General features: G+C 45.5%; 3 protein-coding genes across 7 annotated transcripts in view; 2 read left to right on the plus strand and 1 right to left on the minus strand.

Annotated features, from left to right (window-relative positions):
- Positions 1-5,984: 5,984 nt before the first annotated feature.
- mix23 (mitochondrial matrix import factor 23) lies at positions 5,985-62,157 on the minus strand. The gene is made up of 6 exons (XM_041861410.2): positions 62,139-62,157; positions 60,772-60,891; positions 34,884-35,009; positions 20,540-20,686; positions 7,022-7,081; positions 5,985-6,576 (listed from the first exon to the last, which is right to left on the minus strand). Exons 2-6 carry the CDS (start codon positions 60,820-60,822, stop codon positions 6,526-6,528), a joined length of 435 nt encoding a protein of 144 aa, XP_041717344.1. The 5' UTR covers positions 60,823-60,891; positions 62,139-62,157; the 3' UTR covers positions 5,985-6,525.
- Positions 62,158-62,345: 188 nt separating this feature from the next.
- Positions 62,346-76,747, plus strand: fam162a (family with sequence similarity 162 member A). The gene is made up of 5 exons (XM_041861411.2): positions 62,346-62,684; positions 68,161-68,301; positions 69,712-69,823; positions 73,017-73,125; positions 76,104-76,747. The coding sequence occupies exons 1-5, from the start codon at positions 62,642-62,644 to the stop codon at positions 76,215-76,217; spliced, it is 519 nt and encodes a 172-aa protein (XP_041717345.1). The 5' UTR covers positions 62,346-62,641; the 3' UTR covers positions 76,218-76,747.
- A 36,513-nt stretch (positions 76,748-113,260) lies between these two features.
- The window catches only part of nktr (natural killer cell triggering receptor), a 74,986-nt gene continuing 44,067 nt past the window's right edge, over positions 113,261-144,179 (plus strand). For 3 of the 5 annotated variants that reach the window (XM_045210416.1, XM_045210417.1, XM_045210419.1), the window contains exons 1-5: positions 113,265-113,327; positions 119,613-119,696; positions 126,051-126,125; positions 139,063-139,170; positions 140,672-140,716. In XM_045210416.1, the coding sequence (XP_045066351.1) occupies positions 119,639-119,696; positions 126,051-126,125; positions 139,063-139,170; positions 140,672-140,716 (286 nt within the window). In that variant the 5' untranslated portion in view covers positions 113,265-113,327; positions 119,613-119,638. Of the gene's footprint in view, positions 113,328-119,612; positions 119,697-126,050; positions 126,126-139,062; positions 139,171-140,671; positions 140,717-141,015; positions 141,042-144,179 lie in introns of those variants that run through there. The other 2 variants (XM_045210418.1, XM_045210420.1) reach the window with 2 other exon arrangements.

Here is a 144,179-nt window from a genome sequence, read left to right on the forward strand (position 1 = left end):
AGTGGCAATCCCACTGACCATTAACAAATTAGTTACAAACATTTATAACTGCTGAAAAGATACCTTCAAAGGTGTAATATGCAGAAATCGCTCCGCCATTGCCTGGTTGCTAAAATTCTAATAGTTTGCCTAATTTCAGTTTTTGTGACAAAACAAGCAGTCATTGTGTAGAGAATCATTGTACCATATAAACCGCCGTGAAATATATTTTCCATAACATAAAATATTGTATTTTCAGCTGGTGTACAAAACCCGAAAGTGGGAGCCGCAAAAACAAAACGTAAGAATGGGAAGCATAGAAGTAGTGCACATACAGTGGGGAAAAAAAGTATTTAGTCAGCCACCAATTGTGCAAGTTCTCCCACTTAAAAATATGAGAGAGGCCTGTAATTTTCATCATAGGTACACGTCAACTATGACAGACACATTGAGATTTTTTTTCTCCAGAAAATCACATTGTAGGATTTTTATGATTTTATTTGCAAATTATGGTGGAAAATAAGTATTTGGTCACCTACAAACAAGCAAGATTTCTGGCTCTCACAGACCTGTAACTTCTTCTTTAAGAGGCTCCTCTGTCCTCCACTTGTTACCTGTATTAATGGCACCTGTTTGAACTTGTTATCAGTATAAAAGACACCTGTCCACAACCTCAAACAGTCACACTCCAAACTCCACTATGGCCAAGACCAAAGAGCTGTCAAAGGACACCAGAAACAAAATGGTAGACCTGCACCAGGCTGGGAAGACTGAATCAGCAATAGGTAAGCAGCTTGGTTTGAAGAAATCAACTGTGGGAGCAATTATTAGGAAATGGAAGACATACAAGACCACTGATAATCTCCCTCGATCTGGGGCTCCACGCAAGATCTCACCCCGTGGGGTCAAAATGATCACAAGAACGGTGAGCAAAAATCCCAGAACCACACGGGGGGACCTAGTGAATGACCTGCAGAGAGCTGGGACCAAAGTAACAAAGCCTACCATCAGTAACACACTACGCCGCCTGGCACTCAAATCCTGCAGTGCCAGACGTGTCCCCCTGCTTAAGCCAGTACATGTCCAGGCCCGTCTGAAGTTTGGATGATCCAGAAGAGGATTGGGAGAATGTCATATGCTCAGATGAAACCAAAATATAACTTTTTGGTAAAAACTCAACTCGTCGTGTTTGGAGGACAAAGAATGCTGAGTTGCATCCAAAGAACACCATACCTACTGTGAAGCATGGGGGTGGAAACATCATGCTTTGGGGCTGTTTTTCTGCAAAGGGACCAGGACGACTGATCCGTGTAAAGGAAAGAATGAATGGGGCCATGTATCGTGAGATTTTGAGTGAAAACCTTCCATCAGCAAGGGCATTGAAGATGAAACGTGGCTGGGTCTTTCAGCATGACAATGATCCCAAACACACCGCCCGGGCAACGAAGGAGTGGCTTCGTAAGAAGCATTTCAAGGTCCTGGAGTGGCCTAGCCAGTCTCCAGATCTCAACCCCATAGAAAATCTTTGGAGGGAGTTGAAAGTCTGTGTTGCCCAGCGACAGCCCCAAAACATCACTGCTCTAGAGGAGATCTGCATGGGAGGAATGGGCCAAAATACCAGCAACAGTGTTTGAAAACCTTATGAAGACTTACAGAAAACGTTTGACCTGTGTCATTGCCAACAAAGGGTATATAACAAAGTATTGAGAAACTTTTGTTATTGACCAAATACTTATTTTCCACCATAATTTGCAAATAAATTCATAAAAAATCCTACAATGTGATTTTCTGGATTTTTTTTCCTTATTTTGTCTGTCATAGTTGACGTGTACCTATGATGAAAATTACAGGCCTCTGTCATCTTTTTAAGTGGGAGAACTTGCACAATTGGTGGCTGACTAAATACTTTTTTTCCCCACTGTAGAACAGTTCTACCACTTCTTAGACTTGCTTTCAATGAGAATGACAAATGTATAACTTTTAAAGAAAGTGGAAACCTACTGACCATTTATTAATGAGTTAGGCCTAGAAATATTTCTATACTGAACAAAAATATAAACGCAACATGCAACAGATCATAGAAGGAAATCTGTCAATTTAAATAAATAAATTAGGCCCTAATCTATGGATTTCACATGACTGGGCAGGGGCGGAGCCATGGGTGGGCCTGGGAGGGCATTGGCCCACCCACTGGGGCGCCAGGCCCAGCCAATCAGAATGAGTTTTTCCCCACAAAAGGGCTTTATTACAGACAGAAATACTCCTCAGCACCCCCATCCCCCTCCTCAGACGATCCCACAGGTGAAGAAGACGGATGTGGAGGTCCTGGGCTGGAATGGTTACACGTGGTCTGCGGTTGTGAGGCCAGTTGGATGTACTGCCAAATTCTCTAAAATGACGTTGGAGGTGGCTTATGGTTGAGAAATTAACATTCAATTCTCTGGCAACAGCTCTGTTGGACATTCCTGCAGTCACCATGCCAATTACACGCTCCCTCAAAACTTGAGACATCTGTAGCATTGTGTTGTGACAAAACTGCAGATTTTAGAGTGGCCTTTTATTGTCCCCAGCACAAGGTGCACCTGTGTAGTGATCATGCTGTTTAATCAGCTTCTTTATATGCCACCCCTGTCAGGTGGATGGATTATCTTGGCAAAGGAGAAATGCTCACTAACAGGGATGTAAACAAATTTGTGCACATTTGAGAGAAATAAGGTTTTTGTGCGTATGGAAACTTTCTGGGATATTTTATTTCAGCTCATGAAAAATGGGACCCAATACATGTTGCGTTTATATTTTTGTTCAGTGTACTTATGGTCACTATGGGGATGATGTCGTCGATGCACTTATTAATGAAGCCGGTGACTGATGTGGTAAAATGTTATCGGACGAATCCCGAAACATATTCCAGTCTGGGCTAGCAAAGCAGTCCTGTAGTTTAGCATTCGCTTCATCGGACTACTTCCGTATTGAGCGTGCCACTGGAACTTCCTGTTTGAGTTTATGCTTGTAAGCAGGAATCAGAAGGATAGAGTCATGGTCAGATTTGCCAGAGACAGGAGAGCTTTGCATGCGTCTCTGTCTTTGGCGTAAAGGTGATCTAGAGTTTTGTTGCACAGGTGACATGCTGGTAAAAATGAGTTAAAATGGATTTCAGTTTCCCTGTATTAAAATCACCAGCCACTAGGAGCACCACCTCTGGATGTGCATTTTCTTGTTTGCTTATGGCCCTATACAGGTTGTTGAGTGAGAGCCTTAGTGCCAGCATCGGTTTGTGGTGGTAAATAGCTACAAAATAGGTCCGTGACGATACCAGTATCGCGAATACTCGTTAGTATCGTGACAAGGAAACAAAACACGAAGTGGATTTAACTTCTTTAGGAAAACAGCCCTAATGTTGGAAACAAACATCATTATGTTGTCATCCAGACTCACATTTATTTATATTCCAAGCTATAGCACACAATATTTTACATACAGCAGGTTTTTAAAGGACCAAAGCCATGGAAAAAATATTGCAATACTGGTATCATCCCGGCCCTACTACGAAACACATATGAAAACTCTCTTGGTAAATAGTCTGCAGCTTATCATGAGGTATTCTCCTAACGTAGGAACTACACTACCGTTCAAAAGTTTGGGGTCACTTAGAAATGTCCTGTAGCTCAGATGGTAGAGCATGGCGCTTGCAACGGCAGGGTTGTGGGTTCGATTCCCACGGGGGGCCAGTATACAAATGTATGCACTCACTAACTGTAAGTCGCTCTGGATAAGAGCGTCTGCTAAATGACTAAAATGTAAATGTATTCCATGAAAACATACATGAAATGAGTTTGAATAGGAAATATAGCAAAATGAATAGGAAATGTATTCATTAACAAGGTTAGAAATAATGATTTTTAATTGAAATAATAATTGTGTCCTTCAAACTTTGCTTTCGTCAAAGAATCCTCCATTTGCAGCAATTACAGCCTTGCAGACCTTTGGCATTCTAGTTGTCAATTTGTTGAGGTAATCTGAAGAGATTTCATCCCATGCTTCCTGAAGCACCTCCCACAAGTTGGATTGGCTTGATGGGCACTTCTTACGTACCATACGGTCAAGCTGCTCCCACAACAGCTCAATAGGGTTGAGATCCGGTGACTGTGCTGGCCACTCCATTATAGACAGAATACCAGCTTGACTGCTTCTTCCCTAAATAGTTATTGCCTAGTTTGGAGCTGTGCTTTGGGTCATTGTCCTGTTGTAGGAGGAAATTGGCTCCAATCAAGCGCCGTCCACAGGATATGGCATGGCGTTGCAAAATGGTATGATAGCCTTCCTTCTTTAAGACCCCTTTTACCCTGTACAAATCTCCCACTTTACCACCACCAAAGCACCCCCAGACCATCACATTGCCTCCACCATGCTTGACAGATGGCATCAAGCACTCCTCCAGCATCTTTTCATTTGGTCTGCGTCTCACAAATGTTCTTCTTTGTGATCCAAACACCTCAAACTTCGATTAGTCTGTCCATAACACTTTTTTTCCAATCTTCCTCTGTCCAGTGTCTGTGTTCTTTTGCCCATCTTAATATTTTCTTTTATTGGCCAGTCTGAGATATGCCTTTTTCTTTGCAACTCTGCCTAGGTCAGCATCCCGGAGTCGCCTCTTCACTGTTGACATTGAGACTGGTGTTTTGCGGGTACTATTTAATGAAGCTGCCAGTTGAGGACCTGTGAGGCGTCTGTTTCTCAAGCTAGAGACTAATGTATTTGTTCTCTTGCTCAGTTGTGCACCGGGGCCTCCCACTCCTCTTTCTATTCTGGTTAGAGCCAGTTTGCGCTGTCCTGTGAAGGGAGTAGTACACAGCATTGTATGAGATCTTCAGTTTCTGGGCAATTTCTCGCATGGAATAGCCTTCATTTCTCAGAACAAGAATGGACTGACAAGAAAGTTATTTGTTTCTGGCCATTTTGAGCCTGTAATCGAACCCACAATTGCTGATGCTCAAGATACTAAACTAGTCTCAAGAAGGCCAATTTTATTGCTTCTTTAATCAGCACAACAGTTTTCAGCTGTGCTAACATAATTGCAAAAGGGTTTTCTAATGATCAATTAGCCATTTAAAATGATAAACTTGGATTAGCAAACACAACGTGCCATTGGAACACAGGACTGATGGTTGCTGATAATGGGCCTCTGTACGCCTATGTAGATATTCCATTAAAAATCTGCCGTTTCCAGCTACAATAGCCATTTACAACATTAACAATGTCTACACTGTATTTCTGATCAATTTGATGTTATTTTAATGGACAAAAAAATTGCTTTTCTTTCAAAAACAAGGACATTCCTAAGTGACCCCAAACTTTAACGGTAGTGTATATATATTTTAGTAAATATATTATTTTAAATATATTTTCGAAATATAATTTCCTTCTTTATTCTTTTCCCCTAACCCTACAACCCCTCCCCTAATTGGAGTAAACTAATGGCCCACACTACTTAGGCTTCTATTTCCAGTTTATACATACTACATACATTTCACAGACACAGTATATTTTACAATAGTTAAATTGTTTTTAGTCCCAGCGTTCAGCTCCACTCAACCCCTCCCATCTATCTCTGAACACCATCCAGTTTACATTTTTAGCTGCCATATTTTTCCAATGTGCTGTGTTTCACAAAAGTTCTGAACCTTTCTATCCTCATAGTTTCTACAGATTGTAAATTGAAGATAAACACCTTTGCTAAGAGTATTATTTTATTATTGATCAATTGACTCTGAATTTTCAAAATCACCCAGCAGTGCTATTTGCAGAGTTAGCTCCAAATAAATGTTGAAAATGTCCATCCATTCCTGAACCTGCAACCAAAAATAAGCTACATATGGGCAGTACCAAAACAAATGATCTAGTGATTCGGTCTCTTTGCAGCAAAATCTGCAGAGCTGGGATGGTTGTATCCCCCATATACAGTATATAACATTCTATTGGTTGCAAGAATTTTGTATAATCATTTCAATTGAAAAACAGTGTTGAATCCGGCGTCGTTTTGTGTATCAGTTCATAAACCATGTGCCATGGAGTCAGTACATCCAACACCTGTTTGGAGCAGCTGGCATAAAAAAACAATGAAACTGGTTTATTTATTTATTTATCACAATTATCTTTAGCCAATTTTGGTTTTTAATGCGGCTGACAGACAAGTTCCTTACCTTCTCCCCCTTTCCACTTGTAATGCTGCAATTAGTTGGTTGTAAGTTACCCCTCAGCCCTGGGGGGGGGGAGAAGTCAGAGACACCAGAGGGCCATTGGAAAACACTTCATTGTTTAAAAAAATTAAAATAAAACTACAATCATGAAAATAAACAGAGCAGATTGCTTGACAGAGGTGGCCTTGTTGTGAGGCAACGCAATGCAGCGGTCTCCATGGGTGATAACAGTGTGGTTGGCTGGAGGGCAGGGGTCCCTCAGGTCAAGTCCATGGATGGCTCGGTCTGATTCTGGTCCTGATGCAACCGTCTGAACCTGCAGCTATTCTCACCAGAGCAGCTCAGACAGTCACTTGACCGTAGGAGGGGTGTAGTGGGTCCGGCACCGTTCACTGAACACCTGAGGAAGGAACAGCACAGGAGAGGGTCATTGAAGTGCATATATCTGTGTGTGAGTGTGCTCGAGAGGTCAAACAGGCCATGAAGTGAGAGGTCAGACAGGCCATGAAGTGAGAGGTCAGAGGCCATGAGGTGAGAGGTCAGAGGCCATGAGGTGAGAGGTCAAACAGGCCATGAAGTGAGAGGTCAGAGGCCATGAGGTGAGAGGTCAGACAGGCCATGAAGTGAGAGGTCAGACAGGCCATGAAGTGAGAGGTCAGAGGCCATGAGGTGAGAGGTCAGACAGGCCATGAGGTGAGAGGCCATGAGGTGAGAGGTCAAACAGGCCATGAGGTGAGAGGTCAGACAGGCCATGAAGTGAGAGGTCAGACAGGCCATGAAGTGAGAGGCCATGAGGTGAGAGGTCAAACAGGTCATGAGGTGAGAGGTCAGAGTGATGTTCTTACCTTCAGACTCCTGTCATTAACAACCTCTTCAACATTCAGCTCTGATCGCATGAGTTTTAACTGGAGGAGAAAAGACAAAACACTCATATCACTACAAGAAGTTAACACTGAACACTGCTTCTAATCCAGTCAAATGCTGCCACCAACAGAAACCTGGAGACTATGGAGGATTAGTGTTAAGAATTCCAGCTCTTAGTTAGCAGTTCAACATTAAACAGGCCTCTTTGTTAGGGTTAAACAGGCAGTTTTAGCAACACTGAACTGCTAGTTTGTTGTACTTGCCCAACACGCCTTTTTCCTCATTGGTGGTACCTACAAATCACCTCACTTGTATCAGCCAATCACAGTTCGCCATTCCCTGTGCGCTTCACTGAACCCCACTGCTGCCGTCAGAGTGAGATCGCGGTCAGAATGGACTCTGACTGTTTCTCAAGATCTGTATTTGACCTGTGTTTTAGTGCATCGTATTTGACCTGTGTTCTAGAGCATCGTATTTGACCTGTGTTTTAGTGCATCGTATTTGACCTGTGTTCTAGAGCATCGTATTTGACCTGTGTTCTAGAGCATCGTATTTGACCTGTGTTTTAGTGCATCGTATTTGACCTGTGTTCTAGAGCATCGTATTTGACCTGTGTTCTAGAGCATCGTATTTGACCTGTGTTCTAGAGCATCGTATTTGACCTGTGTTCTAGAGCATCGTATTTGACCTGTGTTCTAGAGCATCGTATTTGACCTGTGTTCTAGAGCATCGTATTTGACCTGTGTTTTAGTGCATCGTATTTGACCTGTGTTCTAGAGCATCGTATTTGACCTGTGTTCTAGAGCATCGTATTTGACCTGTGTTTTAGTGCATCGTATTTGACCTGTGTTCTAGAGCATCGTATTTGACCTGTGTTTTAGTGCATCGTATTTGACCTGTGTTCTAGAGCATCGTATTTGACCTGTGTTCTAGAGCATCGTATTTGACCTGTGTTTTAGTGCATCGTATTTGACCTATGTTCTAGAGCATTGTATTTGATCTGTGTTTTAGTGCATCAAAGTGTAAGTATTGTTATTGCTTCTTTAGGTCAGTACTTCATTGTTGTTAAGGGTAAGGGTTAGGGTTAGGCCTAAGTTATTTACCATGTTTATTACGTTTACAAGGTATTTTCCTTTCCTATGTGCGTCATGCCATTTCTGGCCTGCTAGCCAAGATGTTAGCCAGCCATGCTAGCTCATTTACGCTGTGTGCCAAAGGTCTCGTTTAAGATGTATATTATTCTGTTCATACTGTCTGGCTAAGTTTATAGCCATGTATAACCTTTGTGAAGCCTCATGCTACCGTGTACTCAAATCAAATCAAATTTGCCACATGCGCCGAATACAACAGGTGTAGACATTACTGTGAAATGCTTACTTACAGCCATTAACCAACAATGCATTTATTTTTAAATAAAAAAGTAAAATAAAATAAAACAAAACAACAAAAAAGTGTTGAGAAAAAAAGAGCAAAAGTAAAATAGAATAACAGTAGGGAGGCTATATACACAGGGGGGTACCGGTGTCGAGTCAATGTGCTGGGGCACCGGCTAGTTGAGGGAGTTGAGATAATATGTACATGTGGGTAGAGTTAAAGTGACTATGCATAAATAATTAACAGAGTAGCAGCAGCATAAAAGGATGGGGTGGGGGGGGCAGTGCAAATAGTCCGGGTAGCCATGATTAGCTGTTCAGGAGCCTTATGGCTTGGGGGTAGAAGCTGTTGAGAAGCCTTTTGGACCTAGACTTGGCGCTCCGGTACCGCTTGCCGTGCGGTAGCAGAGAGAACAGTCTATGACTAGGGTGGCTGGAGTCTTTGACAATTTTGAGGGCCTTCCTCTGACACCGCCTGGTATAGAGGTCCTGGATGGCAGGAAGCTTGGCCCCAGTGATGTACTGGGTCGTACGCACTACCCTCTGTAGTGCCTTGCGGTCGGAGGCCGAGCAGTTGCCATACCAGGCGGTGATGCAACCAGTCAGGATGCTCTCGATGGTGCAGCTGTATAACTCTTCACGACTGTCTTGGTATGTTTGGACCATGATAGTTCGTTGGTGATGTAGACACCAAGGAACTTGAAGCTCTCAACCTGTTCCACTACAGCCCGTCGATCAGAATGGGGGCGTGCTCAGTCCTCTTTTTTTTTCCTGTAGTCCACAATCATCTCCTTTGTCTTGGTCACATTGAGGGAGAGGTTGTTATCCTGGCACCACACGGTGCAAACGTAATGATGGTGTTGGAGTCGTGCCTGGCCATGCAGTCATGGGTGAACAGGGAGTACAGCAGGGGACTGAGCACGCACCGCTGAGGGGTCCCCGTGTTGAGGATCCTTAGCTTAGTTGCTGCAGTAGTTTATGTGTCGGGGGGCTGGGGTTAGTTGGTTATACCTGGAGTACTTCTCCTGTCTTATCCAGTGTCCTGTGTGAATTTAAGTATGCTCTCTCTAATTCTCTCGTTCTCTCTTTCTCTCTGAGAACCTGAGCCCTAGGACCATACGTCAGGACTACCGGGCATGATGACACCTTGCTGTCCCCAGTCCGCCTGGCCTTGCTGCTATTCCAGTTTCAACTGTTCTGCCTGCGGCTACGAAACCCCTACCTGTCCCAGACCTGCTGTTTTCAACTCTAAATGATCGGCTATGAAAAGCCAACTGAGAGACCTGAGCCCTAGGACCATACGTCGGGACTACCGGCCGTGGTGACTCCTTGCTGTCCCCAGTCCGCCTGGCCTTGCTGCTATTCCAGTTTAAACTGTTCTGCCTGCGGTTATGGAACCCCTACCTGTCCCAGACCTGCTGTTTTAAACTCTAATGATCGGCTATGAAAAGCCAACTGAGATTTATTCCTGATTATTATTTGACCATGCTTGTCACTTATGAACATTTTTGAACATCTTGGCATGGTTCTGTTATAATCTCCACCCGGCACAGCCAGAAGAGGACTGGCCACACCTCATAGCCTGGTTCCTCTCTAGGTTTCTTCCTAGGTTTTGCCTTTCTAGGGAGTTTTTCCTAGCCACCGTGCTTCTACACCTGCATTACTAGCTGTTTGGGGTTTTAGGCTGGGTTTCTGTACAGCACTTCGAGATATTAGCTGATGTAAGAAGGGCTATATAAAATAAAATTGATTGATTGATTGATTGATAGTGATGAGCTTTGAGGGCACTATGGTGTTGAACGCTGAGCTGTAGTCAATGAATAGCATTCTCACGTAGGTGTTCCTCTTGTCCAGGTGGGAAAGGGCAGTGTGGAGTACAATAGAGATTGCATCATCTGTGGATCTGTTGGGGCGGTATGCAAATTGGAGCGGGTCTAGGGTTTCTGTGATAACGGTGTGGATGTGAGCCATGACCAGCCTTTCAAAGCACTTCATGGCTACAGACGTCAGTGCTACGGGTCAGTAGTCATTTAGGCAGGTTATCTTAGTGTCCTTGGGCACGGGGACTATGGTGGTATGCTTGAAACATGTTGGTATTACAGACTCAGTCAGGGACATGTTGAAAATGTCAGTGAAGACACTTGCCAGTTGGTCAGCACATGCTCAGAGTACACGTCCTGGTAATCCATCTGGCCCTGCGGCCTTGTGAATGTTGACCTGCTTAAAAGTCTTACTCACATCGGCTACGGAGAGCGTGATCACATAGTCATCTGGAACAGCTGGTGCTCTCATGCATGCTTCAGTGTTGCTTGCCTCGAAGCGAGCATAGAAGTGGTTTAGCTCGCCTGGAAGTCTTGTGTCACTGGGCAGCTCACGGCTGTGCTTCTCTTTGTAGTCTGTAATAGTTTGCAAGCCCTGCCACATCCGACGAGCATCGGACCCAGTGTAGTACGATTCAATCTTAGTCCTGTATTGACTCTTTGCCTGTTTGATGTTTCGTCGGAGGGCATAGCGGGATTTCTTATAAGCGTCCGGGTTAGAGTCCCGCTCCTTGAAAGCGGCAGCTCTACCCTTTAGCTCAGTGCGGATGTTGCCTGTAATCCATGACTTCTGGTTGGGGTATGTACGGTCACTGTGGGGACGACGTCATCGATGCACTTATTGATGAAGCCAGTGACTGATGTGGTGTACTCCTCAATGCTGTCTGAAGAATCCCGGAACATGTTCCAGTCTGTGCTAGCAAAACAGTCCTGTAGCTTAGCATCTGCGTCATCTGACCACTTTTTTTATTAACCGAGTCACTGGTGCTTCCTGCTTTAGTTTTTGCTTATAAGCAGGAATCAGGAGGATAGAGTTATGGTCAGATTTGCCAAATGGAGGGCGAGGGAGAGCTTTGTATGCGTCTCTGTGTGTGGAGTAAAGGTGGTCTAGAGTTTTTTTTCCTCTGGTTGCACATTTAACATGCTGGTAGAAATTAGGTAGAACGGATTTAAGTTTCCCTGCATTAAAGTCCCCGGCCACTAGGAGCGCTGCATCTGGATGAGCGTTTTCCTGTTGACTTATGGCCTTATACAGCTCGTTGACTGCAATCTTAATGCCAGCATTAGTTTGTGGTGGTAAATAGACAGCTATGAAAAATATAGATGAAAACTTTCTTGGTAAATAGTGTGGTCTACAGCTTATCATAAGATACTCTACCTCAGGCGAGCAAAACCTCGAGACTTCCTTAGTATTTGATTTTGTGCACCAGCTGTTGTTTACAAATATACACAGACCGCCACCCCTTGTCTTACCGGAGTCAGCCGTACTATCCTGCCGATGTAGAGTATATCCCGTCAGCTGTATGTTGTCCATGTCGTCGTTCAGCCACAACTTGTGAAACATAAGATATTACAGTTTTTAATATCCCGTTGGTAGGATAACCGTAATCGTAGTTCATCTAATTTATTTTCAAATGATTGAAGATTGGCTAATAGGATTGATGGAAGAGGCAGTTTACTCGCTTGCTGTCGGATCCTTACAAAGCGCCCCGATCTTCATCCACGATATCTCTGTCTCTTTCTCATGCGAATGACGGGGATTTGGGCCTGGTCGGGTGTCTGTAGAATATACTTTGCGTCCGACTCGTTGAAGAACAAATCTTCGTCCAATACGAGGTGAGTAATTGCTGTCCTGATATCCAGAAGCGCTTTTTGGTCATAAGAGACGGTGGCAGAAACATTATGTACATTATAAATGACAAATAACGCGAAAAAACACACATAATAGTACAAATGGTTAGAGGGCTGTAAAATGGCAGCCATCTTCTCCGGCGCCATTCTCAACAACTGTGGGACCTTATATAGACAGGTGTGTGCCTTTACAAATCATGTCCAATCAATTGAATTTACCACAGGTGGACTCCAATCAAGTTGTAGAAACATCTCAATGATGATCAATGGAAACAGGATGCACCTGAGATACATTTTGAATCTCATAGCAAAGGGTCTGAATACTTGTACTTACTACTTGTAAATAAGGTATTTCTGTATTATAACTATTTTATAATGTCCTCCTGAGTGGCACAGTGGTCTAAGGCGCTGCATCGCAGTGCTAGCTGTGCCCTTAGAGATCCTGGTTCGAATCCAGGCTCTGTCGTAGCCGGCCGCGACCGGGAGACCCATGGGGCGGCGCACAATTGGCCCAGCGTCGTCCAGGGTAGGGGAGGGAATGGCCGGCAGGGATGTTGGTAGAGCATGGCGTTTGCAACGCCAGGGTTGTGGGTTCGATTCCCACGGGGGGCCAGTATGTAAAAATATATAATGTATGCACTCACTAACTGGATAAGAGCGTCTGCTAAATGACCAAAATGTTATGTAAATGTTTTACATTTGCAAAAATGTCTACAAACCTGTTTTCACTTTGTCATTATGGGGTATTGTGTGTAGATTGCTAAAGATTTTTATTTATTTAATCAATTTTAGAATAAGGCTGTAACGTAAAAATATTTGGAAAAGTCAAGGGGTCTGAACACTTTCCGAAGGCACTGTATGTTTTGATTTCTAATACATTCTAAGGCTGCATTATGAGACTAATGATGATTTGAAAAAAGTCGCATGAGCTCTGCTTTGTTTTTTGCGCAGGCTGTACACACTTCATTAGTCTCTCATTCACAATTTGACAAGCACTTGATAATGCCTCGAATTTCCCGGCAGCATCCCCTTTGTGTGGCCGTAATGCCCCCTAAAAAAATCCATGCCTTTTGCGGCCAGTGGCCGTTGTGCCCTTGGGCTGAATATAATAATTATAATTCCCTTCTCCTGGCTGGGCGCACTTACACGGCTCTCCGTCATGTGATCGGGTCTTTTTCACAGGCTACATGTGAAGACAGATACATCCGGGACCCAACTGCGCGAGTCCTTATCCAATTCCAAGGCGCATATTGAAGATATTGGAAGAACTGTCCACATTCACTTTTCATCAGCCAACAAGATGAGTCGGCCTAATGAACAGAAAAAGCACTAGCCTATGTCAATCTACTATCCCCCATTGTACAAAAGTTGACCTAATTCTATTCTGTGAGAGAAATAAATATTCCAAACATAGTTCGTTGTCAGTTGTGGGATGCGATAGATCCCAAATTAATACAACCACTACCATTTAAAAAATGTATCATGCACCTGTCTCGAAACAGGGGCAGGGGGAAAAAATACATGTTATCTATGCACTTAAATAGCGAATGGAGGACGCTTTTCCCCGTGGTTTATTTTCATGCCACCCAGGTAGGCTATACTCCTGTTGTAAAGCGAAGCAATGTGCTTAATCTTAGGAAAGTTGAGAAATAAATATAGTAGGCCTAGCCTATAGAAAGCTGATGGGATCCTCCTCTTTTTAATAGAGGCCATCACTCTGTTTTCTCCCGCTACTCCAAAGCCTTTCGGAAAGTTGCGCAACATTGGTGTGGCGGTAATACGTAACAGCCCTAATCATAGTGTAGTATAGGTAATGTATTACCTTGGTGCAGTGTGGTGTATATCATAGTGTAGTATAGGTAATGGATTACCTTGGTGCAGTGTGGTGTGTATCATAGTGTAGTATAGGTAATGTATTACCTTGGTGCAGTGTGGTGTATATCATAGTGTAGTATAGGTAATGTATTACCTTGGTGCAGTGTGATGTGGATCATAGTGTAGTATAGGTAATGTATTACCTTGGTGTGGTGTGGATCATAGTGTAGTATAGGTAATGTATTACCTTGGTGCAGTGTGGTGTGGATCATAGTGTAGTATAGGTAATGTATTACCTTGGTGCAGTGTGGTGTGGATCATAGTGTAGTATAGGTAATGTATTACCTTGGTGCAGTCTGGTGTGGATCATAGTGTAGTATAGGTAATGTATTACCTTGGTGCAGTGTGGTGTGGATCATAGTGTAGTATAGGTAATGTATTACCTTGGTGCAGTGTGGTGTGGATCATAGTGTAGTATAGGTAATGTATTACCTTGGTGCAGTGTGGTGTATATCATAGTGTAGTATAGGTAATGTATTACCTTGGTGCAGTGTGATGTGGATCATAGTGTAGTATAGGTAATGTATTACCTTGGTGCAGTGTGGTGTGTATCGTAGTATAGGTAATGTATTACCTTGGTGCAGTGTGGTGTGGATCATAGTGTAGTATAGGTAATGTATTACCTTGGTGCAGTGTGGTGTGTATCGTAGTATAGGTAATGTATTACCTTGGTGCAGTGTGGTGTGGATCATAGTGTAGTATAGGTAATGTATTACCTTGGTGCAGTGTGGTGTGGATCATAGTGTAGTATAGGTAATGTATTACCTTGGTGTGGTGTGGTGTGGTGTGGATCATAGTGTAGTATAGGTAATGTATTACCTTGGTGTGGTGTGGTGTGGATCATAGTGTAGTATAGGTAATGTATTACCTTGGTGCAGTGTGGTGTGTATCATAGTGTAGTATAGGTAATGTATTACCTTGGTGCAGTGTGGTGTGTATCGTAGTATAGGTAATGTATTACCTTGGTGCAGTGTGGTGTGGATCATAGTGTAGTATAGGTAATGTATTACCTTGGTGTGGTGTGGTGTGGTGTGGATCATAGTGTAGTATAGGTAATGTATTACCTTGGTGCAGTGTGGTGTGTATCATAGTGTAGTATAGGTAATGTATTACCTTGGTGCAGTGTGGTGTGGATCATAGTGTAGTATAGGTAATGTATTACCTTGGTGCAGTGTGGTGTATATCATAGTGTAGTATAGGTAATGTATTACCTTGGTGCAGTGTGGTGTATATCATAGTGTAGTATAGGTAATGTATTACCTTGGTGCAGTGTGGTGTGGATCATAGTGTAGTATAGGTAATGTATTACCTTGGTGCAGTGTGGTGTGTATCATAGTGTAGTATAGGTAATGTATTACCTTGGTGCAGTGTGGTGTATATCATAGTGTAGTATAGGTAATGTATTACCTTGGTGTGGTGTGGTGTGGTGTGGATCATAGTGTAGTAGTCTAGGTAATGTATTACCTTGGTGCAGTGTGGTGTGTATCATAGTGTAGTATAGGTAATGTATTACCTTGGTGCAGTGTGGTGTATATCATAGTGTAGTATAGGTAATGTATTACCTTGGTGCAGTGTGGTGTGGATCATAGTGTAGTATAGGTAATGTATTACCTTCGTGCAGTGTGGTGTGGATCATAGTGTAGTATAGGTAATGTATTACCTTGGTGCAGTGTGGTGTATATCATAGTGTAGTATAGGTAATGTATTACCTTGGTGCAGTGTGGTGTGGATCATAGTGTAGTATAGGTAATGTATTACCTTGGTGCAGTGTGGTGTGTATCATAGTGTAGTATAGGTAATGTATTACCTTGGTGCAGTGTGGTGTGGATCATAGTGTAGTATAGGTAATGTATTACCTTGGTGCAGTGTGGTGTGGATCATAGTGTAGTATAGGTAATGTATTACCTTGGTGCAGTGTGGTGTATATCATAGTGTAGTATAGGTAATGTATTACCTTGGTGCAGTGTGGTGTGGATCATAGTGTAGTATAGGTAATGTATTACCTTGGTGCAGTGTGGTGTGGATCATAGTGTAGTATAGGTAATGTATTACCTTGGTGCAGTGTGGTGTGGATCATAGTGTAGTATAGGTAATGTATTACCTTGGTGCAGTGTGGTGTGGATCATAGTGTAGTATAGGTAATGTATTACCTTGGTGCAGTGTGGTGTGTATCATAGTGTAGTATAGGTAATGTATTACCTTGGTGCAGTGTGGTGTATATCATAGTGTAGTATAGGTAATGTATTACCTTGGTGTGGTGTGGTGTGGTGTGGATCATAGTGTAGTATAGGTAATGTATTACCTTGGTGTGGTGTGGTGTGTATCATATTGTAGTATAGGTAATGTATTACCTTGGTGCAGTGTGGTGTGGATCATAGTGTAGTATAGGTAATGTATTACCTTGGTGCAGTGTGATGTGGATCATAGTGTAGTATAGGTAATGTATTACCTTGGTGCAGTGTGGTGTGGATCATAGTGTAGTATAGGTAATGTATTACCTTGGTGCAGTGTGGTGTGGATCATAGTGTAGTATAGGTAATGTATTACCTTGGTGCAGTGTGGTGTGTATCATAGTGTAGTATAGGTAATGTATTACCTTGGTGCAGTGTGGTGTATATCATAGTGTAGTATAGGTAATGTATTACCTTGGTGTGGTGTGGTGTGGTGTGGATCATAGTGTAGTATAGGTAATGTATTACCTTGGTGTGGTGTGGTGTGTATCATATTGTAGTATAGGTAATGTATTACCTTGGTGCAGTGTGGTGTGGATCATAGTGTAGTATAGGTAATGTATTACCTTGGTGCAGTGTGATGTGGATCATAGTGTAGTATAGGTAATGTATTACCTTGGTGCAGTGTGGTGTGGATCATAGTGTAGTATAGGTAATGTATTACCTTGGTGCAGTGTGGTGTGGATCATAGTGTAGTATAGGTAATGTATTACCTTGGTGCAGTGTGGTGTGTATCATAGTGTAGTATAGGTAATGTATTACCTTGGTGCAGTGTGGTGTATATCATAGTGTAGTATAGGTAATGTATTACCTTGGTGTGGTGTGGTGTGGTGTGGATCATAGTGTAGTATAGGTAATGTATTACCTTGGTGCAGTGTGGTGTGGATCATAGTGTAGTATAGGTAATGTATTACCTTGGTGCAGTGTGGTGTATATCATAGTGTAGTATAGGTAATGTATTACCTTGGTGCAGTGTGGTGTGGATCATAGTGTAGTATAGGTAATGTATTACCTTGGTGCAGTGTGGTGTGTATCATAGTGTAGTATAGGTAATGTATTACCTTGGTGCAGTGTGGTGTGGATCATAGTGTAGTATAGGTAATGTATTACCTTGGTGCAGTGTGGTGTGGATCATAGTGTAGTATAGGTAATGTATTACCTTGGTGCAGTGTGGTGTATATCATAGTGTAGTATAGGTAATGTATTACCTTGGTGCAGTGTGGTGTGGATCATAGTGTAGTATAGGTAATGTATTACCTTGGTGCAGTGTGGTGTGGATCATAGTGTAGTATAGGTAATGTATTACCTTGGTGCAGTGTGGTGTGGATCATAGTGTAGTATAGGTAATGTATTACCTTGGTGCAGTGTGGTGTGGATCATAGTGTAGTATAGGTAATGTATTACCTTGGTGCAGTGTGGTGTGTATCATAGTGTAGTATAGGTAATGTATTACCTTGGTGCAGTGTGGTGTATATCATAGTGTAGTATAGGTAATGTATTACCTTGGTGTGGTGCAGTGTGGTGTGGATCATAGTGTAGTATAGGTAATGTATTACCTTGGTGCAGTGTGGTGTGTATCATAGTGTAGTATAGGTAATGTATTACCTTGGTGCAGTGTGGTGTATATCATAGTGTAGTATAGGTAATGTATTACCTTGGTGCAGTGTGGTGTGGATCATAGTGTAGTATAGGTAATGTATTACCTTGGTGCAGTGTGGTGTATATCATAGTGTAGTATAGGTAATGTATTACCTTGGTGCAGTGTGGTGTGTATCAGTGTAGTATAGGTAATGTATTACCTTGGTGCAGTGTGGTGTGGATCATAGTGTAGTATAGGTAATGTATTACCTTGGTGCAGTGTGGTGTGGATCATAGTGTAGTATAGGTAATGTATTACCTTGGTGCAGTGTGGTGTGGATCATAGTGTAGTATAGGTAATGTATTACCTTGGTGTGGTGTGTATCATAGTGTAGTATAGGTAATGTATTACCTTGGTGCAGTGTGGTGTGTATCATAGTGTAGTATAGGTAATGTATTACCTTGGTGCAGTGTGGTGTGGATCATAGTGTAGTATAGGTAATGTATTACCTTGGTGCAGTGTGGTGTGGATCATAGTGTAGTATAGGTAATGTATTACCTTGGTGCAGTGTGGTGTATATCATAGTGTAGTATAGGTAATGTATTACCTTGGTGTGGTGCAGTGTGGTGTGGATCATAGTGTAGTAGTCTAGGTAATGTATTACCTTGGTGCAGTGTGGTGTATATCATAGTGTAGTATAGGTAATGTATTACCTTGGTGCAGTGTGGTGTGCAGTGTGGTGTGGATCATAGTGTAGTATAGGTAATGTATTACCTTGGTGCAGTGTGGTGTGTATCATAGTGTAGTATAGGTAATGTATTACCTTGGTGCAGTGTGGTGTATATCATAGTGTAGTATAGGTAATGTATTACCTTGGTGCAGTGTGGTGTGGATCATAGTGTAGTATAGGTAATGTATTACCTTGGTGCAGTGTGGTGTATATCATAGTGTAGTATAGGTAATGTATTACCTTGGTGCAGTGTGGTGTGTATCAGTGTAGTATAGGTAATGTATTACCTTGGTGCAGTGTGGTGTGGATCATAGTGTAGTATAGGTAATGTATTACCTTGGTGCAGTGTGGTGTGGATCATAGTGTAGTATAGGTAATGTATTACCTTGGTGCAGTGTGGTGTGGATCATAGTGTAGTATAGGTAATGTATTACCTTGGTGTGGTGTGTATCATAGTGTAGTATAGGTAATGTATTACCTTGGTGCAGTGTGGTGTGTATCATAGTGTAGTATAGGTAATGTATTACCTTGGTGCAGTGTGGTGTGGATCATAGTGTAGTATAGGTAATGTATTACCTTGGTGCAGTGTGGTGTGTATCATAGTGTAGTATAGGTAATGTATTACCTTGGTGCAGTCTGGTGTGGATCATAGTGTAGTATAGGTAATGTATTACCTTGGTGCAGTGTGGTGTATATCATAGTGTAGTATAGGTAATGTATTACCTTGGTGCAGTGTGGTGTGGATCATAGTGTAGTATAGGTAATGTATTACCTTGGTGCAGTGTGGTGTATATCATAGTGTAGTATAGGTAATGTATTACCTTGGTGCAGTGTGGTGTGTATCAGTGTAGTATAGGTAATGTATTACCTTGGTGCAGTGTGGTGTGGATCATAGTGTAGTATAGGTAATGTATTACCTTGGTGCAGTGTGGTGTGGATCATAGTGTAGTATAGGTAATGTATTACCTTGGTGCAGTGTGGTGTGGATCATAGTGTAGTATAGGTAATGTATTACCTTGGTGTGGTGTGTATCATAGTGTAGTATAGGTAATGTATTACCTTGGTGCAGTGTGGTGTGTATCATAGTGTAGTATAGGTAATGTATTACCTTGGTGCAGTGTGGTGTGGATCATAGTGTAGTATAGGTAATGTATTACCTTGGTGCAGTGTGGTGTATATCATAGTGTAGTATAGGTAATGTATTACCTTGGTGTGGTGTGGTGTGGTGTGGATCATAGTGTAGTAGTCTAGGTAATGTATTACCTTGGTGCAGTGTGGTGTGGATCATAGTGTAGTATAGGTAATGTATTACCTTGGTGCAGTGTGGTGTGTATCATAGTGTAGTATAGGTAATGTATTACCTTGGTGCAGTGTGGTGTATATCATAGTGTAGTATAGGTAATGTATTACCTTGGTGCAGTGTGGTGTGGATCATAGTGTAGTATAGGTAATGTATTACCTTGGTGCAGTGTGGTGTGTATCATAGTGTAGTATAGGTAATGTATTACCTTGGTGCAGTGTGGTGTATATCATAGTGTAGTATAGGTAATGTATTACCTTGGTGCAGTGTGGTGTGTATCAGTGTAGTATAGGTAATGTATTACCTTGGTGCAGTGTGGTGTGGATCATAGTGTAGTATAGGTAATGTATTACCTTGGTGCAGTGTGGTGTGGATCATAGTGTAGTATAGGTAATGTATTACCTTGGTGCAGTGTGGTGTGGATCATAGTGTAGTATAGGTAATGTATTACCTTGGTGTGGTGTGTATCATAGTGTAGTATAGGTAATGTATTACCTTGGTGCAGTGTGGTGTGTATCATAGTGTAGTATAGGTAATGTATTACCTTGGTGCAGTGTGGTGTGGATCATAGTGTAGTATAGGTAATGTATTACCTTGGTGCAGTGTGGTGTGGATCATAGTGTAGTATAGGTAATGTATTACCTTGGTGCAGTCTGGTGTGGATCATAGTGTAGTATAGGTAATGTATTACCTTGGTGCAGTGTGGTGTGGATCATAGTGTAGTATAGGTAATGTATTACCTTGGTCTGTTCCTTCCTGAGTAGTTTGATGGTTGTCATGTTGTCTCCGTCCTTGGCCCTCTGCTCTCTCAGCTGGTCCACCACCTCAGAGGTCTGGCCTATACACGTCTTAATGGCTCGGTCTCTGCTCAGGTGGGCCTCCATCAGCTGCAACACCACATCAAACACAACAACACATACACAACACCACAAACAACACATACACCACAAACACATACAACACCACAAACAACACATACACAACACCACAAACACAACACCACAAACACAACACCACAAACACAACACCACACATACACCACAAACACATACACAACACCAAACACAACACACCACAAACACAAAACCACAAACACAACACCACAAACACCACACAACAAACAATACCACAGGATTACTGAGCCAGTCTTTAACCTGGTGATTCCACTTAATTTATAAACGGTTTGAATGTATATACTCAAGCAGGACAACGGAAAATGTTTTGCGAGTTGGCATTTGCCCTAGCTAGCAGATTGTAATGGGCTAAATGTGATGCTCCAATGTGATTGGCACTGTTTGGCATAGCATAGAGAATGTGATTGGTACTGTTCGGCGTAGCATAGAGAATGTGATTGGTACTGTTCGGCGTAGCATAGAGAATGTGATTGGTACTGTTCGGCGTAGCATAGAGAATGTGATTGGCACTGTTTGGCGTAGCATAGAGAATGTGATTGGCACTGTTCGGCGTAGCATAGAGAATGTGATTGGCACTGTTCGGCGTAGCATAGAGAATGTGATTGGCACTGTTCGGCGTAGCATAGAGAATGTGATTGGTACTGTTCGGCGTAGCATAGAGAATGTTCCACCAACCTTAACTTGGCGATACTATCTTCATTTTCGAATTCAGCCAAACGTACAGTATCTTCTACAATGTCTGTGTCCAGTTGCAGGTTGGTCGTTTGAATTTAGAAAATGCTCTGTTATTAAAATAAATGTTTTTTTGCTCCATGAAGTAATCCAACAATGTGTACGCCACCATTTTGTCAATTTCAAATCTTCTCTCATTGATCGAGACAGGCTGGTCCACCCTGAAGTGGCGCATGTCATGATGACACTCATCTGTCTCGATCAATGAGAGAAGATTTGAAATTGACAAGATGGCGGCGTACACATCGTTGTATTACTTCATGGAGCGAAAAAAAAATATTTATTTTAATAACAGAGCATTTTCTAAATTCAAAACAAACCACCTGCAACTGGACACGGACACTTTAGAAAATACATGTTTGGCCGAATCGAGAACTTAGATAGTATCGTCAAATTAAGGTTGGTCGAACATTCTGTGCTACGCCAAACAGTACCTATCACATTGGAGCATCTCATTAGCCCGTTACAATCTGCTAGCTAGCATTTGCCCCAGCACTTTTCAAATCAGCACTTCTGATTTAACTTAATGAAAATATTTATGCAAAATCATTCAAAGACAATACTGTTTTTTAAGATTGATTTGTCAACTTGCGCACTATTTATTGGAGTGCTGCAGGGTTTGTGTGTGTGTTGACCAATCAGATTCACGGAAATCACAGGTGGCGCGGGCCGGCCACAACGCACCTTGTCTAGCAAAGCGCGCTCTCCACTTACCTCAGGTATTTATTTAGCGATAACACCTTACCTCAGGTATTTATTTAGAGATAACACCTTACCTCAGGTATTTATTTAGAGATAACACTCCCAACAGACACAAGCAACAACTCTACACACAGATGTTGCTGCAGCATACATACAACAAAATGATGTTTCAGTGTGATCAACTGAAGACAACCACAGCTGCTACGGCCAATGAGCCCTGTCCACTCTGGCCAGGGTAAACCAAGTGGTAACCTTCTGGTTCTGTATTTATATCAGAGGTGGCACCACAGGTCCCAGGCTGGTAACCTTCTGGTTCTGTATTTATATCAGAGGTGGCACCACAGGTCCCAGACTGGTAACCTTCTGGTTCTGTATTTATAGCAGAGGTGGTACCACAGGTCCCAGACTGGTAACCTTCTGGTTCTGTATTTATATCAGAGGTGGCACCACAGGTCCCAGACTGGTAACCTTCTGGTTCTGTATTTATAGCAGAGGTGGTACCACAGGTCCCAGACTGGTAACCTTCTGGTTCTGTATTTATAGCAGAGGTGGCACCACAGGTCCCAGACTGGTAACCTTCTGGTTCTGTATTTATATCAGAGGTGGCACCACAGGTCCCAGACTGGTAACCTTCTGGTTCTGTATTTATAACAGAGGTGGCACCACAGGTCCCAGGCTGGTAACCTTCTGGTTCTGTATTTATAGCAGAGGTGGCACCACAGGTCCCAGACTGGTAACCTTCTGGTTCTGTATTTATAGCAGAGGTGGCACCACAGGTCCCAGACTGGTAACCTTCTGGTTCTGTATTTATAGCAGAGGTGGTACCACAGGTCCCAGACTGGTAACCTTCTGGTTCTGTATTTATATCAGAGGTGGCACCACAGGTCCCAGACTGGTAACCTTCTGGTTCTGTATTTATAGCAGAGGTGGTACCACAGGTCCCAGACTGGTAACCTTCTGGTTCTGTATTTATAGCAGAGGTGGCACCACAGGTCCCAGACTGGTAACCTTCTGGTTCTGTATTTATATCAGAGGTGGCACCACAGGTCCCAGACTGGTAACCTTCTGGTTCTGTATTTATATCAGAGGTGGTACCACAGGTCCCAGACTGGTAACCTTCTGGTTCTGTATTTATATCAGAGGTGGTACCACAGGTCCCAGACTGGTAACCTTCTGGTTCTGTATTTATAACAGAGGTGGCACCACAGGTCCCAGGCTGGTAACCTTCTGGTTCTGTATTTATAGCAGAGGTGGCACCACAGGTCCCAGACTGGTAACCTTCTGGTTCTGTATTTATAGCAGAAGTGGCACCACAGGTCCCAGACTGGTAACCTTCTGGTTCTGTATTTATATCAGAGGTGGTACCACAGGTCCCAGACTGGTAACCTTCTGGTTCTGTATTTATATCAGAGGTGGCACCACAGGTCCCAGACTGGTAACCTTCTGGTTCTGTATTCATAACAGAGGTGGCACCACAGGTCCCAGACTGGTAACCTTCTGGTTCTGTATTTATAGCAGAGGTGGTACCACAGGTCCCAGACTGGTAACCTTCTGGTTCTGTATTTATATCAGAGGTGGTACCTGACCCTATAGGACATGACAGTGATTTATCCGTTTTAAAAATGGTTTAATATGGTCTATGATGGCACCAGTTTTCTAATCAGGTTACGTGTTTTTTTTACTCCTGGAAAAACTCCTGGCCCTGGGGAGGATGAAAGCCCTGTCAAACTGCAACAACCTTGTACATGTTCATATGAATGATATTTAGACTCGACTAACGGGGGTTTCCTCTACCCAGACAACAACTGATGGACAACAGAACTCACATCATGCAGACCAATGGAACTGTATGCCAACAGAACTCACATCATGCAGACCAATGGGACTGTATGCCAACAGAACTCACATCATGCAGACCAATGGAACTGTATGCCAACAGAACTCACATCATGCAGACCAATGGGACTGTAGGCCTAATACAAATGTTACTCTGTCTATGTCATCACTATTGTGTTGATTGATTCATTCCAGTTAATCATTTTGTATTGAAAAGGTCAAGGCAGCCTAGCCAGCCCAAGATGGAATATAAACCAAATTCTATCACATTTTCTCCTAACACAAACAAATGGACTATAAATACATGACCAATATGTTTACCCTGATGGACAGGGTGTATAGGCTGTATACAGCTGCTGTTGTTGTTAGTAGCCTACAGCATGTCAGATATCGTCACAGGCTACAGCATGTCAGATATCATCACAGGCTACAGCATGTCAGATATCATCACAGGCTACAGCATGTCAGATATCATCACAGGCTACAGCATGTCAGATATCATCACAGGCTACAGCATGTGAGATATCATCACAGGCTACAGCATGTGAGATATCATCACAGGCTACAGCATGTCAGATATAATCACAGGCTACAGCATGTCAGATATCATCACAGGCTACAGCATGTCAGATATCATCATAGGCTACAGCATGTCAGATATCATCACAGGCTACAGCATGTCAGATATCATCACAGGCTACAGCATGTCAGATATCATCACAGGCTACAGCATGTCAGATATCATCACAGGCTACAGCATGTCAGATATCATCACAGGCTACAGCATGTCAGATATCATCACAGGCTACAGCATGTCAGATATCATCACAGGCTACAGCATGTCAGATATCATCACAGGCTACAGCATGTCAGATATCATCATAGGCTACAGCATGTCAGATATCATCACAGGCTACAGCATGTGAGATATCATCACAGGCTACAGCATGTCAGATATCATCACAGGCAACAGCATGTCAGATATCATCATAGGCTACAGCATGTCAGATATCATCACAGGCTACAGCATGTCAGATATCATCATAGGCTACAGCATGTCAGATATCATCACAGGCTACAGCATGTCAGATATCATCATAGGCTACAGCATGTCAGATATCATCATAGGCTACAGCATGTCAGATATCATCATAGGCTACAGCATGTCAGATATCATCACAGGCTACAGCATGTCAGATATCATCACAGGCTACAGCATGTCAGATATCATCACAGGCTACAGCATGTCAGATATCATCACAGGCTACAGCATGTCAGATATCATCATAGGCTACAGCATGTCAGATATCATCATAGGCTACAGCATGTCAGATATCATCATAGGCTACAGCATGTCAGATATCATCATAGGCTACAGCATGTCAGATATCATCATAGGCTACAGCATGTCAGATATCATCATAGGCTACAGCATGTCAGATATCATCACAGGCTACAGCATGTCAGATATCATCACAGGCTACAGCATGTCAGATATCATCACAGGCTACAGCATGTCAGATATCATCATAGGCTACAGCATGTCAGATATCATCATAGGCTACAGCATGTCAGATATCATCATAGGCTACAGCATGTCAGATATCATCATAGGCTACAGCATGTCAGATATCATCATAGGCTACAGCATGTCAGATATCATCATAGGCTACAGCATGTCAGATATCATCATAGGCTACAGCATGTCAGATAGCTAATGATTAGGTTAGCCTAGGCTGCTGCCACATTTCTGTAAATACGTTTTGTGTCTGTCGGAAGTGAGGTATTATCACGTTTGCTAAATAAATACCGAAGGAAAATGGAAAGTGCACTTGTGCATGCGTTGTGCCCAGCCTGCATCAGCCCCCAGCTGTGCCCTGGACACCATATGTGAATTGCTTGCCCCCCATCTATCCTCAGGCGTTCGTACTGCTTGGTGACCTAAACTGGGATATGCTTAACACCCCGGCCATCCTACAATCCAAACTAGATGCCCTCAATCTCACACAAATTATCAAGGAACCTACCAGGTACAACCCTAAATCTGTAAACATGGGCACCCTCATAGATATTATCCTGACTAACTTACCCTCTGCTGTCTTCAACCAGGATCACTGCCTTATTTTTTATTTTATTTTATTTTTTTTGGGGGGGGGTGGATTTTGGAGGATGGCCTGGTGTCAAGAAGGGCAGCAAAGAAGCCACTTCTCTCCAGGAAAAACATCAGGGACAGACTGATATTCAGCAAAAGGTACAGGGATTGGACTGCTGAGGACTGGAGTAAAGTCATTTTCTTTGATGAATCCCCTTTCCGATTGTTTTTTTTTTTTTTTTTTTTGGGGGGTGGATCAGCTTAATATTGCAGATAGATTGTATCTTCTATCAATGTAATTGTCTGCATCACTTCCAATCCCCCATGTTTTTTATATATATACTCCCCTTTATTACTTTTCAACCCTAACCCTATCCCTACTTGGGGTAAATTAGTGAACAACAATGCCCAGGCCTCTACTTCCAGCCTATACTTACTATCTACACCTTATGGACACAGTTAATTTTACAATAATTCTATATATATATATATATATATATATATATATATATATATATATATATATATATATATATATATATATATAAATAATTATTTGTTTTGCTCCTGAACTTCTTCTACTCTCAACCTCTCCGATCATTTTCCTGATGTCCATCCGGTTTGCTTCTATATGCCATATCTTTCTAACTGTGCTCTTTCCCAAAAGCTCCCAACATACAACCTATATACTTATTATGGACACAGTATGCTTACATTATTAGCTATCTTTGTTATTAGTTGTTGTTAGTTGTTATTAGTCCCATCCTTCAGCTCCATTCAACACCTCCCATCTATCTCTTAACACCATCCATATTGGATTTCTATTTGCCATATATATTTCAACCGTACTGTGATGTTTTACAAAAGTTCTGAACCTTTCTATTCTCATTGCTTCTACAGATTGTGAATTAAAAATAAACATTTTTGCTAAAAGTATTCTTATATTATTGATCGATTGACTATGACTTTTCAGATCACCCAGTAGTGCTATCTGCAGGGTTAGCTCCAGGTAAATATTGCAATCCTTTAGCCATTCCTGGACCTGTGACCAAAAACAAGCTACAAATGGACAGAACCAAAACAAATGATCTAATGATTCTGTCTCTTCGCAGCAAAATCTGCAGAGCTGGGAAGATTGTATCCCCCATATCAATAACATCCTATTGGTAGCAAGAATTTTATATAATAATTTAAATTGAAAGATTCTAATTTTTGAATCCGGTGTTGTTTTGCGTGTCAGTTCATAAACACTATGCCATGGGATCGGTACGTCAAAGATCTCTTCCCAACTATTTTGCAATCTATATGGGACGGCTGTCAATCCTTTGGTCCTTAAGTGAAACTGATATACTTTTTTATTTATCACAGTTTTCCTTAACCAATTATGTTATTTAATGCAAGGCCGACAGACAAGTTCCTTACTTTCTCCCCCTTCAACTTTCCTCTTCCACTTTTGCGGTAAGGCTGCAATTATTTGGTTGTAATTTTGGGTGGAGCAGACATTTCCACATGTTTTTGTTAGCTGCATGCGGAACATAACTCCACCAGTCCTACCGATGATATCATTTACGAAGATTATACCTTTTTTAAACATTCTGTCAAAAAATAAAGGTTTTTTGTCAATTAGTATATTTGAATTTAACCACAATATTTGTTTCATTATTTGTTCTGTCGTTTCTGGAGGATTAAATTGAAATTGCAACCAACTTTCTATGGCTTGTTTTAGAAATAGTGATATTTGGGAGATGATTTCCTTTTCAAATAACTGCAAATGAGTTGTTGTAATCTGAATAAAGGGAAAAAGGCCTTTCTTGAACATTGGGTGAGACAATCTTACTAATTTGCTTGAGAACCAGTTCGGATTTAAGTATAACTTTTGTATGACTGAAGCTTTTAGTGATCGGTCTAATGCTTTAACATTTAATAAATTCTGTCCTCCGAATTCATAATCATTATATAAATATGCCCTTTTAATTTTGTCTGGCTTGCCGTTCCAAATAAAATTGAATATATTTTTCTCATATAATTTAAAAAACTGTTCGCTAGGCGTAGGCAAGACCATAAGCAAATAGGTAAACTGGGATAATACTAAAGAGTTAATCAGGGTGATTTTTCCACAAATTGACAGGTATTTTCCTTTCCATGGTAGTAAGATCTTATCTACAGTGGGGAAAAAAGTATTTAGTCAGCCACCAATTGTGCAAGTTCTCCCACTTAAAAAGATGAGAGAGGCCTGTATTTTTGATCATAGGTACACGTCAACTATGACAGACAAAATGAGAAAAAAAATTCCAAAAAATCACATTGTAGGATTTTTAATGAATTTATTTGCAAATTATGGTGGAAAATAAGTATTTGGTCAATAACAAAAGTTTCTCAATACTTTGTTATATACCCTTTGTTGGCAATGACACAGGTCAAACGTTTTCTGTAAGTCTTCACAAGGTTTTCACACACTGTTGCTGGTATTTTGGCCCATTCCTCCATGCAGATCTCCTCTACAGCAGTGATGTTTTGGGGCTGTCGCTGGGCAACACGGACTTTCAACTCCCTCCAAAGATTTTCTATGGGGTTGAGATCTGGAGACTGGCTAGGCCACTCCAGGACCTTGAAATGCTTCTTACGAAGCCACTCCTTCGTTGCCCGGGCGGTGTGTTTGGGATCATTGTCATGATGAAAGACCCAGCCACATTTCATCTTCAATGCCCTTGCTGATGGAAGGAGGTTTTCACTCAAAATCTCAAGATACATGGCCCCATTCATACTTTCCTTTACACGGATCAGTCGTCCTGGTCTCTTTGCAGAAAAACAGCCCCAAAGCATGATGTTTCCACCCCCATGCTTCACAGTAGGTATGGTGTTCTTTGGATGCAACTCAGCATTCTTTGTCCTCCAAACACGACGAGTTGAGTTTTTACCAAAAAGTTATATTTTGGTTTCATCTGACCATATGACATTCTCCCAATCCTCTTCTGGATCATCCAAATGCACTCTAGCAAACTTCAGACAGGCCTGGACATGTACTGGCTTAAGCAGGGGGACACGTCTGGCACTGCAGGATTTGAATCCCTGGCGGCGTAGTGTGTTACTGATGGTAGGCTTTGTTACTTTGGTCCCAGCTCTCTGCAGGTCATTCACTAGGTCCCCCCGTGTGGTTCTGGGATTTTTGCTCACCGTTCTTGTGATCATTTTGACCCCACGGGGTGAGATCTTGCGTGGAGCCCCAGATCGAGGGAGATTATCAGTGGTCTTGTATGTCTTCCATTTCCTAATAATTGCTCCCACAGTTGATTTCTTCAAACCAAGCTGCTTACCTATTGCAGATTCAGTCTTCCCAGCCTGGTGCAGGTCTACAATTTTGTTTCTGGTGTCCTTTGACAGCTCTTGGCCATAGTGGAGTTTGGAGTGTGACTGTTTGAGGTTGTGGACAGGTGTCTTTTATACTGATAAATTCAAACAGGTGCCATTAATACAGGTAACGAGTGGAGGACAGAGGAGCCTCTTAAAGAACAAGTTACAGGTCTGTGAGAGCCAGAAATCTTGCTTGTTTGTAGGTGACCAAATACTTATTTTCCACCATAATTTGCAAATAAATTAATTTAAAATCCTACTGTGATTTTCTGGAATTTATTTTCTCAAATTGTCTGTCATAGTTGACGTGTACCTATGATGAAAATTACAGGCCTCTCTCATCTTTTTAAGTGGGAGAACTTGCACAATTGGTGGCTGACTAAATACTTTTTCCCCCACTGTATACTGTGTGGAGGAGAGGTTAAAGGTATACTGTGTGGAGGAGAGGAGAGGTTAACGGTATACTGTGTGGAGGAGAGGAGAGGTTAAAGGTATACTGTGTGGAGGAGAGGAGAGGTTAAAGGTATACTGTGTGGAGGAGAGGAGAGGTTAAAGGTATACTGTGTGGAGGAGAGGTTAAAGGTATACTGTGTGGAGGAGAGGTTAAAGGTATACTGTGTAGAGGAGAGGAGAGGTTAAAGGTATACTGTGTAGAGGAGAGGAGAGGTTAAAGGTATACTGTGTAGAGGAGAGGAGAGGTTAAAGGTATACTGTGTAGAGGAGAGGAGAGGTTAAAGGTATACTGTGTAGAGGAGAGGTTAAAGGTATACTGTGTAGAGGAGAGGTTAAAGGTATACTGTGTAGAGGAGAGGTTAAAGGTATACTGTGTAGAGGAGAGGTTAAAGGTATAATGTGTGGAGGAGAGGAGAGGTTAAAGGTATACTGTGTAGAGGAGAGGTTAAATGTATACTGTGTAGAGGAGAGGTTAAAGGTATACTGTGTAGAGGAGAGGTTAAAGGTATACTGTGTAGAGGAGAGGAGAGGTTAAAGGTATACTGTGTAGAGGAGAGGTTAAAGGTATACTGTGTAGAGGAGAGGTTAAAGGTATACTGTGTAGAGGAGAGGAGAGGTTAAAGGTATACTGTGTGGAGGAGAGGAGAGGTTAAAGGTATACTGTGTGGAGGAGAGGAGAGGTTAAAGGTATACTGTGTAGAGGAGAGGAGAGGTTAAAGGTATACTGTGTAGAGGAGAGGTTAAAGGTATACTGTGTAGAGGAGAGGTTAAAGGTATACTGTGTAGAGGAGAGGAGAGGTTAAAGGTATACTGTGTAGAGGAGAGGAGAGGTTAAAGGTATACTGTGTAGAGGAGAGGAGAGGTTAAAGGTATACTGTGTAGATGAGAGGTTAAAGGTATACTGTGTAGAGGAGAGGAGAGGTTAAAGGTATACTGTGTGGAGGAGAGGAGAGGTTAAAGGTATACTGTGTAGAGGAGAGGAGAGGTTAAAGGTATACTGTGTAGAGGAGAGGAGAGGTTAAAGGTATACTGTGTGGAGGAGAGGTTAAAGGTATACTGTGTGGAGGAGAGGTTAAAGGTATACTGTGTAGAGGAGAGGTTAAAGGTATACTGTGTAGAGGAGAGGTTAAAGGTATACTGTGTAGAGGAGAGGTTAAAGGTATACTGTGTGGAGGAGAGGAGAGGTTAAAGGTATACTGTGTAGAGGAGAGGTTAAAGGTATACTGTGTAGAGGAGAGGTTAAAGGTATACTGTGTAGAGGAGAGGTTAAAGGTATACTGTGTAGAGGAGAGGTTAAAGGTATACTGTGTAGAGGAGAGGAGAGGTTAAAGGTATACTGTGTAGAGGAGAGGAGAGGTTAAAGGTATACTGTGTAGATGAGAGGTTAAAGGTATACTGTGTAGAGGAGAGGTTAAATGTATACTGTGTGGAGGAGAGGAGAGGTTAAAGGTATACTGTGTAGAGGAGAGGTTAAAGGTATACTGTGTAGAGGAGAGGAGAGGTTAAAGGTATACTGTGTGGAGGAGAGGAGAGGTTAAAGGTATACTGTGTAGAGGAGAGGAGAGGTTAAAGGTATACTGTGTAGAGGAGAGGAGAGGTTAAAGGTATACTGTGTAGAGGAGAGGAGAGGTTAAAGGTATACTGTGTAGAGGAGAGGAGAGGTTAAAGGTATACTGTGTGGAGGAGAGGTTAAAGGTATACTGTGTGGAGGAGAGGTTAAAGGTATACTGTGTAGAGGAGAGGAGAGGTTAAAGGTATACTGTGTAGAGGAGAGGTTAAAGGTATACTGTGTGGAGGAGAGGAGAGGTTAAAGGTATACTGTGTGGAGGAGAGGTTAAAGGTATACTGTGTAGAGGAGAGGTTAAAGGTATACTGTGTAGAGGAGAGGTTAAAGGTATACTGTGTGGAGGAGAGGAGAGGTTAAAGGTATACTGTGTGGAGGAGAGGAGAGGTTAAAGGTATACTGTGTAGAGGAGAGGTTAAAGGTATACTGTGTAGAGGAGAGGTTAAAGGTATACTGTGTGGAGGAGAGGAGAGGTTAAAGGTATACTGTGTGGAGGAGAGGTTAAAGGTATACTGTGTAGAGGAGAGGTTAAAGGTATACTGTGTGGAGGAGAGGAGAGGTTAAAGGTATACTGTGTAGAGGAGAGGAGAGGTTAAAGGTATACTGTGTGGAGGAGAGGAGAGGTTAAAGGTATACTGTGTGGAGGAGAGGTTAAAGGTATACTGTGTGGAGGAGAGGAGAGGTTAAAGGTATACTGTGTAGAGGAGAGGAGAGGTTAAAGGTATACTGTGTGGAGGAGAGGAGAGGTTAAAGGTATACTGTGTGGAGGAGAGGTTAAAGGTATACTGTGTAGAGGAGAGGAGAGGTTAAAGGTATACTGTGTAGAGGAGAGGAGAGGTTAAAGGTATACTGTGTAGAGGAGAGGAGAGGTTAAAGGTATACTGTGTAGAGGAGAGGAGAGGTTAAAGGTATACTGTGTGGAGGAGAGGTTAAAGGTATACTGTGTGGAGGAGAGGTTAAAGGTATACTGTGTAGAGGAGAGGTTAAAGGTATACTGTGTAGAGGAGAGGTTAAAGGTATACTGTGTGGAGGAGAGGAGAGGTTAAAGGTATACTGTGTGGAGGAGAGGAGAGGTTAAAGGTATACTGTGTGGAGGAGAGGAGAGGTTAAAGGTATACTGTGTGGAGGAGAGGAGAGGTTAAAGGTATACTGTGTGGAGGAGAGGAGAGGTTAAAGGTATACTGTGTAGAGGAGAGGTTAAAGGTATACTGTGTGGAGGAGAGGAGAGGTTAAAGGTATACTGTGTGGAGGAGAGGTTAAAGGTATACTGTGTAGAGGAGAGGAGAGGTTAAAGGTATACTGTGTAGAGGAGAGGTTAAAGGTATACTGTGTAGAGGAGAGGAGAGGTTAAAGGTATACTGTGTAGAGGAGAGGAGAGGTTAAAGGTATACTGTGTGGAGGAGAGGAGAGGTTAAAGGTATACTGTGTGGAGGAGAGGTTAAAGGTATACTGTGTAGAGGAGAGGAGAGGTTAAAGGTATACTGTGTGGAAGAGAGGAGAGGTTAAAGGTATACTGTGTAGAGGAGAGGTTAAAGGTATACTGTGTGGAGGAGAGGAGAGGTTAAAGGTATACTGTGTGGAGGAGAGGAGAGGTTAAAGGTATACTGTGTGGAGGAGAGGAGAGGTTAAAGGTATACTGTGTGGAGGAGAGGTTAAAGGTATACTGTGTAGAGGAGAGGTTAAAGGTATACTGTGTGGAAGAGAGGAGAGGTTAAAGGTATACTGTGTAGAGGAGAGGTTAAAGGTATACTGTGTAGAGGAGAGGTTAAAGGTATACTGTGTGGAGGAGAGGAGAGGTTAAAGGTATACTGTGTGGAGGAGAGGTTAAAGGTATACTGTGTAGAGGAGAGGTTAAATGTATACTTTGTAGAGGAGAGGTTAAATGTATACTGTGTAGAGGAGAGGTTAAAGGTATACTGTGTAGAGGAGAGGTTAAAGGTATACTGTGTAGAGGAGAGGTTAAAGGTATACTGTGTAGAGGAGAGGTTAAAGGTATACTGTGTAGAGGAGAGGTTAAAGGTATACTGTGTAGAGGAGAGGTTAAAGGTATACTGTGTAGAGGAGAGGTTAAAGGTATACTGTGTAGAGGAGAGGTTAAAGGTATACTGTGTAGAGGAGAGGTTAAATGTATACTGTGTAGAGGAGAGGAGAGGTTAAAGGTATACTGTGTAGAGGAGAGGTTAAAGGTATACTGTGTAGAGGAGAGGTTAAAGGTATACTGTGTAGAGGAGAGGTTAAAGGTATACTGTGTAGAGGAGAGGTTAAAGGTATACTGTGTAGAGGAGAGGTTAAAGGTATACTGTGTAGAGGAGAGGTTAAAGGTATACTGTGTAGAGGAGAGGTTAAAGGTATACTGTGTAGAGGAGAGGTTAAAGGTATACTGTGTGGAGGAGAGGAGAGGTTAAAGGTATACTGTGTAGAGGAGAGGAGAGGTTAAAGGTATACTGTGTAGAGGAGAGGAGAGGTTAAAGGTATACTGTGTGGAGGAGAGGTTAAAGGTATACTGTGTAGAGGAGAGGAGAGGTTAAAGGTATACTGTGTAGAGGAGAGGAGAGGTTAAAGGTATACTGTGTGGAGGAGAGGAGAGGTTAAAGGTATACTGTGTGGAGGAGAGGAGAGGTTAAAGGTATACTGTGTGGAGGAGAGGAGAGGTTAAAGGTATACTGTGTAGAGGAGAGGAGAGGTTAAAGGTATACTGTGTAGAGGAGAGGTTAAAGGTATACTGTGTAGAGGAGAGGTTAAAGGTATACTGTGTGGAGGAGAGGAGATGTTAAAGGTATACTGTGTAGAGGAGAGGAGAGGTTAAAGGTATACTGTGTAGAGGAGAGGAGAGGTTAAAGGTATACTGTGTAGAGGAGAGGTTAAAGGTATACTGTGTAGAGGAGAGGTTAAAGGTATACTGTGTAGAGGAGAGGAGAGGTTAAAGGTATACTGTGTAGAGGAGAGGTTAAAGGTATACTGTGTGGAGGAGAGGTTAAAGGTATACTGTGTGGAGGAGAGGTTAAAGGTATACTGTGTGGAGGAGAGGTTAAAGGTATACTGTGTAGAGGAGAGGTTAAAGGTATACTGTGTGGAGGAGAGGTTAAAGGTATACTGTGTAGAGGAGAGGTTAAAGGTATACTGTGTAGAGGAGAGGTTAAAGGTATACTGTGTAGAGGAGAGGTTAAAGGTATACTGTGTAGAGGAGAGGTTAAAGGTATACTGTGTGGAGGAGAGGAGAGGTTAAAGGTATACTGTGTGGAGGAGAGGTTAAAGGTATACTGTGTAGAGGAGAGGTTAAAGGTATACTGTGTAGAGGACAGGTTAAAGGTATACTGTGTAGAGGAGAGGTTAAAGGTATACTGTGTAAAGGAGAGGTTAAAGGTATACTGTGTAGAGGAGAGGAGAGGTTAAAGGTATACTGTGTGGAGGAGAGGTTAAAGGTATACTGTGTGACTCACAGACTCATAGAGCTGTCTGCATGTCTGGGAGGCGTCCACTCTGCCTGAGAAGGAGACAGTCGGCACGGTGGTGTTGAGAGAATGGACGATACGGTCATCTATGTTACGCATCACCTTCAGAACCTCCTGGGGGTTAGGGAGGGACAGACAGACAGACAGACAGATAGTTACTGACAATACAGAACAGTGCAGATCTTCTGAGAGGCCAACTGAGGCAGAGACACTGTCCATAGACCCAGGGGCGGACTGGCCATCTGGTATTTCGGGCAAATGCCAGATGGGCTGGTCCATCTTTAGCTCAGTTGGCCTGCCTAACTTGTTTGTTTTTTTTGGTGCAAAATTATAATTATCTGGCAAAAAATGTGGGCTTCATGGAACAAAAATTGCCATTGTGGGGGCCTCAAAATTTAAAAAAATGAGCATGTGTTTTAGAAATGCCAGGGCCGATTTTGGAGCCCAGTCCGCCCCTGCTTAGACCCCAAGCAACAGGTTGTCATGCCCTAATTACATCTGGGGTGTGAAACATCCATTGACCCTAGCTAGCTCCAACACACAGTGCTGCGCTCTCTCTTCTTTAAAAGCATTAATTAATGTGTAGAAATCATAGCTAACTGACATAAACAGACATTAGGCTACATACCTAGCTAGCTATGTCACCTGACCATTCTGTTATGCACGTTGCACAATCTAACCGAGGGGAAACTGCATGACAGCTATAATAGCAGAGTGCATTCAGCATTCAAAGCAAGATGTTGCCTGCCAATCAGACTGTGATAGTGAAGATGTTGCCTGCCAATCAGACTGTGATAGTGAAGATGTTGCCTGCCAATCAGACTGTGATAGTGAAGATGTTGCCTGCCAATCAGACTGTGATAGTGAAGATGTTGCCTGCCAATCAGACTGTGATAGTGAAGATGTTGCCTGCCAATCAGACTGTGATAGTGAAGATGTTGCCTGCCAATCAGACTGTGATAGTGAAGATGTTGCCTGCCAATCAGACTGTGATAGTGAAGATGTTGCCTGCCAATCAGACTGTGATAGTGAAGATGTTGCCTGCCAATCAGACTGTGATAGTGAAGATGTTGCCTGCCAATCAGACTGTGATAGTGAAGATGTTGCCTGCCAATCAGACTGTGATAGTGAAGATGTTGCCTGCCAATCAGACTGTGATAGTGAAGATGTTGCCTGCCAATCAGACTGTGATACCTGATGTTCATCCATCTGGTTCAGTCAGATTATTGCCATACATTGGTTTGCAAAATTCCTTCTCACAAGTTTTAGAAGCCAGAATGTTGAATAAAATGATATTTTCACTTACTTTACGGGTTGTCTGTGTGGTTGGTCCTTTTGCAGGTAGGAATATATCCACAGGAAAGTATAATTACATCAACTTTTCAAAGCGCTGGTAGTGTGTTCAGATTTCCATCACCTGAAGCATGGGAAGAACCATGTAAACACGTGCACCAGCTCATCAAGTATGCTTTTCATCTTGTGTTCCTGTTCCTCACCAGCTCATCAAGTATGCTTTTCATCTTGTGTTCCTGTTCCTCACCAGCTCATCAAGTATGCCTTTTCATCTTGTGCCCATGCTTCAGGTGATGGAAATCTGAACGCACTATCAGCGCTTTGAAAAGTTGATGTAATTATACTTTCCTGTGGATATATTCCTACCTGCAAAAGGACCAACCACACAGACAGGTAAAGTACGTTAAAATATCATTTTCTTCAACATTCTGGCTTGTAGACGTTGTGAATGCAATTCAACGTCGGGTCTTCAGGCTGCAGAGTGAATTTGGTGTCATTAGCTGGTTTCCAGCCAATAGGCAACATATTTTTTATGCGAATATTCAAAGATCTGCATAAAGAAAATATGCGCATTTTCCCACCAGTGGTGTGTTCCCACCAAACGGACTTCAGTGTGGTGACTAAAGCTAGCTAGCTAGCGGGTAGCTACCGGTAACTTTTAGCAACTGTGGTTAGCTGTTTCCAATGTTATTTCACGCTTAAGAGTGCCTGTAATTGAGCCAGCTAGCTGCCACCTTCAGCTGTTTTTCTAACCTCATTATCATTAACGTTAGGTGGTTGGTAGCTGCTGTACTTAATTTCGGCTACTGATTGCAGTCTGCCAGTTTGGCTTTATACATAGCTTGGGCTTTGTCGAGTAAGGCTTAAACTATGTATTTAGATTGTAGTTAGGTACTATAGGTGGGCATCGTGGGCTGTATATTATTAAGTAGTATAGGTAGGCATCGTGGGCTGTTGTGGATAGCTGTTGTGTAGTTATTGTAGGTTACTTTTGTATTCGGCGGTGCCGGGTGTAGCACGAAGCTAGCTAGCTAACTCACCTCCTGGATTAGCTGGCGAGTTGCTATTAGCAACGGTAGCAACTAAAAACAATATCCTTTTAGCCAGCTACATTCGTTCGCAGTGACGCCGTTTTTCAAACAAAGTCAACACAGTAGCCATTGCTAGCCAGCCAACACTACCAGCTGGCTGTACTGTGGTAGCTAAATACAATATCTTTGTGCTAGCTACCCAACGTTTAATCATTGCTGCGTTATGAAAGGTAAGCTTGGCTTCTTATATGGTGTTGAGTTAAGCTTAAACCATGTATTTAGATTGTAGGTAGGTATTGTAGTTTGGTATTATAGGTAGCTTACTCAGGTAGTTATTGAAGGTTATTGTAGGTAATTATTGTAGGTAAGTACTGTATTCGGTGGACCCCGGCGAAGCACGAGGCTAGCTTACCCACTACTTGGACCAACAAAGCTAGCTAGCTAGCGGGTAGCTACTGGTAACTTTTTGCAACTGTGGTTAATTGTTTCCAATGTTATTTCATGCTTAAGAGTACCTGTGATTGAGCCAGCTAGCTGCTACCATTCAGCTGTTTTTCTAACCTCATCCGAGGCATTAACGTTAGGTGGTTGGTAGCTGCTGTACTTAATTACAGCTACTGATAACAGTCTGCTGTTGTTTACAACAATTCTAATTTCTAAAGTGGAAGTTGGGAGAGTTTTACTCGGGTGGTTCAGTGAAACAATTATAGTTTCTGAGGTGGAAGTTGGGAGAGTTATATATATATTTTTTTTGGTGAGGGAGGCCTGCTCTCTCCTTTCCCTGATGTTTAGTTCATTTCATTCCGATCTCCTCTGCATTATTGTAGCCATCTGCTGCAGCCTGTCAACTATGCCTCTGCCTATCCCTGTTCTCTCCTCTCCGCACAGGCTACACAAACGCCTCACACCGCGTGGCTGCTGCCTCTCTAACCTGGTGGTCCCTGCACGCACCACACACCTGGAGTTCCAGGTCTCAGGCAGCCTCTGGAACTGCCGTTCTGCCGCCAACAAGGCTGACTTCATCCCAGCCTATGCTACCCTCCAGTCCCTCGACTTCCTGGCGCTGACGGAAACATGGATTACCACTGAAAACACTGCTACTCCTACTGCTCTCTCCTCGTCTGACCATGTGTTCTCGCATACCCCGAGAGTATCTGGTCAGAGGGGTGGTGGCACAGGAATCCTCATCTCTCCCAAGTGGTCATTCTCAATTTTTCCCCTAACCCATCTGTCTATCTCCTCATTTGAATTCCACGCTGTCACAGTCACTAGCCCATTTAAGCTTAATATCCTTGTCATCTATCGCCCTCCAGGTTCCCTTGGAGAGTTCATCAATGAGCTTGACGCCTTGATAAGTTCCTTTCCTGAGGATGGCTCACCCTTCACAGTTTTGGGTGATTTCAACCTCCCCACGTCTACATTTGACTCATTTCTCTCTGCCTCCTTCTTTCCACTCCTCTCCTCTTTTGACCTCACCCTCTCACCATCCCCCCCCACTCACAAGGCAGGCAATACGCTTGACTTCATCTTTACTAGATGTTGCTCTTCTACTAATCTCACTGCAACTCCCCTCCATGTCTCCGACCACTACTTTGTATCCTTTTCTCTCTCGCTCTCCTCCAACACTACTCACTCTGCCCCTACACAGATGGTAACGCGCCGCCGCAACCTTCGCTCTCTCTCTCCCACTACTCTTTCCTCTTCCATCCTATCATCTCTTCCCTCTGCTCTATCCTTCTCCCTCCAATCTCCTGATTCTGCCTCCTCAACCCTCCTCTCCTCCCTTTCTGCATCCTTTGACTCCCTGTGTCCCCTATCCTCCCGGCCGGCTCGGTCCTCCCCTCCAGCTCTGTGGCTTGATGACTCATTGCGAGCTCACAGAACAGAGCTCCGGGCAGCGGAGCGGAAATGGAAGAAAACTAAACTCCCTGCCGACCTGGCATCTTTTCACTCCCTCCTCTCTACATTTTCTTCATCTGTTTCTGCTGCTAAGGCCACTTTCTACCACTCTAAATTCCAAGCATCTGCCTCTAACCCTAGGAAGCTCTTTGCCACATTCTCCTCACTGCTGAATCCTCCCCCCCACCTCCCTCTCTGTGGATGACTTTGTCAACCACTTTGAAAAGAAGGTTGACAACATCCGATCCTCGTTTGTTAAGTCTAATGACACTGCTGGTCCTGCTCACACTGCCCTACCCTATGCTTTGACTTCTTTCTCCCCTCTCTCTCCAGATAAAATCTTGCGACTAGTGACTGCAGGCCGCCCAACAACCTGCCCGCTTGACCCCATCCCCTCCTCTCTTCTCCAGACCATCTCCGGTGACCTTCTCCCCTACCTCACCTCGCTGATCAACTCATCCTTGACCGCTGGCCATGTCCCTTCCGTCTTCAAGAGAGCGAGAGTTGCACCCCTTCTCAAAAAACCAACACTCGATCCCACTGATGTCAACAACTACAGACCAGTATCCCTTCTTTCTTTTCTTTCCAAAACTATTGAGCGTGCCGTCTTTAGCCAACTCTCTTGCTATCTCTCTCAGAATTACCTTCTTGATCCAAACCAGTCAGGTTTCAGGACTGGTCATTCAACTGAGACTGCTCTTCTCTGTGTCACGGAGGCTCTCCGCACTGCTAAAGCTAACTCTCTCTCCTCTGCTCTTGTCCTTCTAGACCTGTCTGCTGCCTTTGATACAGTGAACCATCAGATCCTCCTCTCCACCCTCTCCGAGCTGGGCATCTCCGGCGCGGCTCACTCCTGGATTGCGTCCTACCTGACCGGTCGCTCCCTACCAAGTGGCGTGGCGAGAAGCTGTCTCCGCACCACGTGCTCTCACCACTGGTGTCCCCCAGGGCTCAGTTCTAGGCCCTCTCCTTTTCTCCCTATACACCAAGTCACTTGGCTCTGTCATATCCTCACATGGCCTCTCCTATCATTGCTACGCTGACGATACACAACTAATCTTCTCCTTTCCCCCTTCTGATAACCAGGTGGCGAATCGCATCTCTGCATGTCTGGCCGACATATCAGTATGGATGACGGATCACCACCTCAAGCTGAACCCTGGCAAGACGGAGCTGCTCTTCCTCCCGGGGAAGGACTGCCCGTTCCATGATCTCGCCATCACGGTTGACAACTCCGTTGTGTCCTCCTCCCAGAGTGCGAAGAGCCTTGGCGTGACCCTGGACAACACCCTGTCGTTCTCCACTAACATCAAGGCGGTGACCCGATCCTGCAGGTTCATGCTCTACAACATTCGGAGAGTACGACCCTGCCTTACACAGGAAGCGGCACAGGTCCTAATCCAGGCACTTGTCATCTCCCGTCTGGATTACTGCAACTCGCTGTTGGCTGGGCTCCCTGCCTGTGCCATTAAACCCCTACAACTCATCCAGAATGCCGCAGCCCGTCTGGTGTTCAACCTTCCCAAGTTCTCTCACGTCACCCCCCTCCTCTGCACACTCCACTGGCTTCCAGTTGAAGCTCGCATCCGTTACAAGACCATGGTGCTTGCCTATGGAGCAGTGAGGGGAACGGCACCTCCGTACCTTCAGGCTCTGATCAGTCCCTACACCCAGGCGAGGGCATTGCGTTCATCCACCTCTGGCCTGCTGGCTCCCCTTCCTCTGCGGAAGCATAGTTCCCGCTCAGCCCAGTCAAAGCTGTTCGCTGCTCTGGCACCCCAATGGTGGAACAAGCTCCCTCACGACGCCAGGACAGCGGAGTCACTCACCACCTTCCGGAGACATTTGAAACCCCACCTCTTTAAGGAACACCTGGGATAGGATAAAGTAATCCTTCTACCCCCCCCCCAAAAAAAAAGTATAATTGTAAAGTGGTTATCCCACTGGCTATAGGGTGAATGCACCAATTTGTAGTCGCTCTGGATAAGAGCGTCTGCTAAATGACGTAAATGTGCCCTTGAGCAAGGCACTTAACCCTAATTGCTCCTGTAAGTCGCTCTGGATAAGAGCGTCTGCTAAATGACTAAAATGTAAATGTAAATGTGATGACGTAGTGTACACAAAAGGTATTTTTTTGCTGAAGCTTTCATGTACCGAATAAAAATCTAAAGTTCAATGTGTTTCCAACGCATTTTCAACTCTACCGATAGTTTTGTCACAAAAACTGCAGCATTAAAATGGCAAATGTGCCAAATCTGGTCTTGGCACGTGCACTCTAACCCAGTGGTTCCCAACCTTTTTCAGTTACTATACCACCAACTGAATGTTGCTCTGCCCAGAGTACCCCTGAAGTATCCCCTCATGTGCATTTTACCAGTAAGCCTAGGGTCTCATGAGTCTCCTCACGTACCCCGTTAGGGTTGGGTGGTATACCGTATATACCGTATACCCACAGGATGTCATCAAAACGTATTCATTCAATGTGAATATTTGTAGCTACTTAAGTTATTACCTGCAGTCAACTTGTGCCTTAGAAGATAAAGCAGATTGCGTTGTTCTTCAGTACCACTGGTAGGGAACCACTGCTCTAGCCAACAGCAGGCAGATACAGTGTCAGCAGGCTAGTCTACATGATGAGATTATTATGGATATGAGACAGAATATTTGTATTTGTCAAACGGCAGTCAACCATCGATCATCATGTCACCAGATTAAGACACTCCATATTGATTGGAAAGCAGCATCAAGCTCGTCAACGTGCATTTTCACCCCCCTGTGAAGTTCATCATAACTTATTGCATAGTTTCCCAGAGTCTTAGTGGGAGGACCACACACCATATCATCGCATGACTCCAAGTTTACGTCAATGTGATAATGGTTATATCAATATTTGTTCATAAATATTAAATTGTACCGAAACTTCCTGTTTCCTTCACAGCTGTTGTGATAAACATTTTTATATAGTATGACTTTACTCGCATAGAAACTGTGGATGGAAACTTGGTTACAGCCATGTCCAAATTCTTCACATTGAACCCAATCCTGAAATGTCCATGCTAGCCCTTGATCATGACTCTCAGTTCCACTACATTACACATAAGAGTCATTGGACAAAGGCGTCTTGTGTAGCGTGGAGTTTGGTTAAGATCCCTGACGCTCAATCTGAACATTAACACGCGTTGCTTGCGGTATCATATTGGAAGCATATGAACCTTATCTTTCATATCAGCAAAAAATACTTTTCAAAAAACAAAAAGGTTAAATTGATACACTCCATGTTATGGTTGGTGTTCCCACACGGCCATATCTCCATGTTATGGTTGGTGTTCCCATATCTCCATGTTATGGTTGGTGTTCCCATATCTCCATGTTATGGTTGGTGTTCCCACACGGCCATATCTCCATGATACGGTCGGTGTTCCCACACGGCCATATCTCCATGATACGGTCGGTGTTCCCACACGGCCATATCTCCATGTTATGGTTGGTGTTCCCACACGGCCATATCTCCATGTTATGGTTAGTGTTCCCATATCTCCATGTTACGGTTGGTGTTCCCACACGGCCATATCTCCATGTTATGGTTGGTGTTCCCACACGGCCATATCTCCATGTTATGGTTAGTGTTCCCATATCTTCATGTTATGGTTGGTGTTCCCATATCTCCATGTTATGGTTGGTGTTCCCACACGGCCATATCTCCATGATACGGTCGGTGTTCCCACACGGCCATATCTCCATGATACGGTCGGTGTTCCCACACGGCCATATCTCCATGTTATGGTTGGTGTTCCCACACGGCCATATCTCCATGTTATGGTTAGTGTTCCCATATCTCCATGTTACGGTTGGTGTTCCCACACGGCCATATCTCCATGTTATGGTTGGTGTTCCCACACGGCCATATCTCCATGTTATGGTTAGTGTTCCCATATCTCCATGTTATGGTTGGTGTTCCCACACGGCCATATCTCCATGTTACGGTTGGTGTTCCCACACGGCCATATCTCCATGTTATGGTTGGTGTTCCCACACGGCCATATCTCCATGTTATGGTTGGTGTTCCCACACGGCCATATCTCCATGTTATGGTTGGTGTTCCCACACGGCCATATCTCCATGTTATGGTTGGTGTTCCCACACGGCCATATCTCCATGTTATGGTCGGTGTTCCCACACGGCCATATCTCCATGTTACGGTCGGTGTTCCCACACGGCCATATCTCCATGTTATGGTTGGTGTTCCCACACGGCCATATCTCCATGTTACGGTTGGTGTTCCCACACGGCCATATCTCCATGTTATGGTTGGTGTTCCCACACGGCCATATCTCCATGTTATGGTTGGTGTTCCCACACGGCCATATCTCCATGTTATGGTTGGTGTTCCCACACGGCCATATCTCCATGTTATGGTTGGTGTTCCCACACGGCCATATCTCCATGTTACGGTCGGTGTTCCCACACGGCCATATCTCCATGTTATGGTCGGTGTTCCCACACGGCCATATCTCCATGTTATGGTTGGTGTTCCCACACGGCCATATCTCCATGTTATGGTTGGTGTTCCCACACGGCCATATCTCCATGTTATGGTTGGTGTTCCCACACGGCCATATCTCCATGTTATGGTTGGTGTTCCCACACGGCCATATCTCCATGTTATGGTTGGTGTTCCCACACGGCCATATCTCCATGTTACGGTTGGTGTTCCCATATCTCCATGTTACGGTTGGTGTTCCCACACGGCCATATCTCCATGTTACGGTTGGTGTTCCCACACGGCCATATCTCCATGTTATGGTTGGTGTTCCCACACGGCCATATCTCCATGTTATGGTTGGTGTTCCCACACGGCCATATCTCCATGTTATGGTTGGTGTTCCCACACGGCCATATCTCCATGTTATGGTTGGTGTTCCCACACGGCCATATCTCCATGTTATGGTTGGTGTTCCCACACGGCCATATCTCCATGTTATGGTTGGTGTTCCCACACGGCCATATCTCCATGTTATGGTTGGTGTTCCCACACGGCCATATCTCCATGTTATGGTTGGTGTTCCCACACGGCCATATCTCCATGTTATGGTTGGTGTTCCCACACGGCCATATCTCCATGTTACGGTTGGTGTTCCCACACGGCCATATCTCCATGTTACGGTTGGTGTTCCCACACGGCCATATCTCCATGTTACGGTTGGTGTTCCCACACGGCCATATCTCCATGTTATGGTTGGTGTTCCCACACGGCCATATCTCCATGTTATGGTTGGTGTTCCCACACGGCCATATCTCCATGTTATGGTTGGTGTTCCCATATCTCCATGTTATGGTTGGTGTTCCCACACGGCCATATCTCCATGTTACGGTTGGTGTTCCCACACGGCCATATCTCCATGTTATGGTTGGTGTTCCCACACGGCCATATCTCCATGATACGGCGCTTGTTTACGGAAAACAGACGGTAGACAAGAGGCCTGTGCTAATTGGATATCTAGCATGCTCCAACACCTGTGCGTAAACATAACTCAGGAAGTGTAGCGGAAGTGTAGTTTCTAGGATGGAGGCACCCATAGCTGTATAGATCAGTAATTGCTACAGTAAGTGTATCTTTTTTATTCTAAGGATTCTTTCTTGCTGATGAAAGATGATATGTTTCGAAAGCCGTATCGCAAGCGATGATTATTGACTTTTCTAAACATTAAAACACAGCGTCGGGTTGTAGTTCACTTGAGGCAGTCGTGGGCGAAGCTAATGGCTGAGAACTGTAGGGGGAAGGCAGGATGCCACCAAGCTAAATCACCTCGAGCTAAAAAATTTAATGGACTGGAAATACACCCTTCTAGCTAGCTGACCACCGATTGTCATTACAATTTATGGAAGTAAAAAAATTAATAATATATAGACATTTTGTAGGACATGCTGTATATTGTAAACTTTGACTTTAGCGACAGATCACACATCATTTAATATCCAACTTTTAACCTCTGAAATATAGCTAACCGATTTGCTAATGTTGCTAGCTTAGTTGCTAAATGTTGATAGAACTGCTTAGTAACCAAAAAGGAAAGCAATTGTAAGTGTTAGATAATACATATCACGAATACAGCTGAATTTTTCGTAGCTGTCTATTTACCACCACAAACTGATGCTGGCACCAAGACCACACTCAATGAGCTGTATAAGGCCATAAGTAAACAGGAAAACGCTCATCTAGTGGCAGCGCTCCTAGTGGCCGGGGACTTTAATGCAGGGAAACTTAAATCCGTTCTACCTAATTTCTACCAGCGTGTTAAATGTGCAACAAGAGGAAAGAAAAACTCTAGATCACCTTTACTCCACACACAGAGACGCATACAAAGCTCTCCCTTGCCCTCCATTTGGCAAATCTGACCATAACTCTATCCTCCTCATTCCTGCTTACAAGCAAAAACTAAAGCAGGAAGCACCAGTGACTTGGTCAATAAGGAAGTGGTCAGATGAAGCAGATGCTAAGCTACAGGACTGTTTTGCTAGCACAGACTGGAATATGTTCCTGGACTCAACTGATGGCATTGAGGAGTATACCACATCAGTCACCGGCTTCATCAATAAGTGCATCAATGACGTTGTCCCCACAGTGACCGTACGTACATACCCCAACCAGAAGCCATGGATTACAGGCAACATCTGCACAGAGCTAAAGGGCAGAGCTGCAGCTTTCAAGGAGCGGGACTCTAACCCGGACGCTTATAAGAAATCCCGCTATGCCCTCCGACGAACCATCAAACAGGCAAAGAGTCAATACAGGACTAAGATTGAATCCTACTACACCGGCTCCAACGCTCGTCAGATGTGGCAGGGCCCAGCCGCGAGCTGCCCATTGACAAGCCTACCAGACGAGCTAAATAACTTCTATACGCGCTTCGAGGCAAGCAACACTGAAGCATGCATGAGAGCACCAGCTGTTCCGGACGACTGTGTGATCACGCTCGCCGTAGCCGATGTGAGTAAGACCTTTAAACAGGTCAACATTCACAAGGCCGCAGGGCCAGACGGATTACCAGGACGTGTACTCCGAGCATGCGCTGACCAACTGGCAAGTGTCTTCACTGACATTTTCAACCTGTCCCTGGCCGAGTCTGTAATACCAACATGTTTTAGACCACCATAGTCCCTGTGCCCAAGAACACCAAGGTAACCTGCCTAAATGACTACCAACCCGTAGCACTCACGTCTGTAGCCATGAAGTGCTTTGAAAGGCTGGTCATGGCTCACATCGACACCATCATCCCAGAAACCCTAGACCCACTCCAATTTGCATACCCCCCCCAACAGATCCACAGATGATGCAATCTCTACTGCACTCAACACTGCCCTTTCCCACCTGGACAATAGGAACACCTACGTGAGAATGCGATTCATTGACTACAGCTCAGCGTTCAACACCATAGCGCCCTCAAAGCCCATCACTAAGCTAAGGACCCTGGGACTAAACACCTCCCTCTGCAACTGGATCCTGGACTTCCTGACAGGCCGCCCATGTGGTATGGGTAGGCAACAACACAACTGCCATGCTGATTCTCAACACGGGGGCCCCTCAGGGGTGCGTGCGTAGTCCCCTCCTGTACTCCCTGTTCACCCATGACAGCGTGGCCAAGCACGACTCCAACACCATCATTAAGTTTGCCGACGACACAACGGTGGTAGGCCTGAATACCGACAACGAGACAGCCTATAGGGAGGAGGTCAGAGTCCTGGAAGTGTGATGCCAGGATAACAACCTCTCCCTCAACGTGATCAAGACAAAGGAGATGATCGTGGACTATAGGAAAAGGAAGGCCGAGCACGCCCCCAGAGCAGGTTGAGAGCTTCAAGTTCCTTGGTGTCCACATCACCAACATCCTATCATGGTCCAAACACACCAAGACGGTCGTGAAGGGTGCAGGACAATTCCCCCTCAGGAGACTGAAAAATTATGGCATGGGTCCTCAGATCCTCAAAAGGTTCTACAGCTGCACTATTGAGAGCATCCTGACTGGTTGCATCACCGCCTGCTATGGCAACTGCTTGGCCTCCGACCGTAAGGCACTACAGAGGGTAGTGCGTACGGCCCAGTACATCACTGGGGCCAAGCTTCCTGCCATCCAGGACCTCTATACCAGGCGGTGTCAGAGGAAGGCCCTAAAAATTGCCAAAGACCAGCCACCCTAGTCATAGACTGTTCTCTCTGTTACCGCACGACAAGCGGTACCGGAGCGCCAAGTCTAGGTCCAAACGGCTTCTGAACAGCTTCAACCCCCAAGCCATAAGACTGCTGAACAGCTAATCATGGCTACCCGGACTTTCTTAACTCTTATTTTTCTTTAAACTGCATTGTTGGTTAAGGGCTTGTCAGTAAGCCTTTCACGGTAAGGTCTACACCTGTTGTATTCGGCACATTTGACAAATACAATTTGATTTGATTTGAATGTTGTCGAGCTTTACTGTATCAAAATTAGATGGGGGCGTTTTGCGGGGCAGGGATGGGTATCTACCAGGCTGCCAAAGTTAGTCAGGTGGACATGTTCCAAGCCATGGAGGACTACGGGGCAGGGATGTTTTTTGTTTCTAGGAGATTACCACGAGTATGTATATTTCAACTGCTAATAACAGTTTTCTATTCTTATCTAACAAGGTGCATGGTGTACCTCGGCAGACCCTGGCGGACAGGCTGAGGGGCCGGGTGACCCATGGTTGTCGCAGTGGACCACCCACATTGCTTGCACCAGAGGATGAAAATTCTGTATCTACTGCGCCAACCATGGGTTCCCCTTCACCAGACAGAGGCTGATGAAATATGCCAACAAAATGTATTTGGTGTTCTATGTGTTTATGTATGTAGAATGCTGGACTGACTGTTCTCAAGGTGTGTGATGAAAATGTGGATGTCACAGGATGTTGGTGGTGCCTTAATTGGGGAGGACAGGCTCGTGGAAAATGCTGGAGCGGAATAGGTGGAATGGTATCATATACAGTGCATTCAGAAAGTATTCAGACCACTTTACTTTTTCCACATTTTGTTACGTTACAGCCTTATTCTAAAATGGATTAAATATTATCGAATCAATCTACACACAATACCCCATGATGAAAAAGCGAAAACAGGTTTTTAGAAATGTTTGCAAATGTATTAAAAATAAAATACAGAAATACACTTATCGGTATTTATATAGGTATTCAGACCCTTTGCTATGAGACTCAAAATTGAGCTCAGGTGTATCCTGTTTCCATTGATCATCCTTGAGATGTTTCTACAACTTGATTGTCAAATCAAATCGTATTGGTCACATATACATATTTAGCAGATGTTATTGTGGGTGTAGCGAAATGCTTGTGTTCCTAGCTCCAACAGTGCAGTAGTATCTAACAATTCACAACAATACACACAAATCTCAAAGTAAAATAATGGAATTACGAAATATATAAATATTAGGACGAGCAATGTCTGAGTGGCATTGACTAAAATGCAGTAGAGCACAGTATATACATATGAGCTGAGTAAAGCAGTATGTAAACATGATTAAAGTGACTAGTGTTCCATTATTAAAGTGACCAGTGATTCCATGTCTATGTATAAAGGGCAGCAGCCTCTAAGGTGCAGGGTTGAGTAAGTTTGTGAGGGCCTTAGGGGCCAAGCCAAATGTATTCAGCATCCTGAGGTTGAAGAGACGCTGTTGCGCCTTCTTCACCACAATGTCTGTGTGGGTGGACCATTTCAGTGTGTCAGTGAAATGTACGCCGAGGAACTTGAAGCTTTTCACCTTCACTGCAGTCCCATCGATGTGAATAGGGGCATGCTCTCTCTGTTGTCTCCTGAAGTCCACAATCAGCTCCTTTGTTTTGTTGACGTTGAGGGAGAGGTTATTTTCCTGGCACCACACTCCCAGAGCCCTCACCTCCTCCCTGTAGGCGGTCTCGTCATTATTGGTAATCAAGCCTACTACTGTTGTGTCGTCTGCAAACTTGATGATTGAGTTGGAGGCTTGGCCACGCAGTCATGGGTGAACAGGGAGTACAGGAGGGGGCTGAGCACGCACCCTTGTGGGGCCCCAGTGTTGAGGATCAGTCTAGTGGAGATGTTGTTTCCTACCTTCACCACCTGGGAGTGGCCCGTCAGGAAGTTCAAGTGGGGACAACAGACTGGGATAGGGAGAGATTGAATACGTCCGTAAACACTCCAGCCAGCTGGTCTGCGCATGCTCTGAGGACGCGGCTAGTGATACCGTCTGGACCGGCAGCCTTGCGAGGGTTAACATGCTTCAATGTCTTACTCACGTCGACCACGGAGAACAAGAGCCCACAGTCCTTGGGAGCGGGACGCATCGGTGGCACTGTGTTTAGCTTGTCCGTGAGCAAGACATCAGTGTCCGCAACGTGAATGGTTTTCCCTTTGTAATCCGTGATTGTCTGTAGACCCTGCCACATTCTTCTCGTGTCTGAGCCGTTGAATTGTAACTTTGTCTCTGTACTGACGTTTTGCCTGTTTATTTGCCTTATGGAGGGAATGATGACACTGTCTGTATCCAACCATATTCCCAGTCACTTTGCCCTGGTTAAATGCGGTGGTTGGCGCTTTCTACCCACGTTTTTTGGTATAGATATGTATAGTATGTTTTAATAGTCACCGTGGGAACAACATCCCCTATACACTTCCTGATGAACTCCGTCACTGTGTCCATGTTACATCAATGTTATTCTCAGAGGCAACCGGGAACATATCCCAGTCCTCGTGATCAAAACAATCTTGAAGCATGGATTCTGATTGGTCAGACCAGCGTTGAATAGACCTTAGCACGGGTCCACCTGTGGTAAATTCAATTGATTGGACATGATTTGGAAAGGCACATACCTGTCTATATAAGGTCCCACACAGTTGACAGTGCATGTCAGAGCAAAAACCAAGCCATGAGGTCGAAGGAATTGTCCGTAGAGCTCCGAGACAGGATTGTGTCAAGGCACAGATCTGGGGAAGGGTACCAAAAAATGTCTGCAGCATTGAAGGTCCCCAAGAACACAGTGGCCTCCATCATTCTTAAATGGAAGAATTTTGGAACCACCAAGACTCTTCCTAGAGCTGGCCACCCGGCCAAACTGAACAATCAGGGGAGAAGAGCCTTGGTCAGGGAGGTGACCAAGAACCAGATGGTCACTCTGACAGAGCTCCAGAGTTTCTCTGGAGATGGGAGAACCTTCCAGAAGGACAACCATCTCTGCAGCACTCCACCAATCAGGCCTTTATGGTAGAGTGGCCATACGGAAGCAACTCCTCAGTAAAAGGCACATGACAGCCCGCTTGGAGTTTGCCAAAAGGCACCTAAAGGACTCTCAGACCATGAGAAACAAGATTATCTAGTCTGATGAAACCAAGATTGAACTCTTTGGCCTGAATGCCAAGCATCACGTCTGGAGGAAATCTGGCACCATCCCTACGGTGAAGCATGGTGGTGGCAGCATCATGCTGTGGGGATGTTTTTCAGCGGCAGGGACTGGGAGACTAGTCAGGATCGAGGGAAAGATGAATGGAGCAAAGTACAGAGAGATCCTTGATGAAAACCTGCTCCAGAGCGCTCAGGACCTCAGACTGGGGCAAAGGTTCACCTTCCATCAGGACAACAACCCTAAGCACACAGCCAAGACAACGGAGGAGTGGCTTCAGGACAAGTCTCTGAATTTGCTTGAGTGGCCCAGCCAGAGCCCGGACTTGAACCCAAACGAACATCTCTGGAGAGACCTGAAAATAGCTGTGCAGCGACGCTCCCCATCCAACCTGACAGAGCTTGAGAGGATCTACAGAGAACAATGGGAGAAACTCCCCAAATACAGGTGTGCCAAGCTTGTAGCGTCATACCCAAGAAGACTTGTGGCTGTAATCGCTGCCAAAGGTGCTTCAACAAAGTACTGAGTAAAGTGTCTGAATACTTATGTAAATGTGATATTTCCTTTTTTTTTTTTTTTTTTTTTGCAAAAACATTTCTAAAAACCTGTTTTTGCTTTGTCATTATGGGGTATTGTGTGTAGATTGATGAGGGGAAAAAACAATTTCATCCATTTTAGAACAAGGCTGTAACGTAACAAAATGTGGAAAAAGTCATGGGGTCTGAATACTTTCTGAATGCACATTGTTTCCATGTGTTTGGTGCCATTCCATTCACTCCATTTCAGCCATTATTATGAGCTGTTCTCCCCTCAGCAGCCTCCTGTGGTATTTGTGCATGGTGATGCCAAAATAAACATTTTCATCCTGGGTGGATTCTATGTTTCTGCACCAAGGGTAGACAATTCCACCACTGGGGAAGAGGTGGTGGGAAATGTTCAGGAAGCACAAGAACCTGAGCATGATGAGGCCGGACACCCTGGACAGGGGGAGAGCGAACCTGAGCACGATGAGGCCGGACACCCTGGACAGGGGGAGAGCGAACCTGAGCACGATGAGGCCGGACACCCTGGACAGGGGGAGAGCGAACCTGAGCACGATGAGGCCGGACACCCTGGACAGGGGGAGAGCGAACCTGAGCATGATGAGGCCGGACACCCTGGACAGGGGGAGAGCGAACCTGAGCATGATGAGGCCGGACACCCTGGACAGGGGGAGAGCGAACCTGAGCACGATGAGGCCGGACACCCTGGACAGGGGGAGAGCGAACCTGAGCATGATGAGGCCGGACACCCTGGACAGGGGGAGAGCGAACCTGAGCATGATGAGGCCGGACACCCTGGACAGGGGGAGAGCGAACCTGAGCATGATGAGGCCGGACACCCTGGACAGGGGGAGAGCTGAGTGAGCCTTCTTTGCTTCTTATGAGAAGAACTTGGAGGAGAGCGGGTTGAGGGAGAAACCCAGCCAAATCTATAACTGCGATGAGTCTGGGTTTCGTTGCGACCAGAACAAGCACAAGATGCTGGATCACCAGGGCGCAAAACACGCAGCACAGAAAATGAAGAGAAAAGCTCCACCGGCCACCTCTGTCACACCACCCATGGCACCACCCTCAGGTACTTCAGAATCAGTTTGTTTTCCTCTCTGTTGTATAAGTTACTATTGTTGCTGTAGTCCTTCTACATTTGCAAACCATATTAATCAATTTGATTGTTTGTTTGTTTTTCACATAAAAGACACCACCTGCTGTGCTCGCTGTGGGGAGCATGATCCGTCTGCAAACTCCCCTCAGGAGTGTGAGTCCGAGGTGCCAGGTGTGCTGTGACTTCTGCCAGCACTGGTTCCACTGCAGGTGTGTGCTGTGGGATCCAGAGGTGGTGGTTGAGCTGGATTTGTGTTGTGATTTCTGGGACAATATAGGGATGGAGGTCGACGTTGGACAATATAGTGATGGAGGTCGACGTGGGACAATATAGGGATGGAGGTCGACGTTGGACAATATAGGGATGGAGGTCGACGTGGGACAATATAGGGATGGAGGTCGACGTTGGACAATATGCGGATGGAGGTCGACGTGGGACAATATACGGATGGAGGTCGACGTGGGACAATATAGGGATGGAGGTCGACGTGGGACAATATAGGGATGGAGGTCGACGTGGGACAATATAGGGATGGAGGTCGACGTTGGACAATATAGGGATGGAGGTCGACGTTGGACAATATCGGGATGGAGGTCGACGTTGGACAATATAGGGATGGAGGTCGACGTGGGACAATATAGGGATGAGGTCGACGTGGGACAATATAGGGATGGAGGTCGACGTGGGACAATATAGGGATGGAGGTCGACGTGGGACAATATACGGATGGAGGTCGACGTGGGACAATATAGGGATGGAGGTCGACGTTGGACAATATAGGGATGGAGGTCGACGTGGGACAATATAGGGATGGAGGTCGACGTGGGACAATATAGGGATGGAGGTCGACGTGGGACAATATAGGGATGGAGGTCGACGTGGGACAATATAGGGATGGAGGTCGACGTGGGACAATATAGGGATGGAGGTCGACGTGGGACAATATAGGGATGGAGGTCGACGTGGGACAATATAGGGATGGAGGTCGACGTGGGACAATATAGGGATGGAGGTCGACGTGGGACAATATAGGGATGGAGGTCGACGTGGGACAATATAGGGATGGAGGTCGACGTTGGACAATATAGGGATGGAGGTCGACGTTGGACAATATACGGATGGAGGTCGACGTGGGACAATACAGGGATGGAGGTCGACGTGTGACAATACAGGGATGGAGGTCGACGTTGGACAATACAGGGATGGAGGTCGACGTGGGACAATATAGGGATGGAGGTCGACGTGGGACAATATAGGGATGGAGGTCGACGTGGGACAATATAGGGATGGAGGTCGACGTGGGACAATATAGGGATGGAGGTCGACGTGGGACAATATACGGATGGAGGTCGACGTTGGACAATATAGGGATGGAGGTCGACGTGGGACAATATAGGGATGGAGGTCGACGTTGGAAAATATAGGGATGGAGGTCGACGTGGGACAATATAGGGATGGAGGTCGACGTTGGACAATATAGGGATGGAGGTCGACGTGGGACAATATAGGGATGGAGGTCGACGTGGGACAATATAGGGATGGAGGTCGACGTGGGACAATATACGGATGGAGGTCGACGTGGGACAATATAGGGATGGAGGTCGACGTTGGAAAATATAGGGATGGAGGTCGACGTGGGACAATATAGGGATGGAGGTCGACGTGGGACAATATAGGGATGGAGGTCGACGTGGGACAATATAGGGATGGAGGTCGGCGTGGGACAATATAGGGATGGAGGTCGACGTTGGACAATATAGGGATGGAGGTCGACGTGGGACAATATAGGGATGGAGGTCGACGTGGGACAATATAGGGATGGAGGTCGACGTGGGACAATATAGGGATGGAGGTCGACGTGGGACAATATAGGGATGGAGGTCGACGTGGGACAATATAGGGATGGAGGTCGACGTTGGACAATATAGGGATGGAGGTCGACGTTGGACAATATAGGGATGGAGGTCGACGTGGGACAATATAGGGATGGAGGTCGACGTTGGACAATATAGGGATGGAGGTCGACGTGGGACAATATAGGGATGGAGGTCGACGTGGGACAATATAGGGATGGAGGTCGACGTTGGACAATATAGGGATGGAGGTCGACGTTGGACAATATAGGGATGGAGGTCGACGTGGGACAATATAGGGATGGAGGTCGACGTGGGACAATATAGGGATGGAGGTCGACGTGGGACAATATACGGATGGAGGTCGACGTTGGACAATATAGGGATGGAGGTCGACGTTGGAAAATATAGGGATGGAGGTCGACGTGGGACAATATAGGGATGGAGGTCGACGTTGGACAATATAGGGATGGAGGTCGACGTGGGACAATATAGGGATGGAGGTCGACGTGGGACAATATAGGGATGGAGGTCGACGTTGGACAATATACGGATGGAGGTCGACGTTGGACAATATAGGGATGGAGGTCGACGTTGGAAAATATAGGGATGGAGGTCGACGTGGGACAATATAGGGATGGAGGTCGACGTTGGACAATATAGGGATGGAGGTCGACGTGGGACAATATAGGGATGGAGGTCGACGTGGGACAATATAGGGATGGAGGTCGACGTTGGACAATATAGGGATGGAGGTCGACGTGGGACAATATAGGGATGGAGGTCGACGTGGGACAATATAGGGATGGAGGTCGACGTTGGACAATATAGGGATGGAGGTCGACGTGGGACAATATAGGGATGGAGGTCGACGTGGGACAATATAGGGATGGAGGTCGACGTGGGACAATATAGGGATGGAGGTCGACGTGGGACAATATAGGGATGGAGGTCGACGTGGGACAATATAGGGATGGAGGTCGACGTGGGACAATATAGGGATGGAGGTCGACGTGGGACAATATACGGATGGAGGTCGACGTGGGACAATATAGGGATGGAGGTCGACGTTGGACAATATAGGGATGGAGGTCGACGTGGGACAATATAGGGATGGAGGTCGACGTGGGACAATATAGGGATGGAGGTCGACGTGGGACAATATAGGGATGGAGGTCGACGTGGGACAATATAGGGATGGAGGTCGACGTGGGACAATATAGGGATGGAGGTCGACGTGGGACAATATAGGGATGGAGGTCGACATTTAATTGTTTGTTTGGCTTGTTTTCATATGCAAGTATTTATTAGAAAAAAGATATTACATGTCTAAAATCTAATATCTATATTTATTCAACACATCTTGTGTATTTCTTCCTTTACTTTCCAAGTGCATCTCTGCAACACAAACTCCAACACAGTGTTTCATTGTTTATGTCAATGCACATCATTGAAATTAGGTTCATTTGATGTAAATTATTCATACTTATTTATATTTTTGCATTAAACTGTTATCTATTTTCTCAAAACATAAGATTAACCTGTAAAATAAATGAGACATTATTTGGTTGCAACACTGAAAAAGATGTTGGTGAAGAACCATTTTTAAGAGTCCACAGGAGGGCGCACCGGGCTAAGCAATGAAAAGTTGACAGGCCCGAAGGCTAGCCAACTAGTCAGTTATCTATACTTAACAAAAATATAAACGCAACATGTAAACTGTTGGTCCAATGTCTCATGAACTGAAATAAAATATCCCAAAAATATATATGTGCAGTTTTGTCACACAACACAATGCCAAGTTGAGGGAATTTGCAATTGGCATGCTGACTGCAGGAATGTCCACCAGAGCTGTTGCCAGAGAATTTAATGTTATTTATTTGACCATTTACTCCGTCGTTTTAGAGAATTTGGCAGTACATCCAACCGGACTAAAAACCTCAGACGTGTAACCACGCCAGCCCAGGACGTCCACATCCGGCTTCTTCACCTGCGGGATCGTCTGAGACCAGCCACCCGGACAGCGGATGAAACTGAGGACTATTTCTGTCTGTAATTAAGCCCTTTTGTGGGGAAAAACCCATTCTGATTGGCTGGGCATATTTTTTTATTATTATTATTTTTTTTTTCACCTTTATTTAACCAGGTAAGCCAGTTGAGAACAAGTTCTCATTTACAACTGCGACCTGGCCAAGACAAAGCAAAGCAGTGCGATAAAAACAACAACACAGAGTTACATATGGGGTAAAACAAAACAAAGTCAAAAATACAACAGAAATACATATATATACAGTGTGTGCAAATGTAGCAAGTTATGGAGGTAAGGCAATAAATAGGCTATAGTGCAAAATAATTACAATTAGTATTAACACTGGAATGATAGATGTGCAAGAGATGATGTGCAAATAGAGATACTGGGGTACAAATGAGCAAAATAAATAACAATATGGGGATGAGGTAGTTGGGTGGGCTAATTTCAGATGGGCTGTGTACAGGTGCAGTGATCGGTAAGGTGCTCTGACAGCTGATGCTTAAAGTTAGTGAGGGAGATAAGAGTCTCCAGCTTCAGAGATTTTTGCATTTCGTTCCAGTCATTGGCAGCAGAGAACTGGAAGGAATTGCGGCCAAAGGAGGTGTTGGCTTTGGGGATGACCAGTGAGATATACCTGCTGGAGCGCAGACTACGGGTGGGTGCTGCTATGGTGACCAATGAGCTAAGATAAGGCGGGGATTTGCCTAGCAGTGATTTATAGATGGCCTGGAGCCAGTGGGTTTGGCGACGAATATGTAGTGAGGACCAGCCAACAAGAGCGTACAGGTCACAGTGGTGGGTATTATATGGGGCTTTGGAGACAAAACGGATGGCACTGTGATAGACTACATCCAATTTGCTGAGTAGAGTGTTGGAGGCTATTTTGTAAATGACATCGCCGAAGTCAAGGATCGGTAGGATAGTCAGTTTTACGAGGGCATGTTTGGCAGCATGAGTGAAGGAGGCTTTGTTGCGAAATAGGAAACCGATTCTAGATTTAACTTTGGATTGGAGATTCTTAATGTGAGTCTGGAAGGAGAGTTTACAGTCTAAGCAGACACCTAGATATTTGTAGTTGTCCACATACTCTAGGTCAGACCCGTCGAGAGTAGTGATTCTAGTCGGGTGGGCGGGTGCAAGCAGCGTTCGGTTGAAGAGCATGCATTTAGTTTTACTAGTGTTTAAGAGCAGTTGGATGCCACGGAAGGAGTGTTGTATGGCATTGAAGCTCGTTTGGAGGTTTGTTAACACAGTGTCCAATGAAGGGCCAGATGTATACAAAATGGTGTCGTCTGCGTAGAGGTGGATCTGAGAGTCACCAGCAGCAAGAGCGACGTCATTGATATACACAGAGAAAAGAGTCGGCCCAAGAATTGAACCCTGTGGCACCCCCATAGAGACTGCCATAGGTCCAGACAACAGGCCCTCCGATTTGACACATTGAACTCTATATCTGAGAAGTAGTTGGTGAACCAGGCGAGGCAGTCATTTGAGAAACCAAGGCTATTTAGTCTGCCAATAAGAATGCGGTGGTTGACAGAGTCGAAAGCCTTGGCCAGGTCAATGAAAACGGCTGCACAGTACTGTCTATTATCGATCGCGGTTATAATATCGTTTAGGACCTTGAGCGTGGCTGAAGTGCACCCATGACCAGCTCGGAAACCGGATTGCATAGCGGAGAAGGTACGGTGGGATTCGAAATGGTCGGTGATCTGTTTGTTGACTTGGCTTTCAAAAACTTTTTGAAAGGCAGGGCAGGATGGATATGGGTCTGTAACAGTTTGGATCTAGAGTGTCACCCCCCTTTGAAGAGGGGGATGACCGCGGCAGCTTTACAATCTCTGGGGATCTCAGACGTTACGAAAGAGAGGTTGAACAGGCTAGTAATAGGGGTTGCGACAATTTCGCGGCTAGTTTTAGAAAGGGTCCAGATTGTCTAGCCCAGATGATTTGTAGGGGTCCAGATTTTGCAGCTCTTTCAGAACATCAGCTGTCTGGATTTGTGTGAAGGAGAAGCGGGGGGCATGGGCAAGTTGCAGCGGAGGGTGCAGAGCTGGTGGCCGGGGTAGTGGTAGCCAGGTGGAAAGCATGGCCAGCCGTAGCAAAATGCTTGTCGAAATTCTCGATTATTGTAGATTTATCGGTGGTGATAGTGTTTCCTAGCCTCAGTGCAGTGGGCAGCTGGGAGGAAGTGCTCTTATTTTCCATGGACTTTACAGTGTCCCAAAACTTTTTGGAGTTAGTGCTACAGGATGCAAATTTCTGTTTGAAAAAGTTAGCCTTTGCTTTCCTAACTGCTTGTGTATATTGGTTCCTAACTTCCCTGAAAAGTTGCATATCGCGGGGGCTATTTGATGCTAATGCAGTACGCCACAGGATGTTTTTGTGCTGGTCAAGGGCAGTCAAGTCTGAGGAGAACCAGGGGCTATATCTGTTCTTAGTTCTGTATTTTTGAATGGGGCATGTCTATTTAAGATTGAGAGGAAATTACTTTTAAAGAACAACCAGGCATCCTCTACTGACGGAATGAGATCTATATCCATCCAGGATACCTGGGCCAGGTCAATTAGGAAGGCCTGCTCGCTGAAGTGTTTTTGGGAGCGTTTGACAGTGATGAGGGGTGGTCGTTTGACCGCGGACCCGTTACGGACGCAGGCAATAAGGCAGTGATCGCTGAGATCCTGGTTGAAGACAGCGGAGGTGTATTTAGAGGGTAAGTTAGTCAGGATGATATCTATGAGGGTACCCATGTTTACGGATTTAGGGTTGTACCTGGTAGGTTCGTTGATAATTTGTGTGAGATTGAGGGCATCTAGTTTAGATTGTAGGATGGCCGGGGTGTTAAGCATATCCCAATTTAGGTCACCAAGCAGTACGAACTCTGAGGATAGATGGGGGGCAAGCAATTCACATATGGTGTCCAGGGCACAGCTGGGGGCTGAGGGAGGTCTGTAGCAAGCGGCAACAGTGAGAGACTTATTTCTGGAAAGGTGGATTTTTAGAAGTAGAAGCTCAAACTGTTTGGGCACAGACCTGGATAGTATGATAGAGCTCTGCAGGCTATCTCTACAGTAGATTGCAACTCCACCCCCTTTGGCAGTTCTATCTAGACGGAAAATGTTATAGTTAGGGATGGAAATTTCAGAATTTTTGGTGGCCTTCCTAAGCCAGGATTCAGACACTGCTAGAACATCAGGGTTGGCGGAGTGTGCTAACGCAGTGAATAACTCAAACTTAGGAAGGAGGCTTCTGATATTTACGTGCAGAAAACCAAGACTTTTACGGTTACAGAAGTCAACAAATGATAGCTCCTGGGGAGTAGGAGTGATACTGGGGGCTGCAGGGCCTGGGTTAGCCTCTACATCACCAGAGGAACAGAGGAGGACTAGAATAAGGATACGACTAAAGGCTTTAAGAACTGGTCTTCTAGTGCGTTGGGTACATAGAATAAAGGGGGCAGTTCTCCGGGCGTTGTAGAAAAGATTCAGGGCATTAGGTACAGAAAAGGATATGGAAGGATATGAGTACAGTTCAGGTAACCCTAAGTGTTGGGTAACAATGAAAGAGATAGCGTCACTGGAGGCACCGATTGGGCCGGTCTCGGCGTGTATGGGGGGTGGAACAAAGGAACTATTTGAGGCAGTTTGAGAGGGACTAGGGGTTCTACAGTGAAATTGTATAATAAGAACTAACCCAAACAGCAATAGGCAAGGCATCATTGACATGGGAGAGAGGCATAAAGCAGTCACTGGTGTTATTAGAGAGCTAAGACAACTGGAAATAGCGATATGCCCTCCCAGGCCACCCATGGATGCACTCCTGCCCAGTCATGTGAAATCCATAGATTAGGGCCTAATGAATTTATTTCAATTGACTGATTTCCTCATATGAACTGTAACTCAGTAAAATCTTTAAATTGTTGCGTCTATATTTTTATTCAGTATAGTAGACGTAGTCCTATGTGGCTCAGTGGGGTAGAGCATGGCGTTTGTAGCGCCATGGTAGTGGGTTCGGACCCCGAGGCCGCCCACGTAAAATGTAAGCACGGATGACGGTAAATAAAGTGTCTGCTAAATGTTGTGGTCCTCTGTAGCTCAGCTGGTAGAGCATGGCGCTTGTAACGCCAGGGTAGTGGGTTCGATCCCCGGGACCACCCATACGTAAAAATGTATGCGCACATGACTGTAAGTCGCTTTGGATAAACGCGTCTGCTAAATGGCATATTATATTATTATATTATAGTAAACACTTCGGAGAAGAGGTCGGTGTCTCTTTTTTTTTACAGAATTAAAAGGACAACGTTATCTTGTAATTGAACAAAATTGTAAGGTTTTCAATAAAATTGGGACCATATGCTTATACGGGATGTATATTTTTTGCTCAACCGCTTCTCAAAAAGCTGATAATAGTAGTATATCCACTGAAATGTCAAACATGCTAATTGCTAAACGGTTAGCTAACATTTTTACGACACCAATAATCACATAACATTGACGGCTTGATCACAGGATAACACTGTTGAAGATAATATATTTCTTAAACACTGTTGAATATGCCGATAATACAGGGTTCTACAACTTTGAGAGCTAGGTCCATACCAGCAGGGGTCATTCATTCAATCCGATCACGACACAGAGCTTGACAATTATCAGTGTTTATCGGTTGTCGTGAATGTCATTCTAAAATGCTCTTCATTGAATACAAAAAGCTGACGCCAGTATTACCTGAAACATTGAAAAGTCCTCACAGTTTAAAGTTCCGTCGGGCGCCGCCATAGTGGTTTATAAGGTCCTCCCACGGGTCCTCCATGCTCAACACAAGAAATATGTGCCCAGCCAGAATGCCTGAAAATAATTATTTTTATTCGATGAGGTTTAACGGCGGTTGGCATCCAATTTGGTGCATTACCGCCCCCTACTAGACTGGAGTACAACTCCCTTATATTTTGCTTGAAAAATAAAATTAAGAAATACCCTACCATCTAACACTACACTTACAAATTCAAAATTATTATTAATAATTAGCACCACCCTACTCCACTGTTTAAATATATTCATTCCTACCTCATGCCCTCAAGCTGATTAACACTCCCTGTAACTCTTCTGATGTCAAGTCTCGCACACTCAAATACCTCTCTGCAGCTGCCACCACTACCTCAATTTTCTTAGACTTACGTTCCATCCCTGCAGTATAACCATTGCTATAAACGCTAAAAACCCAATCTTACTGAAACATATATCCCTTGTTGGTTTATCCCTCTGTACTGGTACATATCTACTACTCTCACCACTCCTCCCCCTTGACCCATCTTCCTCTACTTTCTTCACTGCCTCAGCATATGACAACTTCTGCACTACTGTAACCCTGGAAACCTCAACCTGCCTCTCTCGCACGGGACATTTCTGATCCCCAGCCCCATGTGCACCCCTACAATTAGCACATACCACTACTTTCCCCAATGCTACACATTATTTTGTCTCATGCCCTTCTGGACACTTCTCACACCTAGGAACCTCCCTCCTACACACTGCTGCCACTTGCCCATAAGTTTGACACCTGTAACATCATAATGTTTTCGGCACATAAGCTCGAACAGGATAACTTATATATCCTAACTTTACTTTGTCAGGCAACGACTCAACTTCAACAGACAATGACTCTTCTATTTCTCCCGTCACGCCACCCTGTCTGCGTCGCACCAAACGACGAGCATCACACACCGGGAATCTTCCCCTTCAGTTGGTCAGCTTTTACATTTATTGCTACCCCAGTAATCACTCCATTCAATGGTGCCCTTTTCTTGAGAGCAATTCACAGACCTTTCCCCCATTTGTTTAACTTTGAGCGTCTTCTCCCTCTGACCAACAGAAACACAAAGACTCACTAGACGCCTATAATAAGCGCTTCCAAATGATAAAAACGATATTTACTGAAATAACAAACTGATAATTAACATTCAATATTACGATATGATATAAAGTTGATTTCCGTTCATACTTTTGCACCAAAGATTCGCCGAATAAACATGGAATTTAATTGTGAAAGCCTCATTCATGTCCCATGACAATGTACAGTACAGGTACTGATTTACCGGAGTGAGCTCTGTCTGAAGTACCATCAAAGACACTGAATAGACACTGAATTTTTTAAAATAACATTTCTGTAATAAATAACTTTGTATAACATGATTTATTGAGCAGGCGATAGTAAGGCACCCTGCGCTCATGTAGGGTCCTTCTTACTTCCCTGCAACGCGTATGTCACTAATTACCACAGCCACAAAGTAGAAATGGGCTATATCGTAAACATTTATGAAAACTAAAATTAGCTTTTATGTCTAGGTTAGGCATACTTTTAGCAGTGTGGTTAGGTTTCACATCAGATTTTAAGGCGATACATTGTAGAAATAAGCGACGTTTAGACGTAATTGTGACTTTGTGGTTGTGGTAACTAGTGACGGGTCGCAGATATATATTTTGGATCGTACGTGTATTGTGCTGTGTGACTTTCAACAGCTGAAGGGAACAGTCGACGAACATTTTTGTTACGCTTTCATGGCATAATAACGTCGCATCTTATTTAAAACCTTTTAACATGAACTTCATCAGATCCTACAATGCCATTGGCACGCCCATATGTGAGTATTGCATGTCGGTGTTGTCTTGGACAGTCTGAACCCTTCTATATCTATGGTTGAAGAACATTGTGGGACAACAATCACGTACAACAGACGGTCTAGAACCGTGGTAGTTGGTTTGGTTGGTAGTTGGTTTGGTTGGTAGTTGGTTTGGTTGGTAGTTGGTTTGAGTTTCGATATTAGCCAGACATTCGGAGCTTCAAACTTCAATAGCTCGCGAACGATTGGAAGTACAGTATTCCGTTTCGGAAAAATGGTGTACAACATTGCACAGGTCTTATTTTCCCGACTCCGACTTGATGTTCATAATCACACGGCAATGGAGTAGGCAGCCTAGCCCACAGTCTAATGCAACCAGTTAGGTACCGTCAACAAAGTGCATGATTACAACATTCAAATGTTAAATAACTTTGACCACATCACCGAGAAAATTCAAACAAACTTTAAACTGTTCAGAAGGAAGGGACACATGCTGCACACCTTTTCGTTTTACCATAAAGTACTTACAAAATTATAAATAATTGAAACTTAAAAAATGTCAGCTCTTCAACCATGTGACTTAGCAACCTCAGTATGTTGCACACCCTTTTTTTTTTCATAAAATGATTTTTAAATGTTTCTTATATTTAAAATGCAATAGCTCCTTAACCATGTGACTGACAGACAAAACAAACTTTAAAATGTTGAAATGGTAGGGACACATCACACACCCTTTTGGTTTCCTGAAAAAATGTATGGATTTCTTTTACCTTAATTTGTTAGTATCGTTTTTGACTAATTTCAATAGCTCCTTGATCATATGACCTAGGCACCGCAAACCAACTTTGGATTGTTCACAGGGTAGGGAAACACATCGTACACTTTGGTTTTCCCATAAAGCACTTACACAATTCTATATAAATATTTGAAACGTAACAATTTCTATAGCTCTTCAACCACGTGACCTAGCAACATGATCTCAACTGTCCATTATTCCTTATTTATACCACAGCATTGTTGAATAGTCATTTCTGATTGGCTGGAAGGGCATTCTATAATGGACATTAAAACCAGATATCGGGACACCTTGCAATCATGACACAATAATATGCCAGAAAATGAGAAAGTATGTATTTGCTTATAAAAATGAAAATATCAGCGGAAATACGTATTCCTACCGTTAAATGTGTGCTTTCATATTGTTTTCTTTGGCAACTGTGGTATAAGCGGGATAAATGCCTCCGTCTGTACATTACTTTGAGAAAATGACGCTGCGTCGTCCATTATTTCCAAGTTAATGTACAGAATGTTGGCGTTTATCCCTTACATAAGGAGCCAAGTTGCACACCCTTTAGTCTTCACAGAAAGTGATTCCAACATTTGTGTGTGTATGTATATGTGTGTGTGTATATATATATATATATCTTTAAAGTGCCTTCAGAAAGTATTCACACCCCTTCACTTTTTCCAAATTGTTACAAAGTGAGATTAAAATGGATTTAATTGTAATTTGTCAACGATCTACACAAAATACTCTGTCAAAGTGGAAGAAAAATTTCCAAGCAGATTTAAGTCAAAACGGTAACTAGGCCACTCAAATCAAATTGTCTTTACCACATGCGCTGAATACAACAGGTGTAGACCTTAGTGAAATGCTTACTTACAAACTCTTAACCAACAATGCAGTTTTAAGAAAAGTGTTAAGTAAAAAATAGATAAGATTAGATAGCAGCAATAAAATAACAGTAGGGAGGCTATATACAGGGGGTACCGGTACAGTCAATGTGCTGGGGCACCGGTTAGTCGAGATAATTTCGGTAATATGTACATGTGGGTAGAGTTAAAGTGACTATGCATAGATAATAAACAGAGTAGCAGCAGTGTAAAAAGAGGGGGTGGGGTGGACAATGCAAATAGTCTGGGTAGCCATGATTAGCTGTTCAGGAGTCTTATGGCTTGGGGGTAGAAGCTGTTAAGAAGCCTTTTGGACCTAGACTTGGCGCTCCGGTACCGCTTGCCGTGTGGTAGCAGAGAGAACAGTCTATGACTAGGGTGGCTCGAGTCTGACAATGTTTAGAGCCTTCCTCTGACACCGCCTGGTATAGAGGTCCTGGATGGCAGGAAGCTTGGCCCCAGTGATGTACTGGGCCGTACGCACTACCCTCTGTAGTGCCTTGCGGTCGGAGGCCGAGCAGTTGCCATACCAGGCGGTGATGCAACCAGTCAGGATGCTCTCGATGGTGCATTTGTATAACTTTTTGAGGATCTGAGGACCCATGCCAAATCTTTTCAGTCTCCTGAGGGGGAATAGGTTTTGTTATGCCCTCTTCACGACTGTCTTGGTGTGTTTGGACCATGATAGTTTGTTGGTGATGTGGACACCAAGGAACTTGAAGCTCTCAACCTGTTCCACTACAGCCCCGTCGATGAGAATGGGGGCTGTAGTGCTCGGCCCTACTTTTTTTTATTTTATTTTTTTATTTTTCTGTAGTCCACAATCAGCTCCTTTGTCATGGTCACATTGAGGGAGAGATTGTTATCCTGGTATCACACGGCCAGGTCTCTGACCTCCTCCCTATAGGCTGTCTCATCGCTGTCGGTGATCAGGCCTACCACTGTTGCGTCATCGGCAAACTTAATGATGGTGTTGGCGTCGTGCCTGGCCATGCAGTCATGGGGGAACAGGGAGTACAGGAGGGGACTGAGCACGCACCCCTGAGGGGCCCCCTTTTGAGGATTAGCATGGCAGATGTGTTGTTACCTACCCTTACCACCTGGGGGCGGCCCGTCAGGAAGCCCAGTATCCAGTTGCAGAGGGAGATGTTTACTCCCAGGGTCCTTAGCTTAGTGATGAGCTTTGAGGGCACTATGGTGTTGAACGCTGAGCTGTAGTCAATGAATAGCATTCTCACATAGTTGTTCCTCTTGTCCAGGTGGGAAAGGGCAGTGTGGAGTGCAATAGAGATTGCATCATCTGTGGCTCTGTTGGGGCGATATTTAAATTGGAGGGGTCTAGGGTTTCTGGGATGATGGTGTTGATGTGAGCCATGACCAGCCTTTCAAAGCACTTCATGGCTACAGACGTGAGTGCTACGGGTCGGTAGTCATTTAAGCAGGTTACCTTAGTGTTCTTGGGCATGGGGACTATGGTGGTCTGCTTGAAACATGTTGGTATTACAAGTTAAACAATTTAAAGGCAATGCTACCAAATACTAATTGAGTGTATGTAAACTTCTGACCCACTGGGAATGTGATGAAATGAATAAAAGCTGAAATAAATCATTCTTTCTACGATTATTCTGATGTTTCACATTCTTAAAATAAAGTGGTGATGCTAACTGACCTAAGACAGGGAATCTTTACTAGGATTAAAAGTCACATTGTGAAAACCTGAGTTTAAATGTATTTGGCAAAGGTGTATGTAAACTTCCGACTTCAACTGTACCTACACGTACGCTACGGTCACAAGACGCAGGCCTCCTTATTGTCCCTAGAACTTCTAAGCAAACAGCTGGCGGCAGGGCTTTCTCCTACAGAGCTCCATTTTTATGGATTGGTCTGCCTATCCATGTGAGAGACGCGGACTCTGTCTCGACCTTTAAGTCTATACTGTAGGTTCCATGGTCGACTGTGTTCTGGCCCAGGGGTGCGAAGGTGAACGGAAAGGCACACTGATTATTATTTGGTCATCTATGAATGTTTGAACGTCTTGGAGAAAAATCTGGCCTTAATGGACATGTACTGTTATAATCTCCACCCAGCACAGCCAGAAGAGGACTGGCCACCCCTCAGAGCCTGGTTCCTCTCTAGGTTTCTTCCTAGGTTCCTGCCTTTCTAGGGAGTTTTTCCTAGCCACCGTGCTTCTACATCTGCATTGCTTGCTGTTTGGGGTTTTAGGCTGGGTTTCTGTATAGCACTTTGTGACATCTGCTGATGTAAAAAGGGCTTTAAAAAATACATTTGAGTAAGGACGCACACCTAGTTACGCAATCGATTGGTCGAAAGAACATACTTTCGGTTGGCCAATTTTTTTTGGACAGCCCTATTCCACTTTGACAATATGGGGTACTTGGTGTAGGCCAGTGACACAATCAATTTTTTATTTAGGCTGTTTCACAACAAAATGTGGAAACTTAATATAGCTCTTCACCCTTATTTCAACCGTCCATTATTCCTTTATATAAGCAGTGAAGTGTAGAGAGCGAGAGAGAATTTGTTGTTAAACCATTACAATTGTTTGAATGGGTTAAAGCATCAGACAAGCTCAGTGCGTATAGTAGATCTTTTCTAAACCCGTGTAGGGTTTGTCTATATATGGAAAAATACACCTTTTCAAATGTTGATTGGTCGAAAGAACAGACTACTCTCGGTTGACCAAGATTGTTTTTAGTCGGACAGCCCTAACTTAAATCTACTTGAAAATGTATGGCAAGACCTGAAAATGGTTGTTTAGCATATACCTGATTTTGAAATGTTTAAATATGTAATCAGGGCCTCCCGAGTGCCGCAGCGGTCTAAGGCACCACTACACCCTCTGGTTCGATCCCAGGCTGTGTCACAGCCTGCCGTGACCAGGAGACCCATGTGGCGGCGCACAATTGGCACATCGTCGTCCGTGGTAAGTAGAGGGCCGGCTGGTATGTCCTTGTCTCATCATGCTCTAGTGACTCATTGTGGCGGGCCGGGTGCCTGCAGGCTGACTGGTCGTCAGTTCAACAGTGTTTCCTCCGACACATTGGTGCTTCTGGGTTAAGCGAGCAGTGCGGCTTGGCAGGGTGGTGTTTCAGAGGACGCGTGGCTCTCGACCTTCGCCTCTCCCGACTCCATAGGGGAGTTGCAGCGATGAAACAAGATTGTAACTACCAATATGGATATCACAAAGTAAAATGTAATCAGGCGTGGTAGTTGTGTGAGCCAGTGTTCAGCTCATAGTATTGTATTTTCTTTGTTGTGTTTTACCGCCTTTTCTCCCCAATTTCGTGATATCCAATTGTGATCCAATTACGATCTTGTCTCATCGCTGCAACTCCCCAACGGTTTCTGGAGAGGCTAAAGTCGAGTCATGCGTCCTCCGAAACATGATCCGCCAAACCATGCTTCTTAACACCCGCCCGCTTAACCCGGAAGCCAGCTGCACCGACGTGTCGGAGGAAACACTGTTCAACTGACAACCGAAGTCAGCCTGCAAGCGCCTGGCCTGCCACAAGGAGTCGCTAGAGCGCGATGAGCCAAGGAAAGCCCCCCCGGCCAAACCCTCCCCTAACCCAGACGACACTGGGCCAATTGTGCGCCGCCATATGGGACTCCCGGTCACGGCCGGTTGTGACACATTCTGGGATCAAACCCGGGTCTGTAGTGACGCCTCAAGCACTGCGATACAGTGTCTTAGACCGCTGCGCCACTCTGGAGGCTTAGACTGTTCTCATTGAAGCCAATGCTGCGCTCTTTCTGTGGCGGTTAAAGGTCTGACTGACTGATGTGGTGTTCTCTCTCACAGGTCAATGGTACAGACAGGTGGGACAGATGGTGGGTCGGAGCAGAGCTCTTGCTGAGCTGGGGGGACAGAGGTGGATGTGCAGTAAACCTCAGACAGGAAACCCAGAGCCTCCGCCCGCAGCACCTGCAGTCCCAGCACATGGTAGGAACACAAACACACACCTGATTCCCTGGTGACGGATGAGTTAAGCTGATTTAATTATCCTGACCCTGTCCAATCCTGTTCTCCAGCCCCTGACCCTGTCTGTCTGTCTGTCCTCCAGCCCCTGACCCTGTCTGTCTGTCTGTCCGTCTGTTCTCCAGACTCCGACCCTGTCTGTCTGTCTGTCTGTTCTCCAGACTCCGACCCTGTCTAATCCATGTTCTCCAGACTCCGACCCGGTCTAATCCATGTTCTCCAGACTCCGACCCTGTCTAATCCATGTTCTCCAGACTCCGACCCTGTCTAATCCATGTTCTCCAGACTCCGACCCGGTCTAATCCATGTCACTATGTGCTCAGTCAGGAAGTCATTCCAGAGAGTATTTTTGTTCCCAGTGGACCCACAGTACAAAACAAATACTTATGTGGTGTAAGAGGTTCCTTCAAACTGATCCAAAAGATAGCACAGGTAGTCATGGCAACATCAGCTTTGTACTGTAGGTATCTGTTAGTAAACCACTGAGCCAACGCTTCAGTCTAATCTCAGTAATAATATCTCATTAATCATCTGATCTCAGTCTAGTCTTAGCCACAGGGTGCCTGATATTTAGTTGCCATAGAAACTGGGGGAAAGTTCACTCTCCTGAGGATGAGCAGGAAGGGATGTCACCCATGGAGGTCGACGCTAACGGCCGGAGCGTGTGAAATTTAAAAGATTCCTAAATCTGAGTCTTGGGTCAGGAATGTGGAATTAACAGTCTCTATACAATAAACGATATTCCTGTCCAGGAGGGATACTGAACAGTACATCCAGCTGCCTCACTACAGAAACAGGAGATGGGACAGGAGGCTATGGGCCGTTCTGGTTCGGACAAGGTTTCCGGAGAATGGATTCAACTATTTACCCATTTAATAACCAGACCTTCATACAAACTTGCTATGCTGAATTCATGATGAACAACCGAACTGCTGCTATAGACGGGTTGGTTGTTCAGCAACAAAACCGACACGTGCACAACTATGGGGCAAAACAGACGGGGTTAGCATAGATTGTTGACAGCACGTAAACTAAATTTCTTCTCCAATGTTTATTGAAACATAAATACATTTGCACAATGAGCACTTGTTGTCTCTCATGCATCATTAAGGTTGTTGGACAGCTAGCTAATTTGAGCCATATTAGCATAGACATCAGTCAAAACACCTCAAAACATGACATGGTATCAAGAACAAGATAAAACTAGCTGAAACGAGCCACCTAGATTCCCCACATGGCAGTTTCTTTCCATTATTGCCAGCTATCTGGCCATCCAGAATCACAATATGTGGACTTCTCCCCCATTTGAGTCACGACAATGGTTTTCGTGACCTCGTCTATGTGCATTGATTGTTGTGTCTCCTTTGTGCCCAGCTCCCCGTCCAGCCTTTAAACTCCCCGGCTACAGGCCCTCTCCCATGGACCAGAGGATCCTAGTCTGGTCTGGACGCTTCAAGACCCCCGACCAGATCCCAGAGCTAGTGTCGTAAGTGGACACTTCCTGTTTACAACCAGACCTCCCAACACACCCGCCCCTGATTGGGTCTTAACACTGTAGTTCAAATGAGGTCTATTTGCCTCTGTTCCGCTTTGTCTCTCTCTCGCACGCTCTCGCTCTTTCAGGTCTGTGTCTGTAGCAGGTTATGTTTGAGGTCTGTGTCTGTAGCAGGTTATGTTTGAGGTCTGTGTCTGTAGCAGGTTGTTTGAGGTAATTGCTGTTGTTTGGGTTCCTGACATCTGCGAAATGATCTGCACACTGTCACGTACAAACACACCCCCCCACCCCCACACACACCTCTCTCTGCCTCTGGTCCTGTACACACCCCTCTCTGCCTCTGGTCCTGTACACACCCCTCTCTGCCTCTGGTCCTATACACACCCCTCTCTGCCTCTGGTCCTGTACACACCTCCTCTCTGCCTCTGGTCCTATACACACCCCTCTCTGCCTCTGGTCCTGTACACACCCCTCTCTGCCTCTGGTCCTGTACACACCCCTCTCTGCCTCTGGTCCTGTACACACCCCTCTCTGCCTCTGGTCCTATACACACCCCTCTCTGCCTCTGGTCCTGTACACACCCCTCTCTGCCTCTGGTCCTATACACACCCCTCTCTGCCTCTGGTCCTGTACACACCCCTCTCTGCCTCTGGTCCTGTACACACCCCTCTCTGCCTCTGGTCCTGTACACACCCCTCTCTGCCTCTGGTCCTGTACACACCCCTCTCTGCCTCTGGTCCTGTACACACCCCTCTCTGCCTCTGGTCCTATACACCCAATCACCCCACTAGGGTCCCTCTTTGACATGGTCACTCCATCAGGAAAACGCGTCTGGAGTTTTGAAATGTTCTGCCTGATTATGATATGTTGCCTGTTTGAGATGCTATGTTGTGTGTGTTGCCTGTTTGAGATGCTATGTTGTGTGTGTTGCCTGTTTGAGATGCTACACCAAAAGTATGTGGACACCTGCTCGTCGAACATCTCAGTCCAAAATCATGGTCATTAATATGGAGTTGGTTCCCCCCTTTGCTGCTATAACAGCCTCCACTCTTCTGGGAAGGCTTTCCACTAGATGTTGGAACATTGCTGCTGGGACTTGCTTCCATTCAGCCACAAGAGCATTAGTGAGGTCGGGCACTGATGTTGGGCGATTAGGCCTGGCTCGCAGTCGGCGTTCCAATTTATCCCTATGGTGTTCGATGGGGTTGAGGTTAGGGCTCTGTGCAGGTCAGTCAAGCTTGTGTGCGGCTGCTCAGCTATGGAAACCCATTTCATGAAGCTCCCAACGAACCGTTTTTGTGCTGCCGTTGCTTTCAGAGGCAGTTTGGAACTCTGTATTGAGTGTTGCAACCGAGGACAGATGCGCTACGCACTTCAGCGGTCCCGTTCTGTCAGCTTGTGTGGCCTACCACTTCACGGCTGCTGTTGCTCCTAGACATTTCCACTTCACAATAACAGCACTTACAGTTGACCGGGGCAGCTCTAGCAGGGCAGAAATGTGACGAACTGACTTGTTGGAAAGGTGGCATCCTATGACTGTGCCACGTTGAAAGTCACTGAGCTCTTCCGTAAGGCCAATGTTTGTCTATGGAGATTGCATGGCTGTGTGCTCGATTTTATACACCTGTCATCAACTGGTGTGGCTGAAATAGCTGAAGCCACTAATTTGAAGTGGTGTCCACACACTTTTGTATATAAATTAAATCAAATTGTATTGGTCACATACACAAATTTAGCAGATGTTATTGTGGGCCAAATTTCTTCAGCCTCCTGAGGTTGAAGAGGCGCTGTTGCGCCTTCTTCACCACACTGTCTGTGTGGGTGGACCATTTCACATCAGCAGTGATGTGTACGCCGAGGAACTTGAAGCTTTCCACCTTCTCCCCTGCGGTCCCGTCGATGTGGATAGGGGGGGTGCACCCTCTTCTGTTTCCTGAAGTCCACGATCATCTCCTTTGTCTTGATCACGTTGAGTTATTTGCCTGGCACCACTCTGCCAGGGCCTTCGCCTCCTCCCTGTAGGCGGTCTCATCATTGTTGGTAATCAGTCCTACTATTGTTGTGTCGTCTGCAAACTTGATGATTGAGTTGGAGGCGTGCTTGGCCATGCAGTCATGGGTGAACAGGGAGTACAGGAGGGGGCTGAGCACGCACCCTTGTAGGGCCCCTGTGTTGAGGATCAGCGAAGTGGAGGTGTTGTTTCCTACCTTCACCACCTGGGGGGCGGCCCGTCAGGAAGTCCAGGACCCAGTTGCACAGGACGGAGTTCAGACCCAGGGCCTCGAGCTTAATGATGAGCTTGGAGGGTACTATGGTGTTGAATGCTGACCTATAGTCAATGAACAGCATTCTGACGTAGGTATTCCTCTTGTCCAGATGGGATAGGGCAGTGTGCAGTGTGATGGTGATTGCATCGTCTGTGGATCTATTGGGGCGGTAAGCAAATTTAAGTGGGTCTAGGGTGACAGGTAAGGTGGAGGTGATATGATCCTTAACTAGCCTGTCAAAGCACCTCATGATGACAGAAGTGAGTGCTATGGGGCGATTTAGACATTTAGTTCAGTTATCTTTGCTTTCTTGGGTACAGGAACAATGGTGGCCATCTTTAAGCAAGTGTCTACAGCAGACTGGGAAAGGGAGAGATTGAATACGTCCGTAAAGACTCCAGCCAGCTGGTCTGCGCATGCTCTGAGGACGCGGCTAGGGATACCGTCTAGACCGGCAGCCTCGTGAGGGTTAACACGCTTAAATGTCTTACTCACGTCAGAGAACGAGAGCCCACAGTCCTTGGGAGCGGGCCGAGTCGGTGGCACTGTGTTATCCTCAAAGCGGGCGACGAAGGGGTTTAGCTTGTCCGGCAGCAAGACGTCGGTTTCCGCGACGTGGCAGGTTTCTGAGCCGTTGAATTGTGACTCCACTTTGTCTCTGTACTGAAGTGTTGCCTGTTTAATTGCCTTACGTTACGTTACCTTATGACTGCACTGTTTGTATTCAACCATATTTCTAGTCGCGGTGGTTAAATGCGGTGGTTAAATGTGGTGGTTCGCGCTTTTCAGTTTTGAGCAAATGCTGTCATCTATCCACGGTTTTTGGTTTGGGTAGGTTTTAAGTCACAGTGGGAACAACATCCCCTCTACACTTCCTGATGAACTCCGTCACCATGTCTATATTGTGTGTGTTGCAGGTTTGAGATGCTAGATGCAGCCAGGAACAAGGTGAGAGTGAAAGCGTGTTACGGGATGATGATTGCCACCATCGCAGCCTGTCTGTTCACTGTCATCCTGGGGAAGAGGGTGAGTATCATTGCAGCCTGTCTGTTCACCGTCATCCTATAGAAGAGGGTGAGGGGGACACTGATGTAATGTTATATCTGTCCCATTATGGGGTCTGTGAGAGCACAGGCAGTGCTCTATTTTGAAGTAGTCAATTTTTTCTTCTACTACTTCTATGAGTTGGTAAATAAACTGAAAGGGTGCATACTGCCACCTGGAGGGTGTTGTCTGAACTGGTATAAATTACTGCCCCCTGGAGGGTGTTGTCTGAACTGGTATAAAGCCAAGGTTTGTGATTTACTGCCACCTGGAGTTATGGAATGTTTGCAAGCAGTATAATTAATTGGCTGATCCCTCCTGATGACCTGGATGGAATCATGTGATCCTTCCTTAACCCATAGGAAGTCCCACCACACATATAGCCTGGGATTCAATCCAAGACGTGTTCTACAACTGTACTGCAAATTGAGAAATCATGTGACTAAACTGAATAAAAAGAAGAAACTACACTATGAAACCAAGATAAATGACATAAAGAATGATAGTAAAAAGCTTTGAGCACCTTAAATGAAATTTTGGGTAAGAAGGCAAACTCCACTCCATCATTCATTGAATCAGATGGCTCTTCATCACAAAACCAACTGATATTGCCAACTTCTTTAATGATTTTTTTCATTGACAAGATTAGCAAATTTAGGCATGACATGCCAGCAACAAACAGTGACACTACACATCCAAATATATCTGATCAAATTATGAAAGACAAGCATTGTAATTTTGAGTTCCGTAAAGTGAGTGTGGAATAGGTGAACAAATTGTTGTCTATCAACAATGACAAGCCACCGGGGTCTGACAACTTGGATGGAAAATTACTGAGGATAATAGCAGACGATATTGCCACTCCAATTTACCATATCTTCAATTTAAGCCTACTAGAAAGTGTGTGCCCCCAGGCTTGGAGGGAAGCAAAAGTCATTCCGCTACCTAAGAATATTATTAAAGCCCCGTTTACTGGCTCAAATAGCCGACCAATCAGCCTGTTACCAACTCTTAGTAAACATTTGGAAAAAATTGTGTTTGACCAGATACAATGCTATTTTACAGTAATCAAATTGACGACAAACTTTCAGCATGCTTATAGGGAAGGACATTCAACAAGCACAGCACTTACACAAATGACTGATGATTGGCTGAGAGAAATTGATGATAAAAACATTGTGGGGGCTGTTTTGTTAGACTTCAGTGCAGCTTTTGACATTATCGATCATAGTCTGCTGCTGGAAAAATTTATGTGTTATGGCTTTACACCCCCTGCTATAATGTGGATAAAGAGTTACCTGTCTAACAGAACACAGAGGGTGTTCTTTAATGGAAGCCTCTCCAACATAAACCAGGTAGAATCAGGAATTCCCCAGGGCAGCTGTCTAGGCCCCTTACTTTTTTCAATCTTTACTACATTTTACATTTTAGTCATTTAGCAGACGCTCTTATTCAGAGCGACTTACAGTTAGTGAGTGCATATATTATTTTTTTATTTTTCATACTGGCCCCCCGTGGCAATCGAACCCACAACCCTGGCGTTGCAAACGCCATGCTCTACCAACTGAGCTACATCCCTGCCGGCCATTCCCTCCCCTACCCTGGACGACGCTGGGCCAATTGTGCGCCGCCCCATGGGTCTCCCGGTCGCGGCCGGCTACGACAGAGCCTGGATTCAAACCAGGATTTCTAGTGGCACAGCCTTAGACCACTGCGCCACTTGAGTAAAGCCAGTGTTTCTATGTATGCGACTGACGCAACACTATACAGGTCAGCTACTACAGCAACTGAAATGACATCAACACTTAACAAAGAGCTGCAGTTAGTTTCAGAATGGGTGGCAAGGAATAAGTTAGTCCTAAACATTTCAAAAACTAAAAGCATTGTATTTGGTACAAATCATTCACTAAACCCTAAATCTCAACTAAATCTTGTAATAAATAATGTGGAAATTGAGCAAGTTGAGGTGACTAAACTGCTTGGAGGAACCCTGGATTGTAAACTGTCATGGTCAAAACATGTTGATACAACAGTAGCTAAGATGGGGAGAAGTCTGTCCATAATAAAGCGCAGCTCGGCAGTCTTAACAACACTATCAACAAGGCAGGTCCTACAGGCCCTAGTTTTGTCCCACCTGGACTACTGTTCAGTCGTGTGGTCAGGTGCCACAAAGAGGGACTTAGGAAAATTACAATTGGCTCAGAACAGGGCAGCACGGCTGGCCCTTGGATGTACACAGAGAGCTAACATTAATAATATGCATGTCAATCTCTCCTGGCTCAAAGTGGAGGAGAGGGAGACTTTCTCACTACTTGTATTTGTGAGAGGTATTGACATGTTGAATGAACCGACACCCATGCATTACCCAAAAGACATGCCACCAGAGGTCTCTTCACAGTCCCCAAGTCCAGAACAGACTATGGGAGGCACACAGTACTACATAGAGCCATGACTACATGGAACTCTATTCCACATCAAGTAACTCCTGCAAGAAGTAAAATTGGATTTAAAAAATACACATTACGGAACAGCGGGGACTGTGAAGCAACACAAACAGACACAGACACACGATAACATACGCAATACATGTACACATGGATTTTGTGTTATAGATATGTGGTAGTAGAGTAGAGGCCTGAGGTCACACACTTAATATGTTGTGAAATCTGTTATGAATGTATTGTAATGTTTTTAAAATGTGTAATTGCCTTTAATTTTACTAATGGGGATCCATAATTTTAAATTTTTTTTTAAATACACTGGACAGCCAACAGCCTTTTAAAAGCAGGAGATCATTCACAGGAAAACGCTGCGCATGTCGGCTCAAGCATAAATGACGTCTGCTGTCCAGCGCGCTGCGCTGTAATGCGCCTGGGATTGAATCCCGCCAATCGTTTCGCTGCCCCAGGTGTGTTTGTGGTGTGAGAAAGATCGACTGACCAATCGCATGTGTTCCCCAGGCTGCCGGCAGACATGAGTCGCTAACAAGTCAGAACATGGAGAAGAAGGCAAGATGGAGGCAGGAGGCGAAGATGGAGAAAGAGGAGGCTGCCCTGGCTGAGAAGACTCCATGAGGAAGACACCCTGCCCTCCTGTGTGTCACACTGTAAGAGCTCCCCCACTGGGCCCTTCCTGTGTGTCACTGTAAGAGCTCCCCCACTGGGCCCTTCCTGTTTGTCACACTCATAGAGATAGAGGACTCCTCATGGATAAAACCCATTTTAGCATGGACATTGCCATTGAGGGCTTCCACCATTTTAAAGTAGTCAACTGAGTGGGGAGAAATGGTACTTATTTAAAATGGAGATGGCCTCAACAGCACTGCCTGTGCTGTCACAGACGGTATAATGGCAGAGAAGAGTCCTCTATCTCTATGGTCACGCTATAAGAACTCCCCTACTGGGCCAACGGTGGTTCTGCAGCTGCTGTCCCCAGATCTCTAGTACCGTAGGACTGTTCATCCAATCAGGAAGCAGGATTTCAGTACAGTTAATAAGGTACAGTAGTTATTCAGCCACTAGCAATATGAGCTGTGTCTGGTTCTTTGTTTTGTTAAGTTGTTTTCCTTTTGAAATGAATGTATTAAATATCAGAATGCCCCATGTGACTGGTGTCCTGTGTTTTTAGGGAGCCAGCCAGAGATATTAAAAGATCTGTACTGTTAGGAGATGGAAGGAACTCCACACTCTGGGTCTAAGGACACTAAAGTATATATTTAATAGAAGCTAGGTGCTGCACTTGGTTAAGAGGGTCCCACACACACACCGGAGAGAGAATCTGGATGACTTTCCACCCCGTTATACAATAGAATGGTACCTACAAGTTGTTTTCCTTATCTAAACACATTAGCGCACAGTCTTGACCAATGTTTGGTCAAGATGAAGAGAACTCTCCACTGGGTCCATTCATTTTAATTTTATTTAACTAGTCAAGTCAGTTACGAACAAGGGGGTCTGTAGTGACGCCTCAAGCACTGAGATGCAGTGCCTTAGACCGCTGCGCCACTCGGGAGCCCAAACAGATAGACCTGTCCTAACCCTTTCATACAGACAGACCTGTCCTAACCCTTTCATACAGACAGACCTGTCCTAACCAATGAGAGAGATATACACTACCAGTCAATAGTTTAGACACACCTACTCATTCAAGGGTTTTTCTTTATTTTTACTTTTTTTTTTTACATTGTAGAATAATAGTGAAGACATCAAAACTATGAAATAACACATATGGAATAATGTAATAACCAAAAAAGTGTTAAACAAATCAAAATATATTTAAGATTCTTCAAATAGCCACCCTTTGCCTTGATGACATCAGTCCCATAAACTGTTAGTTACATAACACTGTCCAAACAGCAGCGTCCCAACACCTTACCACTGCTACACCTGGCTATCAGCGGCGAAACACTTCATTCAGCCTCATTTACTGCCTTTTAAAAACCAACTGATATGGCTGACTTGCTTAAACAAATGTGGTTTCTACTGACAATTGAGATGTACAAACTATGGCATAAGGGGACGACGAGCGGATAAGAGGCAATCCGTAATTTCGATGAAGACATTCATGAGCGAGCTAGGACGGACGTAGTCAATATAACTATTAGTTCAGCACTTTTGAAATGTACAGAGACAATTCAGAACATGGGCCGTTCTTACAGTGTAGAGATTGAAAGCTCTTACAATATTCAACAAGCTATAGGCTACATGTGCACCACCAAGTCAGAACAGTAGGCTAAGTTATGAGGGGGAAAGGGACCAAATTATTAGGGTGAGGCACATGGGCTACTAACAGCTTACTACACAACATACACTTAGTATTACTTTCTTAGCTACAGTATACATATCTCCCTGGCATATTACATCATTTATGCAGCAGCATACAATATATTTCTGGACTCACCTAGTTCTGTGCTCACTTGAACAGGAAGGTGGCGCGGCGGTCCTTCGTGGGCAAATTGTCATCAAAGTCTGGCATTCCCTGGATTTATGGTGCTTTCCAGACAACTGGGAACTCTGAAAAAATCAATCGAATCATGATGACGTCAGTGATCTTCAGGTCAGAGCTCTAGAAAGAGGCACGAGTTCCCGACTTGGAATTCCGAGTTGGATGACCGTTCAAAAAGTTTTTACCAGTCAGAGCTCGTTTTATCAGAGTTCCCAGAACTCACTGAAGTCTGAGATTTCCCATTTCCGAGTTTCCAGTTGTTCTGAACGCGGCAGAAGTCATGCTGGATTGACAGCATGGCCAATGTTGAATGTTTGGGTTTAAGGGTTTCCTTTCCAAGCTTAAACCCAGACTTGGACCACACACCCTCTCCACTGAATAGCAGGCTAGTGATTGCTTTGGAATGCTTGCAGTTAGCCACTGATTCCTTCCAAACCACTCATTGTTGTACTTGCGATTTCCAACTTGTTGTGTAATGTTTATGTCCAATGGCCGATGAGCAACGATACATTTTATCTTGAATTACTCTTCATAATTTGTCTTCAAATGACAAGGATTGAAAAGGATTTGGCAGTAGATTGTCGACTTGATTCATGATGATGACAGCTAGCTAAGATTTTGAAAGTATGATGTTGACATGATCAGTCCAATCAAAGCTACGGTAGATATAACGTGATTTGAATGGGCACTTCTAATGTAACTCTATGGCAGTACCCAAGGGGCTTGAATTTTCAAGCTCTCCCCGTAGATTATGCGGTGATGTGGTGTCCCCATAAGTGACAACACTGAGCCAATCACGGCGCAACTAAAGAACATTACCAACCCCACGCTCCGTATTTTCCGCTGGCTGCCTCACCACTACAGAATTTTTTATTTATTTATTTTATTTCCCCTTTATTTATCCAGGAAGCCAGTTGAGAACAAGTTCATTTACAACTGCGACCTGGCCAAGATAAAGCAAAGCAGTGCGATTAAAAACAACAACACAGAGTTACATATGGGGTAAAACAAAATATAAAGTCAAAAAAATACAACAGAAAATATATATACAGTGTGTGCGAATGTAGTAAGTTATGGAGGTAAGGCAATAAATAGGCTATAGTGCAAAATAATTACAATTATTAACACTGGAATGATAGATGTGCAAGAGATGATGTGCAAATAGAGATACTGGGGTACAAATGAGCAAAATAAATAACAATATGTGGATGAGGTAGTTGGGTGGGCTAATTACAGATGGGCTGTGTACAGGTGCAGTGATCGGTAAGGTGCTCTGACAACTGATGCTTAAAGTTAGTGAGGGAGATAAGTGTCTCCAGCTTCAGAGATTTTTGCAGTTCGTTCCAGTCATTGGCAGCAGAGAACTGGAAGGAATGGCGGCCAAAGGAGGTGTTGGCTTTGGGGATGACCAGTGAGATTTACCTGCTGGAGCGCATACTACAGGTGGGTGTTGCTATGGTGACCAATGAGCTAAGATAAGGCAGGGATTTGCCTAGCATTGATTTATAGAGGGCCTGGAGCCAGTGGGTTTGGCGACATATGTAGTGAGGACCAGCGAACAAGAGCGTACAGGTCAACGTGGTGGGTAGTACAGTGGAGAAAAAATGTATTTAGTTAGCCACCAATTGTGCAAGTTCTCCCACTTAAAAAGATGAGAGAAGCCTGTAATTTTCATCATAGGTACACGTCAACTATGACAGACAAATTGAGGAAAAAAATACCAGAAAATCACATTGTAGGATTTTTAATGAATTTATTAGCAAATTATGGTGGAAAATAAGTATTTGGTCACCTACAAACAAGCAAGATTTCTGGCTCTCACAGACCTGTAACTTCTTCTTTAAGAGGCTCCTCTGTCCTCCACTCGTTACCTGTATTAATGGCACCTGTTTGAACTTGTTATCAGTATAAAAGACACCTGTCCACAACCTCAAACAGTCACACTCCAAACTCCACTATGGCCAAGACCAAAGAGCTGTCAAAGGACACCAGAAACAAAATTGTAGACCTGCACCAGGCTGGGAAGACTGAATCTGCAATAGGTAAGCAGCTTGGTTTGAAGAAATCAACTGTGGGAGCAATTATTAGGAAATGGAAGACATACAAGACCACTGATAATCTCCCTCGATCTGGGGCTCCACGCAAGATCTCACCCTGTGGGGGTCAAAATGATCACAAGAACGGTGAGCAAAAATCCCAGAACCACACGGGGGACCTAGTGAATGACCTGCAGAGAGCTGGGACCAAAGTAACAAAGCCTACCATCAGTAACACACTACGCCGCCAGGGACTCAAATCCTGCAGTGCCAGACGTGTCCCCCTGCTTAAGCCAGTACATGTCCAGGCCCGTCTGAAGTTTGCTAGAGTGCATTTGGATGATACAGAAGAGGATTGGGAGAATGTCATATGGTCAGATGAAACCAAAATATAACTTTTTGGTAAAAACTCAACTCGTCGTGTTTGGAGGACAAATCAATCAATTTCAATCAATTTTATTTTATATAGCCCTTCTTACATCAGCTAATATCTCGAAGTGCTGTACAGAAACCCAGCCTAAAACCCCAAACAGCTAGTAATGCTGGTGTAGAAGCACGAATGCTGAGTTGCATCCAAAGAACATCATACCTACTGTGAAGCATGGGGGTGGAAACATCATGCTTTGGGGCTGTTTTTCTGCAAAGGGACCAGGACGACTGATCCGTGTAAAGGAAAGAATGAATGGGGCCATGTATCGTGAGATTTTGAGTGAAAACCTCCTTCCATCAGCAAGGGCATTGAAGATGAAATGTGGCTGGGTCTTTCAGCATGACAATGATCCCAAACACACCGCCCGGGCAACGAAGGAGTGGCTTCGTAAGAAGCATTTCAAGGTCCTGGAGTGGCCTAGCCAGTCTCCAAATCTCAACCCCATATAACATCTTTGGAGGGAGTTGAAAGTCCGTGTTGCCCAGCGACAGCCCCAAAACATCACTGCTCTAGAGGAGATCTGCATGGAGGAATGGGCCAAAATACCAGCAAGTGTGTGAAAACCTTGTGAAGACTTACAGAAAACGTTTGACCTGTGTCATTGCCAACAAAGGGTATATAACAAAGTATTGAGAAACGTTTGTTATAGACCAAATACTTATTTTCCACCATAATTTGCTAATAAATTCATTAAAAATCTTACAATGTGATATTCTGGATTTGTTTTCCCTCATTTTGTCTGTCATAGTTGACGTGCACCTATGATGAAAATTACAGGCCTCTCATCTTTTTAAGTGGGAGAACTTGCACAATTGGTGGCTAACTAAATACTTTTTTCCCCCACTGTATATATGTGTGTGTGTGTATGTATATGTGTATATATATATATATATATATATATATATATATATATATGTATGTATTATATATATATATATATATATATATATATATATATATATATATATATATATATATATATATATATATATATATGTGTATATTTTATTTTATTATTTTAGCTGAACGAGTAGGGCTCTGCCCCACCTGCCCTGAATGACGGGTCGCTACTGCATCAACCAGTGTTTTGTTTTGTTTTGCCCGACAGGTGATATTCCACCCAAACTGTATACCATGGGCTCTCCAACCCTGTTCCTGCAGCTACCCAGTACTCTGTATACCATGGGCTCTCCAACCCTGTTCCTCCAGCTACCCAGTACTCTGTATGCCATGGGCTCTCCAACCCTGTTCCTCCAGCTACCCAGTACTCTGTATGCCGTGGGCTCTCCAACCCTGTTCCTGTAGCTACCCAGTACTCTGTATACCATGGGCTCTCCAACCCTGTTCCTCCAGCTACCCAGTACTCTGTATGCCATGGGCTCTCCAACCCTGTTCCTGCAGCTACCCAGTACTCTGTATGCCATGGGCTCTCCAACCCTGTTCCTCCAGCTACCCAGTACTCTGTATGCCATGGGCTCTCCAACCCTGTTCCTCCAGCTACCCAGTACTCTGTATGCCATGGGCTCTCCAACCCTGTTCCTCCAGCTACCCAGTACTCTGTATGCCATGGGCTCTCCAACCCTGTTCCTGTATCTACCCAGTACTCTGTATGCCGTGGGCTCTCCAACCCTGTTCCTGTAGCTACCCAGTACTCTGTATGCCATGGGCTCTCCAACCCTGTTCCTGCAGCTACCCAGTACTCTGTATGCCATGGGCTCTCCAACCCTGTTCCTGCAGCTACCCAGTACTCTGTATGCCATGGGCTCTCCAACCCTGTTCCTCCAGCTACCCAGTACTCTGTATGCCATGGGCTCTCCAACCCTGTTCCCCCAGCTACCCAGTACTCTGTATGCCATGGGCTCTCCAACCCTGTTCCTCCAGCTACCCAGTACTCTGTATGCCATGGGCTCTCCAACCCTGTTCCTGCAGCTACCCAGTGCTTAGTTTGGGAAACCAAGTTAAATCTGTTCGGGAACATTGATAGTAGCATGTTTTCGCAAAGGAACATACTTCACTGAACTGTTGACAGCCCCTCTATCTGCACGGTCGAGAAAGGAATAAAGGAGAGCGAGGAGAGATGGAAACGCACGGTGGTGAGATTCTGTATAGTGAAAGATAATGTGTTCAGGCTAGGGCTGATTTCAAGGTTTTACTGCTAACCTACAAAGCATTACATGGGCTTGCTCCTACCCATCTCTCTGATTTGGTCCTGCCGTACATACCTACACGTACGCTACGGTCACAAGACGCAGGCCTCCTTATTGTCCCTAGAATTTCTAAGCAAACAGCTGGAGGCAGGGCTTTCTCCTATAGAGCTCAATTTTTATGGATTGGTCTGCCTATCCATGTGAGAGACGCAGACTCTGTCTTGACCTTTAAGTCTTTACTGAAGACTCATCTCTTCAGTAGGTCCTATGATTGAGTGTAGTCTGGCACAGGGGTGCGAAGGTGAACGGAAAGGCACTGGAGCGACGAACCGCCCTTGCTGTCTCTGCCTGGCCGGCTCCCCTCTCTCCATTGGGATTCTCTGTCTCTGACCCTATTACGGGGGCTGAGTCACTGGCTTACTGGTCCTTTCCATGCCGTCCCTAGGAGGGGTCTTCCATGCCGTCCCTAGGAGGGGTCTTCCATGCCGTCCCTAGGAGGGGTCTTCCATGCCGTCCCTAGGAGGGGTCTTCCATGCCGTCCCTAGGAGGGGTCTTCCATGCCGTCCCTAGGAGGGGTGCATCACTTGAGTGGGTGGAGTCACAGACGTGATCTTCCTGTCTGGTTTTGCACCCCCTCAGGGTCATGCGGTGGAGGAGATCTTTGTGGGCTATACTCAGCCTTGTCTCAGTGTAGTAGGTTGGTGGGCTATACTCAGCCTTGTCTCAGGGTAGTAGGTTGGTGGGCTATACTCAGCCTTGTCTCAGTGTAGTAGGTTGGTGGGCTACACTCAGCCTTGTCTCAGGGTAGTAGGTTGGTGGGCTATACTCAGCCTTGTCTCAGGGTAGTAGGTTGGTGGGCTATACTCAGCCTTGTCTCAGGGTAGTAGGTTGGTGGGCTATACTCAGCCTTGTCTCAGGGTAGTAGGTTGGTGGGCTATACTCAGCCTTGTCTCAGGGTAGTAGGTTGGTGGGCTATACTCAGCCTTGTCTCAGGGTAGTAGGTTGGTGGGCTATACTCAGCCTTGTCTCAGGGTAGTAGGTTGGTGGGCTATACTCAGCCTTGTCTCAGGGTAGTAGGTTGGTGGGCTATACTCAGCCTTGTCTCAGGGTAGTAGGTTGGTGGGCTATACTCAGCCTTGTCTCAGGGTAGTAGGTTGGTGGGCTATACTCAGCCTTGTCTCAGGGTAGTAGGTTGGTGGGCTATACTCAGCCTTGTCTCAGGGTAGTAGGTTGGTGGGCTATACTCAGCCTTGTCTCAGGGTAGTAGGTTGGTGGGCTATACTCAGCCTTGTCTCAGGGTAGTAGGTTGGTGGGCTATACTCAGCCTTGTCTCAGGGTAGTAGGTTGGTGGGCTATACTCAGCCTTGTCTCAGGGTAGTAGGTTGGTGGGCTATACTCAGCCTTGTCTCAGGGTAGTAGGTTGGTGGGCTATACTCAGCCTTGTCTCAGGGTAGTAGGTTGGTGGGCTATACTCAGCCTTGTCTCAGGGTAGTAGGTTGGTGGGCTATACTCAGCCTTGTCTCAGGGTAGTAGGTTGGTGGGCTATACTCAGCCTTGTCTCAGGGTAGTAGGTTGGTGGGCTATACTCAGCCTTGTCTCAGGGTAGTAGGTTGGTGGGCTATACTCAGCCTTGTCTCAGGGTAGTAGGTTGGTGGGCTATACTCAGCCTTGACTCAGGGTAGTAGGTTGGTGGGCTATACTCAGCCTTGTCTCAGGGTAGTAGGTTGGTGGGCTATACTCAGCCTTGACTCAGGGTAGTAGGTTGGTGGGCTATACTCAGCCTTGTCTCAGGGTAGTAGGTTGGTGGTCTGTTGACATCCCTCTGGTGGTGTGGGGGCTGTGCTTTGGCAAAGTGGGTGGGGTTATATCCTACCTGGTTGGTGTCCCCCGACACCCCCCCCGCCTCCAGTATCTATGTTGCAATAGTCTGTGCCGGGGGGCAAGGGTCAGTTGGTTATACAGTGGGGAAAAAAGTATTTAGTCAGCCACCAATTGTGCAAGTTCTCCCACTTAAAAATATGAGAGAGGCCTGTAATTTTCATCATAGGTACACGTCAACTATGACAGACAAAATGAGGAAAAGAATTCCAGAAAATCACATTGTAGGATTTTTTATGAATTTATTTGCAAATTATGGTGGAAAATAAGTATTTGGTCAATAACAAAAGTTTCTCAATACTTTGTTATATACCCTTTGTTGGCAATGACACAGGTCAAACGTTTTCTGTAAGTCTTCACAAGGTTTTCACACACTGTTGCTGGTATTTTGGTCCATTCCTCCATGCAGATCTCCTCTACAGCAGTGATGTTTTGGGGCTGTCGCTGGGCAACACGGACTTTCAACTCCCTCCAAGGATTTTCTATGGGGTTGAGATCTGGAGACTGGCTAGGCCACTCCAGGACCTTGAAATGCTTCTACGAAGCCACTCCTTCGTTGCCCGGGCGGTGTGTTTGGGATCATTGTCATGCTGAAAGACCCAGCCACGTTTCATCTTCAATGCCCTTGCTGATGGAAGGAGGATTTCACTCAAAATCTCACGATACATGGCCCCATTCATTCTTTCCTTTACACGGATCAGTCGTCCTGGTCCCTTTGCAGAAAAACAGCCCCAAAGCATGATGTTTCCACCCCCATGCTTCACAGTAGGCATGGTGTTCTTTGGATGCAACTCAGCATTCTTTGTCCTCCAAACACGACGAGTTGAGTTTTTACCAAAAAGTTCTATTTTGGTTTCATCTGACCATATGACATTCTCCCAATCCTCTTCTGTATCATCCAAATGCACTCTAGCAAACTTCAGACGGGCCTGGACATGTACTGGCTTAAGCAGGGGGACACGTCTGGCTCTGCAGGATTTGAGTCCCTGGCGGCGTAGTGTGTTACTGATGGTAGGCTTTGTTACTTTGGTCCCAGCTCTCTGCAGGTCATTCACTAGGTCCCCCCGTGTGGTTCTGGGATTTTTGCTCACCGTTCTTGTGATCATTTTGACCCCACGGGGTGAGATCTTGCGTGGAGCCCCAGATCGAGGGAGATTATCAGTGGTCTTGTATGTCTTCCATTTCCTAATAATTGCTCCCACAGTTGATTTCTTCAAACCAAGCTGCTTACCTATTGCAGATTCAGTCTTCACAGCCTGGTGCAGGTCTACAATTTTGTTTCTGGTGTCCTTTGACAGCTCTTTGGTCTTGGCCATAGTGGAGTTTGGAGTGTGACTGTTTGAGGTTGTGGACAGGTGTCATTTATACTGATAACAAGTTCAAACAGGTGCCATTAATACAGGTAACGAGTGGAGGACAGAGGAGCCTCTTAAAGAAAAAGTTACAGGTCTGTGAGAGCCAGAAATCTTGCTTGTTTGTAGGTGACCAAATACTTATTTTCCACCATAATTTGCAAATAAATTCATTAAAAATACTACAATGTGATTTTCAGGATTTTTTTTCCGCAATTTGTCTGTCATAGTTGACGTGTACCTATGATGAAAATTACAGGCCTCTCTCATATTTTTAAGTGGGAGAACTTGCACAATTGGTGGCTGACTAAATACTTTTTTTCCCCACTGTATCTGGTGTAATTCTCCTGTCTTATCTGGTGTCCTGTGTGAATTTAAGTATGCTCCCTCTAATTCTCTCTCCCTCCCTCCCCTCCCGGAGGACCTGAGCCCTAGGACCATGCCTCAGGACTACCTGGCCTGATGACTCCTGGCTGTCCCCAGTCCCCCTGGTCCTCTCTCCCTCCCCTCCCGGAGGACCTGAGCCCTAGGACCATGCCTCAGGACTACCTGGCCTGATGACTCCTGGCTGTCCCCAGTCCACCTGGTCGTGCTGCTGCTCCAGTTTCCACTCTTCTGCCTGCGGCTATGGAACCCTGACCTGTTCACCGGACGTGCTACCTTGTCCCAGACCTGCTGTTTTCAACTCTCTCTCTCTCTACCGCACCTGCTGTCTCGACCTCTATTACTAGGCTATTCAAAATCAAATAAAAATGTGCTAACTGTAAGCAGCCCTGCACAATCCATGAACCAACAGCATCACCTAGGGCTATACGTTCTCTCCCAGACTCATGCATAGACATTTTGGAGCGTATCATAAGGTAACCAGTCCATCCAGTATGTATAATAACACAGTCCACAAACAAAGGTGATTACTAGAATCTGTTTAATTTTGGCGTATAGGCTAGACCAATGATGTACCAAAGACCTCTTCAATCAGTTTAGTTGTTTTTCTGCCATGTGTAATATGTGATAGGCTGGGTATTGTGTAACGGCACAATCAATATTTTAATTTGGGGGGTTTTCGGCCTTGAGCTGATACACATATAGTTTAGTCATAGGTTTATGGGGATTTTGAATGAATCATCACCTTAGAAAGCGCTGTCCATTTTGTTGACCATGTTTTACACTGTTTCAACCTGCTGTTGAACTTTCTTCAAATTGATCTTCACAGTGAGGTGAGTTTTAAAAGTACGATAGTCCTACTGTTTTGATAAATGTTTGACTTTTGATTGCATTGATGTCAGAGTGTTGAGGGACAATCGAGCCCTGAGTACCAGGCCATTAGGACCTGATGGTCGTTAGCAAGTTTGGTTGTCCAGAGGGCATAAAAGGAGATTTCCGTGACTCAATGGTCACGTGGAATTTTACTGCAGTCATGACTGCGGGTGTGGTGGTAATATGGGCATCGCAACAGCCCTAGGCATGATCTGATTTGCCGAAGCGAGGGTGGGGGAGGGCCTTGTAGCCATCCCGGAAGGGGGAGTAGCACAGGAGATGTGTTGATAGAACTTCAGTAGCGTTTTCCTCAGATCTCCTTTATTAAAGTCCCCAGGTACAATAAATGCGGCCTCAGGATATGTGTTTTCCAGTTTGCACAAAGGCCAGTGTATTTCCTAGATGACTGACGCGGTGCAGTGTATTTCCTAGATGACTGACGGGGTGCAGTGTGTATTTCCTAGATGACTGACGGGGTGCAGTGTGTATTTCCTAGATGACTGACGGGGTGCAGTGTGTATTTCCTAGATGACTGACGGGGTGCAGTGTGTATTTCCTAGATGACTGACGGGGTGCAGTGTGTATTTCCTAGATGACTGACGGGGTGCAGTGTGTATTTCCTAGATGACTGACGGGGTGCAGTGTATTTCCTAGATGACTGACGGGGTGCAGTGTGTATTTCCTAGATGACTGACGGGGTGCAGTGTATTTCCTAGATGACTGATGGGGTGCAGTGTATTTCCTAGATGACTGACGGGGTGCAGTGTATTTCCTAGATGACTGACGGGGTGCAGTGTATTTCCTAGATGACTGACGGGGTGCAGTGTGTATTTCCTAGATGACTGACGGGGTGCAGTGTGTATTTCCTAGATGACTGACGGGGTGCAGTGTGTATTTCCTAGATGACTGACGGGGTGCAGTGTGTATTTCCTAGATGACTGACGGGGTGCAGTGTGTATTTCTAGATGACTGACGGGTGCAGTGTATTTCCTAGATGACTGACGGGGTGCAGTGTATTTCCTAGATGACTGACGGGGTGCAGTGTATTTCCTAGATGACTGACGGGGGTGCAGTGTATTTCCTAGATGACTGACGGGGTGCAGTGTGTATTTCCTAGATGACTGACGGGGTGCAGTGTGTATTTCCTAGATGACTGACGGGGTGCAGTGTGTATTTCCTAGATGACTGACGGGGTGCAGTGTGTATTTCCTAGATGACTGACGGGGTGCAGTGTGTATTTCCTAGATGACTGACGGGGTGCAGTGTATATTTCCTAGATGACTGACGGGGTGCAGTGTGTATTTCCTAGATGACTGACGGGGTGCAGTGTGTATTTCCTAGATGACTGACGGGGTGCAGTGTGTATTTCCTAGATGACTGACGGGGTGCAGTGTGTATTTCCTAGATGACTGCCGGGGTGCAGTGTATTTCCTAGATGACTGACGGGGTGCAGTGTGTATTTCCTAGATGACTGACGGGGTGCAGTGTATTTCCTAGATGACTGACGGGGTGCAGTGTGTATTTCCTAGATGACTGACGGGGTGCAGTGTGTATTTCCTAGATGACTGACGGGGTGCAGTGTGTATTTCCTAGATGACTGACGGGGTGCAGTGTGTATTTCCTAGATGACTGACGGGGTGCAGTGTGTATTTCCTAGATGACTGACGGGGTGCAGTGTGTATTAGGTGGATATATTGAAGAAACATCTCAAGACATCAGTCAGGAAGTTAAAGCTTGGTCGCAAATGGGTCTTCCAAATGGACAATGACCCCAAGCATACTTCCAAAGTTGTGGCAAATGGCTTAAGGACAACAAAGTCAAGGTATTGGAGTGGCCATTACAAAGCCCTGACCTCAATCCTATAGAAAATGTGTGAGCAGAACTGAAAAAGCGTGTGCGAGCAAGGAGGCCTACAAACCTGACTCAGTTACACCAGCTCTGTCAGGAGGAATGGGCCAAAATTCACCCAACTTATTGTGGGAAGCTTGTGGAAGGCTACCTGAAACGTTTGACCCAAGTTAAACAATTTAAAAGCAATGCTACCAAATACTAATTGAGTGTATGTAAACTTTTGACACACTGGGAATGTGATGAAAGAAATAAAAGCTTAAATAAATCACTCTCTCTACTATTATTCTGACATTTCACATTCTTAAAATAAAGTGGTGATCCTAACTGACCTAAGACAGGGAATTTTTACTAAGATTAAATGTCAGGAATTGTGAAAAACTGAGTTTAAATGTATTTGGCTAAGGTGTATGTAAACTTCCGACTTCAACTTCATATATACATAATACCCATAAAACCCTGCACGTCATCTCTAGCTGACACCTTTAATACCCATAAAACCCTGCAGGTCATCTCTAGCTGACACCTTTAATACCCATAAAACCCTGCAGGTCATCTCTAGCTGACACCTTTAATACCCATAAAACCCTGCAGGTCATCTCTAGCTGACACCTTTAATACCCATAAAACCCTGCAGGTCATCTCTAGCTGACACCTTTAATACCCATAAAACCCTGCACGTCATCTCTAGCTGACACCTTTAATACCCATAAAACCCTGCACGTCATCTCTAGCTGACACCTTTAATACCCATAAAACCCTGCACGTCATCTCTAGCTGACACCTTTAATACCCATAAAACCCTGCAGGTCATCTCTAGCTGACACCTTTAATACCCATAAAACCCTGCACGTCATCTCTAGCTGACACCTTTAATACCCATAAAACCCTGCACGTCATCTCTAGCTGACACCTTTAATACCCATAAAACCCTGCAGGTCATCTCTAGCTGACACCTTTAATACCCATAAAACCCTGCAGGTCATCTCTAGCTGACACCTTTAATACCCATAAAACCCTGCAGGTCATCTCTAGCTGACACCTTTAATACCCATAAAACCCTGCAGGTCATCTCTAGCTGACACCTTTAATACCCATAAAACCCTGCAGGTCATCTCTAGCTGACACCTTTAATACCCATAAAACCCTGCAGGTCATCTCTAGCTGACACCTTTAATACCCATAAAACCCTGCACGTCATCTCTAGCTGACACCTTTAATACCCATAAAACCCTGCAGGTCATCTCTAGCTGACACCTTTAATACCCATAAAACCCTGCACGTCATCTCTAGCTGACACCTTTAATACCCATAAAACCCTGCAGGTCATCTCTAGCTGACACCTTTAATACCCATAAAACCCTGCACGTCATCTCTAGCTGACACCTTTAATACCCATAAAACCCTGCAGGTCATCTCTAGCTGACACCTTTAATACCCATAAAACCCTGCAGGTCATCTCTAGCTGACACCTTTAATACCCATAAAACCCTGCAGGTCATCTCTAGCTGACACCTTTAATACCCATAAAACCCTGCAGGTCATCTCTAGCTGACACCTTTAATACCCATAAAACCCTGCACGTCATCTCTAGCTGACACCTTTAATGCCCATAAAACCCTGCAGGTCATCTCTAGCTGACACCTTTAATACCCATAAAACCCTGCACGTCATCTCTAGCTGACACCTTTAATACCCATAAAACCCTGCAGGTCATCTCTAGCTGACACCTTTAATACCCATAAAACCCTGCAGGTCATCTCTAGCTGACACCTTTAATACCCATAAAACCCTGCAGGTCATCTCTAGCTGACACCTTTAATACCCATAAAACCCTGCAGGTCATCTCTAGCTGACACCTTTAATACCCATAAAACCCTGCACGTCATCTCTAGCTGACACCTTTAATACCCATAAAACCCTGCACGTCATCTCTAGCTGACACCTTTAATACCCATAAAACCCTGCAGGTCATCTCTAGCTGACACCTTTAATACCCATAAAACCCTGCAGGTCATCTCTAGCTGACACCTTTAATACCCATAAAACCCTGCAGGTCATCTCTAGCTGACACCTTTAATACCCATAAAACCCTGCACGTCATCTCTAGCTGACACCTTTAATACCCATAAAACCCTGCAGGTCATCTCTAGCTGACACCTTTAATACCCATAAAACCCTGCACGTCATCTCTAGCTGACACCTTTAATACCCATAAAACCCTGCAGGTCATCTCTAGCTGACACCTTTAATACCCATAAAACCCTGCAGGTCATCTCTAGCTGACACCTTTAATACCCATAAAACCCTGCAGGTCATCTCTAGCTGACACCTTTAATACCCATAAAACCCTGCACGTCATCTCTAGCTGACACCTTTAATACCCATAAAACCCTGCAGGTCATCTCTAGCTGACACCTTTAATACCCATAAAACCCTGCAGGTCATCTCTAGCTGACACCTTTAATACCCATAAAACCCTGCACGTCATCTCTAGCTGACACCTTTAATACCCATAAAACCCTGCAGGTCATCTCTAGCTGACACCTTTAATACCCATAAAACCCTGTACGTCATCTCTAGCTGACACCTTTAATACCCATAAAACCCTGCAGGTCATCTCTAGCTGACACCTTTAATACCCATAAAACCCTGCACGTCATCTCTAGCTGACACCTTTAATACCCATAAAACCCTGCAGGTCATCTCTAGCTGACACCTTTAATACCCATAAAACCCTGCACGTCATCTCTAGCTGACACCTTTAATACCCATAAAACCCTGCAGGTCATCTCTAGCTGACACCTTTAATACCCATAAAACCCTGCAGGTCATCTCTAGCTGACACCTTTAATACCCATAAAAACCCTGCAGGTCATCTCTAGCTGACACCTTTAATACCCATAAAACCCTGCAGGTCATCTCTAGCTGACACCTTTAATACCCATAAAACCCTGCAGGTCATCTCTAGCTGACACCTTTAATACCCATAAAACCCTGCACGTCATCTCTAGCTGACACCTTTAATACCCATAAAACCCTGCACGTCATCTCTAGCTGACACCTTTAATACCCATAAAACCCTGCAGGTCATCTCTAGCTGACACCTTTAATACCCATAAAACCCTGTACGTCATCTCTAGCTGACACCTTTAATACCCATAAAACCCTGCACGTCATCTCTAGCTGACACCTTTAATACCCATAAAACCCTGCACGTCATCTCTAGCTGACACCTTTAATACCCATAAAACCCTGCACGTCATCTCTAGCTGACACCTTTAATACCCATAAAACCCTGTACGTCATCTCTAGCTGACACCTTTAATACCCATAAAACCCTGCACGTCATCTCTAGCTGACACCTTTAATACCCATAAAACCCTGCAGGTCATCTCTAGCTGACACCTTTAATACCCATAAAACCCTGCAGGTCATCTCTAGCTGACACCTTTAATACCCATAAAACCCTGCAGGTCATCTCTAGCTGACACCTTTAATACCCATAAAACCCTGCAGGTCATCTCTAGCTGACACCTTTAATACCCATAAAACCCTGCAGGTCATCTCTAGCTGACACCTTTAATACCCATAAAACCCTGCAGGTCATCTCTAGCTGACACCTTTAATACCCATAAAACCCTGCACGTCATCTCTAGCTGACACCTTTAATACCCATAAAACCCTGCACGTCATCTCTAGCTGACACCTTTAATACCCATAAAACCCTGTACGTCATCTCTAGCTGACACCTTTAATACCCATAAAACCCTGCAGGTCATCTCTAGCTGACACCTTTAATACCCATAAAACCCTGCACGTCATCTCTAGCTGACACCTTTAATACCCATAAAACCCTGCAGGTCATCTCTAGCTGACACCTTTAATACCCATAAAACCCTGCAGGTCATCTCTAGCTGACACCTTTAATACCCATAAAACCCTGCACGTCATCTCTAGCTGACACCTTTAATACCCATAAAACCCTGCAGGTCATCTCTAGCTGACACCTTTAATACCCATAAAACCCTGCAGGTCATCTCTAGCTGACACCTTTAATACCCATAAAACCCTGCAGGTCATCTCTAGCTGACACCTTTAATACCCATAAAACCCTGCAGGTCATCTCTAGCTGACACCTTTAATACCCATAAAACCCTGCACGTCATCTCTAGCTGACACCTTTAATACCCATAAAACCCTGCAGGTCATCTCTAGCTGACACCTTTAATACCCATAAAACCCTGCACGTCATCTCTAGCTGACACCTTTAATACCCATAAAACCCTGCACGTCATCTCTAGCTGACACCTTTAATACCCATAAAACCCTGCAGGTCATCTCTAGCTGACACCTTTAATACCCATAAAACCCTGCACGTCATCTCTAGCTGACACCTTTAATACCCATAAAACCCTGTACGTCATCTCTAGCTGACACCTTTAATACCCATAAAACCCTGCACGTCATCTCTAGCTGACACCTTTAATACCCATAAAACCCTGCAGGTCATCTCTAGCTGACACCTTTAATACCCATAAAACCCTGCAGGTCATCTCTAGCTGACACCTTTAATACCCATAAAACCCTGCACGTCATCTCTAGCTGACACCTTTAATACCCATAAAACCCTGCACGTCATCTCTAGCTGACACCTTTAATACCCATAAAACCCTGCACGTCATCTCTAGCTGACACCTTTAATACCCATAAAACCCTGCACGTCATCTCTAGCTGACACCTTTAATACCCATAAAACCCTGCACGTCATCTCTAGCTGACACCTTTAATACCCATAAAACCCTGCACGTCATCTCTAGCTGACACCTTTAATACCCATAAAACCCTGCACGTCATCTCTAGCTGACACCTTTAATACCCATAAAACCCTGCAGGTCATCTCTAGCTGACACCTTTAATACCCATAAAACCCTGCAGGTCATCTCTAGCTGACACCTTTAATACCCATAAAACCCTGCAGGTCATCTCTAGCTGACACCTTTAATACCCATAAAACCCTGCAGGTCATCTCTAGCTGACACCTTTAATACCCATAAAACCCTGCACGTCATCTCTAGCTGACACCTTTAATACCCATAAAACCCTGCAGGTCATCTCTAGCTGACACCTTTAATACCCATAAAACCCTGCACGTCATCTCTAGCTGACACCTTTAATACCCATAAAACCCTGCACGTCATCTCTAGCTGACACCTTTAATACCCATAAAACCCTGCAGGTCATCTCTAGCTGACACCTTTAATACCCATAAAACCCTGCAGGTCATCTCTAGCTGACACCTTTAATACCCATAAAACCCTGCACGTCATCTCTAGCTGACACCTTTAATACCCATAAAAACCCTGCAGGTCATCTCTAGCTGACACCTTTAATACCCATAAAACCCTGCAGGCCATCTCTAGCTGACACCTTTAATACCCATAAAACCCTGCACGTCATCTCTAGCTGACACCTTTAATACCCATAAAACCCTGCAGGTCATCTCTAGCTGACACCTTTAATACCCATAAAACCCTGCAGGTCATCTCTAGCTGACACCTTTAATACCCATAAAACCCTGCAGGTCATCTCTAGCTGACACCTTTAATACCCATAAAACCCTGCACGTCATCTCTAGCTGACACCTTTAATACCCATAAAACCCTGCAGGTCATCTCTAGCTGACACCTTTAATACCCATAAAACCCTGCAGGTCATCTCTAGCTGACACCTTTAATACCCATAAAACCCTGCACGTCATCTCTAGCTGACACCTTTAATACCCATAAAACCCTGCAGGTCATCTCTAGCTGACACCTTTAATACCCATAAAACCCTGCACGTCATCTCTAGCTGACACCTTTAATACCCATAAAACCCTGCAGGTCATCTCTAGCTGACACCTTTAATACCCATAAAACCCTGCAGGTCATCTCTAGCTGACACCTTTAATACCCATAAAACCCTGCAGGTCATCTCTAGCTGACACCTTTAATACCCATAAAACCCTGCAGGTCATCTCTAGCTGACACCTTTAATACCCATAAAACCCTGCAGGTCATCTCTAGCTGACACCTTTAATACCCATAAAACCCTGCAGGTCATCTCTAGCTGACACCTTTAATACCCATAAAACCCTGCAGGTCATCTCTAGCTGACACCTTTAATACCCATAAAACCCTGCACGTCATCTCTAGCTGACACCTTTAATACCCATAAAACCCTGCACGTCATCTCTAGCTGACACCTTTAATACCCATAAAACCCTGCAGGTCATCTCTAGCTGACACCTTTAATACCCATAAAACCCTGCACGTCATCTCTAGCTGACACCTTTAATACCCATAAAACCCTGCAGGTCATCTCTAGCTGACACCTTTAATACCCATAAAACCCTGCAGGTCATCTCTAGCTGACACCTTTAATACCCATAAAACCCTGCACGTCATCTCTAGCTGACACCTTTAATACCCATAAAACCCTGCAGGTCATCTCTAGCTGACACCTTTATTACCCATAAAACCCTGCAGGTCATCTCTAGCTGACACCTTTAATACCCATAAAACCCTGCACGTCATCTCTAGCTGACACCTTTAATACCCATAAAACCCTGCACGTCATCTCTAGCTGACACCTTTAATACCCATAAAACCCTGCAGGTCATCTCTAGCTGACACCTTTAATACCCATAAAACCCTGCACGTCATCTCTAGCTGACACCTTTAATACCCATAAAACCCTGCACGTCATCTCTAGCTGACACCTTTAATACCCATAAAACCCTGCAGGTCATCTCTAGCTGACACCTTTAATACCCATAAAACCCTGCAGGTCATCTCTAGCTGACACCTTTAATACCCATAAAACCCTGCAGGTCATCTCTAGCTGACACCTTTAATACCCATAAAACCCTGCAGGTCATCTCTAGCTGACACCTTTAATACCCATAAAACCCTGCAGGTCATCTCTAGCTGACACCTTTAATACCCATAAAACCCTGCAGGTCATCTCTAGCTGACACCTTTAATACCCATAAAACCCTGCACGTCATCTCTAGCTGACACCTTTAATACCCATAAAACCCTGCACGTCATCTCTAGCTGACACCTTTAATACCCATAAAACCCTGCACGTCATCTCTAGCTGACACCTTTAATACCCATAAAACCCTGCAGGTCATCTCTAGCTGACACCTTTAATACCCATAAAACCCTGCAGGTCATCTCTAGCTGACACCTTTAATACCCATAAAACCCTGCAGGTCATCTCTAGCTGACACCTTTAATACCCATAAAACCCTGCAGGTCATCTCTAGCTGACACCTTTAATACCCATAAAACCCTGCAGGTCATCTCTAGCTGACACCTTTAATACCCATAAAACCCTGCAGGTCATCTCTAGCTGACACCTTTAATACCCATAAAACCCTGCACGTCATCTCTAGCTGACACCTTTAATACCCATAAAACCCTGCACGTCATCTCTAGCTGACACCTTTAATACCCATAAAACCCTGCAGGTCATCTCTAGCTGACACCTTTAATACCCATAAAACCCTGCACGTCATCTCTAGCTGACACCTTTAATACCCATAAAACCCTGCAGGTCATCTCTAGCTGACACCTTTAATACCCATAAAACCCTGCACGTCATCTCTAGCTGACACCTTTAATACCCATAAAACCCTGCAGGTCATCTCTAGCTGACACCTTTAATACCCATAAAACCCTGCACGTCATCTCTAGCTGACACCTTTAATACCCATAAAACCCTGCAGGTCATCTCTAGCTGACACCTTTAATACCCATAAAACCCTGCACGTCATCTCTAGCTGACACCTTTAATACCCATAAAACCCTGCAGGTCATCTCTAGCTGACACCTTTAATACCCATAAAACCCTGCAGGTCATCTCTAGCTGACACCTTTAATACCCATAAAACCCTGCAGGTCATCTCTAGCTGACACCTTTAATACCCATAAAACCCTGCAGGTCATCTCTAGCTGACACCTTTAATACCCATAAAACCCTGCAGGTCATCTCTAGCTGACACCTTTAATACCCATAAAACCCTGCAGGTCATCTCTAGCTGACACCTTTAATACCCATAAAACCCTGCAGGTCATCTCTAGCTGACACCTTTAATACCCATAAAACCCTGCAGGTCATCTCTAGCTGACACCTTTAATACCCATAAAACCCTGCAGGTCATCTCTAGCTGACACCTTTAATACCCATAAAACCCTGCAGGTCATCTCTAGCTGACACCTTTAATACCCATAAAACCCTGCAGGTCATCTCTAGCTGACACCTTTAATACCCATAAAACCCTGCACGTCATCTCTAGCTCAAATCAAATCAAATCAAATTTTATTGGTCACATGCGCCGAATACAACAAGTGCAGACATTACAGTGAAATGCTTACTTACAGCCCTTAACCAACAGTGCGTTTATTTTAAACAAAAAAAGTAAGAATAAAACAACAACAAAAAAAAAAAAAAGTGTTGAGAAAAACAAAGAGCAGAAGTAAAATAAAGTGACAGTAGGGAGGCTATATATACAGGGGGGTAACGGTGCAGAGTCAATGTGCGGGGGCACCGGCTAGTTGAGGTAGTTGAGGTAATATGTACATGTGGGTAGAGTTAAAGTGACTATGCATAAATACTTAACAGAGTAGCAGCAGCGTAAAAGGATGGGGTGGGGGGCAGTGCAAATAGTCCGGGTAGCCATGATTAGCTGTTCAGGAGTCTTATGGCTTGTGGGTAGAAGCTGTTGAGAAGTCTTTTGGACCTAGACTTGGCACTCCGGTACCGCTTGCCGTGCGGTAGCAGAGAGAACAGTCTATGACTAGGGTGGCTGGAGTCTTTGACAATTTTGAGGGCCTTCCTCTGACACCGCCTGGTATAGAGGTCTTGGATGGCAGGGAGCTTTGCCCCAGTGATGTACTGGGCCGTACGCACTACCCTCTGTAGTGCCTTGCGGTCAGAGGCCAAGCAGTTGCCATACCAGGCGGTGATGCAACCAGTCAGGATGCTCTCGATGGTGCAGCTGTAGAATTTTTTGAGGATCTGAGGACCCATGCCAAATCTTTTTAGTCTCCTGAGGGGGAATAGGCTTTGTCGTGCCCTCTTCACGACTGTCTTGGTGTGCTTGGACCATGATAGTTCGTTGGTGATGTGGACACCAAGGAACTTGAAGCTCTCAACCTGTTCCACTACAGCCCCGTCGATGAGAATGGGGGCGTGCTCAGTCCTCTTTTTTTTCCTGTAGTCCACAATCATCTCCTTTGTCTTGGTCACGTTGAGTAAGACTTTTAAGCAAGTCAACATTCACAAGGCCGCTGGGCCAGACGGATTACCAGGGCGTGTACTCCGAGCATGTGCTGACCAACTGGCAAGTGTCTTCACTGACATTTTCAACATGTCCCTGACCGAGTCTGTAATACCAACATGTTTCAAGCAGACCACCATAGTCCCCGTGCCCATAGCTGACACCTTTAATACCCATAAAACCCTGCACGTCATCTCTAGCTGACACCTTTAATACCCATAAAACCCTGCAGGTCATCTCTAGCTGACACCTTTAATACCCATAAAACCCTGCAGGTCATCTCTAGCTGACACCTTTAATACCCATAAAACCCTGCACGTCATCTCTAGCTGACACCTTTAATACCCATAAAACCCTGCACGTCATCTCTAGCTGACACCTTTAATACCCATAAAACCCTGCAGGTCATCTCTAGCTGACACCTTTAATACCCATAAAACCCTGCAGGTCATCTCTAGCTGACACCTTTAATACCCATAAAACCCTGGACGTCATCTCTAGCTGACACCTTTAATACCCATAAAACCCTGCAGGTCATCTCTAGCTGACACCTTTAATACCCATAAAACCCTGCAGGTCATCTCTAGCTGACACCTTTAATACCCATAAAACCCTGCACGTCATCTCTAGCTGACACCTTTAATACCCATAAAACCCTGCAGGTCATCTCTAGCTGACACCTTTAATACCCATAAAACCCTGCAGGTCATCTCTAGCTGACACCTTTAATACCCATAAAACCCTGCAGGTCATCTCTAGCTGACACCTTTAATACCCATAAAACCCTGCACGTCATCTCTAGCTGACACCTTTAATACCCATAAAACCCTGCACGTCATCTCTAGCTGACACCTTTAATACCCATAAAACCCTGCAGGTCATCTCTAGCTGACACCTTTAATACCCATAAAACCCTGTACGTCATCTCTAGCTGACACCTTTAATACCCATAAAACCCTGCAGGTCATCTCTAGCTGACACCTTTAATACCCATAAAACCCTGCACGTCATCTCTAGCTGACACCTTTAATACCCATAAAACCCTGCACGTCATCTCTAGCTGACACCTTTAATACCCATAAAACCCTGCACGTCATCTCTAGCTGACACCTTTAATACCCATAAAACCCTGCAGGTCATCTCTAGCTGACACCTTTAATACCCATAAAACCCTGCACGTCATCTCTAGCTGACACCTTTAATACCCATAAAACCCTGCAGGTCATCTCTAGCTGACACCTTTAATACCCATAAAACCCTGCAGGTCATCTCTAGCTGACACCTTTAATACCCATAAAACCCTGCAGGTCATCTCTAGCTGACACCTTTAATACCCATAAAACCCTGCAGGTCATCTCTAGCTGACACCTTTAATACCCATAAAACCCTGCAGGTCATCTCTAGCTGACACCTTTAATACCCATAAAACCCTGCAGGTCATCTCTAGCTGACACCTTTAATACCCATAAAACCCTGCAGGTCATCTCTAGCTGACACCTTTAATACCCATAAAACCCTGCAGGTCATCTCTAGCTGACACCTTTAATACCCATAAAACCCTGCAGGTCATCTCTAGCTGACACCTTTAATACCCATAAAACCCTGCAGGTCATCTCTAGCTGACACCTTTAATACCCATAAAACCCTGCAGGTCATCTCTAGCTGACACCTTTAATACCCATAAAACCCTGCAGGTCATCTCTAGCTGACACCTTTAATACCCATAAAACCCTGCAGGTCATCTCTAGCTGACACCTTTAATACCCATAAAACCCTGCAGGTCATCTCTAGCTGACACCTTTAATACCCATAAAACCCTGCAGGTCATCTCTAGCTGACACCTTTAATACCCATAAAACCCTGCAGGTCATCTCTAGCTGACACCTTTAATACCCATAAAACCCTGCACGTCATCTCTAGCTGACACCTTTAATACCCATAAAACCCTGCAGGTCATCTCTAGCTGACACCTTTAATACCCATAAAACCCTGCACGTCATCTCTAGCTGACACCTTTAATACCCATAAAACCCTGCAGGTCATCTCTAGCTGACACCTTTAATACCCATAAAACCCTGCAGGTCATCTCTAGCTGACACCTTTAATACCCATAAAACCCTGCAGGTCATCTCTAGCTGACACCTTTAATACCCATAAAACCCTGCAGGTCATCTCTAGCTGACACCTTTAATACCCATAAAACCCTGCAGGTCATCTCTAGCTGACACCTTTAATACCCATAAAACCCTGCAGGTCATCTCTAGCTGACACCTTTAATACCCATAAAACCCTGCAGGTCATCTCTAGCTGACACCTTTAATACCCATAAAACCCTGCAGGTCATCTCTAGCTGACACCTTTAATACCCATAAAACCCTGCAGGTCATCTCTAGCTGACACCTTTAATACCCATAAAACCCTGCAGGTCATCTCTAGCTGACACCTTTAATACCCATAAAACCCTGCAGGTCATCTCTAGCTGACACCTTTAATACCCATAAAACCCTGCAGGTCATCTCTAGCTGACACCTTTAATACCCATAAAACCCTGCACGTCATCTCTAGCTGACACCTTTAATACCCATAAAACCCTGCAGGTCATCTCTAGCTGACACCTTTAATACCCATAAAACCCTGCAGGTCATCTCTAGCTGACACCTTTAATACCCATAAAACCCTGCAGGTCATCTCTAGCTGACACCTTTAATACCCATAAAACCCTGCAGGTCATCTCTAGCTGACACCTTTAATACCCATAAAACCCTGCAGGTCATCTCTAGCTGACACCTTTAATACCCATAAAACCCTGCAGGTCATCTCTAGCTGACACCTTTAATACCCATAAAACCCTGCAGGTCATCTCTAGCTGACACCTTTAATACCCATAAAACCCTGCAGGTCATCTCTAGCTGACACCTTTAATACCCATAAAACCCTGCAGGTCATCTCTAGCTGACACCTTTAATACCCATAAAACCCTGCACGTCATCTCTAGCTGACACCTTTAATACCCATAAAACCCTGCAGGTCATCTCTAGCTGACACCTTTAATACCCATAAAACCCTGCACGTCATCTCTAGCTGACACCTTTAATACCCATAAAACCCTGCAGGTCATCTCTAGCTGACACCTTTAATACCCATAAAACCCTGCAGGTCATCTCTAGCTGACACCTTTAATACCCATAAAACCCTGCAGGTCATCTCTAGCTGACACCTTTAATACCCATAAAACCCTGCAGGTCATCTCTAGCTGACACCTTTAATACCCATAAAACCCTGCAGGTCATCTCTAGCTGACACCTTTAATACCCATAAAACCCTGCACGTCATCTCTAGCTGACACCTTTAATACCCATAAAACCCTGCAGGTCATCTCTAGCTGACACCTTTAATACCCATAAAACCCTGCAGGTCATCTCTAGCTGACACCTTTAATACCCATAAAACCCTGCACGTCATCTCTAGCTGACACCTTTAATACCCATAAAACCCTGCAGGTCATCTCTAGCTGACACCTTTAATACCCATAAAACCCTGCAGGTCATCTCTAGCTGACACCTTTAATACCCATAAAACCCTGCACGTCATCTCTAGCTGACACCTTTAATACCCATAAAACCCTGCAGGTCATCTCTAGCTGACACCTTTAATACCCATAAAACCCTGCAGGTCATCTCTAGCTGACACCTTTAATACCCATAAAACCCTGCAGGTCATCTCTAGCTGACACCTTTAATACCCATAAAACCCTGCAGGTCATCTCTAGCTGACACCTTTAATACCCATAAAACCCTGCAGGTCATCTCTAGCTGACACCTTTAATACCCATAAAACCCTGCACGTCATCTCTAGCTGACACCTTTAATACCCATAAAACCCTGCAGGTCATCTCTAGCTGACACCTTTAATACCCATAAAACCCTGCAGGTCATCTCTAGCTGACACCTTTAATACCCATAAAACCCTGCAGGTCATCTCTAGCTGACACCTTTAATACCCATAAAACCCTGCACGTCATCTCTAGCTGACACCTTTAATACCCATAAAACCCTGCAGGTCATCTCTAGCTGACACCTTTAATACCCATAAAACCCTGCAGGTCATCTCTAGCTGACACCTTTAATACCCATAAAACCCTGCAGGTCATCTCTAGCTGACACCTTTAATACCCATAAAACCCTGCAGGTCATCTCTAGCTGACACCTTTAATACCCATAAAACCCTGCAGGTCATCTCTAGCTGACACCTTTAATACCCATAAAACCCTGCACGTCATCTCTAGCTGACACCTTTAATACCCATAAAACCCTGCAGGTCATCTCTAGCTGACACCTTTAATACCCATAAAACCCTGCAGGTCATCTCTAGCTGACACCTTTAATACCCATAAAACCCTGCACGTCATCTCTAGCTGACACCTTTAATACCCATAAAACCCTGCAGGTCATCTCTAGCTGACACCTTTAATACCCATAAAACCCTGCAGGTCATCTCTAGCTGACACCTTTAATACCCATAAAACCCTGCAGGTCATCTCTAGCTGACACCTTTAATACCCATAAAACCCTGCAGGTCATCTCTAGCTGACACCTTTAATACCCATAAAACCCTGCAGGTCATCTCTAGCTGACACCTTTAATACCCATAAAACCCTGCAGGTCATCTCTAGCTGACACCTTTAATACCCATAAAACCCTGCAGGTCATCTCTAGCTGACACCTTTAATACCCATAAAACCCTGCAGGTCATCTCTAGCTGACACCTTTAATACCCATAAAACCCTGCAGGTCATCTCTAGCTGACACCTTTAATACCCATAAAACCCTGCACGTCATCTCTAGCTGACACCTTTAATACCCATAAAACCCTGCAGGTCATCTCTAGCTGACACCTTTAATACCCATAAAACCCTGCACGTCATCTCTAGCTGACACCTTTAATACCCATAAAACCCTGCAGGTCATCTCTAGCTGACACCTTTAATACCCATAAAACCCTGCACGTCATCTCTAGCTGACACCTTTAATACCCATAAAACCCTGCACGTCATCTCTAGCTGACACCTTTAATACCCATAAAACCCTGCAGGTCATCTCTAGCTGACACCTTTAATACCCATAAAACCCTGCAGGTCATCTCTAGCTGACACCTTTAATACCCATAAAACCCTGCAGGTCATCTCTAGCTGACACCTTTAATACCCATAAAACCCTGCAGGTCATCTCTAGCTGACACCTTTAATACCCATAAAACCCTGCACGTCATCTCTAGCTGACACCTTTAATACCCATAAAACCCTGCAGGTCATCTCTAGCTGACACCTTTAATACCCATAAAACCCTGCACGTCATCTCTAGCTGACACCTTTAATACCCATAAAACCCTGCAGGTCATCTCTAGCTGACACCTTTAATACCCATAAAACCCTGCAGGTCATCTCTAGCTGACACCTTTAATACCCATAAAACCCTGCAGGTCATCTCTAGCTGACACCTTTAATACCCATAAAACCCTGCAGGTCATCTCTAGCTGACACCTTTAATACCCATAAAACCCTGCAGGTCATCTCTAGCTGACACCTTTAATACCCATAAAACCCTGCAGGTCATCTCTAGCTGACACCTTTAATACCCATAAAACCCTGCAGGTCATCTCTAGCTGACACCTTTAATACCCATAAAACCCTGCACGTCATCTCTAGCTGACACCTTTAATACCCATAAAACCCTGCAGGTCATCTCTAGCTGACACCTTTAATACCCATAAAACCCTGCAGGTCATCTCTAGCTGACACCTTTAATACCCATAAAACCCTGCACGTCATCTCTAGCTGACACCTTTAATACCCATAAAACCCTGCACGTCATCTCTAGCTGACACCTTTAATACCCATAAAACCCTGCACGTCATCTCTAGCTGACACCTTTAATACCCATAAAACCCTGCACGTCATCTCTAGCTGACACCTTTAATACCCATAAAACCCTGCAGGTCATCTCTAGCTGACACCTTTAATACCCATAAAACCCTGCACGTCATCTCTAGCTGACACCTTTAATACCCATAAAACCCTGCAGGTCATCTCTAGCTGACACCTTTAATACCCATAAAACCCTGCAGGTCATCTCTAGCTGACACCTTTAATACCCATAAAACCCTGCACGTCATCTCTAGCTGACACCTTTAATACCCATAAAACCCTGCAGGTCATCTCTAGCTGACACCTTTAATACCCATAAAACCCTGCACGTCATCTCTAGCTGACACCTTTAATACCCATAAAACCCTGCAGGTCATCTCTAGCTGACACCTTTAATACCCATAAAACCCTGCAGGTCATCTCTAGCTGACACCTTTAATACCCATAAAACCCTGCACGTCATCTCTAGCTGACACCTTTAATACCCATAAAACCCTGCAGGTCATCTCTAGCTGACACCTTTAATACCCATAAAACCCTGCAGGTCATCTCTAGCTGACACCTTTAATACCCATAAAACCCTGCAGGTCATCTCTAGCTGACACCTTTAATACCCATAAAACCCTGCAGGTCATCTCTAGCTGACACCTTTAATACCCATAAAACCCTGCACGTCATCTCTAGCTGACACCTTTAATACCCATAAAACCCTGCACGTCATCTCTAGCTGACACCTTTAATACCCATAAAACCCTGCACGTCATCTCTAGCTGACACCTTTAATACCCATAAAACCCTGCACGTCATCTCTAGCTGACACCTTTAATACCCATAAAACCCTGCAGGTCATCTCTAGCTGACACCTTTAATACCCATAAAACCCTGCACGTCATCTCTAGCTGACACCTTTAATACCCATAAAACCCTGCAGGTCATCTCTAGCTGACACCTTTAATACCCATAAAACCCCTGCACGTCATCTCTAGCTGACACCTTTAATACCCATAAAACCCTGCACGTCATCTCTAGCTGACACCTTTAATACCCATAAAACCCTGCACGTCATCTCTAGCTGACACCTTTAATACCCATAAAACCCTGCAGGTCATCTCTAGCTGACACCTTTAATACCCATAAAACCCTGCAGGTCATCTCTAGCTGACACCTTTAATACCCATAAAACCCTGCAGGTCATCTCTAGCTGACACCTTTAATACCCATAAAACCCTGCAGGTCATCTCTAGCTGACACCTTTAATACCCATAAAACCCTGCACGTCATCTCTAGCTGACACCTTTAATACCCATAAAACCCTGCAGGTCATCTCTAGCTGACACCTTTAATACCCATAAAACCCTGCACGTCATCTCTAGCTGACACCTTTAATACCCATAAAACCCTGCAGGTCATCTCTAGCTGACACCTTTAATACCCATAAAACCCTGCAGGTCATCTCTAGCTGACACCTTTAATACCCATAAAACCCTGCACGTCATCTCTAGCTGACACCTTTAATACCCATAAAACCCTGCAGGTCATCTCTAGCTGACACCTTTAATACCCATAAAACCCTGCAGGTCATCTCTAGCTGACACCTTTAATACCCATAAAACCCTGCACGTCATCTCTAGCTGACACCTTTAATACCCATAAAACCCTGCAGGTCATCTCTAGCTGACACCTTTAATACCCGTAAAACCCTGCACGTCATCTCTAGCTGACACCTTTAATACCCATAAAACCCTGCAGGTCATCTCTAGCTGACACCTTTAATACCCATAAAACCCTGCAGGTCATCTCTAGCTGACACCTTTAATACCCATAAAACCCTGCACGTCATCTCTAGCTGACACCTTTAATACCCATAAAACCCTGCACGTCATCTCTAGCTGACACCTTTAATACCCATAAAACCCTGCAGGTCATCTCTAGCTGACACCTTTAATACCCATAAAACCCTGCACGTCATCTCTAGCTGACACCTTTAATACCCATAAAACCCTGCACGTCATCTCTAGCTGACACCTTTAATACCCATAAAACCCCTGCAGGTCATCTCTAGCTGACACCTTTAATACCCATAAAACCCTGCAGGTCATCTCTAGCTGACACCTTTAATACCCATAAAACCCTGCACGTCATCTCTAGCTGACACCTTTAATACCCATAAAACCCTGCAGGTCATCTCTAGCTGACACCTTTAATACCCATAAAACCCTGCACGTCATCTCTAGCTGACACCTTTAATACCCATAAAACCCTGCAGGTCATCTCTAGCTGACACCTTTAATACCCATAAAACCCTGCAGGTCATCTCTAGCTGACACCTTTAATACCCATAAAACCCTGCAGGTCATCTCTAGCTGACACCTTTAATACCCATAAAACCCTGCAGGTCATCTCTAGCTGACACCTTTAATACCCATAAAACCCTGCACGTCATCTCTAGCTGACACCTTTAATACCCATAAAACCCTGCACGTCATCTCTAGCTGACACCTTTAATACCCATAAAACCCTGCACGTCATCTCTAGCTGACACCTTTAATACCCATAAAACCCTGCACGTCATCTCTAGCTGACACCTTTAATACCCATAAAACCCTGCAGGTCATCTCTAGCTGACACCTTTAATACCCATAAAACCCTGCACGTCATCTCTAGCTGACACCTTTAATACCCATAAAACCCTGCACGTCATCTCTAGCTGACACCTTTAATACCCATAAAACCCTGCACGTCATCTCTAGCTGACACCTTTAATACCCATAAAACCCTGCACGTCATCTCTAGCTGACACCTTTAATACCCATAAAACCCTGCAGGTCATCTCTAGCTGACACCTTTAATACCCATAAAACCCTGCAGGTCATCTCTAGCTGACACCTTTAATACCCATAAAACCCTGCACGTCATCTCTAGCTGACACCTTTAATACCCATAAAACCCTGCAGGTCATCTCTAGCTGACACCTTTAATACCCATAAAACCCTGCAGGTCATCTCTAGCTGACACCTTTGCTAACATGTATTGTGTCAATTTAAAACATGCACAAGACAGTTCACAGAATTATCAATTTAAAGACATTTAGTCAATTTATTAATTACTAAATTTAGCTAACATTAGATAGTTCATCCAGAGATGACCTTTGCCTTGATTCGGCAGTCTCGTCCAGATCATCATGGCATTTGTAGTATGATAGGCACATTAGCAGCTAATTAGCGTTTCATTTTTGGGGGGTAAATACAGGTGAATATATTGAATGTCACGCCAGGGTAAGCCTACACGAAACACAGCTTTTATTTTGTGTTTCTAACATCCCCTATGGGAAAAATGAATGGTGGAAAAACGATTGGAACCATTTCCTTGTTTGACTGCTAGAGCACTTTCGATACACCCACCCCTTTTCACACGCCCACTATTTTCCGTTCAAAACACCCACTCACCCATACTCTGGCTGCAGCTACTTCTCTTCTTTTATAAACTCAATGCTTCAATGTTTATATCAATGATACAGTATACAGTGGTGTTCTAGCAGTGTCTGAATCCTGGCTTAGGAAGGCCACCAAAAATTCAGAAATGTCCATCCCCAACTACAACATTTTCCGTCTCCGGGGGTGGGGTTGCAATCTACTGTAGAGATAGCCTGCAGAGCTCTATCGTACTATCCAGGTCTGTGCCCAAACAGTTTGAGCTTCTACTTCTAAGAATCCACCTTTCCAGAAATAAGTCTCTCACTGTTGCCACTTGCTACAGACCCCCCTCAGCCCCCAGTTGTGCCCTGGAGACCATATGTGAATTGCTTGCCCCCCCATCTATCCTCAGAGTTCGTACTGCTTGGTGACCTAAACTGGGATATGCTTAACACCCCGGCCGTCCTACAATCTAAACTAGATGCCCTCAATCTCACACAAATTATCAAGGAACCTACCAGGTACAACCCTAAATCCATAAACATGGGCAACCTCATAGATGATATCCTGACTAATTTACCCTCTAAATATACCTCCGCGGTCTTCAACCAGGATCTCAGCGATCACTGCCTCATTGCCTGCGTCCGTAATGGGTCCACGGTCAAACGACCACCACTCATCACTGTCAAACGCTCCCTAAAACACTTCAGCAAGCAGGACTTTCTAATTGACCTGGCCTGGGTATCCTGGATGAATATTGACCTCATTCCGTCAGAAGAGGATGCCTGGATGTTCTTCAAAAGTGCTTTCCTCTCCATCTTAAATAAGCATGCCCCATTCAAAAAATTCAGAACTAAGAACAGATATAGCCCCTGGTTCACCCCAGACTTGACTGCCCTTGACCAGCACAAAAACATCCTGTGGCGTACTGCATTAGCATCGAACAACCCCCGCGATATGCAACTTTTCAGGGAAGTCAGGAACCAATATACACAATCAGTTAGGAAAGCAAAGGCTAGCTTTTTCAAACAGAACTCCAAAAAGTTTTAGGACACTGTAAAGTCCATGGAGAATAAGAACACCTCCTCCAGGCTGCCCACTGCACTGAGGCTAGGAAACACTGTCACCACCGATAAATCTACGATAATCGAGAATTTCAATAAGCATTTTGCTACGGCTGGCCGTGCTTTCCACCTGGATACCCCTACCCCCGGCCACCAGCTCTGCACCCTTCGCTGCAACTTGCCCATGCCCCCCCCGCTTCTCCTTCACCCAAATTCAGATAGATGATGTACTGAAAGAGCTGCTAAATCTGGACCCCTACAAATCAGCTGGGCTAGACAATCTGGACCCTTTCTTACTAAAATTAGCAGCCGAAATTGTCGCAACCCCTATTACTAGCCTGTTCAACCTCTCTTTCGTATCGTCTGAGATCCCCAGAGATTGGAAAGCTTCCGCGGTCATCCCCCTCTTCAAAGGGGGTTAGACTCTAGATCCAAACTGTTACAGACCTATATCCATCCTGCCCTGCCATTCAAAAGTATTTGAAAGCCAAGTTAACAAACCGATCACCAACCATTTCGAATCCCACCGTACCTTCTCCGCTATGCAATCTGGTTTCCGAGCTGGTCATGGGTGCACCTCAGCCACGCTCAAGGTCCTAAATGATATAATAACCGCGATCGATAAAAGACAGTACTGTGCAGCCGTCTTCATCGACCTGGCCAAGGCTTTTGACTCTGACAATCACCGCATTCTTATTGGCAGACTAAATAGCCTTGGTTTCTGCCTCGCCTGGTTCACCAACTACTTCTCAGAGTTCAATGTGTCAAATCGGGGGGCCAGTTGTCTGGACCTCTGGCAGTCTCTATGGGGGTGCCAAAGGGTTCAATTCTCGGGCCGACTCTATTCTCTGTGTATATCAATGATGTCACTCTTGCTGCTGGTGACTCTCAGATCCACCTCTATGCAGATGACACCATTTTTTATACATCTGGCCCTTACTGGACGCTGTGTTAACAAACCTCCAAATGAGCTTCAATGCCATACAACACTCCTTCCGTGGCATCCAACTGCTCTTAAACGCTAGTAAAACTAAATGCATGCTCTTCAACCGAACGCTGCTGGCACCCGCCCACCCGACTAGAATCACCACTCTTGACAGGTCTGACCTAGAGTATGTGGACAACCACAAATACCTAGGTGTCTGGTTAGACTGTAAACTCTCCTTCCAGACTCACATTAAGCATCTCCAATCCAAAGTTAAATCTAGAATCGGCTTCCGATTTCACAACAAAGCCTCCTTCACTCATGCTGCCCTCGTAAAACTGACTATCCTACCGATCCTTGACTTCGGCAATGTCGTTTACAAAATAGCTTCCAACACTCTACTCAGCAAATTGGATGTAGTCTATCACAGTGCCATCCGTTTTGTCACCAAAGCCCCATATACTACCCACCATTGTGACCTGTACGCTCTCGTTGGCTGGCCCTCACTACATATTCGTCGCCAAACCCACTGGCTCCAGGTCATCTATAAATCACTTCTAGGCAAATCCCCGCCTTATCTTAGATCATTGGTCAATATAGCAACACCCACCCGTAGTATGCGTTCCAGCAGGTATATCTCACTGGTCATCCCCAAAGCCAACACCTCCTTTGGCCGCCATTCCTTCCAGTTCTCTGCTGCCAATGACTGGAACGAACTGCAAAAATCTCTGAAGCTGGAGACTCTTATCTCCCTCACTAACTTTAAGCATCAGTTGTCAGAGCACCTTACCGATCACTGCACCTGTACACAGCCCATCTGTAATTAGCCCACCCAACTACCTCATCCCCATATTGTTATTTATTTTGCTCATTTGCACCCCAGTATCTCTATTTGCACATCATCTATCACTCCAGTGTTAATACTAAATTGTAATTATTTTGCACTATGGCCTATTTATTGCCTTACCTCCATAACTTACTACATTTGCACACACTGTATATATATTTTCTGTTGTATTTTTGACTGTTTTGTTTACCCCATATGTAACTCTGTGTTGTTGTTGTTTTTATCGCACTGCTTTGCTTTATCTTGGCCAGGTCGCAGTTGTAAATGAGAACTTGTTCTCAACTGGCTTACCTGGTTAAATAAAGGTGAAATAAAAAATTAAATTAAATTAAAAGTAGTTTTATGGGTATCTGTACTTTACAATTTATATTTGACAACTTTTACTTTTACTTCACTACATTCCTAAAGAAAATATTGTACTTTTTACTCCATATATTTTCCCTGACAACCCAAAGTACTTTTACTTGTAAAAGTGAAAGTCACCCAGTAAAATACTACTTGAATAAAAGTCTAAAAGTATTTGGTTTTAAATATACTTAAATATCAAAAGTAAATGTAATTGCTCAAATAAACGTAAGTATCAAAAGTAGAAGTAAAAGTATAAATCAAATTATATTATATTAAGCAAAGCAGACGGCACCATTTTTTGTTTTTAAAATTTACGGATAGCCAGGGTCACACTCCAACACTCAGACATTATTTACAAAATATGCATTTGTGTTTAGTGAGTCCGCCAGACCATAGGTAGTAGGGATGACCACGTGTTCTCTTAATAAGTGTGTGAATTTCGCCATTTTCCTGTATCTATACTTCTTCTCAAGTATGACAATTGGGTACTTTTTCCACCACTGACAGTATATAAACCCTGGATTGCTGATGCTATGTATTGGCCATTGAGAGGCTTTGAAGCCACATATTGGCCGTATTGGCCCTCCCCAGTAGGAGCAGTCCTCCATAGGAATTAATGGAATTCTACAGTATTTCAATTAAATGTTTCAAGGACAAAATTACATGTATTTAAGTATTTTTTTGTTGTTGTAGTGGGGCAGTAACATTAGTAATCTCAAAACAATTATACTTTAAGGAAAATGTTTTCATGTATTTTATTTGTATGTTTATCGCACATAATATAATTTAAAAGTATGCATTAAGGTGTCTATAATAGAGTAGACATTAATAAATGCATTTCTGGAGCTTCCAAAATATTTTTTACAATGGTGAGAGTGGCAAAATGGAGGTGCTGTGGCTTGAAGACAGCGACCACAAATAGTAATCTAGTGTTTATAAATCAGGGGCCAGGGTTCCTGTCGAGAAGCAAGGTTTCCACTGATCCTACAGTTTTGCTTTGGTACTGCAGTTTAACTGATGCCCTGCCCAGAAAGACAATTTCCATAGACAACCACATAGATTAATCAGATTTTGAAAATTGCTAATAAGACACTTTAGTCATCACCTTTGTGCACAAAACATAAATTTAATTATTCAAATAATTGTTACTGAGGCCGATTTCTTTTTCTTTCATGCCTCACAGCTGAGGATATTAACATTTTATATTCATCCAAAACATGATATCTGTGACTACCTTATTGCAATATAGTTTAGACACATCAAACAAAGCTGCTTCATGCCTTGTCATTGTGCTGAATAATTTCAGACAGCTGAGCATCTTTGTCAGGCATGTTTATCTCAGCAGTACAAAATGCCCATAAATGTTATAGTATTAATGCCTTTCCAAAGTTAGATGGGCCTACTGTAGCTAGTTGTTCGTGTTGTCATCTGCCAAACACAGAGCTGAATCTCCAAACAGCAAGTGAGAAGTTAGCAGCTGCTTTGATTGATTTGTTATTTTGTACTCTGAAGAGTTGTGTTCCGACGGGATGTAGTGATGGGTCGTTCGCGAACGAACGGCTCTTTATAAACAGATCTTTTTGGTGAACGTCGGTAACCGAATCGCATCGGTGAAAGAGCCGTTCATTTGGCACCCTGATTTGCATACTGCTAGTATTTTTATTTTATTTTTTTGTAGCTGAGAACGTTTTTCTGCAGATAAGTTACAAAATACTTATAAATGGTGGAGAGCGCCTCAATCTGGTCCACGCTGATTATTTTTTTTGGGTGCGTTTTTGTATTATTATTGAATATTAATTTGGCCAGGTAAATGTATTTGAACGCGCATTTCACGATCTGACATAATGGTAGCCTACCTTCTGTGCTTAACATTGGAGATTTGCAATTTTGTTCCTGGTTCTAGTTCGATATTGAAGCATTTTGAACGAATAGCCGTTTGGGAGCAAAATGAGCCGGCTCTTTAATGTGAAAGGAACCAAATGAGCCGGCTCTTTAATGTGAAAGGAACCAAATGAGCCGGCTCTTTAATGTGAAAGGAACCAAATGAGCCGGCTCTTTAATGTGAAAGGAACCAAATGAGCGGCTCACAGAAAAGACTCGAAAGGGAAGTTCATCACCTTTTAGCTGCATTCAACCATAAAGTCGCTGTCCGAAGGCACCGAACCGATTTGACCTTTTAACATGACACAGGCGACTGCCGATTGACTGATCTACAAATCACCTTGCATCATAAATAAGTCATTATTTGTAGATCAGTTAAACAGTTCACCCATGAGACACTGCGGGGTTGATCCTCTCCCATGATACACTGCGGTGTTGATCCTCTCCCATGATACACTGCGGTGTTGATCCTCTCCCATGATACACTGCGGGGTTGAACCTCTCCAACTCGGCCATTACATTCATACAGCGCTCAGCTACGGTGCGCAGATCACAGGTAGGTAAGTCCTCCGTATGTTGCTTATTCTAAACTATATTGTGTTATATTTTATTAACGGTGGCATGTAGTAAATCTCTGGGAATCGATAAACAACCGATGTTGTGGTCCTCTGTAACTCAGCTGGTAGAGCACGGCGCTTGTAACGCCAAGGTAGTGGGTTCGATCCCCGGGACCACCCATACACAAAAAAAAAAAATGTATGCACGCATGACTGTAAGTCGCTTTGGATAAAAGCGTCTGCTAAATGGCATATTATTATTATTATTTTAGCTCACCAAACGGCCTGGAAATCGCAAGGTTAGCTATCTAGTTTGCTAACTAACGTTTTAAATTGAGATAGCTAGCTTGTTAGTTAGCTAATGAACGTGTACTAGTAGCCTACGGGTGTCGTTCTCTAGCTAGTTGGCGTATAAACCAGCTTGATAAAACATTCGTATCATATGTATTATTTTGCTAGTTAGGTAACAAACTGGGAGGAACGCCATGGAGTCAGAACCAGGTCAGTCAACAACAGCGAAGGAAACATTGTATATCATGTCACGGCGGATATCTCCATTTAGCAGCATGCTATGTGTTCACACCCCAACACAAATGAACCATGCAAACATGGCTCAATACTTAGCAGGAGCTACAGACAATATCCTAAGTGAAAGTATACTTAGCAGAAGCTACAGACAATATCCTAAGTGAAAGTATACTTAGCAGAAGCTACAGACAATATCCTAAGTGAAAGTATACTTAGCAGAAGCTACAGACAATATCCTAAGTGAAAGTATACTTAGCAGAAGCTACAGACAATATCCTAAGTGAAAGTATACTTAGCAGAAGCTACAGACAATATCCTAAGTGAAAGTGAAAGTAGAAAATACATCATAGCTACTAGGTCAACAGCTCATTAATAGATGCTAACTACCTTTAGCGCCTATTGACGATAGTATTTTCCGGCGGTGGAGTTTAGTTGAGTGGCCCGACGCTTGCTCTAAATCTTGACGTTAACCCGCATCGCTTGCGGTACGGTTTGGAAACATAAGGAACGTGTCTTTAATATCAGCGAGTAATAATAATAAAAATAAGGTTAAATTACTACAGCTTTTTATAGGGTAAGGGTTCCCACACGGGAACCGTTGACTACCTGTGGTGACTACCTGTGGTAATTAGCGTTCTGCATCTCCGAACACCTGTGTGGAAACGGAAGATGGATACCACAAATGCGTTGTCACTGAAATACTGTCGGCTGCAAATGTTAAAACCGTGTACAGTAAGTGTGTATTTTGCATTTGGGAAATTATTTTTGATGCAATATGAAAGTGGTGTTCCTGACCGCAATTTAGAATCAATTTATGTTTAGATTGAGTTTTTGGCTGCCGGAGCCAATTCGCCTCTAAACAGAACATGTAAGGTCCTTGGACTATAAGGAGTAACGTTAGTCCATTATTGGGCTCGGGTCAACAATGACAATGTGATCAAAAACATTTGTCCAGTTCAAAAAGGGCATTTGGTGTCCTGTAACTTGGCAAAGTGTCTAAGCTACCAATCTAGCACACATTCAATAGGCTATGGACTAGTTAAATACTTTGTGGGTCCTCATCATGTGGGTCATGTATTTTGGGTGGGGTGTTGTCACTGTGTCCCAGTCAAGCATGTCACAAAATGTGAGCTAAACAGCCAAGCTGGCTTTGTGTTCAGTCTGTCTGGTCAGTTGGAGGCGAAAGAAACACGCACCTATTTATTGCCCCCCCTGTAGCTCAGTTGGTAGAGCATGGCGCTTGCATCGCCAGGGTTCCCACGGGGGGCCAGTATGAAAAATGTATGCACTCACTAATTGTAAGTCGCTCTGGATAAGACCGTCTGCTAAATGACTAAAATATCAATTGGATCACACACAAAAAAATACAAAAAATAATATTTAGGCGAGGTGCTGGCTAACGGAGTAGAACACTTGAAAAAGAAAAGGACACTCTAGGAGCGCAGATGCAATAATTTAATAACCTAACAACCAACGTTTCGACAGACAAGCTGTCTTCATCAGTCATCGGTCCCTGCAGTGGGAGTCCCCCACATTTAATTTTCCTTTGCCATTTGTTACTTGTCTTGTTGGCTAAATCACTAGCCTATGCATAGGCAGTGTGTGAGTTTCAAGTTTGGGGAAGCACATTTTCACCATAAAAATGCACCTTTATAATAAAGTAGTCCATGCATCATCGCATTTGCAGATTTATGTAAGATAGCCTACTATTCGTAATGTGAGGAGTAGATTGGATAGTCATCATTTTAGGCTAATAATGTAACTCAATCACTGTTTGCAAAAAAGACCGTTCAATGCATGTCTGAGCTCGTGTAGCTTAGAGGCCTGGCTATTGGCTATATCAGATACGTTTCTTTCTTTGCACGGGAAAAAACACATTTCATGCAATTCTACTAGACTTTATATGACTGGAGACATTAGCAGGATCTTTTTTAATAGGCCAAATTACAGGGTAGCCTACTCTGACACTGACAAACAGATCAATAAAAATGATGTTGTCCACATAATAGGTTTACGAGAAGAGGAGAGACAAATAGAATATGACATCCATATAAACTGGAGGAGGAAATTACTGTCCAAAAACTAACTTTTAAGTGACACTGACCCAACAATGATAAAGAGTGAATATCCCAGTGTGTACTCAGCGGGGATCTGGCCGATGCTCTACGCTGATGCCATTAAGACAGGCTATAGCCCTACTGTTGTTCGTTCAATTAAGTTGAGCATTTTGATAACTAAAAGACAGATTAGTATTTTCATTGTCTTCTCTTTACAGCAATAGCTATTTGCTTTCCAAACCATTCTTTCCCGCGATTTGAATTTTGAAATATTGCGATATGCCTAGCTGGGCTTCTATACTTTTCACTGACAGTCGCAACTCAACAATCATCTGGCCAAATTGTGCGCTGCCTTTCCTTCCGACTGTAGGCAATGCGATTTAAAACAATCCAAAACATATGTTTTTGTTAAGGCTAGGGGAAGCTAATGGAAAACAATCCAAAACATATGTTTTTGTTAAGGCTAGGGGAAGCTAATGGAAAACAATCCAAAACATATGTTTTTGTTAAGGCTAGGGGAAGCTAATGGAAAACAATCCAAAACATATGTTTTTGTTAAGGCTAGGGGAAGCTAATGGAAAACAATCCAAAACATATGTTTTTGTTAAGGCTAGGGGAAGCTAATGATGCTCTGGGGCCAAATCATGCTTTAGTAGCCTATTTTGAATGATTTAATTTATTTCTGTATAGACAGGAGTAGGCTAATTAGGCAATTCCATTCACTTAGGGAAAGCTTAGCTTCCCCTAGCCTTATGGACGAGCCGCCTCTGAGCCTATGTCGATCTACACTACTTAGCCAAAAGTATGTGGACATCTGCTCGTCGAACATCTCATTCCAAAATCAGGGGCATTAATATGGAGTTGGTCCCCCCCTTTGCTGCTATAACAGCCTCCACTCTTCTGGGAAGGCTTTCCACTAGATGTTGGAACATTACTGAGAGGACTTGCTTCCATTTAGCCGCAAGAGCATTAGTGAGGTCGGGCACTGATGTTGGGCGATTAGGCCTGGCTCGCAGTCGGCGTTCCAATTTATCCCAAAGGTGTTCGATGGGATTGAGGTCAGGGCTCTGCCACAAAGTTGGAAGCACAGAATTGTCTAGAATGTCATTGTATGCTGCAACGTAAAAATGTCCCTTCACTGGAACTAAGGGGCCTAGCCCGAACCATGAAAAACTGCCCCAGACCATTATTCTTCCTCCACCAAACTTTACAGTTGGCATTATGCATTGGATAGGTAGTGTTCTCCTGGCGTCCGCCAAACCTAGATTTGTCAGTCGGACTGCCAGATGGTGTGCTTCATTCTATAGCTACATTTTCATACTGGCCCCCCGTGGGAATTGAACCCACAGCCCTGGCGTTGCAAACGCCATGCTCTACCAACTGAGCTACATCCCTGCCGGCCATTCCCTACCCTGGACGACGCTGGCTAATTGTGCGCCGCCCCATGGGTCTCCTGGTCGTGGCCGGCTACGACAGAGTCTGGATTCGAACCAGGATCTCTAGTGGCACAGCTAGCACTGCGATGCAGGGCCTTACACCACTGCGCCACTCGGGAGACTATTGACACATCAACCAGGATCAAGGGGCAAGGCAATTAGAACAGGGAGGTGTGCTCCCCCCCCAATATAAATGGAAATAAAAAAGACCACTTAACCATCACTTACACTTGACCCTCCCCCCGTCTAGCTCTGACTACTGACAGCTACGTTATTGAAGAAAAATGTACTTTCTATGCCTGTGATATGTGGTTGTCCCACCTAGCTATCTTAAGATGAATGCACTAACTGTAAGTCACTCTGGATAAGAGCATCTGCTAAATTACTAAAATGTACGAATGTGAAGCGTGATTCATCACTCCAGAGAAGGCGTTTCCGCTGCTCCAGAGTCCCAACTCCCTGCAGTCTGTTCTGACCTGCAGTAACAGAGATAATAATAAGAGAAGGGAGATGGTCAAAGAGGATCTACTTTCACATTTAAATGTTCTTACTCATTTCATTGCAGAGAAGTCCCTCTCACAATTAACAGAAGACACTGGTATAGTCAGTGTGATTGCTGCCAGCTGGCTAAGGCAGGGGTAGACTACCCCCACTCATCAAACTGAGAGGCCAGCTTTGTCATTGCCGTCAGCTGGTCCAACACCTGAAATAGCAGAAAGATGTACAACGTTAAAGGAGCCAACATAGTGGTAGTTCAACAGGAAAAAGGGTTGGGCAACACTGGCCTAACATTTTCTCTTCTAAAGATTGTCACACTCATACCATACCTTGAATGCTCCAACTAGCATGTTGCTTGGAAGAGGGCCTCTCTTGCAGTACAGCAGCCTCTGGTGCCTGGAGAGGAGGGTCAGGTTAAAGGTTAAAGGTGTTCATCCTCTCACTAGAGAACGCAGCCGGAGGTCCCAACACACTGAAGGCCCCCATAGCTTCTGTCTGGTCTCTCTGTTGTCTGGTTTCTCTGGTCATACCCAGAGACATACCAACCCAGAGACCCAGCAGGAGGCTGTAACATACCAACCCAGAGACCCAGCAGGAGGCTGTAACATACCAACCCAGAGACCCAGCAGGAGGCTATGACATAACAACCCAGAGACCCAGCAGGAGGCTATGACATACCAACCCAGAGACTCAGCAGGAGGCTGTAACATACCAACCCAGAGACCCAGCAGGAGGCTATGACATACCAACCCAGAGACCCAGCAGGAGGCTGTAACATACCAACCCAGAGACCCAGCAGGAGGCTATGACATACCAACCCAGAGACCCAGCAGGAGGCTATGACATACCAACCCAGAGACCCAGCAGGAGGCTGTAACATACCAACCCAGAGACCCAGCAGGAGGCTGTAACATACCAACCCAGAGACCCAGCAGGAGGCTGTAACATACCAACCCAGAGACCCAGCAGGAGGCTGTAACATACCAACCCAGAGACCCAGCAGGAGGCTGTAACATACCAACCCAGAGACCCAGCAGGAGGCTGTAACATACCAACCCAGAGACCCAGCAGGAGGCTATGACATACCAACCCAGAGACTCAGCAGGAGGCTATGACATACCAACCCAGAGACCCAGCAGGAGGCTGTAACATACCAACCCAGAGACCCAGCAGGAGGCTGTAACATACCAACCCAGAGACTCAGCAGGAGGCTGACATACCAACCCAGAGACCCAGCAGGAGGCTATGACATACCAACCCAGAGACCCAGCAGGAGGCTGTAACATACCAACCCAGAGACCCAGCAGGAGGCTATGACATACCAACCCAGAGACTCAGCAGGAGGCTGACATACCAACCCAGAGACCCAGCAGGAGGCTGCGACATACCAACCCAGAGACCCAGCAGGAGGCTGTAACATACCAACCCAGAGACCCAGCAGGAGGCTGTAACATACCAACCCAGAGACCCAGCAGGAGGCTGTAACATACCAACCCAGAGACCCAGCAGGAGGCTGTAACATACCAACCCAGAGACCCAGCAGGAGGCTGTAACATACCAACCCAGAGACCCAGCAGGAGGCTGTAACATACCAACCCAGAGACCCAGCAGGAGGCTATGACATACCAACAGCAAGATAGGAGAGAGGGACTGTGCTTGTCTGTCAGAGAGAGAGGCAAATCGAAGGCATTTCCCCTTACTGAAAGCTCTCTCTCCCCCCCCCCATCTCTCTCCCTCTCGCTCCCCCCTTCTCTCGCTCTTCTCTGCAGGTGTCCAAGTCTGCTCTGTGGTCAGGATGGGGGTGAAGGAGCGTCCCCAGTGCTACTTTGATGTGGAGATCAACAGAGAACCAGGTAAGTCTCATCAACAACCACCCGGTGATGGCTCACTGCCAGACAGTTAGATAACGCTGGGACAGGACTATGCTGCTCTGCTCTGTCATTCTCATTCACGTTTTACATGTAACCTTGGCTAGGCTTGTTGCACTATTCAAAGCTGAGACCAGATTTTTCACCTAGTCGGCTCTGGGATTCCAACCAACAATCTTTCGGTTACTGGCCCAACGCTCTTCACCACTAAGCTACCTGCCACCCACTGAGGGTGATCTGAGTTATTAGAAACACAACAGGATATAAATCATAAAGCCAGAGCTAGACTGCTGATATCAACAGTAATAGTTTTATTGTGCTCCAGATTGGATGCTGTCCAATTGACCGTTTTACTGTAGAATACTGTACAACCTACTGCCTACAGTAGCACCATGGTGGCTGTTTCCATAGGGGAGCATGCTAGGCAGCTGTTGACATGAACATGATCCATGGTCCAAGGTGTTGAGATATTTATTGTCCAAGGTGTTGAGATATGATCCATGGTCCTAGGTGTTGAGATATGATCCATGGTCCAAGTGGTTAAGATATGATCCATGGTCCAAGGTGTTGAGATATTATCCATGGTCCAAGGTGTTGAGATATGATCCATGGTCCAAGTGGTTAAGATATGATCCATGGTCCAAGGTGTTGAGATATTTATTATCCATGGTCCAAGGTGTTGAGATATGGTCCTAGGTGTTGAGATATGATCCATGGTTCAAGTGGTTAAGATATGATCCATGGTCCAAGGTGTTGAGATATTTATTATCCATGGTCCAAGGTGTTGAGATATGATCCATGGTCCTAGGTGTTGAGATATGATCCATGGTACAAGTGGGTGAGATATTATCCATGGTCCAAGGTGTTGAGATATTTATTATCCATGGTCCAAGGTGTTGAGATATGATCCATGGTCCTTGGTGTTGAGATATGATCCATGGTCCAAGGTGTTGAGATATGGTCCAGGGTGTTGAGATATGGTCCAGGGTGTTGAGATATGGTCCAGGGTGTTGAGATATGGTCCAGGGTGTTGAGATATGATCCCTGGTCTAAGTGGTTGAGATATAATCCATGGTCCAAGGTGTGGAGATATGATCCCTGGTCCAAGGTGTTGAGATATGGTCCAAGGTGTTGAGATATGATCCATGGTCCAAGGTGTTGAGATATGATCCATGGTCTAAGGTGTGGAGGTATGATCCCTGGTCCAAGGTGTTGAGATATGGTCCAAGGTGTGGAGATATGATCCATTGTTCAAGGTGTTGAGATATGGTCCAAGTGGTTGAGATATAATCCATGGTCCAAGGTGTTGAGATATTTATTATCCATGGTCCTAGGTGTTGAGATATGGTCCTAGGTGTTGAGATATGGTCCAAGGTGTTGAGATATGATCCATGGTCCAAGGTGAGATATGATCCATGGTCCAAGGTGTTGAGATATGATCCATGGTCCAAGGTGTTGAGATATGATCCATGGTCCAAGGTGTTGAGATATGGTCCAAGTGGGTGAGATATTATCCATGGTCCAAGGTGTTGAGATATGGTCCAAGGTGTTGAGATATTTATTATCCATGGTCCAAGGTGTTGAGATATGATCCATGGGTCAAGGTGTTGAGATATGATCCATGGTGCAAGGTGTTGAGATATGATCCATGGTGCAAGGTGTTGAGATATGGTCCATGGTCCTAGGTGTTGATCCATGGTCCAAGGTGTTGAGATATGATCCATGGTCCAAGGTGTTGAGATATGATCCATGGTCCAAGGTGTTGAGATATGATCCATGGTCCAAGGTGTTGAGATATGTTCCATGGTCCAAGGTGTTGAGATATTATCCATGGTCCAAGGTGTTGAGATATGGTCCTAGGTGTTGAGATATGGTCCAAGGTGTTGAGATATGATCCATGGTCCAAGGTGTTGAGATATGGTCCAAGGTGTTGAGATATTTATTATCCATGGTCCAAGGTGTTGAGATATGGTCCTAGGTTTTGAGATATGGTCCAAGGTGTTGAGATATGATCCATGGTCCAAGGTGTTGAGATATGATCCATGGTCCAAGGTGTTGAGATATGATCCATGGTCCAAGGTGTTGAGATATGGTCCAAGGTGTTGAGATATTTATGATCCATGGTCCAAGGTGTTGAGATATTTATTATCCATGGTCCAAGGTGTTGAGATATTTATTATCCATGGTCCAAGGTGTTGAGATATTTATTATCCATGGTCTAAGGTGTTGAGATATGGTCCATGGTCCTAGGTGTTGAGATATGGTCTAATGTGTTGAGATATGATCCATGGTCCAAGTGGGTGAGATATTATCCATGTTCCAAGGTGTTGAGATATGGTCCAAGGTGTTGAGATATTTATTATCCATGGTCCAAGGTGTTGAGATATGGTCCAAGGTGTTGAGATATGATCCATGGTCCAAGGTGTTGAGATATGATCCATGGTCCAAGGTGTTGAGATATGATCCATGGTCCAAGGTGTTGAGATATTTATTATCCATGGTCTAAGGTGTTGAGATATTATCCATGGTCCAAGGTGTTGAGATATGATCCATGGTCCAAGTGGTTAAGATATGATCCATGGTCCAAGGTGTTGAGATATTTATTATCCATGGTCTAAGGTGTTGAGATATGGTCCATGGTCCAAGGTGTTGAGATATGATCCATGGTCCAAGGTGTTGAGATATGATCCATGGTCCAAGGTGTTGAGATATTTATTATCCATGGTCTAAGGTGTTGAGATATGGTCCATGGTCCTAGGTGTTGAGATATGGTCCTAGGTGTTGAGATATGATCCATGGTCCAAGGTGTTGAGATATGGTCCAAGTGGTTGAGATACGGTCCATGGTCCAAGGTGTTGAGATATGGTCCAGGGTGTTGAGATATGGTCCATGGTGTTGAGATATGGTCCATGGTGTTGAGATATGGTCCAGGGTGTTGAGATATGGTCCAGGGTGTTGAGATATGGTCCAGGGTGTTGAGATATGGTCCAGGGTGTTGAGATATGGTCCAGGGTGTTGAGATATGGTCCAGGGTGTTGAGATATGGTCCAGGGTGTTGAGATATGGTCCAGGGTGTTGAGATATGGTCCAGGGTGTTGAGATATGGTCCAAGGTGTTGAGATATGATCCATGGTCCAAGGTGTTGAGATATGATCCATGGTCCAAGTGGTTGAGATATGATCCCTGGTCCAAGTGGTTGAGATATAATCCATGGTCCAAGGTGTGGAGATATGATCCCTGGTCCAAGGTGTTGAGATATGGTCCAAGGTGTTGCGATATTGTCCAAGGTGTTGAGCTATGGTTCAAGTTGTTGAGCTATGGTCCAAGGTGTTGAGATATTGTCCAAGGTGTTGAGATATAATCCATGGTCCAAGTGGTTGAGATATAATCCATGATCCAAGGTGTTGAGATATGGTCCATGGTGTGGAGATATGATCCATGGTGTGGAGATATGATTCATGGTCCAAGGTGTTGAGCTATGATCCATGGTCCAAGGTGTTGAGATATGATCCATGGTCCAAGGTGTTGAGATATGGTTGAAGGTGTTGAGATATTTATTATCCATGGTCCAAGGTGTTGAGATATGATCCATGGTCCAAGGTGTTGAGATATGGTCCAAGGTGTTGAGATATTTATTGTCCAAGGTGTTGAGATATGATCCATGGTCCTAGGTGTTGAGATATGATCCATGGTCCAATGTGTTTAGATATGGTCCAAGTGGGTGAGATATTATCCATGGTGCAAGGTGTTGAGATATGGTCCAAGGTGTTGAGATATGATCCATGGTCCTAGGTGTTGAGATATGATCCATGGTCCTAGGTGTTGAGATATGATCCATGGTCCAAGGTGTTGAGATATGATCCATGGTCCAAGGTGTTGAGATATGGTCCAAGGTGTTGAGATATGATCCATGGTCCAAGTGGTTGAGATACGATCCATGGTCCAAGGTGTTGAGATATGGTCCAGGGTGTTGAAATATGGTCCAGGGTGTTGAAATATGGTCCAGGGTGTTGAGATATGGTCCAGGGTGTTGAGATATGGTCCAGGGTGTTGAGATATGGTCCAGGGTGTTGAGATATGGTCCAGGCTGTTGAGATATGGTCCAGGCTGTTGAGATATGGTCCAGGCTGTTGAGATATGGTCCAGGCTGTTGAGATATGGTCCAGGGTGTTGAGATATGGTCCAGGGTGTTGAGATATGGTCCATGGTTCAAGGTGTTGAGATATGATCCATGGTCCAAGTGGTTGAGATATGATCCCTGGTCCAAGTGGTTGAGATATAATCCATGGTCCAAGGTGTGGAGATATGATCCCTGGTCCAAGTGGTTGAGATACGATCCATGGTCCAAGGTGTTGAGATATGGTCCAGGGTGTTGAGATATGGTCCAAGGTGTTGAGATATGGTCCAAGGTGTTGAGATATGGTCCAAGGTGTTGCGATATGGTCCAAGGTGTTGCGATATTGTCCAAGGTGTTGCGATATGGTCCAAGGTGTTGCGATATGGTCCAAGGTGTTGAGATATTGTCCAAGGTGTTGAGATATGGTCCAATGTGTTGAGATATGATCCATGGTCCAATGTGTTGAGATATGATCCATGGTCCAAGTGGTTGAGATATAATCCATGATCCAAGGTGTTGAGATATGGTCCAAGGTGTTGAGATATGGTCCATGGTGTGGAGATATGATCCATGGTGTGGAGATATGATTCATGGTCCAAGGTGTTGAGCTATGATCCATGGTCCAAGGTGTTGAGATATGATCCATGGTCCAAGGTGTTGAGATATGGTCGAAGGTGTTGAGATATTTATTATCCATGGTCCAAGGTGTTGAGATATTTATTATCCATGGTCCAAGGTGTTGAGATATGATCCATGGTCCAAGGTGTTGAGATATGATCCATGGTCCAAGGTGTTGAGATATGGTCCAAGGTGTTGAGATATTTATTGTCCAAGGTGTTGAGATATGATCCATGGTCCATGGTGTTGAGATATGATCCATGGTTCAAGGTGTTGAGATATGTTCCATGGTCCAAGGTGTTGAGATATGTTCCATGGTCCAAGGTGTTGAGATATTTATTGTCCAAGGTCCTAGGTGTTGAGATATGATCCATGGTGTTGAGATATGGTCCAGGGTGTTGAGATATGGTCCAGGGTGTTGAGCTATGGTCCAAGGTGTTGAGATATGGTCCATGGTCCAAGGTGTTGAGATATGATCCATGGTTCAAGGTGTTGAGATATGATCCCTGGTCCAAGTGGTGGAGATATAATCCAAGGTGTGGAGATATGATCCCCGGTCCAAGTGGTTGAGATACGATTCATGGTCCAAGGTGTTGAGATATGGTCCAGGGTGTTGAGATATGGTCCAGGGTGTTGAAATATGGTCCAGGGTGTTGAAATATGGTCCAGGGTGTTGAGATATGGTCCAGGGTGTTGAGATATGGTCCAGGGTGTTGAGATATGGTCCAGGGTGTTGAGATATGGTCCAGGGTGTTGAGATATGGTCCAGGGTGTTGAGATATTGTCCAGGGTGTTGAGATATGGTCCAGGGTGTTGAGATATTGTCCAGGGTGTTGAGATATGGTCCAAGGTGTGGAGATATGATCCATGGTCCAAGGTGTTGAGATATGGTCCAAGGTGTTGAGATATGGTCCAAGGTATTGAGATATGGTCCAAGGTGTTGAGATATGATCCATGGTCCAAGGTGTGGAGATATGATCCCTGGTCCAAGGTGTTGAGATATGGTCCAAGGTGTTGAGATATGGTCCAAGGTATTGAGATATGGTCCAAGGTGTTGAGATATGATCCATGGTCCAAGGTGTTGAGATATGGTCCAAGGTGTTGAGATATGATCCATGGTCCAAGGTGTTGAGATATGGTACAAGGTGTTGAGATCAGAATAATACTGATGGGTATAAATGGTCCTAGATGTTTTGAATGCCAGTGATACCTAGGGCCGGGACCATAATCATTAGTATCATAGTAAGAAAACAAAACTCGAAGCGGATTGAACTTCTTTACGAAAGCAGACCCAATGTTAGAAACAAACATCATGTTGTCATCCACAGTCAAATGTATTTATTTTACAAGCTATAGTATACAATATTTTACTTACAGCAGGTTTTTAAAGGACCATTTAGCTGTTTTGTGTATTCATTTTTGCCATGGAAAAAATATTGTGATACTGGGATCGTCCCAGCCCTAGTGAAAACTGCGGTGTTGACATGATTGGTCAGGTGCCATACTGCCATTAGACATATTCATTGGCCAGAGAGACCTGTCAGCCCAGGATATGTTTCAGATTGATTCCTCAGTCAGGCCTAACATTGTTCTGTCTGTTTCAGTTGGACGCATAGTCTATCAACTGTTCTCCGATGTCTGTCCCAAGACTAGCAAAAACTTCCTCAGTTTGTGCACTGGTGAGTATTGACCGGACACAGCAGGTCTGGATGTTTCATCCTGTCTCTGTGTACCCCCCACAGAGAATATTACATGAAGTCTATCTTGTCCTCCATGTTTGAGATGTTATATGAAATGTCCCTGGGATTATTATTATTTTTTAAATCTAACAAAAATATACCCAGTCTATAATGAAGATCCAGTTAGACATGACCTTCAATACCATGAAGACATCTCTCCAGCTGCATGATATGGTGAAAGTCTGTCCCTATCTGAGATAGACTGGTATGCCTTCACCCCGAAACACGTAGTTACGTGTATGATGTATGTTTCACTTATGTACCAGGCATGGCATGTACAGTAGTGGTGTGAACGTTTAAACAAAAAGTAAATGTTCATGTTAAGAAAAAAATCCCTAAACGAAAAACAGTGTTGTCGTACCCCCTCTGTGCAATATTCACAAAACGACCACTAACAGATCCTGATCATACGACCACTAACAGATCCTGATCATACGACCACTAACAGATCCTGATCATGTTTGGGGGGGGTTGGAGCCTGTCTAGGTTTAGGGGAGGGGGGCGGGGGTGTTGGAGCCTGTCTAGGTTTAGGGGAGGGGGACGGGGGGTTGGAGCCTGTCTAGGTTTAGGGGAGGGGACGGGGGGTTGGAGCCTGTCTAGGTTTAGGGGAGGGGACCGGGGGTTGGAGCCTGTCTAGGGGAGGGGACAGGGGGTGTTGGAGCCTGTCTAGGGGAGGGGACGGGGGGTTGGAGCCTGTCTAGGGGAGGGGGACGGGGGTTGGAGCCTGTCTAGGGGAGGGGGACGGGGGGGTTGGAGCCTGTCTAGGTTTAGGGGGGAGGGACGGGGTGTTGGAGCCTGTCTAGGTTTAGGGGAGGGACGGGGGGTTGGAGCCTGTCTAGGTTTAGGGGAGGGGACGGGGGTGTTGGAGCCTGTCTAGGGGAGGGGACGGGGGTGTTGGAGCCTGTCTAGGGGGAGGGACGGGGGGTTGGAGCCTGTCTAGGGGAGGAGGACGGGGGTGTTGGAGCCTGTCTAGGGGGAGGGGACGGGGGGTTGGAGCCTGTCTAGGGGAGGGGGACGGGGGGTTGGAGCCTGTCTAGGTTTAGGGGAGGGGGACGGGGGTGTTGGAGCCTGTCTAGGTTTAGGGGAGGGGGACGGGGGGGTTGGAGCCTGTCTAGGTTTAGGGGAGGGGGACGGGGGTGTTGGAGCCTGTCTAGGGGAGGGGGACGGGGGTGTTGGAGCCTGTCTAGGGGAGGGACGGGGGTTGGAGCCTGTCTAGGGGAGGAGGACGGGGGTGTTGGAGCCTGTCTAGGGGAGGGGACGGGGGGGTTGGAGCCTGTCTAGGGGAGGGGGACGGGGGGTTGGAGCCTGTCTAGGTTTAGGGGGAGGGGACGGGGTGTTGGAGCCTGTCTAGGGGAGGGACGGGGGGTTGGAGCCTGTCTAGGTTTAGGGGAGGGGACGGGGGTGTTGGAGCCTGTCTAGGGGAGGAGGACGGGGGGTTGGAGCCTGTCTAGGTTTAGGGGGGGGCGGGGGTGTTGGAGCCTGTCTAGGGGAGGGGACGGGTGTTGGAGCCTGTCTAGGGGAGGGGACGTGGGGGTTGGAGCCTGTCTAGGGGAGGGGGACGGGGGGTTGGAGCCTGTCTAGGGTTAGGGGGAGGCGGGGGTGTTGGAGCCTGTCTAGGGGAGGAGGACGGGGGTGTTGGAGCCTGTCTAGGTTTAGGGGGAGGGGACGGGGGTTGGAGCCTGTCTAGGTTTAGGGGAGGGGACGGGGGTGTTGGAGCCTGTCTAGGGGAGGGACGGGGGTGTTGGAGCCTGTCTAGGGGAGGGCGGGGGGTGTTGGAGCCTGTCTAGGGGAGGGGACGGGGGTGTTGGAGCCTGTCTAGGTTTAGGGGAGGGACGGGGGTGTTGGAGCCTGTCTAGGGTTAGGGGAGGGGGACGGGGGTGTTGGAGCCTGTCTAGGTTTAGGGGAGGGGGACGGGGGTGTTGGAGCCTGTCTAGGGTTAGGGGAGGGGACGGGGGTGTTGGAGCCTGTCTAGGGGAGGCGGGGGTGTTGGAGCCTGTCTAGGGGAGGGGACGGGGGGTTGGAGCCTGTCTAGGGGAGGAGGACGGGGGGTTGGAGCCTGTCTAGGTTTAGGGAGGGGGACGGGGGTGTTGGAGCCTGTCTAGGGGAGGGGGGCGGGGGGGTTGGAGCCTGTCTAGGTTTAGGGGAGGGGGACGGGGGGTTGGAGCCTGTCTAGGGGAGGGGCAGGGGGGTTGGAGCCTGTCTAGGGGGGGGGGGGGGTGTTGGAGCCTGTCTAGGGTTAGGGAGGGGGACGGGGGTTGGAGCCTGTCTAGGGGAGGAGGGACGGGGGGTTGGAGCCTGTCTAGGGGAGGGGGCGGGGGTGTTGGAGCCTGTCTAGGGTTAGGGAGGGGGACGGGGGGGTTGGAGCCTGTCTAGGGGAGGAGGACGGGGTTGGAGCCTGTCTAGGGGAGGGGCGGGGGGTTGGAGCCTGTCTAGGGGGGAGGCGAGGGGGTGTTGGAGCCTGTCTAGGGTTAGGGGGCGGGGGGTTGGAGCCTGTCTAGGGGAGGGGGCGGGGGTGTTGGAGCCTGTCTAGGGAGGGGGCGGGGGGTTGGAGCCTGTCTAGGGAGGAGGACGGGGGGGTTGGAGCCTGTCTAGGTTTAGGGGAGGGGGACGGGGGTGTTGGAGCCTGTCTAGGGGAGGAGGACGGGGGTTGGAGCCTGTCTAGGGGAGGGGACGGGGGTTGGAGCCTGTCTAGGTTTAGGGAGGGGGACGGGGGTGTTGGAGCCTGTCTAGGGGAGGAGGACGGGGGGGTTGGAGCCTGTCTAGGGGGAGGGGACGGGGGGTTGGAGCCTGTCTAGGTTTAGGGGAGGGGACGGGGGTGTTGGAGCCTGTCTAGGGGAGGAGGACGGGGGTTGGAGCCTGTCTAGGTTTAGGGGGAGGGGACGGGGGTGTTGGAGCCTGTCTAGGGAGGGGGCGGGGGGTTGGAGCCTGTCTAGGGAGGGGGACGGGGGTGTTGGAGCCTGTCTAGGGGAGGAGGGACGGGGGGTTGGAGCCTGTCTAGGTTTAGGGGGAGGGGACGGGGGTGTTGGAGCCTGTCTAGGGGAGGGGGCGGGGGTTGGAGCCTGTCTAGGGGGAGGGGACAGGGGTGTTGGAGCCTGTCTAGGGGAGAGGGACGGGGGTGTTGGAGCCTGTCTAGGGGAGGGGGACGTGGGGGTTGGAGCCTGTCTAGGGGAGGGGGACGGGGGGGTTGGAGCCTGTCTAGGGGAGGGGGACGGGGGTGTTGGAGCCTGTCTAGGGGAGGGGGACGGGGGGTTGGAGCCTGTCTAGGGGGGGGGACGGGGGGTTGGAGCCTGTCTAGGGGAGAGGGGACGGGGGGTTGGAGCCTGTCTAGGGGAGGGGGACGGGGACGGGGGTGTTGGAGCCTGTCTAGGAGAGGGGACGGGGTGTTGGAGCCTGTCTAGGGGAGGGGGACGGGGGGGTTGGAGCCTGTCTAGGTTTAGGGGAGGGGGACGGGGGTGTTGGAGCCTGTCTAGGGGAGGAGGACGGGGTGTTGGAGCCTGTCTAGGGGGAGGCGGGGGGTTGGAGCCTGTCTAGGGGAGGGGGACGGGGGTGTTGGAGCCTGTCTAGGGGAGGGGGACGGGGGTGTTGGAGCCTGTCTAGGGAGGGGGCAGGGGGTGTTGGAGCCTGTCTAGGGGAGGGGACGGGGGGTTGGAGCCTGTCTAGGGGAGGAGGACGGGGGGTTGGAGCCTGTCTAGGGGAGGGGACGGGGTGTTGGAGCCTGTCTAGGGGGGGGGACGGGGGTTGGAGCCTGTCTAGGGGGAGGAGGACGGGGGGTTGGAGCCTGTCTAGGGGAGGGGGACGGGGGTGTTGGAGCCTGTCTAGGGGGGGGGGACGGGGGTGTTGGAGCCTGTCTAGGGGAGGCGGGGGTGTTGGAGCCTGTCTAGGTTTAGGGGAGGGGGACGGGGTGTTGGAGCCTGTCTAGGGGAGGGGGACGGGGGGTTGGAGCCTGTCTAGGGGAGGGGGCGGGGGTTGGAGCCTGTCTAGGGGGAGGGGCGGGGGGTGTTGGAGCCTGTCTAGGGGGAGGGGACGGGGGGTTGGAGCCTGTCTAGGGGAGGGGACGGGGGTTGGAGCCTGTCTAGGGGAGGCGGGGGGTGTTGGAGCCTGTCTAGGTTTAGGGGAGGGGACAGGGGTGTTGGAGCCTGTCTAGGGGAGGGGACGGGGGTTGGAGCCTGTCTAGGGGAGGGGGACCGGGGGTTGGAGCCTGTCTAGGGAGGGGGCAGGGGTGTTGGAGCCTGTCTAGGGTTAGGGAGGGGACGGGGGGTTGGAGCCTGTCTAGGGGAGGAGGACGGGGGTTGGAGCCTGTCTAGGGGGAGGCGGGGGGTTGGAGCCTGTCTAGGGGAGGGGCGGGGGTGTTGGAGCCTGTCTAGGGTTAGGGAGGGGACGGGGGGTTGGAGCCTGTCTAGGGGAGGAGGACGGGGTGTTGGAGCCTGTCTAGGGGGAGGGGACGGGGGTTGGAGCCTGTCTAGGTTTAGGGGGGGGGACGGGGGTGTTGGAGCCTGTCTAGGGGAGGAGGACGGGGGTTGGAGCCTGTCTAGGTTTAGGGGGAGGGGACGGGGTGTTGGAGCCTGTCTAGGGGAGGAGGACGGGGTGTTGGAGCCTGTCTAGGTTTAGGGGAGGGGACGGGGGTGTTGGAGCCTGTCTAGGGGAGGGGCGGGGGGTTGGAGCCTGTCTAGGGGGAGGGGACAGGGGTGTTGGAGCCTGTCTAGGGGGAGGGGACGGGGGTGTTGGAGCCTGTCTAGGGGAGGAGGACGGGGGGGTTGGAGCCTGTCTAGGGGAGGGGGGGACGGGGGTGTTGGAGCCTGTCTAGGGGAGGGGGACGGGGGTGTTGGAGCCTGTCTAGGGGAGGAGGACGGGGGGTTGGAGCCTGTCTAGGGGAGGAGGACGGGGGTTGGAGCCTGTCTAGGTTTAGGGGGGGGACGGGGGGTTGGAGCCTGTCTAGGGGAGGGGACGGGGGTGTTGGAGCCTGTCTAGGGGAGGAGGACGGGGGGTTGGAGCCTGTCTAGGTTTAGGGGAGGGGACGGGGGGTTGGAGCCTGTCTAGGGGAGGGGGACGGGGGGTTGGAGCCTGTCTAGGTTTAGGGGAGGGGACGGGGGGTTGGAGCCTGTCTAGGGGAGGGGACGGGGGTGTTGGAGCCTGTCTAGGGGAGGAGGACGGGGGTGTTGGAGCCTGTCTAGGTTTAGGGGAGGGGGGCGGGGGTGTTGGAGCCTGTCTAGGTTTAGGGGAGGGGGACGGGGGGTTGGAGCCTGTCTAGGGGAGGAGGACGGGGGTGTTGGAGCCTGTCTAGGTTTAGGGGAGGGGGACGGGGGGGTTGGAGCCTGTCTAGGGGAGGGGACGGGGGGTTGGAGCCTGTCTAGGGGAGGGGACGGGGGTGTTGGAGCCTGTCTAGGGGAGGAGGACGGGGGTTGGAGCCTGTCTAGGGGAGGGGGGCGGGGGGTTGGAGCCTGTCTAGGGGAGGGACGGGGTGTTGGAGCCTGTCTAGGGGAGGGGGACGGGGGTGTTGGAGCCTGTCTAGGGGAGGGGGCGGGGGGTTGGAGCCTGTCTAGGGGAGGGGGGACGGGGGTTGGAGCCTGTCTAGGGAGGGCGGGGGTGTTGGAGCCTGTCTAGGGGAGGCGGGGGGTGTTGGAGCCTGTCTAGGGGAGGGGACGGGGTGTTGGAGCCTGTCTAGGGGAGGAGGACGGGGGTGTTGGAGCCTGTCTAGGTTTAGGGGGAGGGACGGGGGTGTTGGAGCCTGTCTAGGGGAGGGACGTGGGGGTTGGAGCCTGTCTAGGGGAGGGACGGGGGGTGTTGGAGCCTGTCTAGGGGAGGAGGACGGGGGGTGTTGGAGCCTGTCTAGGGGAGGGGATGGGGGTGTTGGAGCCTGTCTAGGTTTAGGGGAGGGCGGGGGTGTTGGAGCCTGTCTAGGGGAGGGGGACGGGGGGTTGGAGCCTGTGTAGGGGAGGGGGACGGGGGGTTGGAGCCTGTCTAGGGGAGGAGGACGGGGGTTGGAGCCTGTCTAGGGGAGGGGGACGGGGGTGTTGGAGCCTGTCTAGGGGAGGGGGACGTGGGGGTTGGAGCCTGTCTAGGGGAGGGGACGGGGGTGTTGGAGCCTGTCTAGGGGAGGGGGACGGGGGGGTTGGAGCCTGTCTAGGGGAGGGGACGGGGTGTTGGAGCCTGTCTAGGGGAGGGGACGGGGGGGTTGGAGCCTGTCTAGGGGAGGGGGACGGGGGGGTTGGAGCCTGTCTAGGTTTAGGGGAGGGGGACGGGGGTGTTGGAGCCTGTCTAGGTTTAGGGGAGGTTGTAACCTATTCTAAATGGTAATCCAATATAATAAACTATATTATAAATAACTATATAATAACTATATAAACTATAGCAGTTTGCAAAAAAGCCTAAAATTGACGAGCAACATTTATTATTCCAAAACTGCCGCTCGTGGTTGGAACACATTTTACCTACTTTAATCAACCAGCCATTTTGAATTTGTGATAAAGCTGTCATGATTTGGCAAGGAATGTACACATGGCCAAAAGTATGTGGACACCTGCTCGCCGATCATCTCATTCCAAAATCATGGGCATTAATATGAAGTTGGTCCCCCCTTTGCTGCTATAACAGCCTCCCCCCTTTGCTGCTATAACAGCCTCCCCCCTTTGCTGCTATAACAGCCTCCCCCCTTTGCTGCTATAACAGCCTCCCCCCTTTGCTGCTATAACAGCCTCCCCCCTTTGCTGCTATAACAGCCTCCCCCCTTTGCTGCTATAACAGCCTCCCCCTTTGCTGCTATAACAGCCTCCCCCTTTGCTGCTATAACAGCCTCCCCCCTTTGCTGCTATAACAGCCTCCCCCCTTTGCTGCTATAACAGCCTCCCCCCTTTGCTGCTATAACAGCCTCCACTCTTAAGGGAAGGATTTCTTCTAGATGTTGGAGCATTGCCACAGGGGACTTGCTTCCATTCAGTCACAAGCCTTAGTGAGGTCGGGCACTGATGTTGGGCGATTACGTCTGGGCGATATGGTCTAAAAATCATATCTCTTATTTTTTTCAAACTTATGGGTGATTCACGATATATATATATATATATATATATATATATATATATATACAGTGTATTGGGAAAGTATTCAGACCCCTTGACTTTTTCTACGTTTTGTTACGTTACAGCCTTATTCTAAAACTGATTAAAAAACTGGTGTATATCAATTTATTTATATACATTTATTAACAATTTTTTTGTTGAAATTACACTTTTACATAAGTATTCAGACCCTTTACTCAGTACTTTGTTGAAGCACCTTTTGGCAGTGATTACAGCCTCGAGTCTTCTTGGGTATGACGCTACAAGCTTGGCACACCTGTATTTGGGGAGTTTCTCCCATTCTTCTCTGCAGATCCTCTCAAGCTCTGTCAGGTTGGATGGGGAGCGTCGCTGCACAGCTATTTTCAGGTCTCTCCAGAGATGTTCTATCGGGTTCAATTCCGGGCTCTGGCTGGGCCACTCAAGGACATTCAGAGACTTGACCCGAAGCCAATCCTGCGTTGTCTTGGATGTGTGCTTAGGGTCGTTGTCCTGTTGGAAGGTGAACCTTCACCCCAGTCTGAGGTCCTGAGCGCTCTGGAGCAGGTTTTCATCAAGGATCTCGCTGTACTTTGCTCCGTTCATCTTTCCCTCGATCCTGACTAGTCTCCCAGTCCCTGCCGCTGAAAAACATTCCCACAGCATGATGCTGCAACCACCGTGCTTCACCGTAGGGATGGTGCCAGGTTTCCTCCAGACGTGACGCTTGGCATTCAAATAGTTAAATCTTGGTTTCATCAGACCAGAGAATCTTGTTTCTCATGGTCTGAGAGTCTTTAGGTGCCTTTTACTCCAAGCGGGCTGTCATGGGCCTTTTACTGAGGAGTGGCTTCCATCTGGCCATAAAGGCCTGCTTGGTGGAGTGTTGCAGAGATGGTTGTCCTTCAGGAAGGTTTTCCCATCTCCACAGAGGAACTCTGGAGCTCTGTCAGAGTGACCATCTGGTTCTTGGTTACCTCCCTGACCAAGGCCCTTCTCCCCCGATTGCTCAGTTTGGCCGGGCGGACAGCTCTAGGAAGAGTCTTGGTGGTTCTAAACTTCTTCTATTGAAGAATGATGGAGTCCACTGTGTTCTTGGGGACCTTCAATGCTGCAGACATTTTTGGGTATTGAATTTCAGTTCCAACCCCTGCTTATTACCACAGCTGTGTACATACCGCCTGACGCTAACACCAAGGCATATGTTCAAAGATTCATCCACCCAGGAGTCATCCAACAACATTGAGGAATATACATTGTCAGTCACAGGCTTCATTAGGAAATGTGTTGATGTTGTACCCACAATAACAATCCGGACATGCCCCAACCAAAAACCCTGGATGAACGGAGATATCCGTACCATTCTGAGAGCCTGTACTGCAGCATTAAATGTCGGCAGGACAAACCCCAATGACTCGGTAGTGCGCAACGCGTACAAGGCAAGAAGGTACGAGCTCCTCAGCCATTACGGATGCAAAAAGACAATACACACTCAAACTTGAATTGATGTTAGAAAACTCCGACTTGCGATGCATGTGGCAAGAACTACAGACTATCACGTACTACAGGTAAATCCACCTGTATGGTGTAGGTCTGTGACGGTCACGTACTACAGGTAAATCCATCTGTATGGTGTAGGTCTGTGACGGTCACGTACTACAGGTAAATCCATCTGTATGGTGTAGGTCTGTGACGGTCACGTACTACAGGTAAATCCATCTGTATGGTGTAGGTCTGTGACGGTCACGTACTACAGGTAAATCCACCTGTATGGTGTAGGTCTGTGACGGTCACGTACTACAGGTAAATCCATCTGTATGGTGTAGGTCTGTGACGGTCACGTACTACAGGTAAATCCATCTGTATGGTGTAGGTCTGTGACGGTCACGGACTACAGGTAAATCCATCTGTATGGTGTAGGTCTGTGACGGTCACGTACTACAGGTAAATCCACCTGTATGGTGTAGGTCTGTGACGGTCACGTACTACAGGTAAATCCATCTGTATGGTGTAGGTCTGTGACGGTCACGTACTACAGGTAAATCCATCTGTATGGTGTAGGTCTGTGACGGTCTTGGAATTTGAGGTTACGGTAACTGGCCAGGCCAATGTACACAGTCACAGACATAACTGTTCGGGGGAGGTACTAACTTCTCTGCTGTTTTTGGTCCCATAGCTACCATGTAACAGCATGAAGCGCCCCCGTTCACATGTGAAGATACTGTGTGAGAGTCTTGTGTTCCACTGCTCAGACGTTGCTGACGCCTACCAGATCGTACAACACCTGGATAGGTATTTTATGTATCAGCTAACCACATGGTCGCGTTCCCCTACTCAGACGTTGCTGACGCCTACCAGATCGTACAACACCTGGATAGGTATTTTATGTATCAGCTAACCACATGGTCGCGTTCCCCTACTCAGACGTTGCTGACGCCTACCAGATCGTACAACACCTGGATAGGTATTTTATGTATCAGCTAACCACATCATGGTCACGTTCCCCTACTCAGACGTTGCTACCAGATCTTACAACACCTGGATAGGTATTTTATGTATCAGCTAACCACATGGTCGCGTTCCCCTACTCAGACGTTGCTACCAGATCGTACAACACCTGGATAGGTATTTTATGTATCAGCTAACCACATGGTCGCGTTGCCCTACTCAGACGTTGCGTGCCATGTCATCGACTGTGCAGTCCTGCACCAGACTGCTATACAATATGTTGTGGTTAGCTGATACCTATCCAGACGTTGTAAGATCCAGTCAGCAACGTCTGAGCAGAGGAACATGACCAATATGTTGTGGTTAGCTGATACCTATCCAGACGTTGTAAGATCCAGTCAGCAACGTCTGAGCAGAGAAACATGACCAATATGTTGTGGTTAGCTGATACCTATCCAGACGTTGTAAGATCCAGTCAGCAACGTCTGAGCAGAGGAACATGACCAATATGTTGTGGTTAGCTGATACCTGTCCAGACGTTGTAAGATCCAGTCAGCAACGTCTGAGCAGAGGAACATGACCAATATGTTGTGGTTAGCTGATACCTATCCAGACGTTGTAAGATCCAGTCAGCAACGTCTGAGCAGAGGAACATGACCAATATGTTGTGGTTAGCTGATACCTATCCAGACGTTGTAAGATCCAGTCAGCAACGTCTGAGCAGAGGAACATGACCAATATGTTGTGGTTAGCTGATACCTATCCAGACGTTGTAAGATCCAGTCAGCAACGTCTGAGCAGAGGAACATGACCAATATCTGCGGTGCTGCTCGTGGAAACGTAATCTTGCTGAGTCTACCTTTTAAATTAAAGTCAATTTCAATGTGACCCCCCAGATTGAGGCTTGAAAACCCTATTAGGAAAAAAAACTTTAACCTCATTAAAAAAACAATTTGATTTTCCCCAAAGTTGATAGGAAAAGCAACTAAAACGTAACGTAATTCATGATGGTTTTTATTTGAGTTAGTTTTGGAGTCAAAGCTAATGGTTAGGGTTTTAAGATAATGGTTAGGGGTTTTAAGATAATGGTTAGGGTTTTTAAGATAATGGTTAGGGTTTTAAGATAATGGTTAGGGTTTTAAGATTGTTTTATTTCAGTTTACTAAAACATTTTTTCGTGGTTAGTTTTTGTTTTTAGTTTCCATTTTAGTTTAATATAATAACCTTGATCCACACACACACATTCATGCTACACACATATACAGTTATGCTACACACACCTCTCAACTGCTGCTACCTGACTCTTATTATGATTGCTAAATACTGCACAATTTAAACTTGTCCCCATCCCCCTTCCCCTCAGTTTATACCCTGTCCCCATCCCCCCTTCCCCTCAGTTTATACCCTGTCCCCATCCCCCTTCCCCTCAGTTTATACCCTGTCCCAATCCCCCTTCCCCTCAGTTTATACCCTGTCCCCATCCCCCTTCCCCTCAGTTTATACCCTGTCCCCATCCCCCTTCCCCTCAGTTTATACCCTGTCCCCATCCCCCTTCCCCTCAGTTTATACCCTGTCCCCATCCCCCTTCCCCTCAGTTTATACCCTGTCCCCATCCCCCCTTCCCCTCAGTTTATACCCTGTCCCCATCCCTCCTTCCCCAAAACACCTGTAAATATTGGAGTATAAGTTGTTCCTTCCTGTATTATACTGATGCTAATGTTTATTCTGTTCTACTGATCCATTTACTTTATGTTCCTATTCTTCTATTGTATTATTTCTTATTGTTGTTGAATTGTGGAGAAGGAACCTGCCAGGAAGCATTTAGTTGGACGGTGTCTACCATGTGTATGTGGAGAAGGAACCTGCCAGGAAGCATTTAGTTGGACGGTGTCTACCATGTGTATGTGGAGAAGGAACCTGCCAGGAAGCATTTAGTTGGACGGTGTCTACCATGTGTATGTGGAGAAGGAACCTGCCAGGAAGCATTTAGTTGGGCGGTGTCTACCATGTGTATGTGGAGAAGGAACCTGCCAGGAAGCATTTAGTTGGGCCGGTGTCTACCATGTGTATGTGGAGAAGGAACCTGCCAGGAAGCATTTAGTTGGACGGTGTCTACCATGTGTATGTGGAGAAGGAACCTGCCAGGAAGCATTTAGTTGGACGGTGTCTACCATGTGTATGTGGAGAAGGAACCTGCCAGGAAGCATTTAGTTGGACGGTGAATACCATGTGTATGTGGAGAAGGAACCTGCCAGGAAGCATTTAGTTGGGCCGGTGTCTACCATGTGTATGTGGAGAAGGAACCTGCCAGGAAGCATTTAGTTGGACGGTGTCTACCATGTGTATGTGGAGAAGGAACCTGCCAGGAAGCATTTAGTTGGACGGTGTCTACCATGTGTATGTGGAGAAGGAACCTGCCAGGAAGCATTTAGTTGGACGGTGTCTACCATGTGTATGTGGAGAAGGAACCTGCCAGGAAGCATTTAGTTGGACGGTGTCTACCATGTGTATGTGGAGAAGGAACCTGCCAGGAAGCATTTAGTTGGACGGTGTCTACCATGTGTATGTGGAGAAGGAACCTGCCAGGAAGCATTTAGTTGGACGGTGTCTACCATGTGTATGTGGAGAAGGAACCTGCCAGGAAGCATTTAGTTGGACGGTGTCTACCATGTGTATGTGGAGAAGGAACCTGCCAGGAAGCATTTAGTTGGACGGTGTCTACCATGTGTATGTGGAGAAGGAACCTGCCAGGAAGCATTTAGTTGACGGTGTCTACCATGTGTATGTGGAGAAGGAACCTGCCAGGAAGCATTTAGTTGGACGGTGAATACCATGTGTATGTGGAGAAGGAACCTGCCAGGAAGCATTTAGTTGGACCGGTGTCTACCATGTGTATGTGGAGAAGGAACCTGCCAGGAAGCATTTAGTTGGACGGTGTCTACCATGTGTATGTGGAGAAGGAACCTGCCAGGAAGCATTTAGTTGGACGGTGTCTACCATGTGTATGTGGAGAAGGAACCTGCCAGGAAGCATTTAGTTGGGCCGGTGTCTACCATGTGTATGTGGAGAAGGAACCTGCCAGGAAGCATTTAGTTGGACGGTGTCTACCATGTGTATGTGGAGAAGGAACCTGCCAGGAAGCATTTAGTTGGACGGTGTCTACCATGTGTATGTGGAGAAGGAACCTGCCAGGAAGCATTTAGTTGGGCCGGTGTCTACCATGTGTGTATGTGGAGAAGGAACCTGCCAGGAAGCATTTAGTTGGACGGTGTCTACCATGTGTATGTGGAGAAGGAACCTGCCAGGAAGCATTTAGTTGGACGGTGAATACCATGTGTATGCTGTATGTACAACTTGAAACGTTCTAATTTAGTTTATTCTGTAACTCTGTTTTGCAGGTGAGAGAGGAACTGGGAAAAGCACAGGGAAAAAGCTGTGTTTTAAAGGCTCCACGTTTCACAGAGTTGTAAAGAACTTCATGATACAGGGAGGAGACTTCACAGAGGGTAAACCTACACTATCTAATATATATATATATATATATATATATATATATATATACACACACACTACCAGTCAATAGTTTGGACACACCTACTCATTTAAGGGCTGTTCTTTATTTTTACTATTTTCTACATTGTAGAATAATAGTGAAGACATCAAAACTATGAAATAACACATGGAATCATGTAGTAACCAAAAAAGTGTTAAACAAATCAAAATATATTTTATATTTGAGATTCTTCAAATAGCCACCCTTTGCCTTGATGACAGCTTTGCACACTCTTGGCATTCTCTCAACCAGCTTCACCTGGAATGCTTTTCCAACAGTCTTGAAGGAGTTCCCACATTTGCTGAGCACTTGTTGGCTGCTTTTCCTTCACTCTGCGGTCCAACTCATCCCAAACCATCTCAATTGGGTTGAGGTCGGGTGATTGTGGAGGCCTGGTCATCTGATGCAGCACTCTATCACTCTCCCTCATGGTCAAATAGCCCTTACACAGCCTGGAGGTGTGTTGGGTCATTGTCCTGTTGAAAAACAAATTATAGTCCCACTAAGCCCAAACCAGATGGGGTGGTGTATCGCTGCAGAATGCTGTGGTAGCCATGCTGGTTAAAAAGTGGTTTCTTTGCAGCAATTTGACCATGAAGGCCTGATTCACACAGTCTCCTCTGAACAGTTCATGTTGAGATGTGTCTGTTACTTGAACTCTGTGAAGCATTTATTTGGGCTGCAATTTCTGAGGCTGGTAACTCTAATGAACTTATCCTCTACAGCAGAGGTAACTCTGGGTCTTCCATTCCCGTGGCGGTCCTCATGAGAGCCAGGTTCATCATAGCGTTTGATGGTTTTTGCGACTGCACTGGAAGAAACTTTAAAAATTCTTGAAATGTTCCGTATTGACTGTCGTTCATGTCTTAAAGTAATGATGGACTGTTGTTTCTCTTTGCTTATTTGAGCTGTTCTTGCCATAATATGGACTTGGTATTTTACCAAATAGGGCTATCTTCTGTATACCCCCCCCACACACACACCTTGTCACAACACAACTGATTGGCTCAAACGCATTAAGAAGGAAAGAAATTCCACAAATTAACTTTTAACAAGGCACACCTGTTAATTGAAATGCTTTCCAGGTGACTACCTCATGAAGCTGGTTGAGAGAATGTCAAGAGTGTGCAAAGCTGTCATCAAGGCAAAGGGTGGCTACTTTGAAGAATCTCAAATATAAAATATATTTTGATTTGTTTAACACTTTTTTTGGTTACTAGATGATTCCATATGTGTTATTTCATAGTTTCGATGTCACTATTATTCTACAATATAGAACATTTAAAAAAAATAAAGAACAACCCTTGAATGAGTAGGTGTCCAACCTTTTGACTGGTACTGAATGTATTTGTGTGTGTATATATAATCAAACTGATGCCCTAGTGATATCATACATTCTTACTGTTGTGTCATGTTGGAAGCATTACTGACTCTTTCACCTGTGCTCCTGGCAGGCAATGGAAGAGGAGGTGAATCCATATATGGAGGCTACTTTGAAGGTAAGGAGTATGATCTATTATCTGATAATACCATAATGTCCCTTTTTAATTCATATCTAAACATAATATGCTGCTGTGCACCTCCATCTTAGAGACTACTACTGCATGCCTCTAGTTGCATGTCCAGACAGATAGACAACATGGCTACCAGTTTTATACTCTATGTTGTACTGCCTTCCATCTAGTCAACGTAGCTAGTAGTGGGCTTTGTGATTCAGCATGGAGACGCTAATCTATTTTCTTTATATAAAGCTCCAATCTTCCTGCCTAAAATGTTCAACATATTCTTTTATTTATAGAGTGTGGTCTTTTGCAAAATGAGAAGGTAAGAGACTGTCCAGTAACACAATGTCAACCTGTACCACTCCACCTCCCCCAGCTCAATACAAGATGTCTGCCTAGTTCGGTCAGTCAGCCAGCCAATCAATCAGTCACCCAGTCTGTCAGTAAGTCGGCCAGCCAATCAGCCAATCAATCAGTCACCCAGTCTGTCAGTAAGTCAGCCAGCCAATCAGCCAATCAATCAGTCACCCAGTCTGTCAGTAAGTCGGCCAGCTATCCCAGTGGTTCCCAAACCCCCAACGAGGGTCCAGGTGGGTTGCGGGATTTGATTTGGAGAGAAGATTTATTTATATATATATATATATATATATATATATATATATATATATATATATATATATATATATATATATATATATATATATATATATATTACAGTACCAGTCAAAAGGTAGGACACCTGCTCATTCAAGGGTTGTTCTTTATTTTTAAAATGTTCTACATTGTAGAATAATAGTGAAGACATCAAAACTACACTGCTCAAAAAAATAAAGGGAACACTAAAATAACATCCTAGATCTGAATGAATGAAATAATCTTATTAAATACTTTTTTCTTTACATAGTTGAATGTGCTGACAACAAAATCACACAAATTATCAATGGAAATCAAATTTATCAACCCATGGAGGTCTGGATTTGGAGTCACCCTCAAAATTAAAGTGGAAAACCACACTACAGGCTGATCCAACTTTGATGTAATGTCCTTAAAACAAGTCAAAATGAGGCTCAGTAGTGTGTGTGGCCTCCACGTGCCTGTATGACCTCCCTACAACGCCTGGGCATGCTCCTGATGAGGTGGCGGATGGTCTCCTGAGGGATCTCCTCCCAGACCTGGACTAAAGCAGCGAGACATGATGTCCCAGATGTGCTCAATTGGATTCAGGTCTGGGGAACGGGAGGGCCAGTCCATAGCATCAATGCCTTCCTCTTGCAGGAACTGCTGACACCTCCAGTCACATGAGGTCTAGCATTGTCTTGCATTAGGAGGAACCCAGGGCCAACCGCACCAGCATATGGTCTCACAAGGGGTCTGAGGATCTCATCTCGGTACCTAATGGCAGTCAGGCTACCTCTGAGCGAGCACATGGAGGGCTGTGCGGCCCCCCAAAGAAATGCCACCCCACACCATGACTGACCCACCGCCAAACCGGTCATGCTGGAGGATGTTGCAGGCAGCAGAACGTTCTCCACGGCGTCTCCAGACTCTGTCACGTCTGTCACGTGCTCAGTGTGAACCTGCTTTCATCTGTGAAGAGCACAGGGCGCCAGCGTGAATTTGCCAATCTTGGTGTTCTCTGGCAAATGCCAAACGTCCTGCACGGTGTTGGGCTGTAAGCTCAACCCCCCACCTGTGGACGTCGGGCCCTCATACCACCCTCATGGAGTCTGTTTCTGACCGTTTGAGCAGACACATGCACATTTGTGGCCTGCTGGAGGTCATTTTGCAGGGCTCTGGCAGTGCTCCTCCTGCTCCTCCTTGCACAAAGGCGGAGGTAGCAGTCCTGCTGCTGGGTTGTTGCCCTCCTACGGCCTCCTCCACGTCTCCTGATGTACTGGCCTGTCTCCTGGTAGCGCCTCCATGCTCTGGACACTACGCTGACAGACACAGCAAACCTTCTTGCCACAGCTCACAGCTGCCATTTCACAGAAGTGTGATTGACTTGGAGTTACATTGTGTTGTTTAAGTGTTCCCTTTAATTTTTTTGAGCAGTGTATGAAATAACACATATGGAATCATCTAGTAACCAAAAAAGTGTTAAACAAATCAAAATATATTTGAGATTCTTGAAATAGCCACCCTTTGCCTTGATAACAGCTTTGCACACTCTTGGCATTCTCTCAACCAGCTTCACCATGAATGCTTTTCCAATGGTCTTGAAGGAGTTCCCACATATGCTGAGCACTTGTTGGCTGCTTTTCCTTCACTCTGCGGTCTGACTCGTCCTAAACCATATATGTATGTGAATATACACTGCTCAAAAAAATAAAGGGAACACTTAAACAACACAATGTAACTCCAAGTCAATCACACTTCTGTGAAATCAAACTGTCCACTTAGGAAGCAACACTGATTGACAATAAATGTCACATGCTGTTGTGCAAATGGAATAGACAACAGGTGGAAATTATAGGCAATTAGCAAGACACCCCCAATAAAGAAGTGGTTCTGCAGGTGGTGACCACAGACCACTTCTCAGTTCCTATGCTTCCTGGCTGATGTTTTGGTCACTTTTGAATGCTGGCGGTGCTTTCACTCTAGTGGTAGCATGAGACTGAGTCTACAACCCACACAAGTGGCTCAGGTAGTGCAGCTGATCCAGGATGGCACATCAAGACTGTTGGAAAAGCATTCCAGGTGAAGCTGGTTGAGAGAATGTCAAGTGTGCAAAGCTGTCATCAAGGCAAAGGGTGGCTATTTAGCACTGTTTTGGTTACTACATGATTCCATATGTTATATCATAGTTTTGATGTCTTCACTATTATTCTACAATGTAGAAAATAGTTTAAAAAATAAAGAAAAACCCTTAAAGAGTAGGTGTTCTAAAACCTTTGACCGCTAGTGTATAGCAATAATTACTATAGCCCTATCAATGATAGCTATAGGCTAATACAATGAATTTGAATTATTTTGAACAAAATGTGTTGTCCATTAATAAATTGCTTTTTTCTAGTAATTTACTTAAAATGTGTCAAAAGAGCTTATCACATGTTGATGAGAATATAAATGTTTTTATAACTACTTTTTAAAAACTTGGTCTGAGTTTTTCTGGTCCAGAGGAAACGGTTTGGGAACCCCTGAGCTAGCCAGTCAGCCAGCCAGTTGGTGTCAGTCTTCAGGGGTTCCTACACTACCTTTCAATTCCTGTTAGCTGTAGCCACTCAAGCCGTGTCCCTGTTAATATATTTTCCAGGGAGGGTGTTGAGCAGCACAGGGTGGTGAGCAGAGCGGTGGTAGGGGGGTGTTATCTGTTAACAAAGATTTGGTAACTCAGATTGTGAAAAGGTGAGGGATGTAGCCGTCTGAAGGTGAGGGATGTAGCCGTCTGAAGGTGAGGGATGTAGCCGTCTGAAGGTGAGGGATGTAGCCGTCTGAAGGTGAGGGATGTAGCCGTCTGAAG

This window comes from Coregonus clupeaformis, chromosome 34 (genome assembly GCF_020615455.1).
Source record: "Coregonus clupeaformis isolate EN_2021a chromosome 34, ASM2061545v1, whole genome shotgun sequence".
Lineage (NCBI taxonomy): Eukaryota > Metazoa > Chordata > Actinopteri > Salmoniformes > Salmonidae > Coregonus > Coregonus clupeaformis.

What these genes read in the sequence shown, in the direction of transcription:
- mix23 (XM_041861410.2), bottom strand. Translation starts at nt 60,822, where the DNA reads ATGGCGGCGCCCGACGGAACTTTAAACTGTGAGGACTTTTCAATGTTT. An exon ending in AGGACTTTTCAATGTTTCAG is followed by an intron (nt 35,010 to 60,771) that starts GTAATACTGGCG and finishes CCTAACCCCCAG; the next exon opens with GAGGTTCTGAAGGTGATGCG. An exon ending in TCAGGAAGGAACAGACCAAG is followed by an intron (nt 7,082 to 20,539) that starts GTAATACATTAC and finishes TTTCTCCTCCAG; the next exon opens with TTAAAACTCATGCGATCAGA.
- fam162a (XM_041861411.2), top strand. Translation starts at nt 62,642, where the DNA reads ATGAACTTCATCAGATCCTACAATGCCATTGGCACGCCCATAT. An exon ending in ACCTGCAGTCCCAGCACATG is followed by an intron (nt 68,302 to 69,711) that starts GTAGGAACACAA and finishes CTTTGTGCCCAG; the next exon opens with CTCCCCGTCCAGCCTTTAAA. An exon ending in CAGATCCCAGAGCTAGTGTC is followed by an intron (nt 69,824 to 73,016) that starts GTAAGTGGACAC and finishes TGTGTGTTGCAG; the next exon opens with GTTTGAGATGCTAGATGCAG.